Source organism: Solanum verrucosum, unplaced genomic scaffold (assembly GCF_900185275.1).
Source record: "Solanum verrucosum unplaced genomic scaffold, falcon-dt-bn FXZP01000232.1, whole genome shotgun sequence".
Lineage (NCBI taxonomy): Eukaryota > Viridiplantae > Streptophyta > Magnoliopsida > Solanales > Solanaceae > Solanum > Solanum verrucosum.
In genome coordinates, this window is record NW_026020017.1 from 129,873 (window position 1) to 274,051 (window position 144,179).

A 144,179-nucleotide genomic window follows, 5' to 3' on the forward strand; every position below is an offset into this window, starting at 1 on the left:
TTATTTCATTTATATTTTCTTATTTCATAAAACAAATTCTTTCTAAAACATTCACCATATATAATTCATACTATTTCCTTTTATAATCGTTTAATATAAAATTATTTTTGTACCATAGTTTTTTAAATAATATAAATTGCTAGCAAATATTATACATTATACATAATAATGGATAATACAAATAAAAGTGAAATCATTAATGAAATAAAATTAAATAAACATAACATAATTGAAAAAAATATTTTGAATTCTACATAAATATTCAACTTTCAATATCACTACGGTGCTCCTATAAATGCTCTATTAATGCATTACGTAGTTCAAAATGAGCAATGTTTGCATTTTAATTTTTGTGAAAGTTAATTGTAATTATATCCAATTATAATTTATAGTAGAATTAACATAAATTTAATTTTTTTAAAAAGTCATATATAGAAAAATTAATATATAAAAAACCTAAATTTTATATCTAAAACTAATATTATAAACATATTACATAAAAAATAATTAAATATACAAGAGATTTAATTAAAACATACAATTTATAAAATGTTTAATTAAAAATTTGTATAATGAAATAATATTAAAATATTTAAAAAGTGAATTGGTGTGATGAATAGTGTTACACCAAATTTGGTGTAAAAATTGGTGTGGGTTGGAGCTCAAAACACCAAATTTTACATCAAATTTAGGATTTATTGTAAAATTTGGTATTGGGTTGGAGATGGTCTAAGAAAATAATGATTGACATGACTATTTTACCACACTATCCCTGATAATTAATGTTTATTATTAAGTCTTAAAAAATAATTTGAGGAATAAGTAATTAATATTAAGTGTAAAACAGGAAAAAAAATTTCTTGACATTAACTACCAAAATTTGAACCCTTCATATTATATATGAAAGATCGAGCACTCATCAAGTCGTTGGCCTGAACTCGAAATTATAGAACTATAACAATTTCTATTTGAATCAATTGAATTATAATTTAACAAATATTATTTAAATTAATTGAATTATAATTCAAAAAATTTTATTTAAAATTAATCTAATTATAATTATTTTTATTACTAAATCATTTTCCGTAAGCCCCGTGCTTGCACGGGCTTGCCATCCTCTAGTAATATTTAGAGAAAAGGATCAAAATTGTCCCTTATCTTTGTCTTAAGACTTAAAATGATCCTTATCTTTTCATATGGAGCACTAATGATCCTTCTTCTTTATAAAAATAGTGCAGTTTTAATTTGTCAAATATTTTCCGTCTATCACTAACGGAAGTCGCTCATATGAGTGACTGCATTAAATTGATATGACCAAATTTCTCATTTCTAGAGGAAGAAGTGATTATATTGTGAGCAGATTTATTCATTATTCATTATCTCTATATTATTATGGTGAGCAGATTTATTTATATAGTAATTATCTTGGTGTTGTCTCCAATCTTTTGGTAGTGTTATTTAAAATTAAACACAATCAAAAGTAATAACTCAAACTGACAAAATATTATTGACTTATTGATAATGGTTTATTAAATTTATGATTCCGTAAAAATAATAGCTTTCGAAATGAATAATGAAAGGGTAGAGTGTGCACACATCTTACCTCTATCTTCTCAGATAAAAATATTATTATCGAAAGATAATTTTTTATCTTACATCTACCTTTTCAGATAAAAATATTTTTTCGAAGATCCACGGCTCAAAAGAATTTACAATTCGGTAATGGTTTAGATTATAATTATTTTTGTGAATTATTGATTTTATAATGATATATTTATGATTTTTCATGACGAATAACGGATAATTTGATAATAATTATTAAATTACAATTTTATGCCTATTCGGTAATAGAAAGCTCTTATTTTATACGTATTTTTTCTGAAATTATGGATAACTTACAAGTTTTGCTTGATTAGATCAATAGTTACATATTAATAATATATATTATTTAGGTTTTTCGTAATCTTTTCATTTGTACTTCTGGATATGCATATTTAATTTAGATATTGATGATATATTTAACTTTATAGTATATAATATTTTGGATGTTGCATACTGTTGAATTGTCACTTAACTTAATTATGTTTCGATGTTTATTTCAATTAAAAAAATAACAGTTAATTAACAATCAATACATAAATAACCCGAAAGTTGCGAGTTCGAGTCACCAAGGGAGCAAAAGGGGTGGGAGCTCCTAGGGGAGGGTAAAAAAAGAAAAAAAAAAAAACATAAATAACCCATATCCTATTTTTTCTATAATGATTTAATATTTTTATTAACTAATAAATCGAACTAATATATGAGGTGAATATTAATTGTGAATACCATGAATCCTACGGTAGAATTCCTACTACTTAAAATTTATTAATTTGGTGACCTCAATGATTAATCTTTACCATCTTAATGAATGGACAAATGGAGCTAAACGTGTAACTTGACGGAAAATGTTTGGAAGATTAAAACTGCACCATTTTATAAAGGAGGAGGACTATTAGTGCTCCCTATAAAAGGATGAGGATCATTTTGAGTCTTAAGGCAAAGATAAGGGACAATTTTGGTCCTTTTCTCTAATATTTACAATTCTCACACAAGAACGAACCTTAAAATAGTAGTAAATCACAAAATTGATAAATGTAAGCACATACATTAAAGAAAAATATATTCATAAAATTAGTAAATAGTGTTATTACTAGAGCTGTCAATATGGGCTAGCCCACCCCATCCGGGCTAACCCATACAGGCTTTGACATTTTTCGGGCCAGGCTAGGCTAGCCCATTTTTGGTGTGGGCCAGAAAACGGTCGGCCCAACCCACAAGTACGTGGGCTACAAACTTGCCGGGCCAGCCCACTTTTTAAAAAGTTATATATTGTTTTATAATTATTAAATTAAATTATAAATTATAATTTAAAAATATTATCATAAATATCGATATAACAATATTACATGGTGTTAATGTTACTACTTGTTAATCAAATCCACAAATAAAATTATCTTTATAATATTTATTAAGTTTTTTCCAAGTAAAAGTATAAATATCTAAATAAAAATATTAACTTAACTGTTTTGCAATGATCACAATAAAACACAAAAAATATGACAATATTTCAACCATAAAAATGTAAAAAATAAACTCCTTAAAAAATCATGAAACTTATGCGTATCTAACACTTCATGAAACCTATGACGTATCTAACACTTCATGAAACCTATGGCGTATCTAACACTTCATGATCATCTTCATCAAGCATATCTGAATCAACTTGTGGGAAGGTTGTCTTAACATCTTCATTTTCATATGCAATTTATATGCGGTTTCAATTAGTTAAATATTAAAAAATAACTAAATTGAGAATTATAATATTTAAATGTACACAAAAATATATTACCAGTTTGAGAAAAACCATGTAACCAGTTTCGAGTAGCAACAAGTGTTTGGACATTTCATGGTGGATGCAACTTCTATACTTAGTGATTTCCTAAAAAACTTTAAATAGATTTTGGGTTTGGATCTCTTTAATTTTAAATTTTAATATTATATTATATTTTTTAATTAATTTGTATTAGTCCACGGGCCGGCCCTACCTATATTTCTGAAGCCCCACAAATCAGCAGGCTTATTCAGGCCGGGCAAAAAAGCCCTTTTTTTAAATGGGCTCCAAATTTTTAGCTCAGCCCTATTAAATCCCGGGCGAGCCAGATGTCGCTAGGCGGTGGCGCCACAGCGGGGTAAGCTGGCGCCAGGGCAGGATAGGCAAGGCAGAACATAAATAACGCGAAATCCTATTTTCTCCTTCTTCCTAACATACATAATTTAGTCGTAAAACACCTAAGAAACCCCCCCCCCCCCAAAAGCTGCTCTAAGCTTGGAAAAGAAGGAGAAGGAGATTTCTAGCGTGAGGACGGCGATATCTTGCAGATTCTTAGTCAAGATCACTGTCATGAGTTCTTAAAACAAGATTCGAAGCCAAAGACTCCATGCAACTTCTTGGCACCCAGCTAGGCCAGGTTTAATGAATTGAGTAGTTATAAATCGATGTTCACTGTGTAATATACGTAAATCAATGGTAGAATTATGCGTAGGCCCTCGTGCACCGAATGAAATATGGTTAAATCCTAGGAATAAGCCTTAGATGATGATCTAGGGTTAGGTATGGTTGGATTAATTCTTACCTGATATACGTGGGTGAGTAGTTCGTAGGTGATGGTTGTAATTCTATAATTGTGTGATGTATGTTTTTCTTGCTTCATTATGATACATGTATGTATGTGAATATTGCGTTATGGATCACACTTGTTGTAAATAAGGTAGAAGAATGAGGAATGCCATGAATCATGACTTAATTGTATGAATTTGAGAAGATACTTGTGATTGTGATTGTGGTGTGTTGAATGGATCAGTTGCCACATTCCGGCATAACTAACTTGGATCGGTTGCCACGTTCCAGAATAATTAGTGGATCGGTTGCCACATTCCGACATAATCTTTGGATCAGGTACCACTTCTGGTATGCTAACATTTTGGGTTTGGGTTCCATGAGAGGACCAATGATGTGATATAAATGTGTACCTTGATAATGTGAATTTGAACATGGTTCATATTGCTAATTGATGTTGTATTTTTCGGAGTTGTGCTATGGTTATGAGGTCTTATGCTTGATTGTTCTTCTGTGTTGAGTAGACTTGGTATTTATATTGATGAAAGGTGATACAGAGGTGGGGAGTCGACGTTTCAAGAGTGGTTAACGTCCAAGTAGGGGTAGCGTATGTGATGGAATTGCTTAGGAGAATTCTACCATGGAGGAATGAATTCTTGGTTGGTAGTTGAAGGCTTGCGTAATGTGCTATGTGGTAAGGACAAGGCAATTGGGAAGAGAAAGTAAGTGGTACGTAGTGGGTGGTTTGTCGGAATGGTGGTAGTGCTTGTGGTGGATTCTTTTACGAGTTAGAACGGTTAAGCTGTGATCAAGAATCTAGTGAGTAGGTTGTCTTGGGAAGTAGTGGTGGCAAGAGTGCTAGGGAAATTCTGAGTTATTGGAGAGAGGGTAAAAGTGGAGAAGTGATGGGTGTTATGACATGTTTCTAACTAGTTGGTTTCTTATATTATGCGGTGGGCGTCGGGTTGACCAATGATGCCTACCAGTACGTGTGTTTTGTACTGATACTACTCTTGCTATGTCTTTTGACATAGTCTGGTTGCAGGATCAGTGATGTTTCATTAGGTGAGGACGAAGAAAATCTCCAGCAGCTTCTATTTTTTCCTCCCACGTGGTGGAAGTTGTGTCTTCCATTATATTGTCCAGTTTGTACTCTGAGTAGCTCTTGTACCCGTTTAGACTAGGCCCTTAGGAGTGTTAATCACTTAAGAGTTTTTAAATCCAAATTGTTTTAAGAGTTCTTATTTATAAAATCCTACTATTTTTTTTTATTTTCCGTTTTATTTAATTTCTGCATGATGTAACGTTGGGATAAGAGGGTTTTCCTACTTAGGTGGTAGTATGTATGTGCCCGCACCGCCCGGTGGGTTGGGTCGTTACATTAATTAAATTTTAAATTTACAAATCAAATTTGAACCTAGTATTAAGAATAATGACTCTACGTATGACTAAAAGCAAAATATATTTATAAAGCATATTGCAAGCTCTTTAGCACACTCCTCTCTAGTTCAATCCTGCAAATACGAAATTTTTTATTTAATTTAAATATAATTTCATATTATAAGAATGTGCAAAAAACAAAAAATTTAGAGGCCGATTAAAAAACATCATTTTCAATGCAAAGAAAAAATTGAGAGATGAAATGAACGGTTTTCCTTTGATTTACAAGAAGTCTCTTCTTTAGTTTATGGATTTTTTGATTTGTTTAGCCTCTTTTAAAAACAATAATATAGAGTAGATTTTATTCTTTAGTAATACATATAACTTAACTGTGATAGATAATAGTAGAATTTAATTTTAAAAGCTTTAAGCTAATTTTATATAAATAATTAATATATTATTTTAAATATTAATAGGATGAAGTTGAGAAGTTATAAACACCACAAACAAAATATGTTATTATGAGTGAAACATGAAAATATACCTGACAATTCATTTCAAGTCAATTCTAATTCAAAATTTTGAAAACAATAGTACTTATGTACACGTGAAGAGATATTTTATGGTAGAATGAAAATTTTAAAATGATAAAGATGAAGTTCGATAAAATGGTAGAATATGAAAATAGATTTGTTTTATTATTCAAAATATGGATAAGTTTAGAAGGTGTAAATCGACTTGAATACTGTCTAAATAATCAATCTTTTATATTAATTACTTCATTTAGAGGCATAAAAATGTCTTAGCTAAAATTATGTTTTTGTTGATTACATTATTTTGTGAGGTTGCTTTTTGAAAACTATTTCAAAGCTTTCCTCTTCAGCCTCCTTTTCATCGTTGGACATTGAGAATTTCTGGAAGGGCTCCCTAGAAAGAATAAAAACGTGTAGTTAAACTTAAAAAAAATAGATAAAATATATCACTGTGTTAAAGAAGAGAAAGTTATAACAGTTCAAACTTGTAAATGGAGCAACATATTTTTAACATTTAAAAATACATTTTATTTTCATGAACTGTAAAACAAATATATTTGAGAATGCATTATACATATACTGAAAGATATGGCATTCGAATTCTGAAGCATGATTGTCTAACTAATCTTCCTAGCAAGTATAATTCATGAAATATGGATGATTAATGCAAGCTAGGGTTTCTTAGTGTTATACATGGGACTATACTACTTCTCCAAGAAACATGTAATAAATATCATAGAAACTATAGCAGCTAAATTACAACAAATCCCTGAGATTTAGGAACCCTAGGTCTGAAAAATTTATGGAGAAGCTCAAGAACTGACTGAATTCGAGGGACCTAATGGGTGAAAGGAACCTACTAGTGAAATTCCACATACCTAGTGAAGAAAACTATGGAGTAATCCTTTGGATTTCGGGGATAAACTTGAAGGAGAGCTCTCCTTGTTCTGGAGAGAAAATTGTCGCCTTTTTCTTTTTTCTTTCTTTCTAAGTCTGATGATTTTTCGGAGAATCAATGTTTTAGGTAGTTTTTGACTAATTAATTAGGCTTAGACGAAGTAAAATGACATAGTGTAAGTACCAAATGCATAGGGGGAAAGACCAAAATGACCCAAACTCTTAAAGCTGAAAACGTACCCAAAACGGATAGTCTCACGAGCCGTCTACTGCTTCACAGGCCATTTAAAGCATCATGGTTGTCTGCTGGGTCATCATGTTGCCCTGCCCAACATGCTTCACTAAAACGAGCATAACTTTTTACTCCAGGCTTGAAATTAGGTAAACTTGGTGGCGTTGGAAAGAGGACTCAAAGACCTTTAACTTGATAGGTCACGGGCCACCTAATTCATATTTTATTTAGAGATATGATTGTTTGAAGTTAACTCAAAACTTTAAAGTTGATGATTCCCTTTCATGGGAAACTTCACACACGGACCGTCTAAGTGTATGTGATCCTTCATGGTCACTGGGTGCAACTTCACAGGGAGGGGGGAGGAGGGGTGATGGGTTGTAGACCTTTTTAAGGCCCGTGAACCCCTCCGTGGACTGCCCTTTTCTCTTTTCCATTCCAAGTTCAAATTTCTGAGATGTTACACTTTACTTCAGGATTAATTTGTAACTGCATCCTTTGACACTCTGTCGTAGCCTGAAGTGCAACAATGTATGAATTGTATAAGTACCTTATGAGTTTTCATATCAGCTAAGCTAATGTGGTCATATTCAGCAAGATATTTGGAGATATGTCGTTAAAGACTTACCCACACTTGAGGTTTGCATCAACCCCACTAATGCAAGAGATCTATATGTAACACATTTATCATTAACCATGCTAAGTGTTACATCAACCCCAATAGTAGTGTGATTAAATTGTTTGATAAACACAAATGTGGTAAAATTTTACGGTGATATATGACAAGAGATTAATTGTAATACTAAGTCTGTAACTCTAGAATTTCCGGGAAGGGAAAAATTAGAGTGGGAAGGGGTGTACAAACCTAAGCAAGCTAAGATCATATCCTCCATTCGGGCAAGAAAATTGATAGGGTAGGGTTTTTTGATTTATTTGGCTCATATTAGGGATATTGAGATTGAGGCTCCATCCAGTGAATCCATTCATGTGGTGTCAGAATTTAGAGAAGTGTTTCCTAATGACTTGCCTAGTATGCCTCCGGTTAGGGATATAGACTTCTGCATTGATTTAGAACCTGATACTCGTTCCATTTCTATCCCTCCATATCGTATGGTTCCGACAGAGTTAAGAGAGTTTAAGGCTCAAATCCAAGCTTCTTGATAAGGTATTTATTCATCCTAGTGCTTCCCCCTGGGGTGCTCCAGTTTTAATTGTTAAGAAAAAGGATAGTAGTATGAGAATGCGTATAGATTATCGGCAATTGAATATGGTCACTATTAAAAACAAGTATCTTTTGCCTCGAATAAATGATCTTTCTGACTAATTGCAAGGTGCATCAGTTTAATCTAAGAGCCCATTTGGATTGACTTAAAAAAAGTAACTTTTTAAAGTGCTGGATTTATTTTTAAAATAAGTAGTTATGTGTTTGGATAAAAGTGCTGCAGTTGAAAAAAAAGTTGTTGATGTGTTTGGCAAATAAGTGCTGGTAAACACTTTTTTTTATCAAAATGTCTGAAATATCCTTTAAGCTGTTAACATGATAAAAAGTTGATTAATTTAAGGTTTTTATACTAAAAAAAAAATTAAAACAAAATTAATTTATGTTTTACATTCATAAGTAATAATATTTTTCTATCATTCACATATTTCTTTACCACCTTATAAGAGGAATATAAATTCATATTTCAGAAATAATAATTATAATAATAATAATAAAATAATAATAATAATAATAATAATAATAGTAATAGTAATAATAATAAAATAATAAAATAATAATAATAATAATAAAATAATAAAATAATAAAATAATAATAGTAATAGTAATAGTAATAGTAATAATATAATAATAATAAAATAATAATAATAATAATTTAATAATAATAATAATAAAAATAATAATAGTAATAGTAATAATAATAATAATAATAATAGTAATAGTAATAATAATAATAATAATAATAATAATAATAATAATAGTAATAGTAATAATAATAATATAATAATAATACACATAATAATAATAATATAACAATAATAATAATAATAATTTAATAATAATAATAATAAAAATAATAATAGTAATAGTAATAATAATAATAATAATAATAGTAATAGTAATAATAATAATAATAATAATAATAATAAAAATATTAATAATAGTAATAGTAATAATAATATTAATAATAATAATAGTAATAGTAATAATAATAATAATAATAATAATAATTATTATTATTATTATTATTATTATTATTATTATAATTATAATTATAATTATAATAATGATAATAATATAATATGGGCAATTTGGAAATTGTATAAAAGAATTAAGGGCAAAAAGGTAATATACTTGGTCAACAAAAAAGGGCTTTTAAGTTTAAAAAAAAAAAAAAAAGCTCCCCTCCCCTAGCTTTTAGCTTTTGGCTTAAAATAAGTCATTTTTGACTTAAAATAAGTCACTTTGATAATTGTCAAACATTCTAATAAGTCAAAAACTGGCTTTCAAGCCAGTTTGACCAGCTTAAAAGCCCATCCAAACAGGCTCTAAGATTGATCTAAGGTCTGGCTTCTGTTGCATTTTTGGGACATGTCATGTCAAAGGAAAGGGTAATGGTAGATCCTCAAAATATTAAGGCGGTTAAGAATTGGTTTCGGCCTAGCTCAGTGACTAAAGTTAGGAGTTTTGTTGGGCTCACTAGCTACTATCGTCAATTTGTGAAGAACTTTGCTTCTATTGCCACTCACTTGACAAATTTGACCAAAAAGGAGAGATACCATTTGAATGGACTGAAAAATGTGAGAAGAGCTTCCCAAAGCTAAAGACTCTCGTGACCACCGCGCCTATTCTAGCATTACCGGTTGAAGGTAAAGATTTTATTGTTTATTGTGATGCTTCACATTCTGGTTTGGGTGATGTGTTGATGCAGGATAAGAATGTTATAGTTTCTGTCTCACATCAATTGAAGGTGCATGAGAAGAATTATCCAACACATGATTTGGAGTTGGCATCGGTAGTGTTTGCTCTTAAGATCTGGCGGCATTACCTTTATGGTGTTAAGTGTGAAATGTTTACTGATCATCATAGTTTGCAGCATGTGTTCACTAAAAAGGATCTGAATTTGAGACAGAGAAGGTGGATGGAGTTACTCAAGGATTATGATGTGACCATTCAATACCATCCGGGTAAGGCTAATGTGGTGGCAGACGCTTTGAGTAAAAAACTGGTGAGTATGGGAGTTTAGCTTGCTTGAGTGTAGCCAAACGACTTTTGGCTAAGGAAATTCAGACCTTAGATTTTAAGTTCATGCAATTGGTCATCACAGAAAGAGGTGGGGTGTTAGCTAGCATTGAAGTAAGGGCCACATTCATTGAGGAGATCAAGACCAAACAATTTGAGGATGAGAATTTGGAGGAGCTTAGAAAGAAGACTGTGATTGGTAAGGCACAAGAGACCACTCTTGATGCGGAAGGTATTCTCAATTTTAAAAGGAGGATTTGTATTCCTCGAGTTGATGATTTGATTCAAAAGTTGTTGATAGAGTCCCATGGTTCACGATATTATATTCATCCGGGTGTGACCAAGATGTACCGAGATTTGAAGCGAATTTATTGGTGGTCGGGCATGAAGAAGGATATATCGGAGTTTGTGGCTAAGAGTCAAAATTGCCAACAAGTGCAATATGAACATCAAAGGCCTGCATATTTGCTTCAAAGAATGCCAATTCCGGAATGGAAGTGGGAAAGGATAGCCATAGATTTTGTGGTTGGTCTTCCCAAGACTTTGGGGAAATTTAATTCTATTTGGGTAGTGGTTAATAGATTGACTAAGTCATCCCATTTTATTCCGATAAGAATAGATTATAATGTTGAACAATTGGCTAAGGTGTATGTGAAAGAGATAGTGAGGTTGTATGGGGTTTCCCTCTCTATCATCTGAGACAGTGGTACCCAATTCACATCAAAGTTTTGGAGGAAATTACATGATGAATTGGGCACACAACTCACTTTTAGTACAGCCTTCCATCCACAGATGGACGGGCAGTCAGAGAGGATTATTCAAGTGTTAGAAGACATGTTGAGGGCATGTGTGATTGACTTTGGAGGGCACTGGGATAAGTTCCTAACTTTGTGTGAATTCTCCTATAATAATAGTTATCACTCCAGCATAGATATGACACCATTTGAGGCACTCTATGGGAGGGGATGTAGATCACCCATAGGATGGTTCGAGGTTGGGGATGTGAAACCTTTGGGGGTTAATTTAGTGAAGGATGTTCAAGATAAGGTGAGGAGTATTCAAGCTAAGCTTCTAGCAACCCAGAGTAAACAGAAGAAGTATGTGGATCATAAGGTAAGAGACAAAGCGTTTCAAACCGGTGAAAATGTTCTTCTTAAGGTATCACCCATGAAAGGGGTGATGAGATTCGGCAAGAAAGGTAAGTTAAGTCCACGATACATTGGTCCCTTTGAGGTTCTCGAGTGTGTGGGACCGGTAGCGTATAGATTGTCTTTATCTCCTAATTTATCGGGAGTTCATCCGGTATTTCATGTGTCCATGTTGAAGAGATATCATAATGACGGGGATTACATCATTAAATGAGACTCAATTGTGTTAGACAAAGACCTCCAATATGAGGAGGAACCGATTGCAATTCTTGATTGTGACGTGAGCAAGTTGAGAATCAAAAAGATTAAGTCTATGAAGGTTCAACTACTCTGGAGACCGAAAGGGACATGCGAGACAAGTATCCCTAATTGTTCGTCAATTTAGGTACTACTTCATTCCTTCTTTAGCCTATTTTTCCGAAGTTTGTCACTCGGGGACGAGTGATGGGTAAATTGGTATCTATTGTAACGACCGAGTTCCGTCGTTGTAGAAAAGCCAACGGGGAAAATTTTTGGGCGGAAAAACTTTTTCATAGTAACTTGAAATTTCCCAACCTAGTCCAGATTTGGATAAAATCGGAGTGTTTGAGGTGTAGGGAAATTTTGGTAACAATCGAATGATTTAATTACGATTTTGATTACATGAGTATATAGATAAATCGTTAAGGAATCCGTACGACTTTACGGAATTGAATTCGGGTGAGTAGAACTCCTGGAATAGATCTTAGCGTGAAGGATATTTTCTGAGCGTCATGGATTAGAGGTGTGTTGTAAAATAGAGATTTTGGAATTCTTTAAATAGCTCTCTGTTTCGTGCAAGCTTCTTTGACGGTGATATCTGTCGCCAGGGAGGGGCCGCTGTAGCGGGGTGAAGACCGCTGTGGCGGGCCAGACCCGACTTAAAGTCGTAAATAAACCCTAAAAATATTTTATTCTACAATTTTTGAATTTGAGAGCTAAGGAACGAACCCAGGTCTTTTCTTGACGGTTTTCCACCATTCTTGAAACTAAAGGTAAGCTTTTCACTTCCCGAATCCATTTTTTGATCCGTAGAACATAATCTAACGAGTAATTATCAATGGGGGGAGGGTTTTGATCTACAGTTTATGGTAGAAACAACCCTAATTTGGGTACTTGGGATCATGGGTTTTATCTAGGGTTGATAGGATTGTTGGTAATTCGGGTAATTAGTTATTATTTATTGAATTGTTTGTAGACTAAGAACAAGCGGAACGAATCTGGAAAGGGAAGAATCAAGTTTCTTAGGGGATTCGAGCTTTGTTTGAGGTAGGTGATGGTTGTGATTCTATGATTGTGTGATGTGTGTTTGTTCTTGCTTCATTATAATACATGTATGTATGTGAATGTTGCATTATTGATCACACTTGTTGTAAATGAGATAGATGAATGTTGGTTACCATGAAATCATGACTTAATTGTATGATCTTGAGGATATACTTGTGATTGTAATTGTGGTGTATTGAATGGATTGGTTTTCACGTTTTGGCATAACTAACTTGGATCAGTTGCCACGTTCTGGCATAACTAACTTGGATCGGTTGTAACGTTCCGGCATAATTATGGGATCGGTTGCCACGTTTCGACATAATCATTGGATCGGGTACCACGTTCCAGTATGCTAACTGTTTGGGTTTGGGTTCCATGAGAGGACCAATGACTTGCCATAATTGTGTATTTTGAGACATGTGAAGTTGTTCGTTGTTCATAAATGTTGATGATATTTTATATGTTCGAAATATGCATGTGATTATATTGTTGTATTAACTTGCTTATGTTACACTTAGTGGGATAGCCGTGTGATCCTACCAGTACACTGTGGTTGTGTACTAATACTGCACTCGCTCTTATTTTTGTTGAGTACAGGGCATCTTCAAGCGGCTACTGACAGACCTCGCTTAGGAGATCAGTGATCGTTCGAATTCAAAGATGAGTCAATTCTTCTGGGTTGCCATGGGTTCTCTTTCATCTATGTCCACCGTTTCTGGACTTAGATTATGTTCTAGTTAGTTGATTACTTCATTAGATTGGGGTTGCATCCCTTCTTGTTTAGACTTGTGAAACTTTAGATGTTTTGGTACATTGACTTTCAGGTTCTAGGCATTACTTCCGCAATGTTAGTTTATTATTGTTAGACTTTTGTTAGAGTTTATGGGAACTCTATTTATTTCCTTAGTATTTAACTTGCTTCCGTAACTTAAATGTCTTAGTTTTGGTTTAGTTGCTTGGTTTGAGTTGTAGTAGTGGTTCTCCCACCGAAGAGTTAGTGTGGGTGCCAATCACAACGGTCTGGGTTGTGACAGCTATATTTTATGCATTAAGATTCTTGAGTTGATTCGTTCAAGTCTATATTACAATATGAACCATATGAATTGAGTATTCTTGAGATGAGTAGTATCGTTGAGTTCTGAGTAATGAGTGTCCATATTGCTAATAAGACCCCTGAGTTGAGTCGTTCATGTCCATAATTCCGCATGAACCCCATGAATTGAGTTAAAAAATTTGAGAAGCTTTTTAAAGCCAATATTTGAGTTTTAAACTGAGTTTTTGAGAAAGTAAAGATGAGTTTTGAGAAAGAATTTTTAAAACATGATTAGTATGACAGTTGAGTATGCCATCAATGTTTAAGCAGTATGGTATCTAGATATATCATCAATGTTTATGCAGTATGACTTCCCGATTCATCAATGATCATGTCACAATATGATTTTGATATATTTTTGAGAAAGAGTTTTCAAGTATGAATTGAGTAAGAGTATAAGGGAACTAAGTATTACCAAAGGTATCAGTTCTTACATTGATAAAAGAGAAACTTTGATTGCTAAATGAGTTATGAGTTCAAAGATATTCCAAGAGCAGTTACCTCTTTTAAGAGGATAGTTTGAGTAATTATCTCAAATCAGAGAAAGAATATGTTTTTAAACATTGAGAATAAAGTTATATCACTTATTTTGGGAGTAGTATCGAGCACCGAATTGAGTTATAGTCTTTTATGATTCAGAAGTCCCATAGAACTACGTAGCCAACGTAGGATAGGATAGCATCGACTCTTTATGTCTAACGGATCATACTCATTAGGTGGATGGAGGGAAATATTGTACCAAATCTCCTAGTTTAAAGGTATTTTAGTCTCTTTTCCATTAAAATAATTTGAAATTACTTAATATATAAGCTCACATGATTGACTTGATTTTAAATTTGACAGTAAATTAAATATATATATATAAAAGGTTAGACATCTAGTCTCAACACTGCCCCCCCCCCCCCCCCCACTTCTTATCTCTTCCACTTTTTTCTATTTGAATCTTGTCCACCATTTAAAAAAAAATAAAAAACAAGAGAGAAAAAAGGAGGAAAATAATGATTCATTCATATAGAAATAATTAGTTCAATAAAAGATGACTTGATTAAGCAGATATGTACAAATATTACATTTTTCTTTTGGGTGTACCCAAAATTCAAAATAAAAGAATAAAAATAATCATTTCTCTTATCCCCACCTTCATCCCACCATAAAAATAATACAAATTAAAAGAATATAAACATGTGAGTTCATTTCAAATTTGACTCCCGAATATCATAATTAAGAATAAGAGATTAAAAAATGAATAAAAGACAAAATGAACAAGGCATTTGGATAATTGATAGAAAATTTTATATTAATAAAAAATAATATATTTATTTAGATGGACAATCAGTCGGGGTGAGTATGGATTTTAGTTAGATCTTCATTTATGAGTTGGGCAACGTTATAATAAATTGGGGGTTGATGTAAAATAGTTCAATAGGAAGATATCATGAAATTAATTATTTTTTCAATATTATTTTCAAGTGTATCGGGTCAAAATATGAATCATATGTGGTTTTATAAAAAAACAAATTTTAAAAATATCATTTTTATGATTTATTTGAGAAGGGTTTAAATTTGGACCAGTCACATTAAACAATATAATAAATAAATATTTAATAATTTCACTTTAAGGAAGCTATTAAAAATAAGGACAAATATGAGCCAAAGGATTAACATCGAGGGTAATTTTGAGCCAAAAGGTGGACGTCCTTAAAGATTCCGGTTGCAGTAAATGTCTCAAAGCTAGACTTGAAGCATGCTTCAAGTGGAACTGTCTCATCCATCTAAACAGGACAACTAAATGAATGCCGCTAACCAGTGTGACTGGTTGATTAGTGGTCATGATTAAGATGCACATAAATCGAGCTATTCACAGGAAAAAAAAGTCAGAGGGTATTTTAAAGACGAAAGATGAATGAAGGGTAATTTTGCACCAATTCAAATACTTGAGGAGCATTTTAGACCCTTCTCTATTATATATATAAATAAAGTAACAAATTCTCATACTCTTTAAACAATTTATGTATTTACTTGCAATAATTATATAAGCTCATTCACTTCATATTACCTTAAATATACATCTTCATTTTCTAATATATAAAATTTCCATACCTTTCAAGTTTATTTATGTTTTGTTTATTTTTAATGTACAATAAATATATGGTTATTAATTTTTTTTCATACTTATTATACACAAATATATAGCATAACTTGTATTTCACTCTTTCTCTCAAATTAATGAAAAATTTACTTATCCCAAATTTTAAGCAAATACATAATTTACATTTGCATTTTTCTCAAAAAATGATTTTCCTCGAAGGTGATCCCTCTAAATAATTTTCAAAATCAGAGAAATAGTCATTTTATGTTACGAACTATTTCGACCTGTTCGAAAATGGGATGTGACAACAATACCTTTGCTTTCTTTTCTTCGAAATAAATTAAAACATTTTCTTGTGTTAATTCAATAGTAAAAATTACAAAAATATACTACTTTAGACTTTTATTAACAAAATATCAATATACTTATATTTAATTACAAACTAAGTTTTTAAATTACATACATAACAAAACATTTAATTTTTGTATTTAATTTAATTTTGTTTTACAGATTTTTCTCTCTCATACTATTAATATTCCGTGCCTTTTATATGGAGTTGAATTAGGATATTAATACTTATCAAATATTCTCTCTCCTAATACAGTTTCAAATACACACGTTTCATTACTTCTTCTTTTTTTTCCTTTTTAGGCTTAGTAGACCTTTTTGGAATCATAACTAGTTTATTCCTTTTTTGATAAAGCTGTTTTTTTACCAAGAAAGGCGGTGTACTTATCAATGTGGAGTTATAGTTTCAAGAAATCTTGAAAATATTTTGGGCAGTCAAAAGGGTTTTCTCTTCCATATTCTTCTTCTATTTTTCTTAAACCTTTAATCTTGTTCACAGAAACGATTCACAATCCAACTAACTAAAAATTTTACCATAGTTCGATGGAAAAGACTCCACATAAAAGTCCTAGACTTAACAAATCCATGGTAGTCGTTGATTACCCGCCGATTAGTTGTTCAAGATCATCTGATAGAACTAATGAGTGTATTGTTATCAATTCTTCATCATCCTACACAGTTCAATAAAAAGATGATTATGGGCTGATACAAAATCGAAGGGAAAAGAAAAATTGGTAGAATATCATTATCCACATGACAGTGATTTTGCGGATGAAATCCCCCTCTCTAAAAGATTAAGAGTAAATAACGATCAGGATTTAAAGGTATTTATTTATTTGATTAAATTTCTGTTTTTTGTGACATGCAAGTGTTGAATCTTGTTCTTATTAAAAAGATTTGTAACATTAATTAATTTTTTTTTGCCCTAGAAAGTTGACGGGGGTTTGGTGAGCAAAGGTATGAAGGGTTTAAGTCAAAAATGGGCTAGGTTGATTAATAATAAAAGGAAAAAGGCAACACAAGTACCACCAAAGGTAAGTTTTTACGGTCGTTTTCTAGTAATGTACTGTTTGATGCAAATATTTCTTTGTTTATATTATAAATTTTGCATTTTATGACTATTATAATTTATTGATTTTTAATATATTATTTTTTAGATCAAGAAGAAACAATCGTGTTGGTGTTCTTACGTTAATGTCAACGTTTTTGTTGATATAACAAAGCTACTTGTAAAAATTGGCAGTGTTCATTTGTTTAAAGAGTCTCCTTTTGATTATCTATTAGACTTATCCCAATTGAAAGTCCAACCTCAGATTATTAGAAGTCTTGTTCATCATTTATCTAACAATCGGGATGACATGTTTTTCATCAGTTGGGTTGTTCAAATCCATGATGTGTCGGAGGCCAATGATAAAGATGAAAGTCAGATTAGTATACATCATGAGGTTGCACAATATATAAGAGGTGATAGGATTCTTGCTAATACTCCATGGATGGATGTTGATCATGTATGCATTCCAGTCAATAGTAGTGTTGCATTCCACTGGTTTCTGGTTGCTTTTTCCATAAGGAAAAGGTGTTTATACATTTATGATTCTTAAATAGTTATGGGGTTAAACATACCAATGCAGTAACAAGTTTGGTTCAAAAAATATCTAGAATGATACCTTAGTTCCTAGTTGCTACTGATTATTATGCTTTAAGGAAAGACATTGATTGGAATACAGATGTGCATTATGATGGAAGACCAGTTGGTGATTCGTTGGTATATGGTAATCGTGAAAACATCCCACAACAACGCGACAATTCAACATAAGTATAATGTGTCTTTTTTGTGGTTGATTATACTATGTATTGTACTAATTATGTTGATTGTTTAATATTTGTAGGAATTGTGGTCTGTATACTTGTGCTTTACTGAATATGTGTGACGTGGAGATAGGAACATATCTATGTTGGGTTTAAATGATGAAAATCTTTGGTTGAGATTTGAAGCATTACTGTGGGAATATGGAAAGATGAAAAATGATATTGAATTTGTTAGTGAAGATGAAGCTTCTAAGCAAGGTTGTCAGTCAAATCGTAGGGTCAAGGAGTAAAAATGTTATTTCTTAAGACAAAATTTCATGAATGTTTTATGGTTTCGAATCTCTTTTGTTATTTTGGATAGTACTTTAGTTGTGTTTATGGTTTTGATTTCGTTGTTGGATATTGTCTTTATTCTGAGATTATGCATTTATTTGGTTGATTTTTGGTTAAATTTTGTGATAAATTTATAGTGTGAGTTTGGTTTGTAAATGTATGAGTTTGGTATAAATTTAGGTATAAATTTGAGTTTTATCATTATTGAAAAACTATACTAAATGCTTGTATCTGATCGATTGGATTTCATTCAAAGTTGCAGGTTGGTATACATACCAATGTGTTAACCCATTTTTGTGTTTTTTTCTTTCATATGTAAATCAATTTTTTTTCTTTAACAAAGTGTGTTTTTTATGATTTCAGTGTTAATCAAGATTGTTGTCATAACCTGTTTTTTCCAATGCAAAGTTTTAGGTTTGTATATAATGTAAGCATTCAACTTATATATACCATCATTATTATGACCTTTGGTTGTTATATATTACATCATTTATACCAAGTTTTGTGCCAGTTTTAACAAGAGTAAACCAATTTTACAGTAATTGAGTGTTAATTATTATAGCGTCCAAACTTATATATTAACATTTAATACTTTTCTATTTATTGTTTTAGGTTGGTGTATACTGCAATCATTTGTTTTACTATATACAACCATTATTATGATCCTTTATTTTTACCATAAATTTGTGCCTATTTACCATAATTTCACCAAGAATTTGACTTATTTACCATATCAAATCAACAACAGAATATCATCCAATAAGTTTATTTTTTATCAATGTTTCTAAATATGTGACACCACGTAATCCAGAAGAGTTTATGATATCTATTATATACAACCATTTATAACAACTATGACTTCAAAAATATGAATAAGATAACAAAAAGTAATCAACTTTGAAATAAGCTAATGAAATTTAAAAACAGTACATCTAATAAAAAGTAATATAGTTCAACTGTATAACTGCAAAGTAAAAATAACAACAAAAATACCACAAAGCTAATTATCATGAGATTTTTTTGGGCAAGTCTTCTTGTTATGCCCAACTACACCACATTCACTACAGGTTACTTTTCTCTTCTTCCTCTTTCCTTTGGTAAATCCCTTTTTGCGATCATTTTTTGGAGGTCTGCCTGGTTGCTTTCTTGTAATTGGTGGTAATATTACATCTTCCAAGACATGTGATGGAACATCCCAAGTGCTTTCCACTCTCAATTGTGAAGATATAGCTGTAATCAAGCCTTCGTATTTGGTGGTTGGATCATACATCACTCCTTCAATATTGTAATCCACATAATTGCATGTTTAAAATAACAAATTCTTCATTAATTTTAAAAGGAACTTTCAGAAATACTTATTACAATCATCAACTTATTTAGCTTTGTTTTTACGTTGATTTTCGTTGGTATATAAGACAGTTATTAAAATACCAAAGTATTTTATCAAAATTTTAACCATTTAATGAACTTTAAAAAAAAACAGTCAAAGACAGTTATTGAAATACCAAAGTATTTTACCAAAATTTTAACCATTTAATGAACTTAAAAAAAAACAGTCAAAGATTACATACCCTTAAACCAATTTTTAAAATTTATGATTTTATCAGGTTACCATCAATAAATGTAGGAACAATTCTTCATATTTTTATTTACACCAATTCACATACTTAAAATACACTAAAATATGTACCATATTTTTATTTATGAGGTTATAATTATATACCATAGATCGTCAAACTTGTAATTTTTTACACCACCAATTACACCAAATAAGTTATTACTCCAATCATTTTAATATACGTATGTTCATATGTAAGATAATATAAATTTGACCAAACAATACACCAAATCATACATCAGGCTATTTTTTGGTGTCAGTTATTAGCAACAATTATACTAGATCACATACCAAACAAATACAGAAATACATATCACAAACCTATTAATATAAAATGCTACCATACGGCACACATCATACCAATTAAACCTAAACTTTAACAAAAAAACAAATTTGACACATCAGGGTACAACAAAATCATATGAAGTTGGTGTAATTACACCAAAATTTCGACGATCCGGAACATCAACCAAATTGTATGAATTAATTTACACCAAAATTGACAAACTAAACAAAACGAATAACTATCAAAAAGTACAAAATAGATATTTGTGAAAAATCAAATTCAACCACGTAATAAAACATCATGAGAACTATTTTTTATATAATTATCTGATGAGTCCCATCGCCCGTTGTGTTGAATTAGAATTGAGAAATTATTGGTATGCATTTTTTCGATAGTTGTTCTTCTTAGAGAAAGGGAGTTTTGTTTTGGTAGGAAACCTCTATTTATGGGACATGATATATAACATATTTGAATAAATCAGGGAAGGTAAAATTATTGGAGAAATTTACAGGAATCGGGATAAGCGTGGTTGATTTGGAAAATCTTTTTTTTTTAAATTTAAATTCTACTTTTGAAAAAGAAATATTGTTATATAATTGAAAACAAAAAGTATTGCTATGTTGGTGTAAATACATTTGTTAAGTTGTATACTCAAAAAATCGGCCTCATAATATTTGAGCTTGATCAATTAGAAAAACTACAATGGCAATATCCTGTGTCCAAGATAGATAACAAGAGAAGAGATAGTTCTTTCTCATAGCTATGATCTCTTTTTCCTTCATCTTCTAGTTTTCGATACTCTTCTTCTATCTCCTCTGTTATAATCACACTCCTACAAAGTGGACAACTTGCTTTTATATCCTTTTGCATTAGCCATTTCTCCAAGCAATTTTCATGGAATATATGCTTGCAAGTTTCAAGTTTTCTCCCCTTTTCTCCGTGCTCGAATTTTGATAAGCATATTGCACAATCAAGTGAATCAACATGCTTCTTTCTTCTAAACACGAATTTAGAGCTCTTCTTGTTGAACATTTCTTTGTACTTGTAGTACGCGATTGCGTATCTACAAAAGTTCCAAAAAACAATAGTAGTCAATATCATGAACCTTAACACTTGAAGAATCCATGAACAGAACAAAATGGGATACACTTTGTAGAAAAGAAAGAAACATCTAGTGAGAGCTGCCATTAAATTTGGCTGAGGTGATTCTATTTTACAAGCACAAGCAATATAGATAGAATATTTGTCCAATTGATCTTATAATAACCCCTTAGCATGTAGTGGTTCATCTAACATGCTGACTATATTGATGAATCACAAACTAAAGTTTATGTATCAAAGAATAAAATATGAAACATGAGTATTTTATAGAGAATGAGGCAACTGCTACATGTTAAATGCAACACTACAAATCTAAAATATTATCTTTGTTTAGTGTGAATCTACTAAAATAAGTGGAAAAGGGTTCGAAATATATCCGAACTTTGACAGAAATTGTTGTAACAATCCCAAATTTTTGGCAGGATCTATTACCCCTGCACTATTTAATAGTGTATTTTAAATATATATATATATAGGTCTTGTCCAAAGTTTGAGATTGTTACAGCAATTTCGGTCAAAGTTCAGATATATATCAAACTTTTTTCCCAAAATAAGTTGAAATATTTGCTTTTTAATGGCCAAATCTGAAGTGTATTGTGGTTTTTTTTTTAGAAATGGGATCAACTACAAAGTTCAAAAAGGACCTGGATATTTCAATAACTTGTACCATTTCATGAGTAATATTTTGAAGTGATCCAAACGAAAAGTGATTAGTGCTACAAATATTTAATTGCAAATTAAGCTATCAACTTTGCTACAAATTCAAACAGTTAGGTAATAAACTTCAGTAATGGTCTTTCTTTTTCATTTTAAAATTAGGGAATGTACATCATTTTTGCCAAATCATATAAAGAGAATAAAGACAATATTTCCTATTTCATCATTGCTAATTTAACTTTCTTATCAATTTTCCTCACCAATCAGTGATTCAAAACTATTTTGCTTGCCCTCTCTAAATATATTGTCACGCTCGTGTTGGGTGTTTTAAAAATTGCACTACTTTTGGAGGATGCAACGACTTTTTTTTTTGAAGAGTCAAGCAACATATGTTCAAAAATAATCCCTCTATAACAAATGGAAAATTCAAATTGAAAAGGTTTGCTTAATAACAAATGATGAATCTATTTTTATTATTTTTGGTATCCATTGAGGTGACAAAATCTGTTTTGAGTCCGCATGGGCCCAATTTAATTATGAAGAGGTCCCTGTCATTAATTTCTCCATTTTCAAGACTCAAACTCAAGATCTCTTGTATTTCCCAGCCTCAAGAAAGTTATGATTTTCAAAGGGATTAATTGCCAACTTGAACAAACCCATAACCTGCTTCCATCTGTATTAAGGGAGTGAAAGAACTCCATATGCAATGTTATTTGATTCCAAGATTTGGCTTGTGAAGGACATGGAACAAATGACAGAAGGTCGTCATGGTACTGCAAGTTTGGGTAAACAATTATTGGGCGAGCACTTCCGATTCTAAAGTTATTTTCTATTCTTAAACCACTTTCCATTCAGTTGCTAAAAGATAGAGATCATGTTTTCACTACATTAAAATGATCTTTAGCGGCAATAGCTTAATTGCTCCTAAATATGTATTTTCAGCGGCAATTATTACTCTTTGTATATGTCCCTAAAGCCTTTAGTAACATTGAATTCAATGGCAATTAAATAATGTCGATAAAGACTTTAACACTCTATTAATATGTATATTTATTGCCGCTAAAAGTTGTTTTTGTTATAGTGTTTCTAAATGAGATTGAGTTCCACAAATATGCAAGGCAGCTTCAGAGAAGAAAAACTTGAACTTATTTACCTGTACCTTTTTTTGTACACATTTCCTATGTGACCAAGTTATTTAGCCCGGCCATGTGGAGGATCTACTTCTTATGTTCCTCTGTAGTTTCTATAGGTATCACATCAAAAATGAAAACACAAATTCTCTGGAAAACAGAGTATATTTGTCTTGAACCAATGAACTGTATAGATGTATAGATGTGATCAAAATAATGTTACGATCCAAGGGTACACTCTAGACGTGACATGGCGTACAAGACCTCAAGAGGCCCCATACAAGCCACTTAGCATACATAGTCAAGATAATAGAAATCAAGAGATTTAAAAGAGCATTGCAAACATAGAGTTTTATAAAACGAAGCGGATGTCTAACAATGTCTCAAGCCATCTAGTACAAAAGAGAACTCAGGACGTAACCCATACATCAAGTTCAAAACTAAAATGAAAAGACATAATGAAATAAAGTCTTGGTCCTCGAAACATGAGGCCTCACCAATCTTCAATCTTCAACTACTAAGAGATCCTAGCCACAAAGGTGTGAATCGGAATCGTCGGACCCTACATTTTAGGATAAGAAATATAGGCAAAAGTATGTGTTAGTACAAAATGTACCAAGTACGATAGTCATGCATAAAAATATGAAATCATGCTAAAAAGGACATTTGCGTGATATGCGAAGACCAAGTTAAAACATAAGATAAAAGGGTTAGAAAACATGAGTCGTAAACCATGGTTAATGCAAGTAAAATCATCTTTGAACACTTGTGAAATACTTCTTAAAGCAACCTTAGTTCATTATTGTGGGAATTAGCCTTAACCAACATAAAGACCATGTGAGCTAAACATGATCCTCGGTGTCTCCCACACCGAAAAAGGTTGTCCTACTTGTCACGACCCGAGCCTACACCCTGGACGTGGACGGCACTCGAGAACAATTATTGGTCCCAAAGCAAACCCTCATCCTGGCTGACTACAAGCGGAAGACTAACTCAAGCATACAAAAGCTTAAAAACTGAATAAAAATTCATAGAATTTAGATACAAAGTTTTAACTCAAATTATTAACTCTGAATATAATAGAATATTCAACTAGACAAAATAGGTAACTCAAGTCTTTAAAACATTTAACAAAATAAATGAACAGACTTCTCAAACTCTAATGTTTATCTATGAAGCCTCTACTATTATAGAAGGATATCGGGACAAGACCCACGACATCTCAAAACTACTAACTGTAATATAAAGGTGAAGTCCTCCGGAATATATGAAGGCTCACCAAAGTTGACTGAATATCAGATGACCTCAACGAAACACCTATTGATGATCCTGAATACTTGTATCTGCATCATGAAATGATGCAGGCCAAATGGCTCAGGATGTGGAATGTACGAGCATATAAGAGGAATTCTAAAGCATAAACACAGGCTTGAACTTGATAAAAAGGAAGCATACTTACCTCTTCTCAACTCAAGAATAAGATACTGAACTCAAAAATACTCAACTCAACTCAAAGGTACTCAACTCAAGATACTCAACTCATGATATTCAAGGATAAAACAACAATAAAAGATGCAATATATATGGAAAGCTTTTAAAACAGTAGATAGCAACTCAATGTATTGAAGAATACAATAATAACTCAGTTTGTATATATAAAAATACAATATAACTCTGTGGGGGTTTCTCTAACCGACAACCATCACTATGAGCTATATGATGATACAGCGTCTCGCCCACGCTGCCCGAATTGTCCTATACTTTGCCGGGGTATAGAACCTCTCAACTAAGTGGATCCACTAGTCTATTCTAAAAAGCATTAAAGAATCATCTAAAAAGTATGACCCTTTCTACCCACGTTGGCTACATGGTTTATGGAGACTTGAGTTATCTGAACTCGTCCCCATATCGGTACTCAATACTACTCCCAAAATATACTCAGCTCATATGTTTAAAAACATAACTCTTTCTATGGTTTGAGATTATTACTCAAAAATTTTCTCTTAAAAGAGATGGTACTCAAACTGCTGAAAATTCTTTTGGAAATCTCAGTTTCCTCTCATCTTAACTGTAAAATCATTTACTCTTGAGAATACTTAGTTCCGGTATATGATTTTAAAGAAAATGAACTCAACTCTACTTTTCCTCAACTCAGTGCTCAAGTCTTTAAAATAAGTTTTAAAACAATTTGTAAAAAGACTTCTTAAAATAGGGTTCATGCCGAATTATGGACGTGAACGACTCAATTCAAGGTTTTCAATAACCATGCATAGAATTCAATACTTTGAAACTCAACAACTCCAGAACTTAAGGAGTCAATGATACTACTCATCACAAGAATGCTCAACTCAGAGTGCTCATGCGAAATAATGGGCATGAACTACTCAACTCAAGGACTCAATGATACCTCTCATCTCGAGACTGCTTGACTCATAGGGTTCATGCGAAATTATAGGCATGAACTACTCAACTCAAGGACCTTCATGAGTAACATGTAGTAGTCCCATGATTAGAAATATAATCTCAAAAGGATTAGGAACTCAATAGTCAAAACTTAGAACTTGAAGATACTACTCCTCTCAAAGATACTCAACTGATGGAGTTCATGTGGAATTTATGGGCATCAATGACTCGACTCAAAGGTCTAAATAACAATATGAAACTCATGTATACTACTCTTATCATTCTCATACTTACTTCCTCAAAACTCAGTTTAAGACTCAAGCGTTGGCTTTGAAAAACTTCTCAAGATTTATAACTCAAAATAGGGTTCATGTTGAATTATAGACATGAAAAAATCAACTTAAGGATCTCAATAACAATATAGAAACCCAATAATTAGGAATAGAATTTTTAAAAGAACCATGAACTCAAGAACTCAAATCAACTTATCTCAAGAATACTCAAATCTAGAGGTAGAATCCTAGATTTCTCTTTTACTGATTTGAAAGTAGATGTAGGGCATGAGGACGAACTAGTCCAACACTATGATAGCCTTACACACCTGGAAGAACAAGGTTCTTGAAGAATCTTGAAGAAGAACTTGATTAGAAGCCTTGAAACCCTAGATTGAAGGATCAAGAAAACATTTCTTGAGATTTTTTAATTAGTTTCTTAAAATCTCTATGGCCAAGAATTATGATTTTCATTAGTGATTCATAATTGTATGGAGGAATTTGAGTTGAAAAGAATAGAATTCTTGGAGAAAGACTTACCTTGAAGAAGAATATTGAAAAAGATTGAAAGAATCTTGAATGGAGTCTTCTACTTTGATTTTTCCTTAGGGTTTGAGAGAGAAGAGAATGATGGATTAAAAGATGAAAATCTGATTGTTTTGAGCCTTTATTAGTCAAGAAATTTGTTTAGGGTTTTCTTGGAGGTAAAAAGACAAAAACGATGTTTTTTAATGTTTTCCAGTCAGCTAATTCGTAACAGCACTGTATCAGGTTACTAAAATAGTCATAACTTTTTACTCAGAAATTGGATTGACGCAAAATTGATGGGGTTAGAAAGTAGATTCAAATACCTTTAATTTGATAGGTTACAGGCCATGTAACTCTTTCTATTCTAAGAGATATGGCCGTTTGAATTTGACCCAAGTAGAATCTTACATCAAAACTTAATCGATAAGGAAACTTCAAGAACACTTATCAAGAACTCATCAAGAAATTAAATTACTAAATATTTATGGATAGATTCACAAAAGAAACTCATGATTGGCGTGTGGGTGAACAAACCCAACACTATAAAAGCTTATATACCTCAAAGAACTAGGTTCTTGGCGAAATCTTGAATTTCTTGAACGAACGCTTGAAACTTTGAACTTTTTCACCTCTTGAATCTTCTCTCTAAAATCCTAAATGTTTTGGGGATGAATGAAACTGATTCTAATCAGTTTAGACCCTTAATTGGATGTAATTCACGTTAGAATATGTGAGGTAAGGAAAAGACTAAAATAACCTTCCTATTTTCGGGTAACTTTTCTTAAATTGACAGTCTGACTTCAAAAAGGCATATCTCCCTCATATGAGCTAAAAAATTAGCAAACTCAGTGGCATTGGAAAGAGGACTCAGAGATATTTCATTTTATATCTTATAGGTCTCCTAACTCATCATGTACTAAAAATTATGGTTATTTGAATTTGACCCAAAACTTAAAAGAACTAAGGAATGAGTTGAATGAATTCTCTTTAATTCATTTTTTTTTTGAACTCAAGGTGCTATATCTACTGACTTGGCCTTAATACTTAAGAAATTTTAAATTCCTCGGTAAAATCTTACTCACAATGAAACATGGTTCGAGTCTTACCTCAAAATTTTTTTATGGGGTGTTAAACTACTTGCCAAGGTAGGACCATGATTGAGCTAAAGTGGATCCACTATCTAATGTCTATCTCGACACTCATCCAATGGGGGCACATAGGTATGGGGTAAGGATATTGCTACTAGAAACCGGCCTTAACATGATGGAGCTTTCATTTCAATATCTTCTCGGTGCTAAGCATAAATCTCACGGAATAGTTATTAAGTTTTGACTTATCTTATCATTAAGAGACATGGGTAGTCATCACGTGCCTTATGATAGGATAGCTCCTTAGTCCATGCGTGAGAAAATATTTCACCGTCCATGATCTTTTTCATAATAGCTTTTAAGGCTCATAGTCTCATGTGGCCAAGCTTCATATAACATATAGACAATCTCATCTATAATCTTTTCTTGAGTCATAAACATACTTTCATAAACATGCATTCTTTTCAATAATTCATAAGTTTCATCATGCTTTAAAAGTCAATGCATCCCCAACTTCATTAAATCAATCTCATAAAAGGATATGCATATCTTTATAAATTCATCTTTCATTGTTCATGAACAAAACATGGGTTAGGCATGGGTTCATGAGAAATCAACTTAAAATCATGAGATTATATCAATTCATGCATAAAAAGTAATAAAATAATCAATTAATTCAACATTAGAAAGGAACTGATGACATGGAAGAAAACCCTAACTCAATTGGGGAATTCTAGCTTTACAAATTGGAGAATTTGGGGACTCCATGGAGAAAAGGGTTCCATGGATGAAACCTATCATACCTTGATGCCAAAAGCTTGGAAGCAATGAAGGATTTGGAGGCTTTATGTTGAAACCCTAGCTTTCTTCTTCAACTTCTAGAGAGAGAAATATTTGAGAGGAGGAGCTTGATCTTCTTTTGAGAATTGGAGAGAATGAATTTGGTTTGGGTGAAAATCATTATATGGGGCTTTGAGTAGAAGGAAAAATGACATAGTATTGAGTTAAAATAATTGGAGCAAAGACCCAAAAGTCCCTGACTAAAATCTGTCGAATTAGGTCACTGGAACCCAAAACGGGTCGTCATGCACTACCACGGCGTGTCAAACGAGTCGTGAAGAATTTCTGTCGGACAAGGCTTCACTACTTCGGGCATAACATTTTACTCTAAGCTTGGAATTAAGCAAACTTGGTGGCGTTGGAAAGAGAACTTAGAGATATTTAATTTCATAGGTCATGGGCCACCTAATTCATTTTGTGCTAGAAGATATGATCGTTTGAAGCTGACACTAAACTTTAAGTTTGATAAAAAAAAAAAACCTTCACGGACGACCTCACGGTCCCTGTGAAGCTTCACTGGCCATTTTGATGCTCGTGGTCCTTGACTAGTGTCTAGGGGATAACCCCCTTCCGACGTGACCCATTCACGACCACTTTCACGACACTTCTCCCTCTTCACGGCCCGTCTAAGGGTCCGTGGGAACGAGCTTGCTTGGGGCAGGTTTTGTCTTCTTGTCACGAGCACCACAATGGATTGTGGTCCCCTTCACGGCCCGTCTAGGGCTCCGTGGAGGGTTTCATGGTCTAGTTTTGGGTCTTGACAAGTCTGTTAGACCCCTTCCTAGGCTTTCTCGAATTCGAGGTGTAACAATATCTTCCCCTTGGGAACATTCATCCTCGAATGGAACTCAAACTAGCACAAAAAGAGTAGGAGAGAAACTAACAACCCAATCATAAGTAAGTCTAACCCTTAGCTCGAAGTCATAAGCAACAGTCTACCACGCAAAAGATAACCAAGAAGAAGCAAAAGCTAATAATAAAGATAAGAGAGGTGGATCAACAGAAATAATACAAGAATTTATCCCAAGATATACGCTAAGGATTTGAGCCATTCATCGTAAGCATATAAACTTAGACCAGTTGATGTCCTACTTGTACGAGTTTTTTAAGGTTCATTCTTTAGTGTATGAATTGTATTGAATGTGGTTTAGGGTCATAAGGGACTGCTAGCACTAAGTCAAGTTTGAAGTCTTCTTATCAATTAAAATGTTCACATTAGTTCATGCAATGATCAATATTAAATGACCATATATCTCAGCTAAAAAAGTTTTAGGTAGCCCATAACATATAGAATCAAAGTTATATGATTCATCTTTCCAATGCCACAAATATTGCATCAATCTGAGTCCGAAGTAAAATGTTGTGAATGTTTTTCTAGAGACACTTTCAGTAGAGTTTTTAGAACCTGATTTTCATGAGTCCAATTTATGGTAATAAATTGAAGTGTGGGTCATATATGGAGCCCATGAAATCGACTTCTGAAGTGATTTTTCAACCTGATTTGTACGGTTTCAATCTACTGATCGTAGATCAATTCACGGACCGTAGATTTAGCTTGTAAAATGAAGTCTGAAACTCATTTTTAGTGTATTTTCATGGACCCAAAACGCTAGTTATGGATCAAACCATGGGTCATGGTTTGAGCTCATGAAATGATGTTCTAAGACCTTGATTTGTGGCATGGATTTCATTGATGAAATCTACGAGCTGTAGATCCAACCACGAGCCATAATTAGGCCTTGTGAATTGATCTCAACAGTTTTTAACAGAGGATATTTTCAGTCTTTTTCCATTCTTCCTAAGTGTAAACCTCAACGTTTTAGTACCTACTTGAGGATTATATTATAGTATTACCTCAAAATACTCTCTTATTTTATCCTCCAAAGCTTAGAGCAAGGATCAAGAAGATCAAATCTAGGATTTCAAACTTCTCCATCAAGGTTTCCTTACACCCTACATCTACGAGTTAATTTAGCAAAATCAAAACTAGGTATTTTACCCCTAAAGTTCAATATGTTTAAAATTCTCTCTATATTCCTATTATTAAATCTTGATTTCTTTATAGAGATTTCAGTACTTCTTAATATTAATGACATTTGATTCTTGTCCATGCTTAATATACCACATGAACCTTCTTTTAGATAGGAGTTATTTGAAAACCTTGGCATACTATTTCATATGCATTGTTTTCATGAGTAAAGTAAATTACAATTCTTAAAGAAGTAGTTCAGAAAGAGTTTCAAGAAAGCATGAATTGCTTCAGGTGCATTAGTTTCTTAAAGAAAGGATATTCGACTTTAAAGAAAGTGTATCTCATATTTGAGAAACTATAGTAAAAATTTTAGAAAAGCATAGTTAAGTTTTTGAAATTTAGTTAAGTTTTAAAGAAGTATTATTGAGCATAGGCTCAAAGTATCAAAGTTTCAGTTTTTTCTCCTAAAGTGGAACAAAATATCGTTATTGAGCATTATTGCATTATTTCAATAGTATTGTGCACTAAGTTGGGTAAGGATTCAGGCAATCCAAACCCTAGAACTGCACAGCAGCATAGGATAGGATCATGTTGTTCATTTGGGCGACTCCTCAAAAATCCCCTAGTAAGGTCTTAGAGATTAGGTTCATTAGTTAAGTTCATCCTTTATCCTGAAAAGTATAAGATGAATCTGGCAACATGGGAAAAACATTGTATCATCATGAACTCACATGATGGTTGTCTATTAGAGAAGCTCCCCAAGAAAAGTAAAGTTATATTATTTTTAGTATTTGATATGTTACATGTATCTCAATTGTAAAGCTTTGTTGTTATCGTGCACTTGCATACTTTACAATTCAGTTGACTTTATATTAGTTTGTATACAGAGTTATTAATTCAACTCAGCTTATTTAGTTTATGTAATTTTTCATTCTGCTATTTTACATATGGTACATTTAATGTATTGACACTATTTGGCACTGCATTTTCAAATGATGCATATTTTTTTAAAAAAAGGTGAACACTTAAATATGTCATCGAACTTTGAAAAAAGGCTCATTTATGTCATCCATTAAAAATTTGGCTCATTTCTATCATTTCAATTAAAAAAATAATGGCGTGGATAAGCCTACAGCATAGATGAGACAAACTTTTAAAGGATAACGATGATCATTTTCTCAAAGTTTGATGACATTTTGAGCTTTTTCCCTTATTAAACATGACAACTAAAAATAAAAAATCTATTTTAAAATAGCAGACAAGTAAAAGTGAACGAATAGAGTATAATTCTGAAACCTTTTAAGTTAATTTTACTTACTCCAACTAATACTTAAATATCACATTAACTTTTAGTATTAATAAAGTTCATCGAAGTAATCTAATAATTTTGTCATTATTAATATATATATATATTAGTATTGACAAGTATTTCTTCCGGCCTTGTCAGTTCAGTTAGTTATTGCTTTGAGTCATTCAAGCAAGTTAATTGCTTACTTTAACCTTATCACATACTTGTACATTCAATGTACTGATGTCATTCGACCTGCATCGTCTTATGATGCAGATACAGGTGTTCAGGATCATCAATAGTTGAGATTATTTGACACTCCAGTCAGCTTTGGTGAGCCTTCTTATATTTCGGAGGAATTCACCTTTACCTTACCGTTAGTAGTTTTGAGATGTTGTGGGTCTTGTGCCGATATCCTTCTGTAATAGTAGAGGCTTCATAGATAGTTTAAAAGTCGAGGAGTCTCTCATTATTTCTTTTGTTGTTGAGATATTTTGAGGCCATGAGACAGTTAATTATAACTTGTTAATTATTTTTCCGATATTTATTGAACTTGAGTTCAAATTGAGTTTTTAAAGTTTATTTATGCATTTGTAGTTTCCATATTGCTCGAGTTAGTCTTCCGCTTGTAGTCAGTCAAGATGAGGGTTTGCTTGGGGACCATCAATGGTTCTCGAGTGCCGGCCACGTCCAGGGTGTAGGCTGGGTTGTGACATCTTAAATATACTTTCTCCTCCTTCTCCCATAGTGCATTACTTATTTATTATTGTATTGTTGGAGTTCATACTTTTAATATAATACTAGTTTTGACGCACGTGCGTTGCACGTGAATATCAAACCATGTACTACACTATTTTTTAAAATAATGTGCATATTATTTAATGAGAAAATTAAGTAAGACATTATGATAAAGTATAAGTTCCTATAAATAGTGGATGTAAATTTTCTTATGATTACTACAGAAAGTTAGTCACTCTTAAAATGCGATAAGACACAAGTACCCCCATAGAATATGACTGAAATCTCAGAAAACACCTTAAATAAACAGGTCACATTACCCCCCCCCCTTTTACCCCCCCCCCCCCCCCACACTCATTTTTTTTTAATTTTGTCCACCTTTTGGCTTATGTGGCACATTCAGCAACTCCACACAATTGAGGTGTGTGAGAGATATTTAGATGTCACATAAGCCAAAAAGGTGCACCAAATTACAAAAAAAATGGTTCAGGGGGTAATAAGACCTTAAATTTGTTAAAGTGTGTGTCTTAGATTTTGGTCATAATCTAGGGAGATTCTTATACCTTATCTTCTATTAAAATCACTTAATTACACCTCTTAAATATACTATCTCCTTACTGCCCCATGGTGTGGTACTTAGTTATTATTGTATTGTTGGAGTTCTTACTTTTAATATATTATAATATAAATATTGATATAAAATATATAAGATATAAGATATACTAAATTAGATTATTATATTAATTTAACATTCATGTTAGGGAGTATTCAAATTTCACAAAACTTAAGAGAAGAATAGAAAACACAAAAAAAAATCTTAGTTTTAAAATGTAAGGAAACCCCTCCGTTTATAGTTAACAAAGTATAGTATGAGCATGTGTATATTGTTTCGTATCATAAAATCACAAATGATTCAAAAAGTCATAACCATTCAATGTGAAATGGTGTCTTCTTTTAATATCATATCATATAATATACAAAATGAATAAAATATAAAATATAGAAGATATACTAAATATGGTGTTTTAAGAAGAAGAAGAACAACAACAACAACAATGAAAAACATTAAAAAAATTAGTTAAAATTTTTGAGGAAACCCCTCTTTTTATAGCCAACAAAGGGTAGAGTATGAAAAAATGGTTTTTGTGCCTTATAAAAACAAAATCACAACCCTTTAGAAAAGTCACAATCCTTCAAAAAGATCGCAACTCATCGAATAAGTCATAACTCTTTGGAAAAGTCACAACCCTTTGAAAAGGTCACAACTCATCGAAAAAAGTTATAACTCTTTGGAAATTTCACAACCCTTCAATGTGAACAGGTGTCTGCTTAGTATAATATAATATAATATAATATAATATATTTAAGTTAGGTAGTTCATTTTCATTCTTTAACGTAGATAGATAGATAGATAGATAGATAGATAGAAATGTCTTTTAACTTTGTGGTGATAAACAAGCGCCCATCACTCCCCCCCAAAGAAAAAAGAACGTTTTATATTAAATTGAATAACAATAAAAGTACAACAAATAAATTGAAAATGGAGGAGTACCTATTAAATCTAGTTTAGACTCTTCAAACAGGTTTTTGATCGAATCTTTTTTCTCCAATAGTTTGAGACTTCCACAGCTTAAACACCAAGTTATAGTTTGTGCAACAAAAATCATTGAACTTCTTATCAAGTAAAAATTGCTGCAAAAGTATATTTATGGCCATGTAAATGAGTACATATTAATTATCTAGATAGTCTTCTCTTTTAAAGTTGATTATTTCATTCTCCTTGTTGGATCATTTTTTGTTGATCTATCTAGTTTACCCACAAAAATATTGTAATTGCATAATTGAACAACTCTCACAATCTTTCTTGTTTTAAGAAGATGAATAGAAAACTTAGAAAAATTGTAGTTTAAAAGTGTGAAAAAACTATCTATATATTGACAACAAAGGGATATAGATTTGTCTAATTATAATTTGACATGAAATTTCAAAAAATAAAGAAGACTTTTAATTTAAGGATATGTAGAATATATAAAAATGTTTTTAACTTTGTGGTTTTAAAGATGCACCCCGGCCCTCCAAGAAAAAAATATTTTATATTAAACTAAATAAAAATAAAAGTACAACAAATAAATTTGAAAAGGAGGAGTACCTATTAAATCTAGTTTGGACTCTTCAAACAACTTTTTAATCATATATTTTTTGTCCAACAGTTTGAGACTTACACAACTTGAACACCAAGTTGTAGTTTGTGCAACAGAAAATCATTGAACTTCTTGTCAAGTAGACTTTGCTGCATAAATGTTATTATGGCTATGAAAATGAGTACATATTAATTATCTAGATGGTCTTCTCATTTGAAGTTGAGTTATTCCATTCTAATTGTTGCATCTATTTTTGTTGATTTGTGTAGTTTACTCAAAAAAATATTGTAATTGGATAATTGAACAACTCTCATAATCTTCCTTGTTTTAAGAAGAAGAATAAAAACTTACAAAATTTGTAGTTTAAAAGTATGAGAAAACCTCTCTATTTATAGACAACAAAGGATAATATTAAAAGATGTTTATCATGTCTTATCAGATAAGTCACAACCCTTTAGGAAAATCACAACTTTTCAAAAATGTCATAATTTTCCGAAAAAGTCACAACTCTATAAAAGGTCACAACCCCTCGGAAAATGCACTACTCATCATTGTGAAAAGGTGTCAGCTTTTAATATAATATAGAACAAATAAATAAATACAATATAAAATATAAAATATATACTAAATTTGATGTTTTATGTTGGGGGTATTATAGTAATTTAACATTCAAGTTAGGGAGTTCATGCTTTTAAGGTAGTATAGATAAATAAATATTGATATAAAATATAGAAGATATACTAAATTGGATGTTTTTAGTTGGAGTATTATATTAATTTAATATTCATGTTAGGGAGTGTTCAGATTTCACTGAACTTTGAGATTGTGAACATTTGTAAATCAAACTTTAGTTTTTAAGAAGAGAAGAACAGAAAATATAAAAATATCGTAGTTTAAAAATGTAAGGAAACCCCTCCATTTATAGTTAACAAAGGGTAGTATGAGCATGTGCATATTGTTTCTTATCATAAAAGTCACAATCCTTTAGAAAGGTCACAGCTCATCGTAAAAGTCGTAACTCCTTGAAAAAGTCGTAACCATTCAATGTGAAATGGTGTCTTCTTTAAATATAATATAATATAATGTAATATAATATAATATAGAAAATATACTAAATTGAGTGTTTTAAGAAGAAGAAGAACAATCAAAAACTTTTTAAAAATTGTAGTTTAAAAATATGAGGAAACCCTTCTTTTTATAGCAACAAAAGGTAGTGTATGAAAAAATGTTTATTGTGCCTTATCAAAAAAAAAAATCACAACCCTTTAGAAAAGTCACAACCCTTCAAAAGGTCACAACTCATCGAAAAAGTCACAATTCTTTGAAAAAGTGACGACTCTTCAAAAAAGTCACAATTCTTTGAAAAAGTCGCAAGCCTTCACAACCATTCGAAAATGTAACAACTCATCGAAAAAGTTATAACTATTTGAAAATGTCACAACGCTTCAATCTGAAAAGGTTTCTTCTTTAATATAATATAATATAAATATATTGCAATATAAAATATAGAAGATATATTTGGTGTTTTAAGTTGGGGGTATTATAATAACTTAATAAAGAATCTCTTTTAACTTTGTGGTCTTAAAGATGTGCGTGCCCCCACCCCCCAAGAGAAAATAACATTCTCTATTAAACTGAATAAAAATAAAAGTACAACAAATAAATTGGAAACGACGGAGAACTTATTAATCTAGTTTGGACTCTTTTAACAAGTTTTTGGTCAAATCTTTTTTCTCCAACCGTTTAAGACTTTTCAGAGCTTGAACACGAAGGTGTTATGGCTGTGAAAATTAGTACATATTAATTATCTAGATAGTCTTCTCATTTGAAGATGAGTTATTTCATTCTCCTTGTTGCATCACCTTTTGTTGATCTATCTAATTTACCCACAAAAAATATTGTACTTTCATAATTGAACAACTCGCACAATCTTCCTTATTTTAAGAAGAATAGAAAACTTACAAAAATCATAGTTTAGAAGTGTGAGAAAACCCCTCTACTTATAGACAACAAAGTATAGTATGAAAATGTGCTTATCGTGCCTTATCAGATAAGTCACAACCCTTCAGAAAAGTCACAACTCTATAAAAAAAGTCACAACCTTTCAGAAAAGTCACTACCCATCAATGTGAAAAGGTGTCAGTTTTTAATATATTATAGAATAAATAAATAAATATAATGTCACGACCCAGACCGTCGTGATTGGCACCCACACTAATCCTCCGGTAGGAGAACCATTACTACTAATCAAATAACCCCAAAGATAAACATTTAAAGATACGGAAGCAATTTTAAATGCAGAAATAAATTAGAGTTCCCATAAACTCCGAAAGTTTGACAAACCATTACCAAAACATTTGCGGAAAACAACGCCTAGAACCTGAAAGTCAATGTACCAAAACTCTACTAACGACAAGTCTAAGAACAAGGGGTACAACCCCGAAACTAAACAAGTTAATATCTAAAGTACTAGTCTAAGTCCAGACAGAGAATGGACTAAACAGAATGAGAACTCATGGCAGCCTGGAAGAACTGGCTCACCCTTGAATTCGGTCTCGATCAGCGATCTCCTAAATAAGGTATGTCAGTAGCCGACTGAAGATGCCATGTACTCAACAAAGAAAGAGCAAATGCAGTATCAGTACACAACCACAGTGTACTGGTAGGATCACATGGCTACTCCCATAAGCACAATATACGAAGACAATCACAATATAATAAGCACACATATATGGAATACAATTCAGTTATCATTTCAGGAGCAATGTACAATTCGACATTCTCATTAGCAATAGATATAGCAACACAATGGTCCTCTCATGGAACCTATACTCAAATTGTTAGTGTGCCGGAACGTGACACCCGATCCCAATTAATGTGTCGGAACGTGACACTTGGTCCAAAATATGTGTAGGAACGTGACACTCGGTCCAAAATATGTGTCGAAACATGACACACGGTCCAAATATGTGTCGAAACGTGACACCCGATCCAAAATATGTGTCGAAATGTGACACCCGATCAAATGTATGTGTCGGAACGTGACACCCGATCTCATTAGCACAACCACAATCACAATCACATCATAATGTACAATACTCAAGTCATATAGTCAAGTACACAAATTCATGACATGCATCGTTCACAATCATTTCATTAGGTTTGTTTCCACATCGTATCGGATTCGCATACACGCATGCATACAATATAGTAATTAATCCACATACATCACACAAGCAGGAAATCAAACCATCACCTACCTCAAATAAAGCTTGAATCCTCCTAAGACATTTGATTCTTCCCTTTTCGGATTCTTTCCGCGTGTTCTAGGTCTACAAACAAGTAATATAACGCAAGGATCAATAAATTAAAGTTTAATTACCGGATTATTACAAACCCAATAACCCAAGACCAAACCCATGATCCCAATGCCCAAATTAGGTCTTTTTCCACCATTAACTTCATATCAAAACCTTCCCCCAATAATAATTACCCAAAAATCTAAGTTCTACGGATCGTAAAACGAATTAGGGGAGTGAAATCGTTATCTTTAGTGCTAGAAGAGGTGGAAAACCTTCAAGAAATAGCCCTGGTCGTCTCTTAGCTCTCAAGAACAAAACTTGCAGAAAAATAACATTTTTGGGATTTAATCCCGACTTAAGTTGCGATTGGACCGCTACAGCGGACCCCATCCCGCCATAGCGGCCCTGCCTTGGCGGCTTGCGCGGAGACAGAACGTCGGAATTAGAGTTTCAAACCCCCATTTCACAACACACCTTCAACCCATGACATTCAAAAACTACATGTTCATGCTAAGATCAGTTTCGAGAGTTTTACTCGCCCGAATTCGATTCTGTAAAGCCGTACAGGCTCCTTAACATCTTGGCTATCCACTCATGTAATCAAATTCATTATAATACCTCTTATTCATTACCATATTTCCCTAGACCTCACATGATTCCAATTTCGTCCAAATCTGGACTAGGCTAGAAATTTCCAAGTTACTACTCAAAAGTTTTCTGACCCCAAATTCCTCCATTGGATTTTCCCTAACGACGGAATCAGGTCGTTACATATAATATAAAATATAGAATATATACTAAATTGGGTGTTTTAAGATGGAATATTATAGTAATTTAACATTCAAGTTAAGGAGTTCATGCTTTTAAGGTATAGTATATATAAGTGTATATCAAACATTAATATACATTCATAAAAAAATAAAAAAAATAAAAACTTTTGTCATACATTAAAAAAGCAACCACAACTGTTGAAAATTGAATCAAGACCGATAGTCCTAATCGGAAAAAAAAAGTTAATGGTTTATCGATAACGGATTATTGGTTTAGCGATTTCAGTAACAATTTTAAGTTTTTGTATTATCGAGTTATCGGTTCTTAATGGTTTGATGTTTTTTCTTAATGGGTTAACCGATAACTCGATAGTAAATTAAATAATATTATTCATACATTTGGTATATAAAATCCTTGACTTAGAGTTCAGTTTCATACTTTTGTTTCTGGTTGTCTCAAACTCTCGGTTATTCTCTAATGTGACAATATTTGATTTTGAACAAGATGCAATCTGTCAATTGATCATGTGCTCTATCACCTTATTTCTAAGTAATTTTCAATGATTTTCTTGTGTCAAATCTTAACGGTTAAACTAATAAGGATCAATAATCGATAAGTCAATATCTTAATGGTTTAGCATGTCGACAAATTAATAACGAATAAGTCAACTCGATAAACTTCAAAATTGAACTGAACTGATTGATACGCCGCCCTAAAAAGCAACTATAATTGGGTCTTTCAACATTTTGTTTTATTTTTACTTTTTTATTTTCAAAAATTGGGGGGAGGGGGAGGGGAATGGGTCTTTCATCACCAACATCACCATATTTGTACTTATTTATCATCTCACTAGAAAGTTCAAAGCTTGGCCCCATGGATCCAGCCGAGAATGCCCGTCCAAAATCTTAACATCGAACCACGTGGCAATCCGACCAGCATTTTGGCAAATCTGCCGGCAACCATTGTCCATTGGTGATGAGTGATGACATTTATATTTTTCCTTTAATGCGCTCTTCGATCTCAATTTATGTGATATATTTTGAATTTTGAGATTTAAATAAATTTACTTTTGATCGTAAATTTTTCATATTTCTTCTAAATATTTTGGATTGTTCGTTATTGTGACTTATAGTACTTTTACGTAATTTACAACTATATAAATTTTATTTCAAAAAAATTGAAAATTTCATTCACAAATTCTCGATCAAAGTTAAATTACTTGACTCTCAAAATATAAAATGTGTCACATAAATTAAAACAAAGGAGTATGTATTTATTAACTTAACCTTAGTTATACAAAAAAAATTATACTAAAACTATTGTTTTATGTCTTAAAATAAAATGCAACTAAGTTTCAATCAGGTACAAACTACGTCACCTAATAAGTATGACCTAAATTATTACACGAAAGTGACCAATATCTACTACTTTCAGATCCTTTTTATTGCACCTGCAAATTTTGGAAAATGCGTTTATTAACAAATAAAGTAGATGAACAAGTGTTAATTAATACTTTCTATTTTATATTAATTGAATTTGTGCGATAATGCACATTTATTAAGAAAAATATTTAAAGACATAATCTAAACTTTACTCTCCACTATTGCTTTTTGTAAAATCATAAATACTCACTCCGTCCAACAATAGTTGTCCACTATACTATTTTGGAATGTCCAACAATACTTGTCCACTTTATAAAATCAATTAATAATTTCACTTAGTTCATAATTTACCCTTATCATTTTCTTTTTTTTTTGTCTCTAGCCTTTTCAAATTTGTCTCTCTTTCTCGCTCTTTATTCCTTTCCTTCTTTCTTTCTGTTATTCTTTCTCCATTTCTTTCTTTCTTTCTGTACGTTATTCTTTCTCCATTTCTTTCTTTCTATACATTGTTCTTTCTCCTTTCTTTCTTTATGCTGCTCTTTCTCCCTCTCTTTCTATTGTTCTTTCTCCCTTTCTTTCTCTCTCTGCTTTCTTTCGTATAGTAGTCAATAATTTGTAGACAAAATAAAATTTGTATCAATAATTGGTTGGACAAGTAATCTAATCGTAACAAATGAAGAGATATAATAAACTGTAAAATGAATTAAACTTGAATTAAAAATGTATTACACATATATTAAAGTTGAATTAGATGAGAATTAAACATGAATGCAAAATATAACAAACGAAAGAGTATTCTATGATCTGTAAACTAAATAAAACTTGTATCAATAATGAATTAAACAAGCAATCAAATTGTAACAAATCAACCAATAAAATGCAAAATGAATTAAACTTGTATTAAAAGTGTATTACACTAGTATTAAAGTTGAATTAGAAAAGAGAATTAAGCATGCATAAAAAATGTAACTAATGAAAGACCAGACAACGGTCTGTAGAGTAAATTAAACTTGTATCAATAATGAATTAAACAAGTAATCAAACAGTAACAAATCAACCAAAAAACTGCAAAATAAATTTGCATTAAAATTGCATTACACAATATTAAAGTTGAATTAGAAGAGAGAATCAAGAATGAATGATAAACATAATTAATGAAAGACAAGAAAATGATCTATAAACTGAATTAAACTTATATTATTCATGAATAAAACATGTATTATATGTGTCTTATAAATTATTTTTGGTTTGTATCACTAAGAACGTGAGTGATGTTTGCAATATGTATTAAAATGTATTGTGCATGTATTATGAGTGTGTTCCTAAATTACTTTAGTTGATATCATTAAAAAGGGAGTGAAGTTTGCAATATGTATTATAAATGTAGGATGTATTATTCATGATTTTAATACAATTTTAATACAATTATGCAACATATCTAATACAACTTTAATACAAACGCGATATAGTTCCGTAAACTTCATCCTTTTCGAGTTTCAATCTAATATTTCTCCTAAAATCAATTCTAAACTTAACCAAACCCTCTTGAAATTGAGATATAAACTTCAGACAATATTTTCAATTATTCGTAGGAACAACCTATCGAAACTAATCGCAAACAAAAGAGCAGAAAGTAATCTAATTGTACCAAATGAAGAAACATAATAAACTGCCAAATGAATTAACCTTGAATTAAAAATGTGTTACACACATATTAAAGTTGAATTAGAAGTGAATTAAACATGCATGAAAAATGTAGCAAACGAAAGAGTATTCTGAGATTTGTAAACTGAATAAACTTGTATCAATAATAAATTAAACAAGTAATTTAATCATAACAAATCAACCAATAAACTGTAAAATGAATTAATTTGTATTAAAAGTGTATTACACAAATATTAAAGTTGAATTAGAAGAGAGAATTAAGCATGGATAAAAAATGTAACTAATAAAACACCCGACAATGACCTATAGAGTGAATTAAACTTATATCAATAATGAATTAAACAAGTAATCTAATAGTAACAAATAATAAACTACAAAATGAATTAAATTTGCATTAAAAGTGTATTACACAATATTAAAGTTGAATTAGAAGAGAAAATTAAGAATAAAAAAAAAACACTACTAATGAAAAACAAGATAATAATCTATAGACTGAATAAAACTTGTGTTATTCATGAATAAAACATGTATTATAGTATCTTATAAATTATTTTGGTTTGTATCACTAAAAACATGAGTGATGTTTGCAATATGTATTAAAAATGTAGTGTGCATGTATTATAACTGTGTTACGTAAATCATTTGGTTGGTATCATTAAGAAGAGAGTAAAGTTTGCAATATGTATTAGAAATGTATTGTTCATGAATAAAACTTATATTATATGTGTCTTATAAATTATTGGATTTGTATCACTAAGAAAATAAGTGATGGTTGCAATATGTATTATTAATGGATTGCTTATGAATAAAACTTATATTATATGTGTCTTATAAATTATTTTAATTTATCACTAAGAAAATGAGTGACAGTTGCAATATGTATTAAAATGTAATGTGGGTGTCTTATAAAGGTATTATCAGTGTGTTACCTAAATTATTCTTGTTGGTATCACTAAGAAAGGAGTGAAGTGTGTAATATGTATTATAAATGTACTATTCATGAAGAAAACATGTATTATATATATCTTATAAATTATTTTGATTTGTATCACTGAGAAAAAAGCGGCGTTTGCAATATGTATTACAAATGATTGTTCCTATATTATAAATGTATTACGAGTGTGTTACTTAAATTATTTTGGTTGATACCACTAAAAAAGAGTGAAGTTTGTAATATGTATTATAAATGTATTGTTCATGATTTTAATATAATTTTAATACAATTATGAAACATATCTAATACAACTTTAAAACAATTGTCATACAGTTCCATAAACTTCACCTTTTTCGAGTTTCAATCTAATATTTCTCCTAAAATCAATTATAAACTTAACCAAACCCTCTTAAAATTGAGATATTCAAACGACATTTTCAATTATTTGTAGGAACAATCTATCCAAGCTAATCACAAATTCGTAAAATTTCAAATAATGAATTCAAAATTTGAAGCTTTATAATGACCATTAATGTTGAACTCTTGTTGCTATAATTTTACAGATTTGAAATTTTTGCTTGAAAATATGATTTTGTACAAATTTTCATCTTTCCATTTCTTTTTCATTCGTATTTTTGGGTAAAAATAATGAAATATGGGCAAAAATTGATTTGAAGATAGTTATTTATATGAAAATTTCAAAGAAGAAGAAGAATAAAAAAAATTTAAAAAAAGAAAGAAAAAAGAGGAGGAAGATAATAATGATAGAAAAAGAGATGAAGAAGAAGAAGAATAACAAAAAAAAAACGAAGGAAGATGAAAAAGGGTAGAAAAAGAGGCAAGCGACTGTACAATTTCTTAATTCCAAAAAATTGTTATATTTAGTTAGAAAATTTATATTGTCATAGATGGTAAATATTTCTTTAATATAGCATATTTATGTGATTTACCCATTAAAATATGGGGTGCAGTAACTTTTTCTCTTTCTTAATATTCAACTTTTTCTAAATCACATTCAAATACACGATATTTTTCATAATCCAACATCAAATTCTCTCTTTTAAATTTGGTTATTTCGATTCCATAACAAATACTACACCAAATCCCAATCGAGGACTATGCAAAATTGCAAATTAAGCAAGTATTCATTAAACAATACAGTATATCACTAGAAAAGAATATGTATTTGCTCATGCTTATTTGTATACTTGCAAGTTTGGAGGCCCAACAGAGGCCCAAATCCATAAAAACAAAAACAAAACATAACAAAACAACGGACGGGACTTCAAGTCACTATTAAGTTTTGCTAGTAATTTCAACATGAACTATGATTTTTCTTTGTAAAAATATTATTTTCATCGAGTTAAAAAAAAACGATAACAGTAACAACTAATTTACCATAATCTAAAGAAATTAAGTGGCATTCATAAATTGTATATATCAATCAAATTTAATGATTTGAGAATTAAAATATGTTTAGTTATTTTTTTTATACAAAATAAAATAAGAGATAAACTCAACACATAAGGGGCAACATATGTCCATTTTAAGTTAAATGATAGTTTTATTACCATAAATATAAAAGGAGGGAGGTTTATGTGATACTTATCATAAAGTCAACATCCAACTAACATGGGTTGTGGTCAGGGGCGGAGCCAACCTTCTGGCAGGGGTTCATTCGAACTCCCTTCGGCGGAAAATATTACTATTTATACATAATTAAAATTATTTTTTATGTATATATAGTAGATGTCGAACTCCCTCGTGTGTTTAGTTCTTTTGATTTTGAACTCTCTTATTAAAAATTCTAGCTCTACCACTGGTTGTGTTCAGTGGCGGACCCAGGATTTTTGTTCAGGGGTTCGAAAATAAAAGTATAAACGTGTAAATAAGCCTTTAGAAATGGAAACCTTGAATTCTTTTGGGTTTAAAACTAAACTTTTAGCACATTCTTTAAAGTAAAAAAAAAAACTTGAAAAACAGAACTGAAAATTAAAAAAAAAAACCTAAAAAAACTGAAACTGAATAAGAAAAAAATAAAATGCTTTCACTGGGATTTGAACCGGTGACATACAACTTAATTGCAGGCGTATTAGCCACTGCGCCATCAATTTCTCTTTGTTATTAAGGGGTTCAAAATGTATATATCTACAGAAATACAGAAAATTTATCTTATATATATCGTGTAATTTTTTGCCCCTGGATACCACGTGGGTCCTCCCCTGGTTGTGGTGCACCAGTTAAAGTGTTTCAACCTTAATTAGAGATCTCGAGTTCGAGTTCTGGGTATGGAGAAAATCTTGTTGGGAGCGCCACCCCCGAATGGGCCCTGCAGAGCGCGATTCGAATTTAGTCAAAGCTCCAACGTAGGCTCCGGATACCGGATGGAAAAAAAAAAAAAGTCGACATCCAATTAAGACACAACTCCGGATTAGTAATTAGACGATTTCAATAGATTTGAAATGTATTTTATTGAACGATTTGTATTATTAATTTGTGTTCAAAAGTTCAGAATAAGTTTTACTGGTCCATTCTGAGAGTTCTTTACACTTGACCCTTCCTTTCTTCGAAGAAATATAGAAGTAGGGATGGCAATGGGGCAGGGCGAATGCGGACGGGGAGGGTTTGAGGCTATGTGGGGTGGGGCCGGTGTAAAGTTGTGCGGGGCGGATTGAAGTGGATTTTAAAAAAATTAATGCGGGGTGGATTGCGGGTATATGTGATTTTATGTGGATTCAAACTTAATTTTAACTTTTTACATGTTATAAGAGTGATAGAGCATTATTTATTAAGATGATTTCTTTAAACTTACTAAAGTATGTAAGATAGTAAATGAAAATTTGGTTCAATAAAAAATAATAAATTTCTTACATGTTTTCCAATTGACCTCTAAAAATAATTTTTTAAGTCATTATATATTAAATTAATACAACTTAATGAAAAAATAAATTTATTTTTATGAATTTTATTTTATTAATTAAATTAATACAACTTAATGAAAAAATAAATTTATTTTTATGAATTTTATTTTATTAATTAAATTAATACAACTTAATAAAAAAATAAATTTATTTTATGAATTTTATTGTTAGTATCAAACTTAACCAGAAAAATAAAATATTAAAATAATTATGCGGTGCAGGTTCATACGGTATGGATCTATGCATGACGGGGTGGAGCGGGTTGAAAGTGAAAAAAAATTAGCGAGGCGATTTAAAGTTTTACGGGTTAAGCTCAACCCGTCCCATCCCACCGCCCCATTGCTATCCCTATTTAAAAGTCGATTACAAAGACTATGAATGATGAATTGAAATGTCACTACTTCTCAGGTCAATGCACAAGTCTTGCATTGGAAATTCCAAATCAAAGCTACAATAGACAAATTCATTTATTTGATGACTAATGTTACTCTTTTAATTATGTAATAATAGTCGAATTTAAGCCAATTTTTCATTAAGTTAAAAGGATTTTACAAATTTTAAGCTCTTTAATTTGTGCTATTTCTTTTCTAATAACTCTACAAAGTTATGAACGGAAACACATAAATTATAAAGTGCTTAGAAATTGCGTCCAATTTATCTTCTTTTTTTCTTACATTTTTAAAAAAAAATATATATAGGAGTACGGAAAGGAGAAATAAGGAAGACAATTATAAAATGACAAATTAAATTCTTATCAATAAAATAAAAATTCAGATAATTAATAAACTGAACTACTAATTTTATTTATTTTTTTTGTCTTGCATCAATAATTGTAAAAACAATTCGTTGAATTTTCAAGTCTTCGCACGAGTGTTGAATTCGAATGAAAGCTATTTTTAACAAAAACAAATATTCACTATAATCAAAGAAAGAGGATAGGGATTAGAGGGAAAGTCAAGAAAAGACTGCTGCTTTTTATCAAATTATTATTAATCATTTCAAGTAAATACACAACTTCTTTGAATTTCAAGAAAAGACGGCTGTTTTTACTATAATTTATATATATAATAAAGAAAAGCAGTTTTCAATGTGTTTAAATCAAGTGACAAGTTAATTAAAAGTCACTTGGCAATTATTAAATTTAAAATAATTAGTCTTTCAAAAAGGAAAAAAAATATTTGTTTTTCAAAAAAAAATTTGGTTAAATTAAAAATAGAAACATGTGGCTGTATAATTCTAAATGAACTCTACTATTGATCATTTTCAGATATAATAAAATAAATTTAAATATATTTAATTTAAATATTAAATTAAAAGATACAAATATAGGAACACTTTTACTAATAATAACGACATCTTACTAGTTCTAAGAATAGAATAGATACTAGAACTCACTCTTTGTATCTCACTGATGGAAACTCTAGCTTCCCTGTACAATTTTGTTTGATATTAATATAAGTTGATCTATTTTACCAAAATAAATAAATATCAATAATAATAAAATAATAGAAATAATAATAATAGTATGAATAATATTAATAAATATAATAATAATAACAATAGTAATGATAGTAACCGTAGCAGTAGCAATAATACTACTACTAATAAAATTATAAAAAAATAAAAACAAACCAAAAAAAAAAAGGAAAAGGAAAGAAGATAAATGAGAAAAACGTGTGGGGGTGGGTGGGGTAATCTAATTTTCATAATAATAATTTTAAAAAAATAACAAATAAACAAAAGGGAAAAAAAAGAAGGGAAAACGTGGGGCTTGCAAATAGAAACTCATAAGTAAAAGAGTTCTAAATAAACTTTTACTATTTTATAAACTTATCATTTTAGATTTGTAAAATAAATTTAAATATATTTGATTTAAATATTAAATTAAAAGATAAAAATATAAAACACTACTATTAATAATAATGATATCAACAACAACAACAACAATAATAATAATAATAATAATAATAATAGTAATAATAATTTTAAAAAATAACAGTAGTAGTAGTATTAATAATAATAATAATAATAATAAATAATTACAAATGAACAAAAGAAGAAATAAACGAGAAAAAGAGGGGAGGGGGAGGGAGGCAAATGGCAATGTAGGGGGGAAAAATCTCATTGATTTCAAATATTTCTTTCAATTTAGATATATATCTTATTAGAAAAATATTTTGTGTTTAAAAAAAAGTAAGGATGATAAAAATAATATAAAAGTTCTTTTTTTTAAAATGCAATATTTGAATTCGAATTTAAATGAAGATTGTGTTGGAATAGAGTTCTAGCTTCTTAACCTTTCTTGTATACACTCTTTCAATAATATAAATTGTTAAACTTACTTCCCTTTTTTTTTTTTTTTACTGATCATTAGCTTTATTGATGAATTTATTTATTGTATTTTCCATACTCTTTATTTTCTAGAAACTCCTTTTTTAATTTTTTTTTATTTTCACTTTTAATATGCAGATGAATGATGATCGTGTTACTAATTTTTTTGCTACTAGTTTTAAATATGTATAATCAAGTAATAGTTTACAATATATATAGTTATATAATTAATTATTTTTTAATATTATCCTTAAATTAATTTCTTTTGAAATCATAATATTAGAAAAATTAGAATTTTTTTCTATTATAAATCTGATATTAATTAATATGGTATATAAATGAAGTGTATTGAAAAAAATAAAAGAATAAATTAGTAAAGTTTTTTTTTTTTTATGATTTTTTGAAAGATATGTAAAATATAGAGAAACAAGTAATATTTGACGGAGAAAGTAAATGACTTTTAAGAGCAACGCCAATTACAGTTTTGTTATTAATAATTAGAGTGGTCAATATAGGTTGATACACTCTATCCGAGCTAATCCACATGCTTTGAAAATTGACACAAAAAAAAACAAAGTTATATTCCTATAATATATGTGTAAAGACGACTGCAAATGAATTAGATTTGAAATTTGCAGTGGATGTGGACTACAAAGTTTGAGTGGGTTGTCTCAGAAGATTTATTTATTTACTAGTGTATATACATTTGATTTCTATTTGATAATGAATATCAACACCGGCAAGACCTGGGAAAGCAACTCGATTGGGTGTCAAAGATTTTTAGTACTTGTAACCCTTCGGACTTCATATTCATCATTTTCGAAAGCAAAGGGAAGAAATCTCTTTTCTACAACGGAAAAAAAGAGTAACTTTAACTCGGCACAACCTAACGATACATCAATATAAATGATATGTGCCTAGATATTCATATTGAGCTTAATTGATTTAAATTTATATTGTGTTTGACTTTATTTGAGAGAAAACACTTTATATTTTTTTAAAAAAATTATATTAAAAACTCAAATTTCAAATAAAAAAGTGAACAATTTCATTTATTACACTGTATTCTTTAATGATAAGCATAGAATTCTAACTATTTAACAAAATGAAATAATTAATACTCCCTCCGTTTCACAAAGAATGACCTCCTTTCCTTTTTAGTCAATTTCAAAAAAATGACCTCTTTCTTTTTTTGATAACATTTTACTTTTTGCTTTCCACGTGGCATGTTTAAGACCACAAGATTAAGGGCAATTTTGTACATTTGACATAACTTTAATTTAGGACCACAAGATTCAAAAGTCTTCTTTAATTTCTTAAACTTCGTGCCAAGTCAAACCAGACCAATCTTTTTGAAACGGAAGGAGTAACTTTTTGAGGTGCTTTTATGAATTAAATCATGTTGTAAGCATTATCATTTATTTATTTATTCATAGATTTGGAGTATGCCATAGATGTGGACTACAAAGTTTGAGTGGGTCCCTAAAGGCCTCAGCAATACTAAACTTCAAACATCTCTCTCTATATATTTGGTTGGCTTTTTATTAGTATTCATATCAGAGCTTAATTAATTTAGATTTAGCTGTATTAAACTATATTCAAGAGAAAACACTTTACGTTAATTTTTTTATATATTTAAAACTTAAATAAAAAAGGAATAACTTTATTCATTACATCATTTTCTTTCGTGATAGACCCAAAATTCTTAACTATACAACAAATGAAATAGCTAACTTTGAGGTTCTTTTATGAGTTAAATCAGATTGTACGCATTATCATTTATTTATGGCTAGAAATGAAATCCGTAAAATAATAATAATTTCAATTGTGACATGTTTATTATTTTAATATTTAATATACTTAACATAAGTAATCAAGCATCTACAGATAAAATAAGGATAATAATAATAATTAAATGGGTAATTAAATATATATATATATATTACTTACTTAATAACAATAACATATGGTAAAATTTTGAACAGTAAAATAAAATTTATGAACTTTAACTAATTAACTTGTAATAAATTAATATCTCCTTGATTCCAGAACAGCTATCTATTTTAAACTAAATATAAAAAAAAAAATGGATCATAGAAAATGTGTAATCTAGATTAATGTTCATCCTTCCTTTTCTTCTTTAACTTCTTATTTTCTTTTGATATAAGAGTCCAAAAATAAAAAACACACCTAAATTATTCTTTCTTTTTAATTTCATACCTAAACTATTGAGAGTATAAGTTTCATACCTAAACTATCACTTATTAGTTTAAGAAACACACATCTCTCTTTTACTACACTCTCATCATGGTGTGTGTAACACTTTCTCTTTTATTTTATTTAAAAAATTGTCACATCACACTCCACATGGACAAAATATTTCACCTTGACAAAAATTAAATAAATTATTAATATTAGTTAAAGTTAAAGATTAAAGTACTACTATTTCATCCCAGCTAAAAAGATAAATTATAAAATAAATATAAATATTTTTCTTACCCCACTCCACCACTTGCTCTCACCGTACTTCCCCCACCCATCCCTTCAATAATAATTTAGAAAATATTTTAATTTGTTTTTTTTAAAAATAAAAAATCTACCCCACTCACCTAATCCTCCGCTTCTAATTTTTTGTTGTTGTTTTGTATTAGATATATATACGGTTTTTAGAAAAATATCTTTTTACTTGCCGCAAGAGTTTTTTAAAAATAATTTTTTTATTTCTATTATATTCGGTTCGAAATTAGAAAAAATATTTTTCTAAAAACAATGAGAAAAATGTAAGAAAAAAAAATAGGAACGGTGGGTTAGATGAGATGTGGTAGAATTTTATTTTAAATAATATAAAAAAAAGATATTTTATAAAAGAATTTTAAAAAATGATAGGATGGGGATTGTGGGGGTAGGAGATGGTGAAGTGGGGTGAGAAAAATATTTTAATATTTTTTTTGGGATAGTAATACTTTGGTCTTTAGTCTTTAATTAATATTAACTGTTATTTATTTTTTGTAAAGGTGGAATATTTTATTCATGTGAAATGTTGGATTTAGAGTTCCTTATTATTCTCTTAATCAGGCAAGGTAATCGACTAACCAAGAATTCATCTCAAAGTAACCTTACTTCGGTACAAAAGATTAATGTATTATGTTCACTTATAAAATTACACTGAATATGTTATTGTTTTTAAATATACTCTAATATGCAGGAAATTAGAATTTTAGTTAATTTTTCTCTATATTTCCTAAATAAGAAGTCTATTATGTTTGATCTCGAGATAGAATACTCAACATAAAAATGACAGGCCAACTAAACTTTCAATGTTCTTAGTCTTAGAATGAAATTTAAGAATGGTGGTATTAAAACAGTCAAAAAATGATGTATATTTAATTTGTATTTTTATAATATATTCCTCTAAGAATATTGACTAACTAACAGTTCTAACGTTGTATTATAATTTGTATGTTTGTTGTTTTCTGGCAAATTGTTTTTTCTCTTTTTAAATAATCGAAGAACACATGCAAAAGTGATAGGATGAATAAAGTGATATATGATGACTTAAACAGAGGATAATTTAGTCAACACATTCAAAATTTTCTATACCTGATACCTACCTTAGCATAGGAAACTCCCTCTTATAATCCCTACTAGACAGAGTTGCCGTGCTAGCACGGGCTCAATATTTAGTATTTTTTTATTTTAATTTACGTGATATGACTAAAATTTAGAATGTTAATTAAATTTAATATGATTTTTAGATATTTAAGCGGTTAATTACTTTTTGCTTACGCAAATTTATTATGAAGAGGTCCATTAAGATGTCTATAATTAAAGTATTTTTCGTCATCGATCGTTGATTTTTACTCAAAGTAATTACAAGATATAAATAAATATTACCGACATTCAAAATAATAAAGCAATAACTAAAGAATATGATTTTTAAACTAAAAGTCATAGCTAAAATCACATACACTTGCCCCGCCCCGCATTAGTTTAAAAAACAATCCACTTCAATCCGCCCGCATCCCTCCCACTCCGCACAACCTTAAAGTCGCTCCGTTTCGTGCCGCATAGCCTTAAACCCACCCCGCCCCGCATCTGTCCCGCCCCATTGTCATCCCTAAACTCAACTCTCCCTTCTATAGTAAATTAAAGTAATACTTTATATGTCCCAATTTATATGAATCATTTTCAGTTTTAGTCAATCTAAAAAATTGACATATTTCTATATTTACTAACAATTTAACTTCAAAATATTCATTTTACAATCAATGAGATAACTTATAACCACACAAACATCTATGACTTATTTTATACCATAAATTTTTAAAGCTTTTCTTTCTTTCTTTCTTAAATCCTATAACAAATTAAACTACTACATCACATAAAGGAGTAGTAATTATTAATCATTTCAAGCTATTGAACAAGTCTTGCTAGAGAAATGTCAAATTTGGCTAGCAAATGAACTTTTTTTAATTCCATGCATGATGCACCTACTTACACGTCAAAACACATCCTTCACTTTTCAAGTAATTAATTAGTCTTAGTCTTTGTGTGGAAATTTCAAACGAAGGCTCCTAATACTTAACACACAAATCACTTTCACTTTGAATAATTAATTTTAACTGTGGTTGTTACCTTTTGTCTTCTCCCTACATTAGCCTCTATATTCTTTTTCCTATAAAGAAGAGAGTAATATCCAACTTTGAAGCAAGTCTAAAAGGTATTTTCCCTTCTTACCAAAAGTTTGTCTTTTTTTTTTTTCTTCCAACTTATCACAAACCAAAATGGGAGGTGGTGCTAATATGACTAAAATTGATCAAAAGATTAAAGTACCACTATCAAAGCCCCCGTTTATACTTAGTGAACTCAAGAAGGCTATTCCTCCTCACTGCTTTCAACGATCTCTCGTTCGCTCCTTCTCCTACGTTGTTCGGGATATCACACTAGTGTTTGTATTAGGGTATATCGCCGCGAATTACATCTATGTCCTTCCATCCCCATATAATTATCTAGCATGGCCTATTTATTGGTTTGCTCTAGGTAGTGTTTTCACAGCAATATGGGTCATTGCTCATGAATGTGGTCACCATGGCTTTAGTAATTACCAATGGATAGATGACACGGTTGGTTTTATCTTCTACACCTCGATTTGTGTGCCTTACTTTTCTTGGAAATATAGTCATCGTCGTCATCACTCCAATGGGGGTTCCCTTGAGTATGATGAAGTCTACGTACCTAGGCTTAAATCCGAACTACGATGGTTCTCCAAATATTTCAACAATCTACCAGGACGAATAATCGCGTTCACCACCACCCTCACTATTGGTTGGCCTTCTTACATGGCCATCAATGCCTCCGGTAGACCTTATGATCGTTTTGCAAGTCACTATAATCCATATAGTCCGATGTATAATGATCGTGAGAGGCTACTAATATACTTCTCAGACTTAGGTCTAATTGCATTTATTTATATGTGGTATCGTATTGCGATGGTAAAAGGGCTAGCTTGGGTTATATACATGTATGTAGCGCCCCTTCAAATGATGAACATACTAGTAGTGGTACTAACTTTTTTGAACCACACACATGCATTAGTCCCACATTATGATTCTTCAGAATGGGATTGGCTAAGAGGAGCTCTAGCTACGATAGATAGAGACTTTGGTATACTAAATAACGTATGTCATAACGTTACAAATACTCATGTTTTGCATCATTTATTCACAACCATACCACATTATCATGCAGTGGAGGCAACAAAAGCTATCAAGCCAATACTTGGAGAATACTATAATTTTGATAGTACCCCAGTTTATAAAGCAATATGGAAGAATGTAAATGAGTGCATCTATGTGGAAAAAAATGAAGAAACTCAAGATAGAGGTGTTTTTTGGTATAAAAACAAACTCTAAAAGATGAATGTAAACATTTACTAATTATTACTTGTAATTTGGCTAAATGTTAAGCCTTAATTTGTAGTAGTTGAAATAAGGTTTACTTATAGCTTGTAATAATTGGATTGTTGCATTTAGAAATCTTTCTAATAAATCATATGTCTCCATAGCCTTATTATAACTTGTAACTATAAGTTAGGCTGAGTAAAATAGTTCATGGTCAATCTCACCAATGTGTGGTCCCTGCGTCCTTTTCTCCTTCAAAAATTCTACAAAGTTTCTATACGTAATAAGTTAGTCCATTTTGACAATCTATCTATAATCGGTACTAGTAGTGATAATGTAACAACCATACATTTAACTATACATATATAATCTTTTTATCAAAAAAGAAGGTATCTCACAGTTGCAAATAAATAAATAAATTATAACTTCAGAGTAGCTAGGCAATTAATTCTATATTTTCCTTCATTGTTAGGTAACCATGATTTGCTTAGTAAACAAGTATAAAAAAAATAAAAAAATTCCAGACGTATAAATGATCAACTTCGCATAAAAATATTATTTTACAAATCAGTAGATAAATACAACTTCCTACCGAATTAAACCTTAAAAGAATATCATAGTGTCAAAATCATGCTTATACTATAGTCAATACCATGTCCATAATTATTCAATTTGATAAATATATAAAATAAATTCAAGTTGACTTGTAATGAGTTTTATACTATAGAAAGTGTATCATCACTACAAAATAAAATAAAATAAATTAAATTTGACTTGTATATTTCAAAAAAAATTATAGAAACGAGCATATCCAGACCAATATGTTTACATTGGTTCAAATTAGTTAGACCTTTGTTTTTTTGGGTCAGAAATTTTCAATAAAATAATTTATTTATTTAATCAAAATTATGGAATATTAGTTACAGATCAAAATTTGTTAATTCTTCTTTGAAAAGAAAAGTTCAGTTCTTTTAATTACCAAGGCTGCAAGTGCAACAATCTTCATTGTTGTTTTGTGTTTTCTTTATTTACTAACACTAAATGTTAAGCCTTAATTAGTTGTGGTTGAATTAAGGTTTACTTATAGCTTGTAATAATTGGATTGTTACTTTTCGAAATCTTTCTAATAAATCATGTCTCAATTGCCTTGTTATTAAAGGGTCATTTGGTTGGAAACAAGTTATTCCTAGATTAATTATTTCGAGATAAGTTATATTGGAAGAAGTTATTACATCATGTATATGTGATAACTTATCACATCAGTAAGGTATAAATGGCAGATAAATAATATCAAGATTGCCTTTAACCTCCAACCAAACACAGTATAAAATAGTCCTGCATTTTAATCCTGAAATTATTATACCTAATATCTCACACCAAACTACTCCCAAGTGTATTATTTCAAGAAAATATATATTTTGCATTCAAGATGCATATTTTTCATAAAGAAAGTTTAGACAATTTCTTAAAGAAAACATGTTCAGTTTCAAAGAAAGCATAGACAAATTTTCAAAAAGAAAGCATAATCTTATGTTTTTCAAAAAAGTATAGTTAGGTTTTAAATTAAAATAAAGTTCATTTCAGTTTTAAAGAAACTTTATTGAAAATTGACTCCGAGTATCAAATTATCAGTTTTTCCCCTAAAGTGGGATATTATTTTATAGTTATTGAGCACATTGCTTGTTTTTGGGAGTAGTATTGAGCACCGAGTTAGGTAAAGGTTCATATAATCCAAACCCCTAGAACTGCGCGGCCAACAACATAGGATAGGATTGTGTCATTGATTCGGGCGACTGCTAAGAAAGCTCCTAGTAAGGGCTTAGAGATTGGATTCATAGTTCAGTTTGTTCTTATCCTGGCAATGTACTTGATAGCTCTAGCAACATGGACAAAACGTTGTATCATCATAAAACTCGCGTGGTGGTTGTCAATTAGAGAAACTCTCCAAGAAAATTAAATTATATCATACATAATCAGTTGTGAAGCTTGATTGTTAAAGTACACATACATGCATTACTTTTCAGTAACTATTTTACAGTCTACTTCAAATTTACTGTTCCATATCAATATATTCAATTTTGCCACTTGTTTCATTTAGCTATTTTACATACTATACATTTCATGCATTGATCAATCGATACAATGCAGATTCAAGTACTCACGACAGCATGCACATTATTAGGATCACTTTCCTCCAGTTTGGTAAAACCTCGTTGCATCCAAAGGGGTTCAATTTATCTTGAAACTCAATAGCTTCAATTTTTTTTCTATATTTCATGAGCATTAGTCCATGAATATTTTGTAAATGCTTGTCCAAAACTTTTTAAGTCCAAATTTTGTAAAAATATCCATAATTATTTAGTGAAAGAAATTTGTAGTTTCTATTGAATCGAAGTCGTTTTTTTAGCATTTAAAAGTTCCAAAACAAGAATACAATTTTTTTCATTTATTAATCAATGAATGTTTTGTAAATATGACTATATTAGCCCAATCACCTAGTGATGTTTTCTGCTTTGACCCATTAAAAATAATATTAGAGTTACTCTTGTGTTAGTCTTGTCACCATGGGCCAGAGTTAACTGGATTTAGGCAAATTCTGAAGGCTGGGCAAACCTCAATTCTGAGTCTGCGTAAATAAGCATGACTTACACACTTGATGTGTTTTAAAGTCGTGCGGACCTAAACCCAAAAACACACATTATCACTAGCAGATTAGGTTGTTACAGGTTTTTCACATTTGTAGTTCGCTTTTCCAATCCGACATACCAGTAGATAAACTTTACGTCTTTGGTGTATTGATGCATTACAGGCACGTTTAATGGTGAATAACGACTTGTCAAGTTCTGGTATATATTTTACTGGTTAGTTAAGATATTCATATTCATATCATCCAACAGATATGTACTTTATACATATGCAAGGATATATTAACCAATCAAGGACCCCTTCCAGAAGTTAGCTGCTTCTTGAGGCTGAGGATTTCAAGACCACTTGAAGCTAACTGATTTTTCAGCTTTGATGAAGCCGCCTCGAATTTCTTGTTCATAAAGTCTATCTCATCCATCGCCTCTTGGTACCTTACTCGAAATGCATCCAATTTTGCTTGTGCCCCTCGAAGTCTCATTCTCAACTTAGCTTTATCACTGTTGTGGTTGACTTCACCCTGTTCAGACATCAGATAATCACATCACTCTCTTTTGAAAATAGTAAGCTTGAAATGAACCACTTGACTCAGATTGCTCTTTTAGATACGTGCAACTTATCACGAAAATATGCTGTGTTCGTAATTATGCATACACAAGGAAACATTCCTTAATTACACATGCAAACATGTTCAGCAGATTATCTACTCATCTATGCAGAAATTATGCAAATGCAAGAACAACATATAGAAGCAGATGCAGAAGCTTTTATTCACAGTACACACTTATTTCATTTCTTAACCTCAATAATCACATATAGCAATATAGTATTATACTAGAACCAAGAAATAAGAGAGGATAACTTGTACAAATATAGCAACAAAAAGGTAACTTGTCATCTCATCATAATCAAGTACAGTGTGTGATTGACCATGTGTATGATTGCTTACATTATGCATTTTAGCCTCCAAAGCTGAAAGCTTCTCACTGAACTGCTCGACTTCATGATTTGAATTTGAAAGCTGATAACCAAAATATAGTGTTATCCTCGAGCATAGTAGAGAAAGTCTAAGTAACAAAATACATCTGTAATAATCTGTCTCAGATAAATGAGAATCACATCTCCTTTACTTGTTCTGAGAGAAGATTCGTCAATAAGCTGTTCATGGCATTCAAGTGGCAAACCTGAAAGTCATCTCTATGAATTGGCTCTGTCTCTGATTCTCTACTACGGGCTAATAGATCAACTCTTTCTTTGCTAAGCATGCTTAACTCCATCTGAAGTCTTTCTACTTCCTTGCACAGATCCTTATTCTCCTGTGTGAGCATCTGATTTAACATTTCATTGGAAAAAGACCAGTTATGCAGAATGGCAGTAACATATAATGATGCCGAAAACATGGACAAGAAAAGGAGATCAACTGACTGGTGTGAACTACAACAGAGGTCCAAAATTCAAATACTATTGGACCAGACTGAATAAGTTTGTCATGCACAGCTGCTGGAGGTGAAGAAACTGACAGCAACGCAACAGCATGTAGGATCTTGTAAATAAGCTTATTAATTCATGATTACAGTTCCAGTGGCAACATTCGTTTTGAGTACGTCTACATTCACGTGAACTTACTATCAATGATTGAAGTTTTCTATTAGGTTCAGATTACATAGTATAGGATTGACATTCATGTGAACTTACTTTAGTGAGTTCTCACTGGCAGATGTGGAAGGCATTTCCCATTTTTGTCTAATTCAGTGTTGTGAGTGTTAAGTTTGAAAATGAGGATGAAGTTACCAGTTTCCAAAAAAACAAGTTTGAACATGAGGTTTTCTTTGTATTCTTTTTTTTTTTTTTGAGATAAAGGTAACTGTATATTCACAAAAGGCTCATCATCAAACAAATGATGAGCATAGGTCACTTACAATCTCATTAGAGCATATCAAACTACCCTATGGGAAATTACAAATTACTTATAAAGTCAGCAAAAAGTTCTATATCCCCCACCATATCTTGTTTACACCAAAAGTACAAAAGACTAAGACAATTCATTCTAATTTTCTGGATGTTGCTTCTCTTATCCACAAAGTATCTTCCCTTCCTTTCTTTCCAAAGGGACCACCAAATGCAGGCTGGGATTAACTCCCACCAATCTTCATTAGACTCCCTTCTTCCTATCTCCTTCCAGCAGTAGAGCAAATCCTTAGTGGACTTTGGAACTACCCATAAAACACCAAGAAGACCAAGAAACATGTTCCACATGCTTGTAGCTACTTTGCAAGGAAGGAATAAGGGACTATTAACTTCTGCATCTTGATCACACATAAAGCATCTTGAGCATATTTGTCTGCCTTTCTTTTGAAGCACTTCATGTGTTAAGCAGGCCCTTTTGCTCACTAACCAAGCAAAACATGAGATCTTCCAGGGTATTTTTATCTTCCATATTAACTTTTATGGCCAGTTTCTGATCTGGTGTTTTGGCCAATATTGAATCTCCAGTAACATGACTTTACTGTAAACACACCTTTGCTTTGCCATTTTATCTTCCATATTAACTTTTATGGCCAGTTTCTGATCTGGTGTTTTGGCCAATATTGAATCTCCAGTAACATGACTTTACTGTAAACACACCTTTGCTTTGCCATCTCCAAATAGGTTTGTCAGGTTTAGTTGAGGTGCCAGGGAAGGCATTGAGGACCTGAAACAGATTAATGACCCTCTCAATTTCCCAATCATTGAAAGCTCTCCTGAATCTGAGATTCCAACCCTGAGGGCTCCATAGCTGTGAGATTGTGGCCTTATCTTGGGTGCTAAGCATAAACAGGCCAGGAAAGAGTGATTTCAGGCTTTGATCCTCAATCCAATGTTCATTCCAAAAATCAATTTTCCTACCATTTCCCACCTTTAGTGAGATATTGCCTTTGAACTGAGGCCATAATCTTCTAATAGTCTTCCACACACTGCACCCAAAAGTTTCAAGAGCCTCCTCAGTAATCCAATGGCTTTGTAGTCCATACTTCTCTGTGATGACTCTTTTCCTGAGTGACAGATCTTCAATGCAGAATCTCCACAACCATTTTTGAAGGAGACAACTACTGAAGATTGAGCTTTTTCATTCCCAGCCCCCCTTGCTTTCTGCTAAGAGTAAGAGTATCCCACTTAACTAGATGGTAACTTTTGTGCTCTTTATTTCCATTCCATAGGAAAGACCTTCTGAGTTGATTGATCTTTTTCACAATGTTCTTTGGTATAGGAAATAGGCCTATCATATATGAAGGCAAGGCATCAAGAACTGATTTAACTAGAGTCAACCTAGCTCCCAGGGAGAGGTATTGACTCTTCCAACTAGCAAGTTTCTTGTTACATCTCTCCAAAACTTCACTCCACACTAAGGCTGGCAATTGGACCGGTTTTTGTCCGGTCCGGTCCGGTTCCCATACCGGTAAGTCCGGTACCGGTAAGGAACCGGTCTTATAGGTACCGGAACTGGTACCGAAACGGAACCCGGATTTTTATCCGGTTGATCCGGTTCGGTAAGAACCGGTTCCGGTCCGGTTCAACGGTCAATTTAATTTAATTTAATTTAATTTTTTTTAAAAAAAAAATTGAACGTTATAGAGCCGTTGGGCCCTTTTAGCCGTTGGGCTGGGGCCCAAAACGGCTCCAAACAGCCCCCCACCCCTCTCTACCCCTTAACACTATAAATATACTCATACTTTTTCATTTAAATCACAAATTCACAAACTATTTCATTAATATCTTATAAAATCTCTTAATTTTCAATCTCTCATAAATTCATAATTATTATTTTGTGATATTGACTTGGAGTTCGAATTTCGGAGATTTATTTGAAGTAAATTGGAAGCTTCAATTGGCATCTCTCAATTCCGGCTTTGGTTATACGTCTACTTTTACGTAGACGTTCGGTACATTCGTTCCAACTTTAATTTTTTATTTGTTTATTAATTAAGTTATTTTATTTTTTTGTTATATTATCTTTGCTTGTTTTTCATAATATTAATTATTTTAAACTTGAACATGAATTTTGAAAAATATAGTGGTAAAAGACCAATGTCGGAAAGAAAAAATAATAGGGGAGGAGGAAGTAGTTCTAATTCTAAAAATTTGCCACCTCCTAGATTTAGAATTAATACTAATGATTATACTCATGTTGATGAAACTTCTTTTACACGAGACTCACGACCTATTGAATTTAATTCCGAAAATGAAGTAGATCATGAAACTTTAAATAGATGTTTTACTAATTTTGAGGAAGAATTAGATGAGGAAGTAGAAATAAATGAGGAAGATGATGAGACCCCTACCCCTACTAGTCTGGCTACCGAATTACCGAAACAAGATGAAGTCCCCTCTTTACCTACTTTTTCAAAGACCGCTGTACGCGTTAAAAGATCTTTAGTATGGAAATTTTTGGTACAAAATGAGGAAAAAACTATTGTTACTTGCACGAAATGTAAATTGATCATGAAACATGTAACTACGGGTACACAAGGGGAACGGGACGACTAAGAACACATTTGAGAAAGTGTAATAAAGAATTTGCTCGCCTAGATGATATAGAAAGGGCTAATAGAAATGGAATACCTCAACCTGAAAATTCTATGAGAGTTGGAGGTTCTAATATGGTTCAAAGTGTATTAAATATGACTAACCCGGCTAGCCGAAACACACACCGCACATATAGTAAAGAAAAAGATCATAGAGAATTAGCTAAAATGGCTGCTGTTTGTGGTTTGCCTTTTTCATTTCCTTCACATCCTGGTTTTATTCAGTATATTCAGGAATTGTATAACCCAGATTATGAAGGTATTCCAAGAAGTACAATTAAAAGTGATCTTTTTAAATATCAAAAAGAATATTGTCATTTTCTTCGTTGTTTATTTGTTTATTATGATGGTAGATTATCTATTACTTCTGATATGGGACGTAGTCCTAATGGTAATGATTATTTTACAAGTACTGTCCATTGGATTGGCCATGAATGGAACATGCAAAAACGAATATTAGGATATAAATATGTTGAAACTAAAACCGGTGCTTATATAGCAACAAAAATAGGCTCTATTTTACAATTTTATGGAATATGTGATAAAATAATGAGTGTCACTTTAGATAATGCTTCTAATAACTTAAAAGCAATTGATTATTTAAAATGTAGACTTTGTCCAATTGATAATGATTCTTTTCATATTAAGTGTGCCGCACATGTGTATAATTTGATAGTAAAAGATGGTATTTCTCAATTTGGAATTTCTTGTGAAAAAATTAGACTTGCTTGTAATTGGATTTTTAAAGCTAAAATAAAAGCTAGAATTACAGAATTTAAAAATCGTTGTAAAGAATGTGGACTTGAATATAGAAAAGTTCCAAAAGAAGTATGCACTAGATGAAATTCTTTATTTGAAATGCTTCAAGTTGCTTATATTTATCAAGAGCCGGTACAATTAGTTTTTAATGCTCATAATGCGGACCCGAATTTGAGAATTGGCTAAGAAGATTGGGAAAATACAAAAGAACTTATTGAATTTTTAAGTGTTTTTTATAAAGCAACAAATGCTGCTTCTGGTCAATATTATCCAACTATTTCTTCTGTTTTAGTAAATATTTGTGCTATTTCATCTGAATTTGCAAAATATAAAGGAAAAGATCGATTTGAAGATTCCCTTGCTTTTATGATTGAAAAATTCAAAAAATATTTTTTTCCTATTCCTCAAATCTATTTGACTGCTACTACTTTCAACCCAAATTACAAATTAAAAGGTGTTGAAAGAATGGTTGAAAAGATTTATGCAAATTTAGAAATTAAAGATGATGAAACTCCTAGTGTTGAAGATTGTAAAAGTAGCATATATATAAAAGCTAGAGAGTTATATAATACATATAAATCTATGGAAAAAAATATTCCAATAGTTGAACCTCCATCTTGTAAACCTAGAAGCGATGATACGAATGATTGGATGAATCATCTTGAGCTTGAATCATCTACTAATAATGATTTTGATTTATATTTCAATCAGGCACGGGAAAAGATTAGGCATGAAGAAGGACAACTTCAAGCTCCAATATTAGTATGGTGGAAGAATCGTGAAAATCAATTTCCAACCCTTGCTAGGATTGTTCGAGATGTGCTAGCGATTCAAGCATCATCGGTCGCTTCGGAGCAAGCCTTTAGTGCGGCGAGATTTATGATTGGAGATCATCGATATTCATTAGCAAAGGATAGTTTGGAAATATCGGTGTTGTTTCGAGATTGGGTCAATGCCGAAAGAAGAAATACCGGACTACCACAATTAAATAGCCAAATAGAAGACGAAATAGATGAAATATTTGGTGATAATAGTGATGATGGTATGGAAGCAATGGAAGAAGAACGACAAATACAAGTTCCAAAAAATGTTTCTTTTGAAATGATACAAAAGTTACGAAAAGATTTTAAAAAGAGTTTCAATTGTTAGTACAATAATTAATATTCAATACCTAGATTATGTACTCTTTGTCTCTTTCTAATATTTGTATTGTACAATTTATTTATTTGAATAAATATACAGCTATTCGCCTTGATTTTCTTTTAAAATAGTCTCTTATATTTAATCCAAGTCATTTTAGAAATTTAATTTTCAACTATATTAATATTAGTTTAAAGTTTAAACTTTAATATAAAATTGAATTTTAAGGTTTAAACTTTAAATTCAATATAAACTTTAGACTTTAAACTTTAAAGTCAATTTTAAACTTTAAATTCAATATAAAGTTATAAACTTTAAAATTTAAAGTCAATTTTAAACTTTAAAGTTTAAAGTTTAAACTTAAATTCAATTGAAACTTTAAAGTAACTTTAAAGTTTAAAGTTTTAAATTGAAGTTTTTTAATAATATAATTTTATTAATTAATAATATAATATTATATAATAATTAAAGTTAATAAAAAAAAATAAAAAATTACCGGTACACAATGATCCGGTAAGAACCGGTTCCGGTCCGGTCCAAACCGGTAACTAAGGGACCGAACGGAACCTTTGGAAATTTCCGGTAAAACCGGTTCCGGTATGACCCGGTTCCGGTAACGAGGACTGGTTCCGGTAAAACCGGTCCTGTTGATCCGGTCCTGTCCGTTTGCCAGCCTTACTCCACACTGCTATCTCCTTATTTTGTGCTCCTAAAGGCATGCCCAGATACCTTGTAGGTAGGGTTGCTATTTCGCAGCCAAGATTTCTAGCTAGCAACTCCATATTATCCGATAGAGAAAACTTTTTTGCCAATTTACATGCAGACCAGATATACCTTCAAAGATGGTAAGGATTGCTCTGATGTGTCTAATTTGTATCACCTCAGCCTCACAGAAAGCTAAAGTGTCATTTGCATATAGTAGATGAGTAACCCCCACCTCATTGTCCATATTCCCCTGAGTCTGAGCCTTATAACCTTTAATCCATCCATTAACATTTGCTTTTCCGATCATGTGATTGAGGCCTTCCATGGCTAGCAAGAAAAGAAAAGGTGAGAGAGGGTCACCTTGTCTCAAACCTCTTTGTGATTGGAAAAAACCTTCAAAGTTTCCATTTATGGTCAAGGAGAATTTAACAGTGGATATGCAGAACTTTATCCAATTGAGCCATTTCGTCCCAAATCCCATGTCCTTTAAAATCTTCAGCAAAAAAGACCAATTGACATGATCATAGGCCTTCTCTGTCTAACTTACATAAAATTCCAAGAGTTTTTTGCTTAACTCTGGAGTCTACCAACTCACTGGCAATTAGTGCAACATGCATAATTTGTCTTCCTTTCAGAAAGGTCATTTGGAATACATCAACCAGCTTCCCCATTACTGTCTTCAACCTCTCAGTAATCAGTTTGGAAATGATCTATAGCCTCCTCCTATCAAGCTAATTGGCTTGGAATCTTTCACTTCTTCTGCTCCAGGTTTTTTAGGAATCAGTGCTAGGAAAGTGGCATAGAAAGATTTTTCAAAAATTTTATTTTGATGGAAATTTTGAATTGTCAGCATCAGATCTTCTTTTACAATTCCCAACAAGATTTAAAGAATTTCATTGTGTAGCCATCTGAACCTGGAGCTTTATCTCCATCACAAAGTTTTAGGCACTGCAAGACTTCTGATTCAGTAAATGGTCTTTGCATCCAGTCCTTTTCTTTCTGAGAAATAGTTGGACATTCCACAGTGTAAAGCTTTTTGTAGAAATTAATCATGGTGTTCCTGATCTCTACATGGTCTTCTACAACCTCTCCTCTGTCTATCAACCTATCAATAGTGATGATCTTCCTGTGCATTGTTGCCATTCTGTGAAAAAACCTTGTATCAACCATAATACCCTTGATTTTTGTCTCCATTTCAATTCTTCATTTTTTGCCAACTCTTCCAACTTCACTACTATGATGGCTCTTATTATCACTTCATCTGTAGTCAATTCCCTGGTTTCTTGTATCAAATCAATTTCTGCCAATTCATCCAGTAAGCTATTTTTCTTACTAGTAAGCTCCCCAAAATTTGATTTGCTCCACTCCTTGAGTTTCTACTTTAGCATTCTTAGTTTAATATTCAGTCTATAATCAGGACAGCCTTCAACTAGAAATTCATTCCACCAGCTTTGAATCAAGTTGGTGAAACCCTCCACCTTTAGCCACCAATTCTCAAACTTAAAGTTTGACCTTTTCTGCTCCCAGTTACCACTTTCTAACAAGATAGGACAGTGGTCGGATAGCACTCTGGGTAGTAGCGTTTGCCTGATGTTTTTGAATTTTTCTTTCCATTCCATAGAGTACAAGAATCTGTCTAGTCTAGCTGTACTCGGATGATTAATGCCTCTAAACCAGGAGAACTTTCCACCATTTAAATGAGGATTATGTAGCTCCATCTCCTCTATCCACCTTGAGAAGTCAGACATGACATAATGTTACATCCTCTTCTTTCTCCCATAATTCTATTGGTATTGAAGTCTCCACATGTGATCTATGTACCTTCACATAAAGTCCTGACTGCAGCCAGTGAAATTAAAAGTGCGCCTAAGCACAAAAGAGAGGCGCAAATACACTTTGCCGCTTCGCATGACCTAAGGCGAGGCTCATATCAGTGGGCCCTTCTAATTTATTTTTAAAAAAAACATCAGTTTAAAAAAGGGGTCCTTTTAAATTATTATAAAGAGTCTGTCCCAGTTCCATAGACTGCAATTGAGGAAAGTCATAGAGTCTCTAAAAGACAGAAAAAAAGAAGATGAAGAATTATAAGAAGACGAGAAATTGAAGCACAAAAAAAATCAATCAGCTTCTTCTTCCGCTGGCTGAACAAGCAGCAAGCAAATACAAGTATCTTCTTTCTCTTATTTCTTCTTACTGATTTCATAAATTGTTGATGCTAAACATTTAATATTTCATACTCCTTTTTATCTTTCTAGAAAATTTAAAAATAAATGGGAATATAGGACACTTGTCCTTGTTTAATGACCGATGGTGTCTTAGTAAGAGGATAATAACAAAGATAATTTTCTTAGAAGTCATATAGCCATAGTGGTGGACCCCATATATATGTAGTTGTATTTCATTATTTGCTGGGTTATAATTGCATGCAAAGTTCTTTTATATTTTTTTTTTGTTTCAGCTTAAAAATAACAAAGAACTTGTCCAATGTCCCCTATTTTTTGTTCTCATCAGGGTCCTTCAAGTAGTTATATTTCCAACCAGGATCCCTTCTATTGACTTTAGACAAGTCCTCGGCCATTTTTACTTCTGGATAAAAAAGAAGGTTATAAAATAACAGTTATAATTTCTAAATAATAAATAATAATACACAACAAGAACAAAAAAAAGGGGACACTGGACAAGTTTTTTGTTATTTTTAAGCTGAAACAAAAGAAAATATAAAAGAACTTTGCATGCAATTATTACTCACCAAATAATGAAATACAACTACATATATATGGGGTCCACCACTATGGCTATATGGCTTCTAAGAAAACTATCTTTGTTATTATCCTCTTACATGTGTTAAATTTTCATTGATCATTATTAAAGTTAAGACACCATCAGTCATTAAACAAGGACAAGTGTCCCATATTCCCATTTATTTTTTAATTTTCTACAAAGATGAAAATGAGTATGAAATATTGAATGTTCAGCATCAACAATTTATGAAATCAGTAAAAAGTAAGAAGAAAGAAGAGAAAGAAGATACATGTATTTGCTTGCTGCTTGTTCTGCCAGCAGAAGAAGAATTTGATTGTTTTTTTTTGTGCTTCAAGCCTTCAATTCCTCGTCTTCTTATAATTCTTCATCTTCTTCCTTTTTTTTGTCTTTTAGAGACTCTATGACTTCCTTAATTGCAGTCTAGGGAACAGGGACAGACTCTTTATAATAACTTAAAAGGACCTCTTTTTTGAAACTGATGTTTTTATAAAAAACATTAAAAAAATTAAAAGGGCCACTGACATGAGCCTCGCCTTGGGTCATGCGAAGCGGCAAAGTGTATTCGGCCTCACTTTTGAGCTTAGGCGTGCTTTTAATTTCACTGATCTGTCATCTTATGTTGTTTATTGTGTTTCGATTATCACATTATTTTGCTATTGTTGTTGTTCCTTTCTTATAGGCTCTGCAACGCTTTCCTTATAAGTTGCTACGATTGCTTTACTGTTTTCTTTTTCTTTTTCTTACTTTGTTGTACTTGAGATGAGTGTCTTTCGGAAGCAGTCTATCTACCTCCATGGGTAGTGGTAAGGTCTGTGTACACTCTACCCTTCCCATATCCCACTTGTGAGATTCCACTAGGTATGGTGTTTTTGTTGTTGTGTTCGACTTGCACGTAATTGCTCTATGTGCTTATATAAATTGGTAAGTGAATGGTTAATTGGTTCTCCTGACGAATGGTACTAGCCAGTGTCAGTCACGTCTAGGGGGTATTTTGCAATGTGACAATTGCTGCATGAAATTAGTATCAAAGCACAAGTTTAGATTCGTCGTGTAGCTGTTGCTGGCTACTACTCATTGCCAAAGATGTTAGTCTAACTGATTGGTGGTTTCACCGTGTACTTTCTTGAATAGAACGATCAACTACCTCATCATAATACAGGCTCACTTGTCAGAGTCGACGGTTGAGTTTTCTCCTCGGGGAAGAGAAAGAAGTTGATCATGAGGATATTGCTATTATTTCATATTAATTATCTTGATCTATTACCTACAACTAAAAAACGATAACAATATTTTATTTTAGAGATAAAACTCTTTTTAATTTTATCCTTTTAGGTAGATATGATCAAGATCAAAGTGTTGCAGGAATGCCCCAACAGTGACATTCTATGGACTGCTTCAATTGGATGGCACCTCATCACAGTCCATATGTATTGGTGAAGTTTCAAGATTTATAATTTAAACCAAAACTTCCTTTCTTATAAATAAGATCTTCATGTACTTCATGAGTTCTTCTTAACCAAAACTCTCTCTTTCCTCTTCTCTTCCTTTCTAGTCTCTCGTCTCTCGATTATTCTCTCTATATGTATCTTTCTCTCACCCCTCTTACCTTACTTCTTCCTTCTAGTGTTACATTACTAGGTAGACCTAAATTAATTGAGGGAAGTTGTCTCATAAGACCAGCAATCTCTCGAAATTAATTCAGACTTAGATAAAAACATAACAAAATGTATCATATTAGGCAATACCAAATAATTGAGATTAAGACTCAGATGTCGTTACACATACATTATGTGTGACTCTTTTTGGGAGGCATTCTACTCTTTAAAGACTTGTATGCCAGTGTACGTAGAAGTATGAGATATAGAAATCCTTTAACTTAAGAGAACCCTAATTTTACTTAAAAGAAGAACTATTGATAGTATTGGAATGAAAATTGACCAAAAAGAGCCAAAAGGATTTTATTTTATTTTTATTTTTATTTTTGATAGAGAGAGCAGAATGGATATAGGGACTTGTATAGTTGGATCACCCATTTGAGGTTGAAACAAAGTTGATTGATTGTCGAGTACGCTATAATATTTCTTAAACTATTTTACCAGGAACTCACCGAGGTTCTAAAATAAGCAAGCTCGATGCAAAAAAATTGTTCCAATTTATCTCGTCTCCAATCTATTCATTTATTAATTCTTTGGACAGGAGTGCTTCTGAAAGAGTGGGTAAAGTCAATACTGAAGAACAAAAGCACTTCCTCACTTTCTAAGTCAAACAAGCAATAACACCAAAGTTTGTATGATAAGAGTTATACAGGGCATAGTTATTCAACTGAAGTATATCCTGCTTAGCCTACCCCCAGAATACGTTTCTAGGCTGAATCACTAATGCTGCACTCAATAAATTCTAAATGCTTGAAAAAGTACAAACAAATTACCTCTTGAGATCTTCTACATTGTTCCTCGGCATCTCTCAGGCTAAGTCTAAGTTGATCAATCTCCAGTAATTTCTCTTCACTGTAAAATAATGAAAAAGGCAATAACTGTATATCATCAGGCAGACCAATTTAAAGGTTCAAAGGAATACAATACTCAAGGCACCTTGAATACACCCAACTTTTGATGAGGGTAGTAGCAGCTGTAGAATCAAAGTTTATCACTTGATCACCTAGGCACCTCAAGTAAATTTTAAGAAATAGATTAACAAACTATTATAAACTCTATCGTCCTAGCACCCAAGGGTGGGGATTAGCATTCAGTGAAGTGGATGAAACCCCGAGGAGACCAGGTTCAAATCCCAGCAGAAGCAATGATTTCTTTGCATCAGTGCTGGTTGGAGGAGCAGGTACACTGTGCAATAGTCTAGGTGCCCAAGCTAGCCCGAACATCACCATTATAGAAATACACTGACACACCCCCATTGTCCCAGTTTACTAGTCACTTTTTGCTTATCGAGTACCAATTTACTAGAGCTAAATATGTTATACTCATTTTGAAATTAACTTAGATTTTTAGAAAGCGTAAGTGTAATACATGTGCTCTTTTCTGCATCAGAATACATTTTAAAAAGACAACAGAATACATTTGAAAAGATTAGTCACTAGCTACTTTACTTATCTATTGACAACCAATTTGAACCAATGGATTAGAAACACATCAGAGTGATAGGGGAGCAAAGGATAGTCAAACCTGAATCTTTTGTCCACCAACGCATTATTTTCTGAGATGACCAAACTCTCCTCAAGGAGTTTGCACTGTATTCTACAACTCTCAAGTTCATTGGTCACCTGTAGTTTAAAGTCAGGATGATAAATCAAGATTCAATAAGTAAATCATGGACAATTGACATGTATATAGATGTGCAACATATTTTGCTAAGTTCATCACCCCAATGGATGTCTTTGATTTCTTTAATTTAGCTATGTGTTTTTCTAGTGAGGAAGCTCTATGGTACCAGACATCACAAACAATTCTCTTAATCTGTTTAAAAAGGGAAGATTAAAAGTGAACAAGCTTTGAATTAACTAGGCGTCTCGGAAATACAATTTCCACAATATTATGTTCCCTCTAGAACAGTATGCAAGCACTGAGTCTTTGAAGAGATCCTCAATATCAGAAAGAGCCACTGCAGCGCTTCTAGAATATGCTTAAATTGTTCAACTACATCATGTGTAAATCTGAAGGTAACCTCTGTCATTTTCTGTGATACATTGGCAATTTCAGCACTATAAGATTTTGCTTTTTCATTGATTGCTTCAACTGTAGCTTTCTCCCTTGCAAGCCATATGACCTTTTCCTCCTCCATTTCCAAAAGGGCATCAGTGAGTTGCTGCAAAGAAAAAAAGTCACTCATAAATGACGCAATGGAAACAGTTGAATGGAGCCTCAGAATACATGTTTCCAAAGCAACTTCAGTTATTACCATAGCTAAATCTTCCTTTTCTTCTACCAAAATGTTGACAGAAGTTTCCAATCTCTGACATCGTGATTCAGATTCTTCCGAACATAATCTCTGGAATGCCAGAGAAACAAATAATAGTCAGACAACAGAAATAAGTTAATATTTTATTTTTTAGAAGACACAATAGTAGAAAACGTTAACTTATGATAGTCAAACGATTCATGCTCAACAGACGAATATGATAATCAAAGTATATGAGAAAGAGGGAACTGCAGTGGAACAATTAACAAATATAAACTTACAAGGCATGACACCTCTTCCTTCAGCATACTTAGTTCTGTATTTGACATATTCAACTCGTCAGATAAAGCTTGCAATTCACATGCCAAATTTTCTGCTCTAGAATTGGCTTCTTCGTTTTCTGCATGAGAAATTGTTAATTCCTCTTCCAAAGAAGCAATTGTTGTCTCCATCTCAAATGCCAGCACTTCCAATTTCCGGTACTCCTCCTTCACACCAGAAAAGGAAAAGTAGCTTAAGACTAAGCAACAAAGATAATTAACTTTCCCTCTTGAGTGGAATAGAGGCAATCAATTACTTTTTGATGACAACAATCAATTTACTAATCTACTTTTTATATCATCAGGATATGAAATACTATTTATAAGATTGATGAAGAAAGTACACATAAGGGCATTAAATGCCAAAAATGATGTCTAAAATAGTACTAACAAATAAACGTTATAGTCACTCCTAGACCTAACTTAGGCCAGCATTATCCTAAGAATGAAACGAACATCCTCTAAGATTAGACTTCATGATGCATGCCAATAAGGTTTTTCTTTTCTTTAAGGGTGCCGTGAATATAGCCTGCTTATACCGAGTTTAGTGATGCTTAATTTGGTGATAAAATTTGAACACTTAAAAATGCTTGATATTATCCTGAGATTGTCATCATAAGATGATTGGGAGAAGACCATGGTAAAGTACTTTTATCATATGATGATCTGCTCCTTTTATTTGAAATTTTCATTACGTTGCATGTAAGTTAGAAACAATCCTTGGGGACAATAAGAGAATTTACATTGAGATTAACAGACCCCAAAAGCCCAAACATGAAATTGAAGTGAAAGCACAAATGTCATACTCCAAGCCCTGACTTGGACAGCCTTTTGTTAATTATTGTGCTTGTCCTATTTTACTTGTCAAGAGTTCTATTAACGACGAGGTAATATTCTAAAATTAATGGTTTATTGAACAAAACTACAGTACAAAGACACCAAATATTGGTCCGCCTTCTTGTTTTTCCATAACGGAGTTACTGATTTTCCCCCATGGATTGAGTAAGGGGCTAAGGGCTACGGAAGTTGTATATAAGGTCTAGGGCCACCGCACCATTGCCTTAAGGTTTTGGACAAAATACTCAGATTCTTCACAAGGTATTAGAATCAACAATCGGTAAGCCTATCTCACACCCATAAAGTTCATGTGTGAACCACCAAAATTGGGTTATGTGAGCAGGAGTGTGTTAAGTTATTACATGTCCCACATATGTTGTGTAAGGGGTTCCAAAGGATCTTATAGAAGGTCTTGAACCACTCCAGTCATGGCCTAAGTTTGTGTTATGGATGTTTAACTTCCTTCAGTGCCATAAGTTATGTTCAATCTACATGTGTGAGACTAATTTCAAAACTTGACCAACAGATAATGTATAAAAAAGTGTTTTTCACTGTTCCGGTCTACATTTAAGTTACATAGAAACACACTTCTTGAACTTATTTACACTAGTTTGAGCACATCATACCTACCTGAACAACAAGTTCGACACAAACAGAGGAATTCTTGGATCTTTTGGAGTCAAGCACATTAGAGCTCCTATCAACAACTGAATCACGCCTTCTTCCAATGTTTGAGTCTCGTTTATTGATGTCACGCTCAAGAATAGCCCTCTGGCCATTTAAGCGTTTAATTTCCCTCTCAGCACAAGCTCTTTCACCCTAACAATGTGATACCATCAGAAAAGATAGAAATGCCTTAGACGGCACAAGAAAATCAACCTTCAAAACAATTCGAATGAAACCTCAAGTTTTGTCTTCTCCTGGATGGCATTCCTAAGTTTGGATTCTGTGTCTCTCAGCTTTGCTTTTGTTTTCTCCAAATCTTTTCTAATATTTTCCTTCTCTCTGCCTAAAGAACTAGAAGATAAGCATGACAGTTCCTTTTGAAGACTTTGAACTTGAAAAAGGTGTTCAGATTTTTCTGCTTCATACTTTTCAGAGATTTCCTGGAAAAGAGCATGATCAGCAAGAGCAGAGAAATAGAAAAGGATCAATATAGGAGAAAGTGAAGCAACTTACTGTTAATGCATTTCCAGAATCTTCAATAGCTCTTTTCAGTTCTTCTATCTGATTATGCAGATCAAAAGACTGATTGTCCAGTAGAATCTACATTTTGATTAGCATGCGTTAAAAGGTAATTTCAACAGAAACACAAATAGCAGAAGTGTGAGATAATACTTGGTTGTCAAAGTTCTAATTATAAAGACGAACGAAAAGAAAAGGCAATCAATTTATACCTTTTCATCCTGAACTACATTGATCTTTTGCCTCAAGAAAGATTGTAATTTCTCATGGTTTCTAATGACAGATCTTATTTGGTTGGAATTGTCAAGTGCTGAAGACTTTAAATCCTGAAAGTGGGAAAAACCAGATCAGGTAGTGGAAACACATGGAAAATAAATTATCGTACTAGAATGAAATATATAGAAGCATAAGAGATAAAATCGTGTGTTGTTAAAGAACATATTGCATGCATACCATAAATATATGATAAGAATGGCCAAATCTGAAAGGTGTTATGCAATGGCCTACAAGAGATACTCACAGGAACTAGTTTGGATATAGCAGAGAAAGACAAGACAAGTTCCTCTACCACTGGAATGAATGAATCAATTAAGGTTCGTGAATCTTCAAATTCTGACATCAAGTCTTGAACCTCCCTCATCAGCTCAGTTTCAGACTTCATGTTGTCCTCCTGAAATAAGTGTATCCATTAATGCCCCAGGAGGCATATGAAAATGGTTGTATTATATACTTAAAGCGGAACCCTAAGAATGTCGGTCACAATATATCATCAAGCACTATTGGAGTGGAAATGAACTTACAACAAGCACTACTGCAGATTCCATTGAAGCAAGCTGTTCTCGTGCCCCTTGTGCCTCAAGTTTTACACTCAAAAGCTCTTGGTAAAGCTAAAGCATTAAAACAGAAGTTATTGCACTGTAGAACTTAAAGGAAAGGTATTATCGATATCAAATGTAAAGGTAATATGTAAAATGAGATCCTAGTAGACAAAGAATCGGCCTGAAAACATGTTCATAACGATGCAGAATAACACCATTTCTTTGGCTTCTTTGAATAGCAGGACCATTTGAGTCTATCTAATAGAGAAATGCTGTACCCACTTAACTCGAAAGTTATTACCATCATAATGTATTTTATCGATCACTAATGCAATTATGCCTTGTACTGTATAAAATATGGTGCAAGGAACAGGACATTCTAGACATACTCAACAAGCAAAAGTAAAGGCCAAAACCTGATTCCCACTCTGAGATGTGGCACGTGCAGAGGAAACAGATATGATAAAATGTGAGGTAAGAAAGAGAGAAGTGAGAGACATATTTGTGCCAAAACTGTAGAAGGAAAGCAAAATACCATTTAAAGCTTCATTTAATAAATTAAACTAATAACTATCGAATAGATAAAAATCACCATATCGTTCTGATTTTAGTCACTGCAAAAGTTTTTGAGGATGTATCTTGGGACTAAGTTAAGAATATGATATTCGACCACCGAGACTTATAGCCTAGTGGTACCACTGGGGATCTCCTACACATTAGGTGCAGAATCGAATCTCTCTATCCTCTTCTCCAGCCCCTTCCCCTTCCCCTTCCCTTGTCCCTCTATCTAACAAATAAAATTGAACTTATGAAAAAGTGTGACTAGGCAAAAGGGAAGCATCAGAATTGATTAATTAAAACAAATGTGGATCTTCAGATTCAGCATTAGCATGTTTTGGCATTTCAGCTCTTAAGGTGGCCTCTTGTCTTCATTACTAATTAGATTTTGAAAGCAGTAGTCAGTAGCGACATATGGTGTTCATTGACCTTGAGAAGGGGTACGACGAAGTCACGAGGGAAGTCTTGTGGCGATGCCTAGAGGTAAGAGGTATATTGGTGGCCTACATTAGGGCCATAAAGGACATGTACAAAGGAGCTGAAATGCAGTAAGAATGGTGGTAGGAGACTCGGAGCACTTCCTTGTGGAGATGAGGGGTTACACCAGGGATCAGTTCTTAGTCTGTTTCTATATGCCTTCGTGATGGATGTATTGACGAGACATTCAACATGAGCTGCCTTGGTGTATGTTATTTGCGGATGAAATAGTAATGATTGATGAGATGCATAATGGAGTTAATGCTAAGTTAGAGGTGTGGAGACAAACTTTGGAGACTAAAGGATTACAGTTCAGCAGGACCAAGACAGATTATGTGAAGTGCAAATTCATGATGTGATGCATGAGGTAGGTGTGGAAGTGAGGCTTGACACACGAAATATCCCCAAGAATGACAGATTCAAGTATCTTGGGTCTATAATCCAGGGGAGTGGGGACATCTACAATGATATCGCACATCGTATTGGTGTGGTGTGGATGAAGTGGAGGCTTGCCTCTGGAGTCTTGTGTGGTAAAAATGGTACCACCAAAACATAAAGATAAGTTCTATAGAGTGGTGGTTAGACCGAATTGTTGTATGGAGCAGAGTGTTGGCCAGTCAAAAACTCTCGTGTCTAGAAGATGCATGTTGCGGAGATGAGGATATTGAGGTGGATGTGTGGCCATACTAGGAGCGATAAGATTAGAAATGAGGATATTTAGGATAAGGTGGGAGTGGCCTCCATGGTGGACAAGATGAGGGAAGAGAAACTGAGATGGTTTGGACATGTAAAGAGGAGATGCATAGACGCACCAGTGAGGAGGTGCAAAAGGTTGGTTATAGAGGGCACGAGGAGAGGCAGAGGTAGGCCGAAGAAGTATTGGGGAGAGGTAATGAAATAGGATATGACACAGCTTCAGGTTACTGAGGACATGAACTTTGATAGGAGGGTGTGGCGGACACGTATTAGGATAGAAGGTTAGTAAGTAGTCTAGTGTTGTCTTGCTTAGAGTTGTTGGTGTTTGTCATTGTATTATTGTAGTTCTTGTTTTTGATATTTAGCACTATTTCTTATTGTTTTCAATAATCTATCCTAGTATGTTATTTATTGTGTTTCGATTATCGCACTATTTTGTTGTTTTTGCTCCCTTTTAGTAGACTTTACATTGCTTCCCAGTTACTTGCTATATTTCTTCATGTCTCCTTTGTACCCGGATTTGCTGCACTTGAGCTAAGGGTCTTTCGGAAACAGCTCCTCTACCTCCCCGAGGTAGTGGTAAGGTCCATGTAACCCCACTTGTGAATTTCACTGGGTATGTTGTTGTTGTACTCAGTAACAACATGCCTACTTCATTTATAAACTGGAAAATTACTAATCAAACAACACTTATTACGATATATAGAAGATTACCATATGTTTCATATTTACTGGTGCTTCATCATGCAAGTGGGAGAAACAGAACTTTTTATTAGTATTCTATCAGGTAGAAATAGCAGATTTTCTTGGTGCTTGGCGGTGATAATTCAATGATTGGTATAGATATTTACAGCCACAACATTTATGCTACTAGCAGAGAAATTCTGAAATGATCAAAGCATATATCACCACTTTGTTTGCTCTCTTGATATAAGGAGATAAATCATCATAATTGCGACTTTCAATGCATAAAATGTGAAAGCCTGATTACCTCCTCATGCTTCTCTCTTGCAGATATGGTCTGCTCAGTTGCTATCTCAACAACAGAGTCCAAATTCTGTTGGCTTGAGGATCTCTCCATTTCTAACACAGTGATCTGAACAAAAACTCCACATTTCCGAGAAACACTTAAAAAGAGGAAAAGTGACGAGGTAAATTTATTTATATAGATGACGGGAAAATGAGCAAGGAAAGAAGTGAGGGCACCTTCTCTTGGAGCTGCTTAATCACAAAAATAGCTTCTGCTTCTCTCAAAGTTTTGCTCCCACACAACAGCATCAAAGAATTGTCATCTTGCTCAGAACCATCGACCAGATGAATGTCAGCCTCAAAAAGCTTCCTTGTCAGATGGTCAATCTTTACCTCACTCACAGTTTTCTAGAAAACGCAAGGATTAAACTAATAAATCAAATTGAATCAGAAATAACAGAAGCAAAGAAAAAGAATGTTACGTGTGATTCATATTTCAAAAGCAACTCCTCATACTCCCTTTGAAGTTCCAGTAAATCATTGTCTTCCTGCCAGAAATTAAAAAATAATAACACGACAATCAGTAGTATGATACTATTTTGAAAGAAAGTTGAAATAGCAAAGCAAAGTGTGAACCAGTGAGGAGCTTTTTTTCCTAGAGGCTCCTTTTCTCCTGCTAGTCACATGCAACAAAGCCTGTGGGTCAGGGAGAGTACAGTCTTCCAATTGATTACTCCTTGAATTGTCTTCTTGCTTGCCAGAGTCTAAATTGCTGTCAGCATCTAATAGTTCTTCAAAAGGAAGTAAGGGTCCAACGTCACGTTCAATCCCTTTATCTTTGACTACAGAAACCTTCTCTTTGACTGTGGAGCTCAACTGAAGCAGCAGAGAATAAAATATTTAATTTCTGTTTGCATAGGTAAAGCAGCTTACCCAGGGTTCTAGATTGGAGTTCCAGTTCTCCCATTTGGTGCTCATAATCAATTCAAAAGGGCATATCATTAATGCATGCAAGGAATCTGTAACCAATGTTTGTAGAGAAGATTGAGGTGGAAGACGAAGAAGAATTTGGAACCAATGTTTGCAAAGGACTTTTGAGCCAATGAATCACGTTAAATATTATTAAAGAATTTGTTGAAGAAGATATATTGATAAAACTTACTATTAGAAGAGTTTAACATTAGAAAGGGATAAATAGTCCCAATTAATTATTTTACATAAGTTGTTGAAGTATTGAGATATTTATTGTTATTGTTTCTTCCTAATTTAGTATTCTATTTCTGAAATTTAGTTATTTAGTTGAGGGTAGAATAGGAGTTTACTTAGTACCCCAGTTGAAATAGAATAGGAGTCTTTCATCTATTTATTTTCCATGAAGTGAATGAATAAAATAAGCTGAATGTTTTGACTTGTGTATTCTTTTCTCTTCTCTGTAGAACAACAAATGGTCTCAGTAGCTTTTTATTCTAAGGGTTTGTGAGTTAGGGTCGACCAAAAAGAAACCTGAATAAAACCTATTACTGTTATGGCTTCAAGCATTTTCTCGATTCCTTCACCCCTAGTTTTCTGAAGAGAATTATCCAATTTGAGCTGTAAAAGTGATAACCTATTTGCGAGCATATGATTTGGGGGAAGTGGTAAAGGTTGGAGGAGATACAAATCCTTTGCCAAATAACCCAACTATAGCGCAAATTAAGATTCACAGAGAAGAGGTTTCAAAAAAAATTTAAAGCTCTCTCTTGCATACAGTCAGCACTTTCACAAGTAATTTTCACAAGAGTTATGACTACTGAAACTGCAAAGGAGGCTTGGGACAAGTTGTAAGAAGAATTCCAAGGAAGTGACAAGACCAGGCAAATAAAAGTGATAAATCTAAGAAGAGAATTCAAAAACCATTGAAGAATTCTCCAACAAGTAGATGAAGGTTGTAAACCTACTACGTACCCCGTGTTTTGGTACTCATACTACACTTCTAAATCTTTTTCTGATGCAGCTTCTAGTACGACCCACCCTTGCTGAGGTTCGGATCTTCCGTGGTCGTCGGCTTGTCGCAAACTTTGATCGTGAGCTCTTGGCGTCCGAAGATTTGTTGTTTTCCTTTTGTATTTGTCTATATATTTTGTATTTTTATTAGATATACTTGATGTATATAGCCTTTCTATACTTAGATGCTCTTGTACCGGTGACACCAAGTCCAAGGTTGGATTCCTTGTATCGTATTACATATCTATGCTATGGGACCTATTCTATATCTCTATTTCTGTTTCCGCATATTTATCAGCTAGTTCTGTATTTCCTTCTGCTTTTGATTTTGACTTGCCTACTGGGGGGTTTTATAGTAGGCGTCATCATAGCCCGATTTCAAGTCGCGACAAAACCAAATCAGTCTTTTGAGAGAAAAGCCTTCAAGACACAAGAATCATTAAGGATGGCAATGGGGCGGGGCCGGGCGGATGTGAGGCATGTTAAAGGCTATGATGGTTTGGGTTGGGCGAGTTTAAGTTTGTGCAGGGTGGGTTGAAGTAGTTGCAATTTTATGCGGGTTCAAACTTAATTTTAACTTTTACATGTTTTAAGAGTGATAGAGCATTATCTATTAAGATAGTTTCTTTTAAGTTGCTAAAATATTCAAAATAGTAAATGAAAATGGTTCAATCAAAATTAATACAATTTCTTACCTGCTTCCCAATTGACCTCTAAAAGATAAAATTTTAAGTCATTATATATTAAACTAATATAACTTCATGAATAATGAATTTTATTTTTAGCATCAAACTTGACTAGAAAAGGAAAATATTAAAAAATTTATGCGGGGCAGGTCTATGTGGGGCGGGTTGAAAATGAAAAAATTGTTATGTGGGGCGGAGCAGGGCGGATTAAATTTTTTGCAGGTTAAGCTCAACCCGCCCCGCACTGCCCCATTATCATCCCTAAGAATCATTGAAAAAGTTCTTGTGAGTTTGCTGGAAAGATTTGAAGCAAAGATCTCTTCACTCAAAGATTCGAAGGATCTCACAAAAATGTCACCTTCAGAGCTTGTACATGCTTTTCAAGCTCAAGAGCAGAGAAGATCCTTGAGGCTAGAAGAAGCTACTGAAACTGCTCTTCAAGCCAAGCTCAAAAGGAAGATGCAAATGCAAAATGAAGGGAGAATATCAGATACTTCTACTAATTTTAGGGAAAAAAACCAAGGTGATTCTCGCAACAGAGCCAAGAAGAAAGAAAACTTCCCACTTTGTAAGTTCAGCAGAAAAAACAATCATAAAGAGGATGATTGTTGGTTTAAAGGGAAGAAACCACCTTTTCAATGTAGATATTGCAACAAGCCTGGCCATGTTGAAAGGTCTTGCAAAGTGAAGAAGGTGAACTGCCAACAAACTCCAAAAGCAAAAATTTTGGAAGTTGAGGACCAGGAGAAGTTTGTGTTTACAACAATGGTAGCAACGAGGCAGGATGATGACAGCACCTGGTTTTTGGACAGTGGTTGGACTCAACACATGACCAGCAAACAAGAATATTTTACGAAGTTGGAATCTGCCAAAGGCCTTGTCAAGTTAGAAGATAAAAGCAAGTTGGCGATTGTTGGTAAAGGAACTGTGGCAATTGAATCTCCCAAAGGTATTAAATTTATTCAAGATGTTTTGTTGGTGCCTGATCTGGACCAAAATCTATTAAGTGTTGGTCAAATGCTAGAACAAGACAATATTTTATTGTTCAAAGATAGAAAATGTGTTGTTTCTGAACCTAGTGGACAAGAAGTGATTACTGTTGAAATGATAAAAAAACAGTTTTCCTTTGAATTGGAACTCAAATTCTGAGAAAGTTTATCGAAGTAGTAGATGTGAGCAGGATTCAAAATTATGGCACAAAAGACTTGGCCATTATAACTTGAAATCAATTCAATGTGCTCAAAAGCATGATTTAGTGAAAGACTTGCCTGAACTTGAGTTGTGTTCAAATGTGTGAGGAAGCTGTCAACTAGGAAGCACACAAATTGCCTTTTCAAAGTCATCAACATGGAGGGCAAGTGAGAAGTTACAATTGGTCCATTCTGACATTTGTGGATCGATGAGAACTCCTTTGCTCAATGGCAGCAAGTATTTTATTCTTTTTATAGATGATTTCACAAGAATGACTGGGGTATATTTTCTTAAGCAAAAGCTTGAAGTGTTTGTTGTTTTTAAGAAGTTCAAAGCTTTTTGTGAAATCAAAGTTGTTGAAAACTCTAAGAACAGACAATGGAAAGGAGTATATTTCAGGTGAATTTCATTTGTTTTGTGATGAAATGGGAATCGAGCATCAATTTACTGTCACTTACTGTAACACCAGACAAAATTCCACCTTAAAGAACCAAACCATTTGCTTGGACCGGGTAATGTCTTACTTGCACATGTGTGTTAAGGTCCATTCCCAAGCGTAGGAAGTTTATCGGATATGATTTAAGGTCATAGGGGACCTCTAGCACTAAGTTGAGTTCATAGTTTTCCTACCATCTAAGTTTTTGCATGAGTTCATGTAAAGGTCAACTTCAAACGACCATATCTCTCAGCATATAAAGAGTTAGGTGTCCCATGACCTATCAAATTAAAAGTCTACGAGTCTTCTTTCCAATGCCACCAAGATTGCATCAATTCGAGTTTAGAATAAAAAGTTATGATCGTTTATCAGACACACTCCTAGCAGAGATTTCAAAACCTGAGTTTTATGGGTCCAATCAATGGACCGTAGATTGAGCTCGTGAAACGAAGTCCAGAAACTTGATTTTTCAATCTGTTTTTTACAGATCCAATCACAGGTCGTAAATAAGACTCATAAAATGAACTTCTAAAACTTCAGCCTGAATTCCACGGATGGGATCTACGGTTAGTAGATCAAACCACAACCTGTAGATGGCCTCGTGGAATGTTCCGACAGCTTTTCAGTTCAGGTTATTTTGGTCTTTTGCCATTCTTTCAACTCCCAAACCACGACATTTTGGCCCCTATCCTAAGTGGGATTAAGGGGAAATCAGTCGACTAAACCTTCCAATTCACACCCAACACTCAGACAATCAAATTTGATACGTTCTAAGTTCCCTCAAGCAAGAAACTAGGGTTCTTCATCTTCAAGCTTTAGTTCAAGGATTCAAGCTAGGGTTTTCATTCTTGGTATGTGAGATTTCATCAGTAGGGTTCCCTATCACCCATTAAGTCCCAAAGAAAACATTATTTCCTCAGCTAATGATTCTACAAAGTTTAGGGTTCCATGAAATATATGATTTTTATCCTATTCCAGTTCTTCTTCATGGGTAGTCTTTTATTACATATTCTTACTTACAATTCAGTATAAATACATAGTTATTTCCATGAGCCCTCAGCTTAAGAGAATTTTATGTTTTTGACCCCATGATAGTCAGATGGCATCTTTTATTTAGAATACAGAAATTCATCATGATCAGTTTAATACTCAGTTTTTCAATTCCACCTATATAAGATACTTTTAGATAAAGTGTCTATCAATTCAATATCAGTTTGTAGTATTTATGATCTATTCAGTTTATCAGTTTAAATTCAGTTGGGAGCATTACTTGGCACCGAGCAGACATAGGTATGAAGGCTCACTCGTTAGTTTAGGACTGAGGCCTTTAGTAGGTCTCTCCAAGTCCTAAAACTACGTGCCACTGTAGGTTAAAGGTCACCGGTCATATCAGGATTGACTCCTTAGTCCTTTTGGACATTAGTTTATAGGACCCACATCAATAGTGTGCCTACCCTTGGCAAGGTATAGAACGTCATCCCAGCTGGGGTACATGTTGGACTCCATCTAGATAATGCAGTATGTCAGTTGTTAGTATCTCCCACAGTCCATCTTTCAGATTATTGCATTGACCTTGCATTCAGTTATTTCAGTTTTAGTATGTACCAGTTGCTTGTTTTACCATTTGGTTATTGCATCAATTCATGTATTTCAGGTATTTCAGTTTCCTGTTCAGTTCAGCATCTTAGATTTACCATGTCCAATAATTAGAATTGTGGTGCATGTCTTACTGACCGCATACTCTTTGCACTATATTGTTTTATATATAGGTCAAGACGCACGGTATCCAGCTTGCGGTTAGTATGCTATTGTCAGCTCAGCAGTGTTTGCTGAGTCCTCATCTTTCGAGGACAATCTTTACATTTATTCCGGTTTCAGTTTTCAAATAGTTAGAGTTAGTTGGGAGCTTGTCCCAACAACTCATTTCATTAGAAGCTTTTGTGAGAAAAATATTATTGAATTGTTGTTCTAATTATTACATAGAGAACCCTATTTATAGACACTATAATACAATTCCTTACCAAATAGGAGACTATAAACTATTCTCATTCTGCGTAGGATTGTGTATACCTATTCTATTTTAACACTCCCCCTCAAGCTGTTGCATACAAATTATATGTACCTAGTTTGTTACAAATGTAATTAATACGAGGACCGGTGAGGGACTTGGTGAAGATATCTGCAAGCTGATCATTTGACTTCACAAATTTGGTAACAATATCTCCTGAGAGTATCTTTTCACTGACATAGTGACAATCAATCTCAATGTGCTTAGTCCTCTCATGAAACACTGGATTTGATGCGATATGAAGGGTCGCTTGATTATCACACACAAGTTCCATATGACCGGTTTCTCCAAGCAACTGTTTGATCCAAACTACCTCACAAGTTGCTACAGCCATTGCTCGATATTCTGCTTCTGCACTGGATCGAGCAACCACACTTTGTTTCTTACTCTTCCATGACACCAAATTACCTCCTACTAAAACACAATATCCGGATGTAGAACGTCTATCAAAGGATGATCCTGCCCAATCAGCGTCTGTATATCCGATCATATGCTCATGGCCTTGATCGTTGAAGAGTAGTCCTTTACCAAGAGCTGACTTTATATATCTCAGAATACGAACAATTGCATCCCAATGACTATCACAAGGAGAAGTCATAAACTGACTTACAACACTCACATGAAAAAAGATGTCCGGTCTAGTCACCGTGAGATAATTCAACTTTCCAACCAACCGTCTATACCTTTCAGGATTACTGAGTTGTTCCCCCTGTCCTGGAAACAGTTTAACATTCGGATTCGTAGGAGTGTCAATGGGTTTACATCTCATCATTCATGTCTCCTCAAGAATGTCTAAAGCATACTTGCGTTGAGAAATAACAATACCTGATCTAGACTGAGCAACCTCAATACCTAGAAAATACTTCAGTTTGCCGAGGTCTTTAGTTTGGATATGCTGAAAGAGATACTGCTTCAAATTAGCGATACCAACTTGATCATTGCCGGTGATAACGATATCATCAACGTAACCAACCAAATAAATACACAGATTTGGTGTTGAATGCCGATAAAACACAGAGTGATAAGCTCCACTACGAGTCATGCCAAACTTCTGAATTACTGTGTTGAACTTTCCAAACCAAGCTCGAGGAGACTGTTTCAGACCATAGAGTGACCGACGCAATCGACATACAAGGCTACTAGACTCCCCCTGAGCAACAAAACCAGCTGGTTGCTCCATATAGACTTCTTCCTCAAGTTCACCATGCGGAAAAGCATTCTTAATGTCCAACTGATGAAGAGGCCAATGACGAACGGCAACCATAGATAGAAAAAGACTGACAGAAGCTATTTTGGCCAGAGGAGCGAAAGTGTCACTATAATCTAGCCCAAATATCTGAGTATACCCTTTGGCAACAAGGCGAGCCTTAAGCTGATCGACTTGACCATCTGAACCAATTTTGACCGCATAAACCCAACGACAACCAACAGTAGACTTACCTGTAGGAAGGGGGACAAGTTCCCAAGTACCACTCGAATGTAAAGCAGACATCTCATCAATCATAGCATGGCTCCATCCAGAATGAGAAAGTGTTTCTCCTGTAGTCTTAGGGATGGAAATAGAGGGCAAAGATGATACAAAGGCATAATGGGGTGAAGATAAACGATGATAACTCAAGAAAGTATAATGTGGATTAGTATTTCGAGTAGATCGTATACCTTTTTGAAGTGTAATCAATTGGCTAGCAGGAGGCAAGGCCACAGTGAGAGCAGGGTCCGGCGCATGACATGAATCATTTGAGACTATCGCTGGACGTGGACGCCGATGCTAAGTGAGGAGTGGTGGCACTACAACTGGAGATGGAGAAGTAACCGTAGGTCCCTCAAAAGTTGGTACAGGCAAGACCTGAGGTATGGGCAAGACCTCAGAGACATCAGGATGATCAAAAGATGTGTAGTAAGGTTGAGATTCAAAGAATGTTACATCGGCAGATATAAGATATCGACGGAGATCATGTGAATAGCAACGATAACCTTTTTGGAACTCGAGAGTAACCAAGAAAGACACATTCAAGAGCACGAGGGGATAATTTATCTTTTCCAGGGGCTAAGTTATGAACAAAGCATGTGCTTCCAAATACACGAGGAGGGATAGAATAGAGAAGTGACTGAGGATACAGTATGGAATGTGGAACCTGATTCTGAATAGAAGATGAGGGCATTCTATTAATTAAATAACAAGATGAAAGGACTGCATCGCCCCAAAAACGCAGCGAAACATGGGATTCAATGAAGAGAGTGCGGGCAATTTCAATGAGATGCCTATTCTTTCTTTCTGCTACACCGTTTTGCTGAGGAGTGTATGGACAAGATGTTTGATGAATAATTCCCTGGTGAGATAAACTTCTGAAATTGGGATGATAAATATTCTAAGGCATTATCACTACGAAAAGTACAAATAGAAACACCAAATTGATTTTGTATTTCAGCAAAGAAACTTTTGAATATAGAAAATAACCCAGAACAATCTTTCATTAAGAAAACCCAAGTACATCTCGAATAATCATCAAAGAAACTAACAAAATAACGAAATCCTAAGGTGGAACTGACTCTACTAGGACCCCAAATATCAGAATGAACTAATGAAAAAATAAACTCTGAACGACCCTCAGTACCACGTGAAAATGTGGCACGACTCACGAGTGTATTTCCCAAGTTGACACGACACAATCTAATTTGGATAAACTAGATAAACTAGGCACCATCTATTGCAGTTTAGATAGACTCGGATATCCCCAACATTTGTTAATGAGGTCTGGAGGATCTGTAACGGAGCATGTTGTGAAGGAATTTGAAGAGGTAAGATAGTAAAGGCCTTGTGATTCATGTCCTGTGCCAATCATCTGTCTCGTACTGCGGTCCTGCATGTGAAAAAAATCATCAAAAAAGGTTATGCTATAATGTAGGGCACGTGTCAAATGACTAACAGATGCCAGATTAAAAGGAGAACCAGGGACATAAAGAACAGAGTCTAGAATGACAGAAGATACGGGTATGGCTTTTCCAACTCCTTTTGGTTTTGTTTGGATCCCATTGGCCAAAGTAATAGCAGGAAGAGATTGTGAATAAACAATATCTGACAAAAGTGATTTGTTACCAGAAATATGATCAAAAGCGCCTGAGTCCATGACCCATGATCCATGAGTATTAGACTATGAAACACAAGCAAAAGAATTACCTGCAATAGCAACATCATGTTGAACAACCGAAGCTACTTGTGGAGACGTTTGCTTACTTGCTCGATATTGAAGGAACTCATCATATTCTGATTGAGCAATATGAGCATTATGGGATGGTCGATCAGACGGAGCAACAAATGCTTCTTGTGGAGATGTATGCTTAATTGCACGATTACAAAGGAACTCATTATATTCATTTAGAGCAACAGGATCATAACTGGGTGGTGGACCATGCAAATTATGACATGTGTCACGAGTATTTCCAGACCTATGACAATAACTACACTTGGATCGAGGTTTTCCAAGACGACCTCCTCCTCGTCGATTCTCCATAGATTGATATGCTCGCTTTTCTATGGTTTGAGATGCGAGAGCAGATGAGTCAATAGTTGGTGATGAAACTACTTAGTGGCTGGGAGGCGCGGCAAGACGAAGTAGACGAGAGAATAATTCATCAACTGTAGGAATTGTAGGACTAGCTAAAATTTGATCACACACTGAATCATGGTCAGTAGGAAGTCCAACAAGTGTAAGAACTAGAAACAATGTTTGTTTGTGCTCTTGTTGTTTTTGCACGTTCGTAGTGACTGGCATCAATGTTTCAAATTCCTCCAGGACTGCTTGTACTTGTCCCAAGTAGGTGGACATATTTGATTATTGTTTCTTTAAGTTGGTCATACGAGATATCACATCATAGAATCGAGATATGTCATTAGTGTAAAAAGCACGAGCCTTTTCCCAAACTGAATAACATTTTTGGAATGGACAGAACAAAGGCATCAACTTGGAATCAATAGATCGCCATAGGAGACTACATAATTGAGCATCAACCTTCTCCCATTGTGCTTTGGCTTTTGCATCTTCCCCACTAGCCTTTGCCTTTTCATCTACCACACAAGCAATGTTCATTAAGTGATCTTGGACACCTTGACCCTTGCACCACAACTCAACCGAGCAAGCCCAAGCTAAATAGTTTGAGCTTCCCATTAACGGTTCTGAAGTGATCTTGAACTTCCAATTCCTATAGTCTTGGAGCCAAAAGTATCAAATCCCGAAAGACATGTTGTGAAATTAGAATATGTAACCAAAATAAATAAATAATAATAATAAATAAATAAAAAATAGTAATGAGATTATTTTTTTTGTCGGAATCTGGAAAAGAAATAGGGTTGTTGCCGGAAAAGTAGATCTGATTGCCAAATATTGGTCGGAATCAGGAAAAAAATATATGGGCAGCCTCGGAATGAAGAGGCGACCCCACTGGAAAAAGAAAAAAGTTGAAAAAGTGGCCGTTACAGACTGCACGCGCCGGCGCATGGACCTGACAAGCCAGAGAATTTCTTCCGGCGGCGCGTGAGGGCGCGTGTGCAGTTGTTTCCGATGAGTTTGACTGGGCTTTGCTCGCCGGGGATTTCCGCACCTAGTGGTGTTGTTGATTTTCGAAAAAACAATGACGGAAAAATTAATTACTCGGACAGCCACTTAGGTTACCGGAAAAACTGTACAGTGGTGACAGCTGATTTCGAAGGGATATTTTTTCTCACAATTGCCCTGACACCATGTGAGAAATATATGAGAAAAATATTATTGAATTTTTGTTCTAATTATTACATAGAGAACCCTATTTATAGACACTATAATACAATTCCTTACCAAATAGGAGACAATAACTATTCCCATTATGTGTAGGATTGTGTATACCTATTCTATTCTAATAGCTTTAAGACAGACAATCAGACGATAGAATCATTTTTATATTGTATTCAGATGAACTCATCCTCTTTGAGTATTAAGTTTATATTTCAGACTGCTTACTTATCTTAGTATTAAGCCAAACCATGGGTTAGCTTGGGTCACTTGTGGCTCTAAACATCGTATTACGACTAGGTAGTAGTGTCGGGTCATGACACTTTCTCACCGCAACAAAATGGAGTTTCTGAAAGGAAAAGTCGATCTGGTCTTGAGATAGCCAAGTTTTTTATTTTTTAGAAAAAGTTGCCGAAGTATTTTTGGGCAAAGGTGGTAAACACATCGATTTATTTGCAAAATAGACCACCAACAAGGATCGTGGATGGAATGACACCAGTTGAAGCTTGGAATTGCATAAAACCATCAATTAGACATCTTAAGGTGTTTTGCTCATTGTCTTAGACTCATGTATTAGCTGTTTAAATGGAGCAATCTTGATGAAAAAGTTGAAAAAGGAATTTTGATTGGTTATAGCTCTATCTCTAAGGACTATAGAATTTACAATATTGAATATAGGCAAGTTTTTATACGTAGAGATGTGAAGGTGGATGAAGATGCTTATTGAGATTGGAATATCTCTCAAGTCAAAAAGATGGATGTTGAACTTCCTTTACAAGATTCAAATGAAGACTTGGAAGCAAAAAATGATGAAAAATTTTCTGTTAGAGGAGTGACCTTTGGTAGAAATTTATGAAAGATGCAATCTTGTTGTCCTGGAACCTTCAATTTTTCAAGATACCAGTGGATAGAAGAATGGAAGCGAGCACTGAAGGAAGAAATAGCCATGATTGGGAAGAACGAGACATGGAAACTCATTGACAAACCTGAAACTAAGCAAGTTATTGGAGTTAAATGGATGTACAGGGTGAAGTTGAATGCGGATGGATCTATCAACAAGCACAAAGCAAGGCTGGTCGTTAAAGGTTATTCTCAACAGCCTGGAGTTGATTACTCAAATACTTTTGCACCTGTTGCAAGGATGGACACCATCAGAATTTAGATTGCATTGGCAGCACAAATGAAGTGGAAAATCTGGCATTTAAATGTCAAATCTGCCTTCTTGAATGATTTTCTAGAAGAGGAGATTTATGTAGCCTCAACTCGAAGGTATTGTAGTTCAAGGAAGTGAAGGTAAGGTGTATAAGCTTCAAAAAGCTCTATATGGGTTGAAGCAGGTTCCAAAGGCTTGGTACAGCAGAATCGATGCTCAATTGTGCAACCAAGGTTTCCAAAAAAGTGACAATGATGCTACAATTATGTGAAGACATTTTCTAATGATGGCTCATTAATTGTTTCTTTATACGTTGACGATTTGCTTGTTATAGGCAGTGATGAGCAAGGATTGAAGAGGTTTAAAGTGAAAATGGAGAAACAATTTGAAATGTCAGATTTGGGAGAGATGAGGGCCGGAAGTATACCAATCAGAGGTTGGAATTTTTCTCAATAAGAAAAAGTATGCTTTGGATATTCTGAAAAAAATCAGAATGCAAAATTACAAACCAGTTCCTACACCATTGATTTTGAATACAAATTTTCAAAGGAAGATGGAGCTGAAGAGTGTGATGCTTCATTTTATAGAAGTTTGATTGGAAGTCTCTTGTACTTGATGGCTTCAAGACCTGATTTAATGTATACTGCTAGTTTGCTTTCAAGATTTATGCAAAGTCCCAATGACATTCATTTTGCTGCTGCGAAAAGAGTGCTTAGGTACTTAAAAGGAACTGTACAACTTGGAATATGGTTTAAATCGGTTGAAGAAGGCGTTTTGCTTGGCTTTGTTGATAGCGATTGGGATGGAAATATGAGCAATATGAAGAACACTACTGGCTATGCTTTTTCCTTGGGTTCTGGTGTGTTTTCATGGAATTCAAAGAAGCAAGAAATAGTGGTGCAATCTACTGCAGAGGCAGAGTATGTAGCAGCATCTACAGTAGCTAATAAAGCTATTTGGTTGAAGTATTGAGACATTTACTGTTATTGTTTCTTTTTAATTTAGTACTTTATTCCTGAAATTCAGTTATTTAGTTGAGGTAGAATAGGAATTTATTTAGTTAACTATAAAATAGGAATCTTTCATCTATTTATTTTCCATGGCGTAAATGAATAAAATAAGCTGAAGATTTTGACTTGCGTATTCTTTCCTCTTTTCTGTAGAACATTAATGATAAATATATCAAAGAATTGTCACACAAAAAATCAAACAAGGCTGGTAAGCATTATATTGTAAACTACCAGAGAAGTTAGTGTTATGAAGCAAAACTTGGAGGGAGGTCTCTGAAATTATCCTTATCAATTATTATTGATGTACACATCTAACCTGTTTGGCCTAGCTTTTGGGAAGCCTAAAGTGCTTATTTTTTTCAAAAAGTGCTTATTTAAAAAAAAAAAAAAAAAAGTTTGACCAAGCTTTTGGAGAAACTATGTTCTTCTAAGGAGTAGCAGAAGTTGTTTCCCCCAAAGTACTTTTTTGAAAAGTACTTTTGAGGAAAATGCACTTAGACGCACTTCTAAAAGCTTGGTCAAGCACTAATTATTGATCAAAAGTGTTTTTAAAATTTAATGGCCAGGCACAAACTACTTCTCATGCTTGGTTAACTTTTTGCCAATAATTACGTTTTTATCGTAAAAGATTTGAGAAAGAAGATATTTTATAAAATAAATTAATTAGAAGAGTATTCTATTTAGAATAAGAAAAATTACTTATATTGCAACTCTTTTACATTAATAATAAGTATGTTAAAACAATTGTTGTAAAGAAAATCAAAAACAATGGATGTAAACATAATATCGTATACCACAAGAGAAGTTAGTATTACGAAACAAAACTTGTAGGGAAGTCTCTAAAATTATTACAGTAACAACTACATACTCGGTGTATTCCATAGCTGGGGTCTACAGAGAGTAGAGTGTACGCAAACCTTACCTCAACCCCGTGGAGTAGAGAGGTTGTTTCCGAAAGACCCTCGACTCAAGGAACTATCACTAGCAATTATTATATATGTATAATACATCATAGTTGGTTAACTTCTTCATTTTCTTGACTAGCAATTATTATATATGTATAATACATCATAGTTGGTTAACTTCTTCATTTTCTTGAATTCATCACTTGTATGCTCAAGTAGCTTTAATTGAGAGTTGAGACTAGTATAGATTCAAGCTTGCTTTCTGGAATAAACACTACAGTACATAGAGTATTAAAACATCCCTTTGCAAAGAGTGTTAACCATCCTTAATGAGTTTATGCGCAGTGTCCTAACAACAAAATGACCATTAAAACCAACAATTTATCTAACTGATGCGCTTAAACATTAATTAGCAACTATCAAGTACTCTGAGGCAGTCGAATCATACACCAAATAACACCATTGATGCAGATTCATAGCCTAGTATAATGCAGATGATGATGCAGGTTTGAGAACACACGGTCAATAATCAGATATCCATAAAATAACAAAAAGAAGTTCATATTGCTTCACGAACCAACTGCTCCTATGTAGTCTTCAAAGAAATTGACGCAACAAAAGATGATGTATGGTAACACTACCAACAAAAATTAAATCTCACCTCCTTCAAAGCCTCCCTTGAAAGGTTACCTGGACACCATGTATATCGCCGTTTATCCTACAATGCAGAAGATAAAACATCAACTTAATCACAAGAGAACTATTCCCACTCTTTGTTTCTTTAGTTCTTAGGGGAAAAAAAACTTAATCACCAGAGAAGGGCAGTAAAAAAACTATCAGCATGTTGAAATCACACTCTCAAATAGTAGTGCTTCTAGGAGGGATTCAAAAGCAAGCACAGCCATGAAAAGATAGAAATTGACTAACTCACCTTTTTATAGGTATCACGACCCTCAACCCTATTTGAGCATAGCACCATAGAACTCAAGTTCTGAATTTTTTTCGCTTGCTCTTGTAGCCTCTTCTCCCTTTCAGCTTGAGCTTTCTTTTCCTCCTCCAATTCTAATGTAATCCGTTCCCGCTCCAATTCGCTCTATTAAAACTTAACACCTTTGAGACTCACAAAATTTCCAAAGCTACTATAAAGTAATCATCACAAACCTTCAGCAAAGTATTCCGAAGATTCAATATTTCTTCATCAGGATGTTCCGAATGTGACGCCTTCAATGGTTTCAAAAGTATAGGTTGGTTAACTTATCAATGCAACCACTTCAAAATAACAAACGACATGACTGTTTGCACAACCTGCAATTTAGCTCGCAAATCCTCAATCTCCTTCTTTTGACGCTTGAGCAATGCAGCATCAGTCAGTATCTGGAATAAAATAGATAGGTTAAGAGGCAACCATAAGTGGGATTGTGTAAAGGTAAAAGGAAAGTACAAACCAGAAGTAACTCAAACTAACAGCAGACATGAGTAAGAGACATAAAGATAGCTGAGTGATCGACTTGCTTTCTGGTGCAAGAACTAGGCATGCACTTTGGATTCCATATGAAAATTGTTTGAAGTAATGAAAAGATATCATTGAGTGCAGAATGCAGTTAAATATCCAACCTCATTCACATGAACACAGTTTGTAACACGCAATGCCCGGCTTGCGAATTGAAGACTACTTTTAGTCTCGTCAGCATGAATCTGGCATCAAGGAAAAAATGTATTATTAAAATAGAGCAAAAAAACTGTCAGCATAAACCTAGCATCAAACATAAAGCCTCATAAAAAACCTAACGCAGAGAAAAAGATGAAAGAAAGAAGAATCATAAACACATGGTCACCCAAGCATAATTTACAAAATGGTTCACAAGTACAATATGTGATGTAAAGAAAGTTCTGCATGCGACAAAGGTGGTCCCATTTCATATTTACCATGGTTAGGGCTAATTGAAAGGTACTCAAGCCCTTCAAATTGAAAAATGAGATTAGACAGATTGAACCAGAGACATTCTGTAACACCCCAAGAAAAGTTGAAAGTTCAAAAATCTAAGTCTGCAGAAATATTTTGTAGTTTACGAACGCCATCAACGGGCCGTAAAAGGAATTACGGACCGTAGATGGGACCCGTAGATCAAAGTTCAGAAACAGGAAATTTTCCCTGAGTTTTACGGGTCGTAGATGGTCTTGTAAACCAAGTCCTGAAACTTGGAAATTTTCCTGAGTTTTACGGACCATGTTTATGGCATGTAGTTGGATCGACAGACCGTAAATAGGGTCTGTAGATGAAAGTTGTTGATTTGTAAATATCTAAGTGTGATCAGATATGATTTTGTAGAATTTAAATTGATCTTATAAAATCATATATGATATGCTATTGAATAGGTTAGGATATTAGATCAATAAAATCATCCCTTGATTCTCAAATCTACCAGAATCAAGGGATTCAATAGCTAGATAGTTTGGTTTTCAATACTATAAATTTGTATCTCTATGGATGAATAACATTGTACAACTTCGGTACCAAAACCTACATGGTATCATAGCAACTTCATTCTTGTGTTGCTTATGACTAAAACAGCATTTACTGGGTTACGTCACCCAACGGCATCGATAGAAGCCGAGAGTTCTATTAACAAAGTTCCAATTAAGCAAGGCAGCGATTCTTCTCATTTTTCTTTTCAGCTTACCTCTCACAAGCTGAATGGAAAGAATTATTTGGAATGGGCGCAATCTGTCCATTTGGCAATTGATGGCCAAGGAAAACTTGGACACCTTACTGGAGAAACGTGAAAGCCTAAACCAAGAGACCCGAAAATGAACGCCTGGAGATCAGAAAACTCGATGGTAATCACTTGGCTACTAAACTCCGTGGATCCTGCCATAGGTAAGCCAAATTTGTTTCTTCCCACTGCCAGGGATGTTTGGGAGGCTGTTAGAGATACTTATTCTGATTTAGAGAATGCTTCTAAGATTTTTGAATTAAAAATTAAATTGGGGAAAGTTAGGCAGGGGGAGAGAGGTGTTACTATTTATTATAATGAGATGGTTTTCCTATGGCAAGAATTAGATCAATGCTATAATGATGAATGGGAGTGTCCTAAGGATAGCGTGAAAGCAATGAAAAAGGAAGAAAATGAGAGAGTTTATCTATTTCTAGCAGGGTTGAACCAAGAATTCGATGAGTTCGTTCTCGAATTCTTGGAAAAAACCCACTGCCCACTTTGAGGGAAACTTCTTCTGATATTAGGCGAGAAGAAACAAGGAGGAATGTTATGCTAAAAATAGATCCCAATTTGGAAACAAAAAATATAGATTTTTCTGCGCTAGTTGCTGCGAAAAATGAAAATGACAGGAAAAAGAAGCCATGGTGTGATTTTTGCAAAAAATATTGGCACACTCGTGAGACTTGTTGGAAAATCCATGGGAAACCGTCTAATTGGAATAAAAAAAGGGCAGACAACCATGGCAGCCAGGTCTTTCAATGTACCAGCGAAGAATCAGGGCTGAAATCTTCTCTAGAAATGCCACCATTCACCAAGGAACAATTGGAGCTACTGCACAAACTTCTCCAACCTCAACTCCAAATCAGTAAATCTGATCCTCCTACTCCTACTTGTTCTTTTTCCCAAGCAGGTAATGTACCATCTGGTTTTTTTAGTACAGATTCTACTGGTATTAGTTCTTGGATCATAAATTCAGGGGCCAGTGATCACATGACATGGAATTCCCATTTTTTCTCGACTTACATTCCATCCGCAGGAAATAAAAAGTTAAAGTTGTTGATGGTTCCTTCTCAACAATTGCTGGAAAAGGGACAGTCAAACTAACCCCTTTTTTTACTCTTGTTGATGTCCTTCATGTTCCGAAATTGTCTCATAATCTTTTGTCCATCAGCAAATTGACTCAAAACCTACCCTTCGGGGTGGCCCAGTGGTTTGAGCTTGGGACTTCCATGTTGGAGGTCTCAAGTTCGAAGCCCCTTGCCAGCAAAAGCAAGGGGTTTGCCTTCTAGGTCGAGCTCGTCGCACCAGGCTTGCCTAATGCAGATTACCTCTCCTATGTGGTTTGCGAGCTATTGCATATGAGCGGGGATTTTACCCTGTGCGCACCTAAAGGATAGCGGCTGCGGGTTTCCCATGTCATCAAAAAAAGAATTGACTCAAAACCTTAATAGCCATGCTATCTTTGACTCTATTTCATGTGTATTTCTGGACAAAGTCTCGGGGAGGATGATTGGCAATACTAGAGAGTCTGAAGGTCTCTATTTTCTTGAAGACGGTGACAATTCAATAAATCTAAGTTCAGCTTGTTTGAACTCTGTTCTAGTTGATAATAAAGTCATATTATGGCACTATAAACTTGGTCATCCTAGTTTCCATTATTTGAAGCTCTTGTTACCTCAATTGTTTATGAATAAAAGTGCATCCTCCTTTGAGTGTGAAATTTGTGAAATGGCTAAACATAGAAGTTCATCTTTTTCTTCCCAAAAATATCATGCAACAAAACCTTTTAAGTTGATCCATAGTGATGTTTGGGGACCTTCTAGGGTAGCAACTATAAATGGAAAAAGATGGTTTGTGAGTTTCATAGATGATCACACTAACTTGGGTGTACCTATTGAAAGACAAAGGAGAACTAAAACTTATGTTTGAGGCTTTTTATGTTATGGTTGAGACACAATTTCATGAGAAGATTCAAATATTTCGGAGTGATAACGGGAGAGAGTTTTTCAATGACCAGCTAGGCAGTTTTCTTCACTTTCAAGGGAATAGTGCACCAAAGTTCATGTTCTAATACACCCCAATAAAATAGAGTAGTTGAAAGAAAAAATAGGCATCTTATGGAAGTAACTAGGGCCTTAATGTTCACAAGTGATGTCCCAAAGAAATGGAGAGAAGCTCATTTAACATCCACTTATCTTATTAATAGGACGTCTTCCCGTGTTCTAGGTTTTAAAACCCCTTTCAGTATGTTTAAGACATATTTCCCTAATTCTAGATTGACCGTTGACCTATCCTTGAGAGTCTTTAGGTGTAGTGTATTTGTTCATATTTATGATCATAAACTTGACCCACGTGCTACGAAATGTGTTTTTGTTGGCTATGCCCTTAGTCAAAAGGGATACAAGTACTATGACCTAAATACTAGGAAGATTATTGTCACAATGGATGCCACATTTTTGAATCTCAATTGTTTTTTGGAACTCATCTTCAAGGGGAGAAACATAGAGAAGATTTGAGGGATAATAAGGATCCTCTTGACCTCGCATGTAAGAAAAAAAATGATCCAGGTTTCATGATAGATACGGGAAATAGTATTTTTGGTAATAATCTAGATAAGGTAAAAGATCCCAACCTAAATATTGAAAATAAGGAAACTGAGACAATGCAGCTTTTTCATGATACAATAAATGACAAGAATAGGGAACAAACAAAGGAATTACAGGTTTACATGAGAAGAAACCAGAACCAAGAAAAAGAGATCAAGGACTCTCATCAGAACCAAATGTCCACCCTGCAAGATCTCACTGATACACAAGGTAATTTTATAGAACCTAATTTTGATTTTACCCCTTGTTACTTTAGACCTTGATCTTCCAATTGCTAAACGTAAAGGGGTAAGAAAAGTCACCAACCATCCCATGTCAAATTTTGTGTCATATAGAAACTTGTCCCCTTCCTATATAGCTTTGCTTTCTCAATTATCTGGAATGGAGATACTGAGAAATGTGCAGGATGCTTTGAATGTTCCCAAGTGGAAAGAGGCAATTCTAGAGGAGATGAATGCTCTTGATAGAAATGAAACCTGGGAAATGGTGGAACTACCATGTGGAAAGAAAACAGTGGGTTGCAAATGGGTGTTCACCATCAAATTTAAATCAGAGAGGTATAAGGCACGTTTGGTAGCAAAAGGATTCACTCAGACTTATGAGGTTGACTATCTTGAGACATTTGCTCTAGTTGAGAAGTTGAATTCAATCAGGGTTCTTCTGACCATTGCTGCCAATCTTGATTGGCCCCTTCAACAACTAGATGTCAAGAATGCATTCTTGAACGGAACACTTGAAGAAGAAGTCTACATGGATCCTCCTTCGGGTTTTGAAGAAAGGTATGGAACTAGAGTGTGCAAGCTAAAGAAATCTCTCTACGAGCTCAAACAATCTCCAAGAGCTTGGTTTGAGAGGTTTATTCAGTTTGTAAAAAAACAAGGGTACATTCAAGGGCAAGCCTATCATACCATGCTCATTCGACACTCTCTTGATGGAAAGACAACTATCCTGATAGTGTATGTCGATGATATCATACTTACAGGAGATGACTTGCCTGAAATGAAAAATTTTAAAAAACAGTTGGCCTCAGAGTTCGAGATCAAAGATTTGGGCCAATTGAAATATTTTCTTGGCATGGAAGTAGCAAGATCAAAAGAAGGCATTATGGTGTTACAAAGGAAGTATGTACTAGATCTTCTAAAAGAGACAGATATGAGTGGTTGTCATCCAGCTGAAACACCTATTGATCCAAATATGAAATTCGGAAACAAAGAAGGAAATTCAGTTGACCAAAGTCAATATCAGAGACTAGTGGGAAAGTTGATCTACTTATCACACACTCGGTCTAATATAGCTTTTGTTGTAAGCTTAGTGAGTCAATTTATGCACTCTCTAAAGGAAGAGCACCAAGAAGCGGTCTACAGGATTCTAAGATATTTGAAAAGTTCACCAGGGAAAGGTTTGTTTTTCAAAAAGGGACAAGATAGGGGAATTGAAAGCTTTACAGATGCAAATTGGGCAGGTTCTACTATTGATAGGAGGTCTACATCAGGATATTGTACTTTTATATGGGAAAATCTAGTGACTTGAAGGAGTAAAAGCAGAATGTTGTAGCCCGTAGCAGTGTTGAAGTTGAATACAGATCTATGTCCTATGGGATCTGTGAAATGATTTGGCTCAAGAAGATGATGGAAGAACTAAAAAAGTTGTTTGTGTTACCAATGAAGTTGTATTGTGACAACAAAGCTGCCATTAGTATTGCTCACAATCCAGTTCAACAACATGACAGAACAAAGCATGTTGAAGTGGACAGGCACTTCATAAAAGAGAAGATTGAAGAAGGAAACGTGTGCATGCCTTTCGTCACAACATATCAGCAAATTGCGGATATTTTCACAAAAGGCTTGTTTAAACCAAAGTTTGAAATTTTTGTAAGCAAGTTAGGCATGGCAGATATTTACATGCCAACTTGAGGGGGAGTGTTGATTTGTAAATATCTAAGTGTGATCAGATATAATTTTGTAGGATTTTATCTGATATGCTATTGAATAGGTTGGTATATTAAATCAATAAAATCATCCCTTGATTCTCAGATATGCCAGAATCAAGGGATTTGATTGCTAGACAGTTTGGTTTACTATACTATAAATTTGTATTTCTATGGATGAATAATATTGTACAACTTTGGTACCAAAACTTACAAAAGTTCAGAAACTTGAATTTTACTCTAGTTTCTATGGACAGGGATCTAAGGTCCGTAGATGGAACCACAGACCATAGATGGCGGCCTCATAGAACCTATCAAACTCGGTTTCAATCAAGGTCGTTTTAGTCTTTTCCCACTCATTTAATCCCTATACTATGTCGTTTTAACCTATCCTAAGTGGATTAAGGGAAATAAGTCAACCCAACCCCCCCCCCCTCATTCACATACAAACCCCAGAGAATCAAATTATTCTCATTCAAGGTTCCTCTCAAGCAAGAACTAGGGTTCTTCATCTTTGAGTCTTTGTTCAAGGATGCAAGCTAGGGCTTCCATTCCTTGTATGTGGGATTTCATCAATGGATATCCTCTCACCCATATAGTCCCAAAGAAACTCAGTTTCCCAATTAATGAATCTACAACAGTTAGGGTTTTTATGCAAAGTAGGATTTTCACTGTCTTTCACATTCTTCAGCATGAATGGTTTGATTAGGTGTTTCAAACTAAAATTCAGTATTTCTAAATAGTATTTTTATGAACCCTCAGAACGTAGCTATTTTCATGTCTCGAGATGCATGTCTCAGATTAGTTTTCATGATTTAGGATGCTTTCAAATAAAGTATCTTTCAGTATTTATCAATCAGTTTATCGGTATTCATGAGCTACTCAGTATTTATCAGTAATCAGCATCATTCAATATAATCAGATTATTATTGTTTAAGTATATCAGCATGTTTTCGTTTGGAGTATTACTTAGCACCAAGCAGATTTAGGGATAAAGGTTCATCCGTTAGTTGAAGACTGAGACTGCCCAAAGTATCTTTCAGTATTTATCAATCAGTTTATCGGTATTCATGAGCTACTCAGTATTTCTCAGTTATCAGCATCGTTCAATATAATCAGATTATTACTATTTAAGTTTACCAGCATGTTTCCGATGGGAGTATTACTTAGCACCAAGCGGATTTAGGGATAAAGGTTCACCCGTTAGTTGAGGACTGAGACTGCCCTAAGTCTCAGAAACAACATGCCACCGTAGGATTATGAGGGTCACTCCTCAAACCAGGACTGACTCCTCAGTTTTTATAGACATTAGCTTAGTGGTACCACATTAGCCCAAATCACCCTTTATACCCTGGCAAGGTATATTGGGCCCTTTTGATATGATTATACACCAAATTCCATATTGTAGCACACATGGTTATATGTCAATTTATAGTATCTCTCACAGTTTAATCTCAAATGTTTCATGACCTTGTAGTCAGTTTTCAGTTGCATGTTTTACTACTTGATGATTGCATTCATGATTATTCAATACAACGTTCCATATTCAACATGTTTAGTTATTATGTTCATCATGCTTATCTTACCCAGTGTTCATTTTTTTTTAGGAACAGGTAATTGTGTATTCACAAAATTCCATCATCCAAGCAATGATAAGAGTGAGCACTTACATCCCATAGGGTAAAAAGCAGAAGGCCATAAGAACTAGTCTATGGAGCTTTACAATTTCCCTATAAAATCATCAAAAAGTTCTATATCCCCCACCATATCCTGTTTACACCAAAAATATAGAAGACTAAGGCAATTCATTCTGATTTTTTGAATGTTGTTGCTTTTGTCTTCAAAGCCTCTTGCATTCCTTTCCTTCCACAATGTCCACCAGATACTTGCAGGGATCAATTCCCACCAGTCCTCTTCTGACTCTCTTCTTCCTATCTCTTTCCAGCAGTCCATCATACTTTTAGTAGTTTTGGGAACCACGCAACTCACTCCAAGTATACACAAGAACATGTTCCACAGATTTGCAGCTGTTTTATAGTGTAGAAATAGATGGCTATATATTTCAATATCCTGGTCACATATAAAACATCTTGAGCAAATCTGCCTACCTCTTCTTTGTAGTACTTCATGAGTCAAACAAGCTTTCCTGCAAACTAACCACACGAAACAAGAAACTTTTTAGGGGACTTTGGCTTTCCAGATTAGTTTCCAAGGCCAGTTACTAATCTGCAGTTGGCCAGTATTTCTCCTCCAATAGCATGACTTCACAGTGAACCCACCCTTGCTGCAAACGCCATTACCCAGTATTCTTAATGGCGCTCGCCATTCGCCAAAGGCGCTATGGCGAGGCGAGGCGAGGCGAGGCGAGCATGTCACGCCATTTCTCAATGAGGCGCGGCGAGATCAATTAGGCGACGTAAGACCTGAATGGTGGCGCCTTTTAGTTTTAAAATTTTAAAAAGGTCTTGACTTAATAATATTAGTCAAAATTAGGGTTTTTTTCATATGCCCATACTTGGGTCAGTCGCGATTTGCGTTTCTTCTCCTCAACCTCGCGATCTCTTCTTCTCCTTCAGTCGACTCGCGCGAATTGAAAGGTATGGCCTCTTTTCTTTCTTCTTCTCTTCTTTTCTTCGTTTCTTCTCTTCAGTCCTCTTCTTCTCTTACTTTCTTCTTTTCTTCTATTCAATTTCTTGTGAAGTGATTCTGAAGTTCTGAACTGCCTTCTCAAAAAAAAAGATTTTGAGATACTACTGCTTGCTGCCTTCTCTGCTCTGTTTTTTTCCTCTGTTTTCTGCACTGCTCTGTTTTTTTCCTCTGTTTTCTTTGTTCACTGTAAAATGCTGCTGAATGCTACTGCTTTCACTGTGCATCTATTATTTTTTAAAAAAAATTAATTCTTCTATAGTAATAATATAGTATCTGTTGTATTGTACAATAGTGAATTCAATGGATCGGATGCTAACAAAAAGAGGGACATTAGATGGAATTATGGTACTCAAGGATTAACGAACGATTCGGTTAATTGTAACTTTTGTGGGAGTAATTTTAATGGTGGTATTACTCAACACAAGCAACATTTAGTACCCGGTTACAAAAATGTAAAACAATGTTCAGTTTGTCCGTCGGCGATTAGAGAAGAAGTAAGGGCTTCTATGCAAAATAAAATAGCTAATAATCCGAAATTTCAAGTGAGACAGCCAGAAGAATATGTTGATATTGATGATGTTGATGATATGGATGAATATGTTGAAATGATGCCTCCCTCCAAAACTCTAAATATATCTTCCACAAAAATATCTTTAGGAGGTGCATCATCCACCGCGCGGAATGTGACGAAAGGCCCTATGAATCTCTACTTTCCACAAAAATCAACACAAAAAGGAGGCATTGAAAAAGGAGGAATTGATGAAACCAAGAAAATTCTAAGAGAGCGTGCGGTAAGTGCTTTTGCAATATGGATGTATGATGCGGGACTCCCTTTTAATTGTGTCAATTACAAATCATTTGATAAGTTCATTGAGACAATAGGACAACATGGCCCTGGAATGAAGCTTCCTACATTCCATTAAGTTAGAGTTACTCACCTAAAAAAAGAGGTGGAGAAAGTGGAAAAAATTGTTGATGAGCATAAAGTGCAATAGACAAAGTTTGGATGTTCCATTATGATGAACAAATGGACGGCACGAAATGATAAAATGATCATCAATATTTTGGTGAATTCTTCAATCGGTAGTGTATTTCTTGGTTCTATTGATGCTAGCAATGAATCTACCGATTCCACCAAAATGTACAAGTTGTTTGAAAGCACTATTGAAAGAATTGGACCGAGAAATGTTGTACAAATTGTCACCGATAATGCTAGTGAGAATGTTAAAGCGGGAAGCATGATGATGGGTGCGTACCCACACATTTATTGGACTCCATGTGCCGCTCATTGCATCAACTTGATGTTTGGTGACATATTCAAGGTTAAGCCATATGCTTCCGGTAATATCACTCTCCTATCCTCGAACTTTCTTTATAGTCAATATTTAATAATCATTAGCTACTAATTACTATAATCTTACTTTAACAGTTTTTAAGAAGGCCATCAGAATCCATTATTACATTAGTCAAAGGCCATTGTTGTTAAACTTGATGAGAAAATTCACCAAGGAAAGAAATTTGGTGAAACCAGCCAAGACAAGATTTGCAACGGCCTTCTTGACTTTGAGAGCAATGTACATACAAGAAAAAACTTGAGAATTTTAGTCCTCTCAACCGAATGGACTTCAAGTAAATTTGCAAAGGAAACTTTGGGGAAAGAAGTTGTCAATCTTATTATTTCTTCCCACTTTTGGGATGATATTGTTCGAGCACTTACAGTTTGTGGCCCTTTGACAAAAGTGTTTCGTTTGGTGGATGGGGAGAAAAAACCACTAATGGGCTATATTTATGAAGCAATGGATAGATCCAAAGAAACTATTGCACGGGGTTTTCGTGGAGTTAAGAAGCAATATGAGAAAGTGTTTGAAATTATTGATGCAAGGTGGTCAGACCAACTCCATCGGCCTTTGCATGCTGCAGGCCATGTTTTGAACCCAGGATTGTATTATTAAGTTCAAGAAGAGGGAACTTTACTACAGAGTCTGTGGACTGAGTATTATGCATGTGTTGAGAAGATGATCCCTGATTCAGCAATACAAGATTTACTAGTCGCTAAGCTTCCTAGGTACAAAATGGCAGATGGACTAATTGGTTGTGGTCCGGCTAAAAGAGCTAGAGACACAAGGTCAAGTGAGTTAATTTAGCTCTTACTTAAATTATTTGACTTATTTATACTCATTAACCTTTAATTTTCTTTTATTATAGTTGAATGGTGGTCACTATTTGGTAGTGAAACACCAAACTTGCAAAAATTTGCCATGAAAGTATTAAGCCTAACTTGTAGCTCATCCGGATGTGAGCGAAATTGGAGTGTGTTTGAACACGTAAGTAAAATAATTATATCCTAATTTCCATATTATATTATTATCAATATCTATTAGTTAATATCTATAACTTATGCGCAAATTCATTCCAAAAAGAGGAATAGGCTTGCACTATCGCGTCTCAATGATCTAGTAAATATTAAGTACAATAGAACATTGAAACGTCGTTATGATGCTCGTGATCTCATTGATCCAATTCGCTTGGATAACATTGATGATTCAAATGAATGGTTAGTTGGATGCCCCGAAGATCAAGAAGATGAACTAGTATATGAGGATGATGATCTTACTTGGGGTAGTGTTGCTACGGCAATTGGAGCTGATGAGAGTATCTATCATCTTAGGGGACTTTCTTCAAGATCAAGAGCACTTGACAAGGGCAAAGGAGTAGAAACTACATCTACAAGTTCAACTTCAAGTAGGACTCGGACACTAATTGATGAAAACTACGAGGAGGAAGAAGATGAGGAGCAATATAATGATGTAGAGGTTGTTGATCTTCAAGAGTTGGATAGTTTTGAAGAAGAATAGACTTTTGGAGTTCTAGTATTGTCTTTTGAATTATTGGGTCTTTAAGGTTCTAGACTTTTAGTATCTACTTTTAGTTTTTGAATTGAAATATTTGCTAATATATGCTATTGACTTATTGCTATTGAGATTTTGGATATTTATATATGCAATTAAATATTTTTAATTTTTGGTATTAATTGGCGCCTCGATTCAAAAAGGTGAGCGCCTCGCCGCATGGTGAGGCAGGCCCTTGTCGCCTCCCGCCGTCCAAAACACTGATCTTACATACTCGGTACATTCAAAGTATTGATCGCATACTCTTCGTGTTATATTGTTTTATAATATAAGTTCAAATGCTCAGTATCCAACTCGCGGTTAGTACGATCTCCAGACCAGCTCAGTGGCAGAGATTGGTGAGTCCTCATCTTTCAAGGACAACCCTTTTATTTTTATTCTTTCATTAGTCTATAGTTTTCAGATAGTTGGAGTTAGCTAGGGGATTGTCCTAACAACTCACAGCTTATAGAGAATTCAGATATTTGTCTATTCAATGTTGAGCTTTAATAGACTTTTTTAGATTTAGCTTCCGCGTCAGTTTTCAATTATTACTTATGTTAAAATCTTAGTGTTATGCCAGACCATGGGTTAGCTTGGAGTCACTTGTGTCTCTAAGAACCGTGTTACGACTAGGGGTAGTCTCGGGTCGTGACACCTTCTCGAGCTACTAAACTGAACAGGTTAGCAGCATTATGCGAAAAACAGAAGGCCAATTCATCCACAGTAAATTTGTGTGTTCATTACATAATCATTTTGTTGAAAAAAATTCTGAAAGCAAAAAATGATATCACGGTAGCACTATTCTAACTTGTAAGGGCATCTTCAACCCTGCCCTCTATTTTACTCTCCAAATATAGAGTTCTCTATTTTTTCAGACAACCAACTCCAACCCAATTCTCTATTTTACTCTCTAAAAAAGAATCTTCTTCTCTCTCCTCAATATTATATTACTATTTTTATTTCATTTGCATTTCCTTATTTCATAATATAAATCATTTCTCCTTCTTCTTCTTCTTTTTTTCAAATAATCACTTTATATAATTTTTATGTAATATAAAATTTTATTTTTTCAAATTCATTATTTAATATAAAATTTTATTTTATTCTAAATTTCTAAATAACATAAATTGCAAGTTATTATATAATATACAAATTAATGGACAATTCAAATAAAAGTGAAATCATCAATGACATACAATTACATAAAAACTACATAAATTAACGAGCACAACCGCAACAATTCTCTGGATCATACACTAATTTTTTTCTGAATATTGTTAAATCTGGAAATGACCTACCGGATTACTGAATTATTGTTGCGATAAATTTTTATGTATTGTTATCTTATATTTAAATTATTATGTTATGTATTATATTTTTAAATTAAAATTTCCATCTTATCATTTTACTTTTGTGCATTCTTCATAGTGAAAATTAATAATAATATCAAATTATATTAAAGTGATGAAAATTTTAAAAAATTGAAATATTATTAATTCGGGATGAAAGTAGTGTATATCAAATAATATATTTTTTTAGGGATAATGGTCTGAAAAATACCTCAACTTTGGTCGAATTTGTTGTTGCGATACTAAACTTTCATGAGGACCTATTACCTCCCTAGACTATTTAATACCCTATTTTTTAACCCCTAAACTATTTAATAGTGTATTTTAAAGGTATATATGTGCCCACGTGGACACATTACTATTTATAATTTTGCATTATTTTTTATGTCCACGTGGGCAAATATATATGTTTAAAATACGATATTAAATAGTCTAGGGAGGTAATAGGTCCTCATGAAAGTTTAGTATCGCAACAGCAAATTCGACCAAAGTTAGGGTATTTTTCAGACCCACCCTTATCCCTATTTTTTAAAATGTCATATTACATTTAAAAAGAATTACGAATGTTAGATATTTAATTAATGACCTTATATTAAAAATAATGTGTTAATTACAAAATAATAGAAATATAATAAAATAATGAAAAAGTGAAATAGAGAGTGTGAATAGTAGTTCTCCAAATTTGGAGAACTACTATTCACCTCTCTATAAATGAAGAATAGAGAGTTAATTAAAAAGTGGTTGGAGAACCCATTCTCTATTTTACTCTCCAAATATAGAGAATGGAGAGTAAAATAGAGGTGGGTTGGAGATGGTCTAAACCTTCAAAGGAAAAAACATGGAGAACTGCAGTGATGGTCTACTAATTTGTAAGTCTAAAGGGAAAATAATCGGACACGGTCATATAATTTCTGATACAAATAGACATGATTCTAAGGCACACATGCCTACCATTGTATATAAAGATTAGCATGGCAAGATCAGTATAGCAATAGTTTCCATCAGTGGCAAATTGCTTTGTCATGAATTTTTTCGTGCTAAAAGATACTCCAAAACAAGTTGACATGATAGGCATTGAAATAGTTTATTCTGTCTTTAAGTTCTCTAAAGAAATCAAAGAAGAAAATAAAAATTATGAAATAGAAGACTCAACAGAGAATGTTGTGCACCAACACATGGACTTATGTATTTGATAAGGTATTTTTCAGCCTACCATAAATTTATTAAGCTCAGATAATTTACCTGGGCAAGAGTGATATTACATATAATGGCAGTGTTTGCATTTCCACCCAGTGCAGGTTGCAAGATGCGCGTAAGTTTACTGTCTCGGTATGGAACGTGACCCCTGCAAGATTGCATGACACATTAGAACAAGTAGGAGAACAGCTTTACAGAACCAACTCCAACACATAACAAGCTTACCCCTGACTCTCAGCACCTTCACTCAGTTTTTTAATCACAGTTCCTAAAGTCATCAAGCTTTTGTTGATGTGGGAGCCTTCTTTTAGACGAACACCTTCCGCTCCGGTTTTGGCAGCACGTTCTGAACCAGCAAGGTCCACCAGGTTCTGGGAAAATTTTGAGGGTAAAAAGAGTTTTTTTGTAGCTTTTTCTACATTATGATAGCATCTTAGAAGAAAATGTAAAACTTCCCACTGCATACCAGAACAGATACACGGACTGCATCACAAGAATTGTCTGTTTTTGTATCTTCAGCCTTCTCCCTACTCTCAATTATCTATCAAGTACAAATACCAATTTAAGGACGTGAACCTACTTTGCATATCTTAGTATAGTCATTCAAGAATACTTACCATCCGGAAAATTGTGTGTGATCTACTGCTGTACAGATTCATATTAGTTTCTCCAATATGTCGATGAGCTGCAAAACAAATTGTGAAGACTGTTACTCTTGTTGAAGTTTTGACATAGGAATATTAATTTGAAAATAGAGTGGCTAATATTAAGGCAGAAGGGTAATAGGATATGGATGCAGCACCTCCCTAAAGATGAAAACCAAATCTTTAGGCACGGAAAAATGTGGCAGTTTGCTCTCAAGATCAATACTTACCCTGGAGCCTTTGTTATTAGAGAAATAGGAACCTATAAGATGGTTTCAAAAAATAATAATTACTGAGATGACATACGCAAATTGATGATACTTCAACTTACATTCTCCGAAATCCATTAGTTCAAGCACTTGATCAGGAGAGGCAACAATTTCTTCCCTTAAGCCAGCAACAAATATTCCCCGCTTCATGCCAGATTATCAAACAGGATGAAAGCCAAATTATCATGACAGTTCATGTGCAACAATAAAACAATGATGTGAAACCAAAAATAATCCAATACCTCTATACTTTCATGGATTTGCAATTTCCGGTGCTCAGGGACCAACAAATCATTTATCTCCTCATTATAGATTTCCATATATGACATCCGTACAAGAAACTCTCTATCAACTTCCTACAATTAAAGGAGACTAAATCATGCATGTGTACTTATAAAAAAGTTCAAAAAATAGAACCAACGTCATTCACTAAATAACAGTGCAACATAATTTTAAACAGAACGGTTGATCAGTCATTAAAAAGGATATTTCATTAGTTGTTTAAGCTAGCGGGAAAAAAAACCCAGGAAATTAAACCAGCACAAACAGAAAAGGCTCGTCATTTCCCTTATTAATCAACGCAGCACCTTATCTATCAAGAAGTCACTCTTGGGCTCTTTCCAACGTGGAAATGAATCTGACTATCAATCTTTCCCTAAATTGAGAGGCTTTATTTCAGGTTCAGCAGGGATCATGACTCTAAGGTTTAGCTTTGTGCACGGAATTGGAGAGAATAACTTGTCCATTGCTGAATAGGTAAACACGTATAAATACAATAACATTAGAAGCTAACTAAGGAAAGAAATAAAGAGGAAATCCTAAAGATCTGATATCTATCTATATCTCTGTACAATATCAAGAAATAGATACGTAAATATTATGTAACAAGCTTCAAATAGGTGAATGCTCATTTCCTATCTTTCTTTCGCCAAGTTTTTCCTGGTTGATTTGATAGTTGGAACTCTTTGTATAGAGGATTAGAGGTTAAACCTATGATAAGACTATTGGAGACATAAGGAATAAAGAGAACGATGCCGAGGGAATGCAAGAAGGAATCTAGTTGACGATAAAGTCTTAGATAGCAAGTGTATAGACTCATATTTTGAGGATTCCCTAGTGTACTAAGCTGAAGCATAAGAATCTAATGTTTTGTGGCACACGTTGATGTAGTTGGGGAGAATCTCTTTCCCTTGGAATCTGTTAAAGACCAATTCACCAATTTTATACCCACAAGTCCTAACATATAGAGGAATTTTATTGGAAAATGAAAAAATAGTATCTGTAAGAACCGCAAAATGACCTTAAGACTTGACAAATGACTCTGAATCGCTTTTATAGCGAGTTGTTTTCCGTAAGAGAACTTATTTCTTTCAATTGGTTTTAAGTTGTAGATACAGTTATCATTTGAAGAATATCAAAAATATGGAGGCGACATAAATATTAATGGTTGAAGGGGTAAAAAATACAAATTGATATGATGGCAATTCCAAACCTTTTCAATGAAATTAAACAGATCTTGCACGGACATAGGGATGACTCCAGGTTCAGTTATTGATCCTCTCATAGTATGTGTTTTTCCACTACTTGTCTGACCATATGCAAAAACAGTCCCTGCCAAAGAAGATAAGTAGGCCAATCAGAAGCTTAAAAGACATATTTGCTTTTTATAAAGTTGGGCAATATTATTAAAGCTAGTACCAAGAAGACATTGCAAGAGGTACAGAAAAAAATATTATAATGACACCAAAGAGCTCAATAAAGTCAACAAAAATATGACGTGTTTCCTCTATCATGTGCTCCTTATACCAGAAGAATAGACTATGTATGCATTTATACTTCAGAAAAGATGAGCATAATTCTACTTGGGTTTGCCAAAATATCATCAAGCTTGGCAAAATATTCAGAGCAGACTTCAAATGGCATGAGGAGGAAGCTATGAAGCTACTCTGCAAATAGATTCCTGTAGACAAATCAGAAGAATGGAACCATCCACTGATATCAAAAATGCAAAGTATAAAGGTGTCAATGAACTGAAGAACCAAATTACCTTTGATATCAAATTTTAAGACAGTGCTGGGAGGAATAAGGGGAAAAGGAATGCATGAGTTGAACCATGAAGCTCAAGCTAGTGTAAGGAACGTCAGGGGATTAAATGATGTGGGGGGGAAAAGGATGGTGAGGAACTCCATAGACCAATGGAAGGCTGATATCATATTTCAATTAAAGCTCATTAAGTTAACAGCACCATCAAAAATATCAACTGACCAGGTCAATGTTATTTAATATTGGTAATTGACACTGTTCATACAAATTGAACCTCTTACTCACTCCTTAAACTAGTTAATACTTCCTAAGCTTCAACGCTTATTCATTTGAAACCATGTCAAAAACTGCATTTCCTACTAAGCTGTTGAGGTTTCTCAAAATCCAGAAAAAGCTAAATACTCCAATGCAAAATTCATAAAAGTACCAAGCTCAGTGTGAAAAGAGGCGTAACATACCATTAAATCCTTGAACTGCAGCAGAAACAATATTTTTAGTTCGAGCTTCGTAGATTTCAAGTGTGTGGCATTCATTCCCAAAAATTCTATCTGCATATAAATCCAAAGAAAAAGGTTGCGGACATTGAGAAAAAAGAAAAAGCGGGAAACCTAGAAGAGATAGTGAGAGTACCAAATTCAAACTTGGCCGGCTGGTTGGGAATGAAGATAGAGTTGCCGGAAATTCGCCAGGGGCTGGACTTCGCATCTTCCGGCGAGAGAGGCTTCGATCTCACTGAAACGTGGATTCTCTCCATCCTGACTTCCCCGATTTGCTTACTTTCCCGCCCTGAGTTCCTCCGTCAATGTTAAATTGGGGGAAATTTAAAAAAAGGATAATACATATATTGGACCTTAAACTTGGCTTCAAATTTTAATTTTGACTTTCAATTTTTATAGTGCACAAACAGACAATTTAACTATTCAACCTTTTAATAAATAAACACGCGTGTCTTACCTGGCAAAACGCGTGATGTGCACGTATTTTGCTCGAGTAGGAGTAATTTTTTAGGCCTACAACAGTAAAAAAAATGCTGAAATGATAACTCTACCCTTAATTAATTTTTATTTTTTTTTAGTTCTAAAATGGACGTGTAAAGTATTTAATTAGTTGGCAGCCATTGAGTGGCTCACTAATACACGTGGCAGCGTTTGCATTTCATGCTCTTGGCTCCAAAAATCGCGTGTTTATTTATTAAAAGGTTGGATAGTTAAAGTGCTTGTTTGTGCACTATGAAAGTTGGAGGTCAAAGTTAAAATTTGAAGTCAAATTTAAGGTCCAATATATGTATTATGCCTTTAAAAAAATATAACCTTTTCAAATTATCTTGTATACTAGTAAAATTATCCGCACCTCACTTGGAAATTTAATATTACGGAATCTATAAAATAATACTTAAAATTTATCGGTCATTAAACTAAAACACTATATTATGTTTTATACAAGACTACATAGTAACGTACATTAATAATGTAAAGAAAAATGATACTTATAACATTTTATCATTTATCCTTCAATTCATCTTGAATGTGATTTTATAATTTATCTTTTTACTTCCAAGAAGTATTACTATTTGATATTTTTGAGGAATCAAATGAACATCAACCTGAGATATTAAGTTTTCTAATATATAAATAATCGTCGGTGAAGGATAAATAAATTTTAAAAGGCTGAAAAAAGTGAAAAAATATTATAATTCTATCGTGTAGAAAGTTCATATGTACTTTTTGCTTTACATATATCATTTTAAAGTTCTCCATTTAAATGTATCATAAGTAATTATTAAAATGGAAAATTAAGGGACAATGTATCATATTGGACGACAATTCAACTTATCATATGTACTTGAAAAGGAAAAATATTACATAAAATTATTCAGTTTGTTTGGGTGTTTTTTAAAAATCAACATACTGGAGTGATGGAGTTCAATTTGAAACTACACTACTATTCCAATCGCAGTGTCGAGAAACACATCTATTACTTAAAAAAAAAATATTTATAACTTGCAGTAAACTTGAGAATTTGTCCATACTTCATATTGAATATTAGCAATCAATTTATTGTGTAGTTATCTATGTCTTTGGGATTATTGACGAGAGGGAGTTGCTCGGATGGTAAGCACCCCTCACTTCCAACCCGAAGGTTGCGAGTTCGAGTCACAAGGGAGCAAAAAGGGGTGGGACTCCTAGGGAGGGTAAAAAAAAAATATCCCTCCATAGGTAATCCGGCACATCCTTGAACCCATGTCAAAAGTTTATTAATTTTTGTCTTCTTTTCCTAGTTCACTTCGCACATCAAGATGAGATACAGTTTTTAAGGTCTTTATGTCCTTACGATGGGATACCAAATTTGAATTTTATCTTCAACAGATGGTAGTATAGATCTTTAAGAAATTTTTTTATTTGTACCTTCAACAATTTCAGTAGAGAAAACTTGCGTGAATACTCAATTAACGTGTGTTATTTAATAAGTACTAACAAATATTTATAACAAAAACTTTGTAGAAACATAAACAACAAAGTTTAAAACATGTACTCAAAAACAACAAATAATAACATAAGCATAAATTAATGACTGTAGAAAAACATATCAGGATCTGTAACAATAGAATGAAACAGAAAGGAAAAAAGTCGAGCCCATTGAATGCAAAGTTTCCCCTTAAGAAAATTATTCTCCTCTAGTACCCGAGGTTTAAAGGAATAGATCCTCTCAAGATAGAACGATTATATTCACCAGTGTGTTGATACAAAAACAATGGTGTCAGTGAGTCACTCAACATGAGCAAAGTACACGAATATTTAATTGTGCAGAAGAAGAAGAAGAAGTTCAGAATTTTCGTTGTTTTAAAATGAGAGGAAATCCCTCTATTTATAGACAACAAAGGGTAGTGTAAATAAATGCTTATTGTGACTTATCGAAAAGGTCACAACTCTTTGGAAAAGTTACAACTCTTCGGAAATGTGACAATCGTTCATAAAAGTCACAATTTTTCATAAAAGTCGCAACTCTTCATAAAAATCACAACTTTTCATGAAAGGGGAAGACTAGTTTTGGAAATAAATAAATTGTAAAGGAAATCCTGGTTTGTGGTGGCGCCACCACAAACCAGGATTTTATATGTGTGTGTGCGAGAGAGAGATATTATATAAACTTAATATAAGATATGTATTAAATTATTCTTTACATAATTACATGTAATATATTGATATTTTCAAAAATAGATATAAAGCATATATTTTTCCTTTCTTTTCTAATGAAAATGAAAAAAAATATGCCCTGCGATAATTATGAAAATCTTTTTACTTTGGGGCATTTCAAAATGTTAAAGTAGGCTTTTGATATTTGTTTGAAGTTAAAAAAAAAAAGAGAGAGAGACTAATAAAATGGGCTAATGCCCATGGTTGGAATAAAAAAAAAAAATTAAAAAAAGCTCGAGTTGGATTTTGAGAACATTTTATTTTTAAATAAATGTATTTCTGAATCAAAATTATTATTTTATTTGAAAAGTGCTCAAGCAATTTTTTTATAATATTGAAATCACTTAAGAATATTACATACAAGTTATGATATTTAACCATAATAGTTGTTTCAATATTTTTCTTCTATACAATAGTCAATCTAATATAAATAAAACTGATATTCAATATATATTTTTTATTTGATAAACTAAATGTTCCATAGAAGGCATCAAGAAAATGCAAATTAGTTACAAAAGTAGAAGCAGAAACAGTTGGTCTGCTGGCTCTAGTACAATTATGCTAAAACTAAGGAGCCAACAAAATTCAAAAAACTATCCAGGAAATCTACAAAGGACAAATTAATTCAACTGTACAAACACATAAGGCATTCCGCTTTAAGAGAATGTAAAAGAGTTGATAGACCTTCAAAACATCTTCTATTCCTTTCCCTCCAAATACTCCAAATAATCATTGCAGATAGCATCTTCCAAGTTGTTTGATGGTGCTGTCAACTTTCCAACAACACCAACTCTCATAAGCTTCTTTGATACTATGTGGCATGACCCAACTGAGTCCAAAAAGAGAGTAAAACATGTTCTATAGATTTGTTGTTACAGTACAATGCAAAAAAAGATGTGTATTGCTCTCTACTGCTTTCTGACATAAGTAACATCCCTTCTCAATGATGTGTTTCCTTTTATAGAGGTTGTCTTGAGTTAGGCATGCTTCATATAGTGCATTCCAACAAAAATAGATGATCTTGGGCGGTAGCTTTATGTTCCAAATTAGCTTTCATGGCCAGTGGTCAGTTACTGGATTAAGTGCTCTAGACTACTTGTAGGTTGCACTCACTGTGTAATTCTTTGCTTCTGTAGTGCCCCATTTGAACTGATTTGATGCCTGAGTGTTGAGAGAGAAACTCTATAGAGTCTGGTAATTAAACTCTCAATCATGCTTATTTCTTCTAAACATAATGCTCCAGTTGTTCCATCTCTATTTTGAGAAATTGTTGAGTTTGGATCCCTAGCTAAGTAGAAAAGGATAATCGTTCATCAGAACTGTGTTGCAGAGCCATTTATTTTTCCAAAATCTAATATGGAGTCTATTCCCCAATGTGTGATGCTTATGCTGAGAAAATTCCTCTCATAGCTTGCATGTGTGTTTCCAGACTCCAACCCCATAAGGTGCTCTTGAAAGACTGGTGCATCAATGACTCTATATCTCAGGTTTCGCACTGACCACATTATTCCATAAAACATGTTCCTCTTGTGTATATCTCCATAACCATTTCATAAGTAGACACTTATTATGCAACACTAAATCCTTGATCCCTAACCCCCCCCCCTAGTTTAGGAAGAAGGACTTTTGGCCATTCCACCGGATGATACTATTCCCTTCCCATAGAAAATCTCTCATGATCTTGTCAAGTTGTTCCAACATTTTGCCAGGAATAGGAAAAAGTTGCATATAGTATGTGGGAATACTATCAAGTACATTGTTGATCAGTGTAAGTCTGCCCCCCCATCATAGGTACTGCATCTCCAGGAGGCAAGTTTTTTCTCAAACTTCTCAATAACTCGTCCCCATATAGCTGTTGACTTATACTTGGCACCCAGTTGAAACCCCAAATAAGTTTTTGGGAATTCACCCATACTACATCCCAAGATACCTGCTAATTCTTCCAAGTTTAGCACCTCAGTAATAGGATAAATCATATTTTTTAGCATATTGATGTGCAAACCTAAAAGGGCTTCAAAAATCATAAGGGTCAGGTTCAAATAAAGAACTTGACTATTGTTTGCCTCACAAAATATCAAAGTGTCATCTACATAAAGCAAATGAGAAATGTTTGTAGTAATCATGTTCCCCACATCAAAACCATTCATCTATTGTAATTGCTTGGCTTTGTCTAACATCCTTCTTAAACCCTCCATTGTAAGTATGAAGAGAAAATGAGAAAGTGGATCTCCTTGCCTCAAACCTCTTTCTGGGGAGAAAAATCCAATTGGACTTTTGTTGATAAAAAATTGTGTATTTAACTGTAGAAATGTTGAAATTGATCCATTTGATCCATCTTTCACCGAACCCCATTTGCCTAAGGATGAAAAGAAGTATAACCAATTCAACTGATCGAAGGCCTTCTCTATATCCATCTTGCATAAGATGTCCGCCCCTTTATTTTTTATTTTCCAATCAAGAACCTCATTTGAAATCAATGAGGCATCAATGATTTGTCTAATTTTAAGAAAAACATTCTGGTATTTAGAGACTAGCTTTCCCATAATTGTCTTTAACATTTCTATCAGGACCTTAGCTATGATCTTGTACACACTCCCAATTAAACTAATTGGTCTGTAGTCTTTGAGTTTTATTGCTCTTTTTTGTCCTGGTAATAAGAGTTATGAAAAAAGTGTTGCATGGTTTAACCATCCAATAATGTTGATGGTATAATGGTTCATATCTACAAGTATATCAACTTTGATGAAGTCCCGTGATTTATGATCAAATGCCATTATGTACCCATCTGGCCTGGTGTCTTGTCGGGAGTGCAAGATTGAATAGCTGCCAATACATCCTCTTCTTGAAAATTTGCTTCCAAATTAAACTTATCCTCAACTGAGAAGGATGGAATGCCCTCAAAGTTGGCTGATGGCCTCCATTGTTTTTGTTCAGTGTACAAACTTTCATAAAAATCAAAAGTTTCTTACTTAATCCTTTGCTTATCTTCAATGATCTCAGTTCCCACTTTGAGTTTGTCTATGCAATTTTCCTTTTTATGTGAATTTGCAATTTTTTGGAAGAACTTTGTGTTCTTGTCTACCTCTTTGTGCCATAAACATCTGGATTTCTGTCTGCATGAGATTTCCTCATCTTTAGCTAGTTGTTGAAGCTCAATTCTCAGGTTTATCATCTGAATAATTTCCAAATTTGTTATTTGTCTACTCCTAACTGCTTACTAAAATGTTGCCACCTCATCTAAAGGTTTGGTTTTCCTGGTCTATACCTTGCCAAATTTCTCTCTATTCCAGTTTGTTATATCCCTCTTCAACCATTTCAATTTCTAAAGTAGTATAAAGTCAGCTCTGCCAGCAATATTCCAGCTTATTTATAAACCCTTATTATTGAAGCCACATCTTTTCAAACTTGAAGTATGGAGGGCTAACATCCCAGTCTCCCCATTCAAGTAGAATAGGCTTGTGATCATAGATTACTTTTGGAAGAGCTGGTTGTTTTACATCTTTGAATGAGTCACTCCACTCGGTGAAAATGAGAAATATATCAATTCTAGATGCTTGCACAATATAATTATCACCCCTAAACCATGTAAATTAAGCCCTTCGTACTGGAAAATCAATCAGGTTAAGGTCTTGAATGGTGTCTGAGAAGCATCTCATGGCACTAGTCATTCTCAATCAATTTAATTTCTCGCTTTCAAATCTGCACACGTTGAAATCACCCCTTAATACCCAATGTCCATCCCATAACCCCTGAACTCCAACAATTTCGTCCATAGATACTTGTAAAACACAATCTGAACTCCTCTTGAATGCTCTCTAACATACAAGATATGTAATAAGAGCCTTAGAGAGTGTCTGTTTTGACCCATTGTCTCTTGTCCCAAATTATTATGATTCCAGATTCTAAAGTTTCCAGTCAGCCTACATATTACCCATAGTTGATGTATTTATATAGTAGATCAATTCTCTACTTTTGTTTCTTGCAAACACAAAACAATGACTTTCCATTTTTGAATGAGAGATTTGATGGTGCTCTTGTTACTACTCTCATTCACCCCCTTACATTCCAACTTAGGATTTTTATCTTCATCCAGAATAGGAGTTGTATTGCCTACCCTAGCTCCATTATTCTGTTGCCCCCTTTTGTCGTAATTGATCCCACATATCAATTTTTTTATCTCCCCTTCACCTTTGACCTTTTTTCTTTTTTGCAAGTTGTTGCTTGGGTTCTTGTTGTTGGATTTGGAATTGTGTTCTTTGCTCCATCCTTAGAATTATATTTAGAAGTTCATGTTCGAACCCAGTTGTGTTGACCCCAAAATCTTTACATACCTTGACCATTTTAATTCTAGTCCACTTTGAAGTCTCAATTAGATTGGGATTTTAAATTAATTGAGCTTTAGACCCACCTTCGTACCATGTTAAAGGGAGAGCTTCGCTGATCAAAATAGGGGAAAATTGTGAGTTTGATTGATTTGCGTGAGCCAAATCCAGATTTAGAGTTGGATTGTGAAATAGTCGGGGTTTCCCTTCATAAGAGTCTGCTTCGTCATCTGCTTTTGATGGGAAATTTGCACTGTTTTGACATGATTTTGTAATCAATGGAGCATTGACCATTGAATTTTGAAGTTGATCTTTTTCTGAAACCAACAACGATATAGATAGGGCATTAAATCCGTTGTAACATGGGTTTGGCTAGTGACCCACCACTTTCTAGATGGTCTTTTCTTTTAAAAGCTTTTGCGCTTTTTGAGTTTTTTTTAATTGAGCCTTTTTTCGTAATAGGTTTTGTCTAAAGCTTGGCCCAATTGTACTTTATTTCCCAGCCTTATTTTTATCCAGTGGACAATTTGATGGTCCAATTTTCAAATTAAAGTTGTTATCATGACCTCTCACGTGCCTCTGAAACGTGTCGACAGAGGACTTTGAAAAAGTTGAGGTTGCAGTTACGTTAGACGGTTGGATACTCTATTCAACCTCCTTACCACCGATGGGATTTTCGGTCGATCTTATGCTAGCATGGTTGTCTTCGTAAATCAAAATTTTGAAGACTCAATCTCCTTTGGCGATGTCTATCTTTGCAGGCAGTTTATTCATGGTTTTTCGGATGCAAATACGAGCCCAATAGAAGTGTGTCCTATGCTTCGTGTCTTTATTGATGTCTACGAATCCACCACACTTATCACCAATGGATTTGAATGTTTCTAGAGTCCATGCATGAAGGGGGATGCCCAGTGCTTTGACCCATTTCTGTTATGTACTTGGGTCTCTCAACTTAGCCGCCCACAAAGGATACCACCATTCCAATAAAAACTTCCTGCTATTCCAGAACCATATGCCAACTTTGACCCTGTCCACCTTTTGTATGAAAGGAAGATCAAACGGAAATAGGTTGTGGCTAATAGGTGTGAGTTTTAGGCCAACAGTGACTTGCCATCTTGATACAAACCATTTTTGTATTACTTTCGGCTGGGGGCTATGGTGGAAAAGGTCATTGCACCTCCCAACAAGACACTTTGAGAGAAAGTGTTCATTATCGAGTTCCTTAATTAATGGATTTGACCCTCCTGCCCCCGGGATAGTGTTAGACCTTGCATCGGCTGGCCATTGCGGGATCCTTGCAGCATCAATATATGATCTAGACTAATCTATGGACATATTAAATCTTGAATTGATCATCTTGCCCAGAAAACCTTGTATCTTTGTTGCTATATTACTACATCCCCTGTTTTAGCTTCCTTCTAGAATAATGACTGCTAATTTCGTGTTGCCAATGCTTGTTTCTATTTTGACGGATCTGTAATTTCCGAAATTTTTTAAGATAAGATTCGAGCTATTCTTTATTTGTGAATAAGATCATATCGGGTGATTCTTAAATTGCTCATATTTGTAAATTTAAATTCTTTAGTGTGAGAATGATATTGGTATCAATTAATGTCACTAAAAACTCCTAGCACAAAGTTGAGTTGAAAATTTCCTTACCGTTTAAGTTTTGATGTAAGATTTTACTTGGGTCAACTTTAAATGACTATATATCTTAGAATATAAAGAGTTACGTGGCTCATAACCTATCAAATTAAAGGTATTTGAATCTTCTTTCCAACACCACCAATTTCTCAACAATTTGAGTTTTGAGTAAAAAGTTATGACCATTTTAGTAACCTGATACAGTGTAGTGACGAATTAGCCTACGAGAAAACATTAAAAAGGGTCATTTTTATCTTTTTATCTCTAAAAAAATCCTAAACAAATTTCTTGACTAATTAAAGACCCAAAACAATCAGATTTTCATCTCTTAATTCATCTATCTCTTCTCTCTCAAACCCTAAGGCAAAACCCTAAGGAAAAATCAAAGTAGAAGACTCTATTCAAGATTTTTTCAATCTTTTTCAAGGCAAGTCTTTCTCTAAGAATTTCATTCTTTCCAACTCAAATTCCTCCATACAATTATGAATCACTAATGAAAGTCATAATTTTTTGCCATAGTGTTTCAAAAAACTAATTCAAGAAATTTCAAGAAAGGTTTCCTTGATTTTTCTCCTTCAAGCTAGGGTTTCAAGAATTCTAATTAAGTTCCTCTTCAAGATTTTTCAAGAACCTTGTTCTTACAGGTATGTAAGGCTAACATAGTGTTGGACTAGTTCGTCCTCACTCTCTGCATCTACTTTCAAATCAGTAAAAGAGAAATCTAGGATTCTACCCCTAGATTTGAGTATTTTTGAGATGAGTTAATTTTGAGTTCTTGAGTTCTGAATTATTTTGTAAATTATATTCCTAATTATTGCATTGTTATATGTTATGCATAAAGATTCTTGAGTTGAGAGTCCGGAGCCAAACGGGTAAGAAAATTAGCCAAAAATTCCAAAAGGGCAACAAAATTGAGTTGAGAACCAAAAGAGCAATATTTAGACGGTCTAACAAACACCGTCTAAATTAGGGGAAAAAGAGCGAGACGGAAGTACGATGCTCCTCATAAGGCGCACGGCTACGCTGCCTTACAAGGCGCAAGCCTTCTGCGCTCCTTTCCATTTTTTTTTCTTAGTTCATGTTTTAATGTTTTGGTTTTAGTTAGTTTTTTTTTTTGTTTTTTTGTTCTTCCTTTTAATTTTAATTTTTTATTTTGAAGTTGTTTCTATTTATTTTGCATGTGATTTTTATTTTTATTTGAGCAAATTATCCTATTTTTTAGGTAAGATTTTATTAATTCAAGTTTGAAAAATATCCAAATCTTGCTATTTATTTTAAAATCTTATTATAAAATATATATTTTTTGTTTATCCTTTTAATTTTTGTTTTTTTATTTTTAATAATTTGCTAAAAAAATAAATAAAAATCACATGCAAAATAAATAAGAACAACTTCAAAATAAAAAACAAAAGTTAAAAGGAAAAACTAAAAAAAAAAAAAAAGAAGAAAAAACTAGCTAAATCATGAACTAAGAAAAAGAAAAGGAAAGGGGCGCTGGAGGCTTGCGCCTTGTAAGGCAGCCCAGCCGTGCGCCTTATAAGGCGCATCGTACTTCCGCCTTGCTCATTTTTCCCTAATTTAGACGATTGTTAGACCGTCTAAATGTTGCCCTTTTGGTTCTCAACTCAATTTTGTTGCCCTTTTAGAATCTTTGGTTAATGTTCTTGCCCTTTTGCCTCTGAACTCCTTGAGTTGATTCGTTCATGTCTATATTTCATCATTAACCCTATGAATTGAGTATTTTTTTAAGATGAGTAGTGTCGTTGAGTTATGAGTTCTTGAGTTCTGAGTACTGAGTTTCCATATTGCTATTAAGATCCACGAGTTATGTCGTTTATGTCCATAATTCTGCATGAACCCTATGAATTGAGTTATAAATCTTGAGAAACTTTTTAAAGCCAATGCTTGAGTTTTAAACAGAGTTTTTGAGGAAGTAAAGATGAGTTTTGAGAAAGCGTTTCTAAAACATGATTAATATGACAATCGAGTATGTCATCAATGTATAAGCAGTATGGTATTTAGATATAACATCAATGTTTATGCAGTATTACTTCCCGAGGCATCAATGATCATATTAAAATATATTTTTGAGAAAGAGTTTTCAAGTATGAATTGAGTATGAGTATAAGGGGAGTATGTATTCCTAGATGTATCAAGTTTTACATTGATAAAAGAGAAACTGAGATTTCTAAATGAGTTATGAGTTCAAAAGATATTTCAAAAGTAGTTACCTCTTTTAAAAGGGTAGTTTGAGTAATTATCTCAAATCAGATGAAGAGTTATGTTTTTAATCATATGAGCATGAGTATATATTATTGGGAATAGTATTAAGCACCGATATGGGGACGATTTTAGACAACTCAAAGTCATCATAAACCATGTATGCCAACATGGGTAAATAGTCATACTTTTTAGATGATTCCTTATTGCTTTTTAAGCATACCTTAGTGGATCCACTTAGTTGAGGTGTTTTATACCCTGACAAGGTATATGACAGTTCTGGCAGGGTAGACGAGACATTGTATCATCTCGTAGCTCATAGTGATGGTTGTTAGTTAGAGAATCTTCTAATAGAGTTAAAGTGTATTTTTATACATCAATTATTATGTTGAGTTCATATATGAGAAAGTATTTTGTAAAAATTTAAATGATTTAACTCATTTATTTCTTTACATTTAGCTTGAGTACATTGTTATCTATTGCAATCCTTTCTTTCAGTTATTTTTTATTCAACTATATTACATATTCGTACATTCAATGTACTGATGTCATTCGACCTGCATCTTTTAATGATACAGATACGTGTTATTAGGATTTTCAACAAGAGTCTGTTGATATCACTTCATTCGCTTGTCTGCTTATGAGTGAGACCTCTTTACTTTCAGAGTACTCCAGTTTTATGAGTTGTTAGTAGAAGTTCTTTTGAGGAGTCGTGGGTCTTGTCCCGACACTCATCTTTGTATAGTAGAGGCTTTATAGATAGATAGTTTTGGAGAGTCTTTCAGTTTCAAATATTTTATTTATAACTTATGTTTCATACTTAGTATATTCAGCGAAGTTTTGAGATTCCGTAAACTATTTTTGAACGTTTCTTTCAATTTGATGTTTATGTATGCTTGAGTTAGTCTTCCGCTTGTAGTCAGTCAGGATGAGGATTCACTTGGGGACCAATAATGGTTCTTGAGTGTCAGCCACGTTTAGGGTGTAGGCTCGGGTTGTGACAAACTTGGTATCAGAGCAGAGAGTTCAAGTTTCTAGAGTGTCTATAAAGTCATGTCAAATAGGGTCTTGTTTATGGTTTTGAGGGTCCCACTTCTATAAATGAGGGACTATAAACATTTAAGAAAATTTTCACTTCTTTCATACTCTAAATTGTGCAATGGAGTTGTGTTATAAGGAACTTATTCAAAATTCGTGCGTTTCTTATATCCATTCGACTACCCCTCATACTCACGGGAGTTAAAAAGCAAGGCCAGATTCTTATCGATGAGTTGCTCTCATTAAAAGTCTTGAGAAAATCATGAGACTGTAGAGGGGCTTCAGATAAGCCTGTGAGTAAGTTAAATGTCGAGTTTCAAAAGAATGCACTCTTATTCATATGATTCGTGCGTTTGAGCTAAAGCGAGATGAATTCTCAAAAATCTTTTTCTTATTTCAATTGAGACCATTATGGGGAAGTGTGTTTTAGAGCTTGGGTAGTGTTTTCACCTGAAAAGATAGTATGAGTTATGAGATCAGTACTATTAAAAGTTCCCAAAGTTAGAAGAAATGCATGCAGAGGCTCAGTAATCTAAGAAAGGGAGATAGTGATGAGGCAAGCTATTTTATTATAGTCATGCACCCGATAAGTTATTAATGAGGAGTTTTCCCTTATGGGTAGACTAATAAGTGATGAGTTTGTGTACATTTCATGATAGGAGGTAGAGTCAGAGTTACTAGTATGGATGAGTTAAAAGTATATTTTAACTAGAAAAGAGTTTATGATGATGTGTCATTGTATTAGTAATGACCAAGTATAAGTGTGGATTAGCAGAGCAAGAGTATTAATGAGGTGATAGCTCTAAACCAGGCTTATGATTTTTAAGGGAGAGCCCATAATATTCAAAGGGTTACAAAACTAATTAGGCAATGATGTATAGTGAATGAGTAAATAGTACTTAGGTCGTGAAATTGAATGTGACAATAATTCGTAAGTATGTAGACAGAGAGATAAATATTGACCACTTGTCATGAGATTTTAGTAGGCGAGTGTTTCTTAAATTGTATATAGTAGTTGTAAGTTAGTATAGTAAGCAAGCAATCATATTGATATCCGGATTTAGTAATAAACATTAGCCTTGAATTTGAGATGAGAACGGTGGTAAAAAAGAATGACAACATGAGGGTGATGATGTTAGTTTGAGATCTAATCTGGTAGATTTGACATAGAGTAGGTAAGAAATTAAGGTGTTACCTTTTACAAGTGTGAGTGGTACAAGTATGAGATTCTAACTTTTAGATGAGAGCAATGAAGTGTGGCTAAGTCATTAGATTAACAAGATAATTAAGAGGTGTTCCTGAGATCGTATGTAGTTAGACGAGGTTCTAATTAAGTTAATTATTATTTTTCATGTGTGCCTAGATATTATAATTGAGCTGTCAATGCGGAATAGGCTGAAGTAAGCATTATTTTCCCTTAAAGAGTTAGATAAAGCGGTGTTATAAGCCAATGAGAAGAGGATAAGAGAAGCATCTTAGAAAGAGGTCTTAGAAGGAGTCTTAGTACCTGCTTATGGAGAGTTCATTAGCCATGCGATAAGACTTTCTCGAGTATTAGAGTAAATGAAATGTAGACTAATTTAGAGATGATAAGAATAGATCCATGGCTTTAGAGTGTCAACTCCAAAAACTAAGGGGGAGATGATAAGATGAGAAATCACGTCAAATGTTGAGGATGAGATATTGATGTCTTCATAAAGAGATTTAGAGATATATCAATTCGTTCATAATCTTGCGTATTCCTCAAGTGAAGTCATTACAACATCAGGATGATGTTTCTTATATCAGAATTGTGTCTATGACCTATACTTATACACTTCAGAGAGATTCACATCTATGTTCAGTTTCCAGAATTAGGGGCAAAATTTTTAGCCCATTGATCTAAATCTTACTCCATAAAGTTATGGATATCAACTTCATGATATGAACTTATTCATATAAGCATTCATGTCTCATAGTATGTTCAGTCTTAAAAATTCACGATCTACTCTCAATGGCTATCGACATAATGTTTTGCCATGCATATTCTTATATTAGATATCTCGAGTGAATCGTGCTTATGATCTTTCGCTTTAAAGCTCATTTAGTTACCCTTTTTTATTTTGAGAGTGGTGTTGTTGATAGTAGTAGTGTGATGATAGAGAAGAAGATTATTGTTTCTGATTATGATGGTGATGGCGTGTTTATTCCATATAAAGTTATGAATGTGGAGGAAGAAGGAGATAAGGTTTTACAATGAGTACTAAGTCAGCTTTCTGGTGCTAATGCATGAAAGTTCGGTTGGTAGAGATGATGAGAGGATGAGAATTCTTAGAAAGTGGGTTAGTAGGAGTCTATGGAGTGGTTAAGGTTCTAAGCTTGAATGTGATGTTGATAAAATGTGGACAATGCATGATACATTAGGTGTTCCGTGATATGAGCTCAAGGTTAGCTGAATGTAGTGGTAATGAGTAGTGTTCTTGGGATGAGATTCCCTACATAGGTATATAACCCAAATCTTGTGATTTAGATCAGAATAATCACTCTATGTTAAGTACTTTGTGATTGTGAGTTAGGCTTGAATATAGTAAGAGTAACCCCTTCCATTCTCAGTCCAGCCGTCATTCGAAGACGAATGATCCCAATTGGGAGATATTGTAAACCCAAAAACTTTTAAGATAAGATTCGAGTTATTCTTTATTTGTGAATAAGATCGTATCGGGTGATTCTTTAGTATGAGAATGATATTGGTATCAAATAAGATCACTAAAAACTCATAGCACAAAGTTGAGTTGAAAGTTTCCTTATCGATTAAGTTTTGATGTAAGATTTTACTTGAGTCAACTTTAAATGACCATATCTCTTAGAATATAAAGAGTTACGTGGCCCATAACCTATCGAATTATAGGTTTTTGAATCTTCTTTTCAACGACACCAATTTTGCAACAATTTGAGTTTGGAGTAAAAAATTATAACCATTTTAGTAACCTGATACAGTGTAGTGACGAATTAGACGACGAGAAAACTTTCAAAAGGGTCGTTTTTGTCTTTTTACCTCTAAAAAAACTCTAAATGAATTTGTTGACTATTTAAAGACCCAAAACAATTAGATTTTCATATCTTAATTCATCATTCTCTTCTCTCTCAAACCCTAAGGCAAAACCATAAGGAGAAAATCAAAGTTAAAGACTCAATTCAAGATTCTTTCAATCTTTTTCAAGATTCTTCTCAAGGTAAGTCTTTCTCTATGAATTCCATTCTTTTCAACTCAAATTCCTCCATACAATTATGAATCAGTAATGAAAATCATAATCTTTGGCCATAGAGTTTCAAGAAACTAATTCAAGAAATCTCAAGAAAGGTTTCCTTGATTTTTCTCCTTCAAGTTAGGGTTTCAAGGCTTCTAATCAAGTTCTTCTTCAAGATTCTTCAAGAACATTGTTCTTACAGTTATGTAAGGCCATCATAGTGTTGGACTAGTTCGTCCTCACTCCCTACATCTACTTTCAAATAAGTAAAAGAGAAATCTAGGATTCTACCCCTAGATTTGAGTATTCTTGAGATTAGTTGATTTTGAGTTCTTAAGTTTCAGATTCTTTTTGAAATTCTATTCCTAATTATTGAATTCCTATATGTTATTCATTAATATTATTGAGTTGATTCGTTTATGTCTATATTTCATCATTAACCCTATGAGATGAGTAGTATCGTTGAGTTATGAGTTCTTGAGTTTTGAGACTGAGTTTCTGTATTGCTATTAAGATCCCAGAGTTGTGTCATTCATGTCCATAATTCTGCATGAACCCTATGAATTGAGTTATAAATCTTGAGAAACTTTTTAAAGCCAACACTTGAGTTTTAAAAGGAGTTTTTGAGGAAATAAAGATGAATTTTGAGAAAGCGTTTCTAAAACATGATTAGTATGACAATCGAGCATGCCATCAATGTATGAGCAGTATGGTATCTAGATATACCATCAATGTTTATGCAGTATTACTTCCCGAATCATCAATGATCATATTAAAATATGTTTTTGAGAAAGAGTTTTCAAGTATAAATTGAGTATGAGTATAAGGGGACTATGTATTCCCATATGTATCAATTTTTACATTGATAAAAGAGAAATTGAGATTTTTAAATGAGTTATGAGTTCAAAAGATATTTCAAAAGTAGTTACCTCTTTTAAGAGGATAGTTTGAGTAATTATCTCAAATCAGAGGAAGAATTATGTTTTTAAACATATGAGCATGAGTATTTATTATTGGGAGTATTATTTAGCATCGATATGTGGACTATCTCTGACAACTCAAAGTCATCATAAACCATGTATGCCAACATGGGTAAATGGTCATACTTTTAAAATGATTCCTTATTGCTTTTAAGCATAGCTTAGTGGATCCACTTAGTTGAGGTGTTCTATACTCCGACAAGGTATATGACAGTTCTGGCAGCGTGGGTGAGACGTTGTATTATCACGTAGCTAATAGTGATGGTTATCGGTTAGAAAATCATCAATTATTATGTTGAGTTCAGAGATGAGAAAATATTTTGTAAAGTTTTAAATGATTTAACTCATTTATTTCTTTACATTCAGTTTGAGTACATTGTTATATATTACAGTTCTTTCTTTTGATTATTTGTTATTCAACTATATTACATATTCGTACATTCAATGTATTGATGTCATTCGACCTGCATATTTTAATGATGCAGATACATGTTATTAGGATCCTCAACAAGAGTCTGTTGAGATCACTTTATTCGCTTGTCTGCCTATGAGTGAAACTTTTTTGCTTTCGTAGTACTCCAGTTTTATGAGTTGTTAGTAGTAGTTATTTTAAGGAGTCGTGGGTCTTGTCCCGACACTCATCTTTGTATGGTAGAGGCTTCATAGATAGATAGTTTTGGAGAGTCTTTCAGTTTCAGATATTTTATTTAAAACTTATGTTTGATACTTAGTATATTTAGCGAAATTTTGAAATTTAGTAAACTGTTTTTAAACGTTTCTTTCAATTTGATGTTTATGTGTGCTTGAGTTAGTCTTTCGCTTGTAATTAGCGAAGATGAGAGTTCGTTTGGAAGCCAGTAATAGTTCTTGAGTGCCGGCCACGTCTAGGGTGTAAGCTCGGATCGTGACAGAATCTCCCATTGTTGTTGAAATTTTGGAACACCCTAAAGGTGTATTTTTGGACCTTTCTTCCCATCTTCTGCATTTGTTACCTGTACCTAGTGAAGCCTGATGCAGCGCTTCACAAACCCAATATAAATTATAATCATCGATTTTGATGCTACTGTTGAACCGCCTGCTGCTTTATGTAAGGATGAACCATCTACCTGGCCTTCTGCTAGAGCTAAATAACTCACAAGACTTATCCCCCCGAAGAAAAAATGAGTTTTTGATCCATGATTGTTAAGAAGCAGAGTCATTTTCGAAAACTTTCACGCCGGTGAGAGGAAGTGTGGAGAAAAGAAGAGAGAAGATTTTGGCACATTCCCCAAAGGAGAGTATTCTGAAGATTGTAATTGTTAACATCCGTAGTTTTCTATACTAAATAATTCCTAGTTGTTCTGCTTTCATAACATCTACTCCTTCCGTCTCATTTTGTATGTCACCTTTTTACTTTACACTTGCATTAAGAAATAATGTAACTTTACTCTTCTATCCTTATTTAATATTTTCTTAAGTCAACTTTATTAATAAATGACAAGATTATTTAACTATTCTATCAAGGGTATAATAGGCAAAATATGGTAATTTATGCATAAATTTTATAAAATGACAAGTATTGTGGTTGAACTATTTATAGAAAGGGATGACATATAAAATGGGACGAAGGGAGTAACACTTATCAAAATATGGAAGGAGCCAAGACAAATATAATGTAAAATTACCTTAACAACGTCCCCAATTATAACATCTATATATAATATAAAGGCGGAATACATAAATAGATCCCTAAACTTGTTGTGTTTTTCCTTTTAGGCACCTCAACTAAGCCATCTTCCTATTGAACTCTTGAACCATCTATAATTTGTAACTTTTAAACACACTTGGCTGACATGGCGCAAAACTTCAACAATTTTTTTTTTAATTATGCGCGTGAAATCCATATTTCCCACATAGAATGTGCAACCAATCAAAACACTCCACTAATTTAAATAATTTACACATCAGCAATCTAAAATATACCCCAAATAAAACCTAAAAAACCAAAAGGCATTTCATTTTCCCACAATACCACTTCGATATGACCCAAATATTCTTATAGATGAGAAAAAATTAAGAAATTGGTGTGATTTCAATTATTCTAGTGACATATTTATGCTATTTAAAACTAAAATCCTAAGATTTCGAAATAATACAAAGTCGAAATGATTGTGTAGAAATTGAGCGAAGCAATTCAAATGGAAATGATTTGCTAGGAATGATACCAAAATGAGATGAAAAAGAAAAGATCAAGCAAGAAATTTAGCTTGAATTTGCAGCTTAATATTAATGAATGCAAGACATTTGGTAGGATAAAGTTTGTAAAGAAGTTAAACCAAGTTTGCAAAGGAGATTCACCAACTGTTGAACACCTTCCAAAGCTTACTTTGTAAGTGCTGGTAGTAATTTTAATTTTATTATACTTTTTGCGGCAAGAAATGAAGAAAAAATAGCTAAAGAAGAGAGATACCTTGAGAAGCTCCAACTTAAAAATGGCAATAAGGAAGAAGAGAAATAAGAGAAAGAGGGGGAAATTAGGGTTGAATAGACAAAAAAAGGGAAGAAGATAGTTGTGGATTCCACATCAGCTTTTTAAAAATGTCTTCACGCGCTCAAGCGACGTGAGAACACATTTTGTGCTATGTTAGCCAATAGTATTTAAAAGGTACAAATTATGGGTGGTTCAGGGATTCAATAGGAAGATTGCGTAGTTGAGGTACCTGAGAGGAAATACCGAACAAGTTCAGGGGCCTGTTTATGTATTCCGCCTAATATAAAAGTACTTTACAAATATAAAGTTAGACAAATCATAATAATTTAAAAGAGTTTTTCCTTTAAGTTGATAATCTCACTTGCACTTTGAAAATGTGCCAATCGACCAAAAAATCAAACTAACATCATGGTAGAAATTCAAAATAACTATGAAGGGGGTTATTTTTGAATTTTAGGACCAATAAACAAAATTTAATAAAAATAGCCTTCATTAAATTTGTAAAGATTAATTGGACATATTACCCTCCGAGCTAAGAAAGAAATTGGACGTATGTTGTACTTACTAATATTCTGAGGGTGTTTGAATTTGCTTAAAAGTTGATTAAACTTATTTTTAAGTCAATTTTTTTTTTTTTGGAAGTGTTTGACAAATATAAAAATAATTTAAAATAAGTAAAGAGTGTCTGGCATAGTTAAAAATAACTTAAAATAAGTTAAAAATAACTTATAAAAAATTAAAAACCAAACGGTCTCTTCCTACTTTTTATTTTTTGACTTAAAAAGTTATTTCAGTTTGATTTTTTTTTATACTTAAAAACTATTTTTTTTTTAAGTCAATCCAAACGGGCTCATAGTCTAACTAAATCAATAAATGTTAATGAACTATTATTGATGGACGACTCGTACCACTTGAACAGTCGATATACTTGATTCTTTTTTGTTCCGATCGCGATTCCATAATATTTTCATTCACTCTATTTTGATTAAAAGAAACTAATAAAACTTAAATGATAGCTTCACTATCTAATAGTTCTTTGTACTACTAAAAATTTAACCAAAAAATTGTCTTTTGATATTTAATCCACGTATTGTTGTTTCATATTATGTTAGGTGTAAAAAAACACAATAATATATTCAATTTTATACCACAATTATTTTACACCAAACGAATCCTTATAAAACTACCTAACCAAAGTATAGCAAATTGAGTTGGAATAACAAATACATAATTGATTAGACTAGTACAAATATTGAATAAGGAGGATTGATCATGTCCTAACTCAATAAAATAGAAATAATTTTCCTTATAACAATTGATAAACTCCCAAAGAAGACATCAAAACAGAACCAATCCACAACTTTCCATCCTCCTCCTCATGAACTTCACTAATAAACCTCAACTTCTTCCCTTCAACATCTTCTAAAACCTCCAAAATTCCTCCCTCCTCACTCAACTTAATCGCGGTAGCATGTGGCTGCCCTCCTACCAACAAGTTATGCATTTGCTGGAAATTGAATTTCCTCAACAACGCCTTGCCTAGCCACGAATTGGATGTTATGAGTCGGGCAAGTGGTGATGCTTTTGCATGCAACGCGACCCAAAATTCCCCTTTTGAATTCATTCTAACGTTGTCTGGAAATCCGGGGAGTTGAGCAAATATGTCATGTGTTCCTACATTGGGACCTTTAAGCCAATACCTTGTTATTCTACATGCTGAAGTTTCGGCTACTAGGACAAAGGTCCGGTCTTTGCTTAAGGCTACACCATTTGCAAAAGAAAGGCCTTGTAGTAGTATTGTTACTTGTTTAGTTGATTTATCATATTTCATCAGTCTGCCTGTCTTGTCTCCACTTGCAGTAGCATTAACAAATTGCCTACATAAATATTTGATTACATGGTAAAGAGTTAGTTACCTTCTTATATGTATTGAAACCACTCTAGCTTCAGGCAAATTATTAGTTTCGTTTCGGAACTATTGACAACCTTAAAAATACCTCTTTATTTGACTAATGAAACTTAGATACACCCCTTGATATGTCACATTACATAACAAGTGATTTCAAACTCTTGTAGGAACATGAGACTCTTAATAAAAAGTTGAGAGAAGTGTTGAAAACACTCCTAAACTTGATGAGTATTTAAGGGTGTATTTTACTCATGTTGCAAGATTGGGGGTGTATTTAAGTTCAGGGCATAATATATAAATGTGTCATTTTAACTTGGACATCTATGTCCTCCAACTTTGAGTGTGCACGACACTCAAACTTGTATAGAATTGAACAAGTAGGTATACATGTCCTACATGACATATTACACGTAGGACACCATGTAGGATGTGAATTGTCACATAGGACGCCATGTAAGATGTATGCGTTTACTTGTTCAATTTTGTACAAGTTTAAGTGTCTACTTGTATACACTCAAAGTTGGAGATAGTACATGTTAGCTGAAATCAAGTTAAAATGACATATTTATGTATTATGCCTTAAGTTCAGTTAGTCAAGTAAATGAATGTTTTTAAGACTATCAATAGTTTAGGGATAGATGGAACTAATAATTCACGCCGAGTTTAGAGATATTTTCCGTACTTCTCTCATCAATTAATTAATTACCTGCGTTGGTAGATTGTGCTTGAATCCGTGAAATAAATGACATGGTCATGATCATTAATATCCAAGTCATTTGTGAAGAGAAGTGGATGGTCTTCAAAATGTTGGACTAGTGGAGTAGCCAATCCTCCAGTTGGGCCAACAACTTGGAGGCCTAAGTAGGCATCAGCAATGTAAAGGTCCCCAGTTTCTTGATCAAATCGTAAGCCTAATGGCCTTCCACATACATGCTCCATTTCAGGTGCAGAAGCCCGGCTACAATTCTCCCTTCAACACAATCAAAGCGCAATATAATAACTAAAAGGGATCGGAGGGAGTAGTTATTATATCTAATATAGTGATAGTTGGTTTTACTACCCAACTTGTGTTATTTACATCCACCTTGTTGATTTGAAAGATGAAGAGATAATTTAATTACTACATTACTCTTATATATTATTAAGTACCAATCGAAATAATATTAATCAAGTCAAACATGAAGAAGTAAAAATGGATGGAGAAACAAAGTGTTGGAAAAACAAGTTTTATATTTTAAATAGAAATATTTCTTCCCATAAACAATTGTTACAAACAATTGATTCTACAATTGAATAACCTTAGTGACTTTCCTTTTGAGAAAAGATTGAATAGCCTTAATGACTTTCCAGAGAAATAGTAAGAAGATAAGAACAAAGATAAATATTATTCCTTCTCTTTTTATTTAATTTTTGTTAGATTATGGTTTCTAGTTTTATATTAGAAAAGCTTGTTGAATCCTGAAGGATACACCTAATCGGGTGAAATACCAGTAAGGACAATGTCGTACACATTTTTTCAAACTTTAATGAATTCCATAGAATTGTTTGTGGTGAAGTAGGGAAATGCTGCCTAGTTTGTTTGTCAAGCTTGCAAAAGAAGGATTGATCTTATTAAGAAATGAAGTGCTTGTTTATATGAGGAAGGAATAATTATTGGACATTAAAAACATTGTAAAGATACACAATTACTAGATCTAGAAAATGAAGGCATAATTAAATTTACCTTTGTGAAGAGGTGACAGCAAAGTCAACCCAAGTTTGATTATGTTGTAGCCACTTAATAATGCGACCATCAGCAACTCCAGTATAAGGCCCATCACCATTTGGATCAAACACAACACTTTCTGCTCCAAATGCTCCTAATTTCAATGGTATCATCTCTGCTTTTGAAAGGACATCTTGGGATCCTGCTATACCAATTGGCTCAAACACATTATTCTCAGAGTCAGAGTCAGATTCGGAGGCAAAAATTAACGAGACAAGTGCGAGTGTTATCGCACTAAACATAAGAAACTTCAAGGCCTTCATCATCATATGTGTCTTTTGATTGTTACAATCTAATGGTGATTGAAGGGATGTTCAAATTTCTCCACTTAATTTGTAGCACATTTGTAATTTGTAGTGGATTGGCTGGCTTAGCTTGGACCACAATTAAAAGTCACACCAAAGATGGTTTATATATATTTACTAAAAATAAAAGTCAACTTCTAAAATTATATTTATCTATCTATATATATACAGTATATACTATATATAGAGTACTCACTTTATATATAGCATAATGTGTTAAGATTTACATTCTTTCTAGATTTATATTAATGGTAGGATATTTACTTTCTTCTTTAGTCTAGAAATATTTTAGAACATTTATTTTATGTCTAACTCTAGAATCTAAATCAATTACCAAATAGATAGTTTCCTTTTAGTTTAGAATGTTTAAGGAAAATAACATATTTTCTTTTATTTTATTCTATTTATTAATTCCTTACAAATAGAAATGTATTTTTGTTATTTCTGACGCAAGAAATAATGTAATGAATCAATGCATAACATAATAAATAAAAAGTCAACTTCTAGAAACTGCAAAGTGGTCAAGAAGTGAATTCATTTTTTATTTTTTTATTTATACAAACCATGCTTTAGGCTTTGTGAACCCACCCCTCTCTTATTTTTCAATTTTGACAGAAAGAGGGCAACAAAAAAAGAAGAAAATACGTCACTTCGTACGTACGAATTAATTTTAGGGTTACTATTTCAACCAATCATATTTTAATACTCCAAATTTTCATTTTATGTGATTCTTGAGCATGAAGTTTATGAAATAAAAAGATTTTTTTTGACTTTGTAATTTAAAAAATATGCCATGACATTAATGGATTGGAAATTTCAGGTTTTTTTTAAAATAAGAGAGAAATGTTTGACTTTGATTATTTGACTTCTTTTCCTAACATTTTTTTACTAATTTATATGATGCTTGTTTGTGTTCATTCTAAGTGTGTTTGTAATATTTGACTTGTTCAATAAAGGATTATAATTTCATATCAACTTGACAAAAAGTCAAAAATAAAGTTCAATTTGACTAGTCCTATCAATTTATTTATGGCTCGTAAAGGTACATTAAATTTATGAGTGGGTGAATTATGTATTCTTGCTTAAGAATTACTATATATCTCTTTGCAATTAATTTCTTCAAATTATTAAAATATCATCATGACAACTCCCCTAGCTTACTACATATTTTCATATTTAAATTGGTCCAAATAATTAATGAAGAAAAGAGAAAAGAAACAAGTGGTTACTTTCTTCTATCTCATTCATGTTTCATTTTCACCTTGTTTCATATACAATATAATGTATATTCTGAAAAATAAATTTTATCTTATAAGATACTAAAGACTAAAGTAGTTTAAAAGAACAAATAAAATAATTAAGCTCAGTAAAATTAGGTTGAATTGAATCTTGACCCGTAATGTTATTCATTATCTAACTCATTTTGACTCAATCCGTTTTGACCTAAGCAAATTCGAATTGGATTAGATCTTGAACCGATTGTAACGGATTTTATAATGTGCTAACCATATTAACATTTTTCGATGCAAGTAATACAAAAAATGATTAATAAAAATAAAGATATATTTTAAAATAATTTCTTAAAAGATTATCTATTTATATTGTAATCACAACTGAACTTATAATTTTAAAAAATATTTTAAAAATGACAATCAAACTTTATTTTTCTACGTAGATAATAGAGAATAAGAAATAGACAAAATACATAGACATGTCATTTAACTTGGATTCAACTAGCATCTACGTCCTCCAACTTTGAGTGTGCACAAGTAGACAGTTAATTAAACTTGTATAAAATTGAATAAGTAGACATATGCATCATACATGACAATTTGCCTGAGATACATTTGAACTGATCTACTTATACACATCTAAGGAGGCTATAGTTGTGAATCCGCCCCCCCCCCCCACACTCTTTCTCCATAAAAAAGCCTGCGGGAAGCATAAAGAGTTAAGCCACTAATGTCGTGTCGAAGGTTAAACCTCATGAAGTCAACAAAGCTAAGGTTTTGTATGTGTTAACTGAGACCAATAAGTTAAAAAGCACGTCAACGTATTATGCCTAAGAAATAAGTGAAATTTAAAGAAAAAATCACCAAATGACCCCCTAATATATAACCGGATTTCCAACTATACACTTCTACTTCACAGGGATCCTATTACCCCCCGAGCTATTTTAAAGTGGAATTACTTCCTCCTTGAAATGTCCATTACCAGACATCTGTCTTGTGGTGAAATACAAGCACTTGACATGTGTATTTCACCATTTAATGATTTTTTTTTAAAAAAGTTCTCCTCCTTCCTCTTTCTTTCTTCCCCAATCGTTTTTTCAACCCTAACTATACTAAACACCATTTTTTACCTCAATAAATTTCTATATCTCTAACATTTTATAAAAACGAAAATTCAACTCACCTTTTCATCTACTCCGAATCTCTAGAGTCTAGAAGATAGCGATCCGAATTAATCAAATATTTCATCCAACTAATTCAATAATTTTCCATGTTTTTTTACATTTCGTTCGATTTTCTTTATTAGACAATTTCAGATACACATTAAATGGGTCATGAACATTCGAGATCAGATTCATCCCTTGAAGATTCCGCCGACAACTCAAAATAATCGCGGATGAGAAGACCAATTTGTAACACCAATTTGAGAAACCTCTCTCTTCCCCATTCTTTATTAATTCTCCCTCTAAAATTTTCATGATTAATTTATAATTTGAGTTTTTGATTTTGATTCTTCATGAATTTTAGGAGAACATGTAGGATCCTTCTTACAAAATGTAGAAGAAATCGTTTTGTTTTAGTTTCTTTTATTAAGTTTGAAAATATTTTTTAAATATACAATTACTTCACTTTGATTTTGTTATTCTTGAATCCATCACTTTAAAAAAATTAATTAATGGGTATATTTTTTTAAAAAAATAAATTTAATATGTTAGATATGTTCTAAATAAGTTTATTGAAAAATTATTTATTCATTAAATGCATTATTGTTGATAATTTTTATTTCAAACATTCATTGAAAACGTTTCAACAATGATAATGGTGAAAAATGTTGTATAGATAAATAAGAAGAAAGAGAGAAAAAGAAAACTAGAAAAAAAATGGAAAAAATAAATAAATAGGCAACTCACTCTCTCAAAGAGAGTGAAATATACTCTCCATGCCAACTCAACACTTAAAGGGTTATTTATTCCATTTTAAAGTAGTTCAGGGGGGTAATAGGACTCCCGCAGAGAATAGGTGTGTAGTTGGAGATCCTGTAATATGTTGGGGGTCATTTGGCTATTTTCTCGAGATTTAAATATGCATGCACATAATACATACACACGCTTACATGTACTTAATGCACGTAATATTAAAATCACAATCATAAAAAAATAATATTAGATTTTGCAACAAACTTATAAAAGGATTATTCTATTTATATTAATGTTAATGAACTAAAATAAAAATCTATAAATACATAGGTTAAAAAATAAAAATATTATATAATATAAAAAGATGCTACATAAATAGATGATTAAAAATGGCAAGGATAAAGTAGGCTAGGCATAAGATAAAGGGGAGAGTGAACATTTTTCAAAATTGAGCGGGTAGTTTAATTTTTAAATCAAAATTTGGGAGTGTAAATGATTTTCATCCTTTACGAATATTGACGTATAAGAGATATATGACAATAAAAGTAGTGCAGTTATAAAATAAGTTCTAGAGTATGTACATATTATTGGGGAACAATTAAAATATCACAATAATAATATCACTTATTATTTAGTAAAATAGTAGTCCTGAAAATAGATAAATGTTACTACAATGATGTATAAATAAATGTTCAGAAAATTAATACTTGAGTCGTGCTGGACACTGTCCTAAAAAACTATTTCAATGGTATGAAATGTTTTTCCAGAATTAAACAAGCCTTCCCTGATAAATAGAGAATAACTGAATCAACAAATTAATTAATATCAACAAATGATTAGTGCCGAAATTAAATAACAAAACCAAAATAACTGATTAACTAGAAAGAGAAAATTAAAGAGAGAGAGGGGTAAAACGTGAGGTGGAGTAAGAGAGAATAGTTTTTGTTATTGCCTGTGTATTTCCTCAAGGCAAGATACCTATTTATAAGGAAAAAAAAAGAAACATACTTTATCATAAGACAAGTGACTTAGACACTTGTCTATTATTTTTCATGCAAAATTCCATCATGAGACAAGTGTCAAAAGAGGGTGAAAAAGAATGGCATACACTGTCATGCTTACCATTTCTCCAAGTTATATTTTCAATACAACTTAATTATTTTAGCTTTGTAAATACACTTTAAAATAAATTCATTTGAAACAAATATTTGGTTGAACAATAGTAGTTAGGGTAGCACCAACATCAGTATCATCAATAGTTTCAAGACATTTATTATATGTCATATGTGTCCTAAAACTATGGATGATATTGATGTTGGTGCTGCCCTAACTGCTACTGTTCAAGTCATTCTACCAGAGGCTTATGGTAAAGAAAAATACAAGTATGTAAATAGACATGGTTACAAGTTCAATGCTAATAATAAAGCCTTCATGGAAAATACACCTCAATGCAAAAGAATATTAGAAAGAAATGACAATCCCGCTAAGCTAAAAATAAATTTAGCTGAAACTGATGATATGGTATTGCGGTCATTAATTGCAGATAAAAATGTTGAGTCAAATGTGAGAAATTTGGTGATAGACTCTGGTGCTACGAGACACATTTGTATAAATAAAAATGATTTTTGTGTCAAATACCCAAGTTGACAAAGGAGAAGATATTATTTATCTTGGTAACTCAAGGACAACTAAAGTTCTTGAAAAAGGAAAAGTTCCTCTCAAACTCACATCTGGTAAAACTTTGGCATTGAGTAATGTATTGTATGTTCCTAATGTCCGAATTAATTTTAATTTCTGTGGGATTATTAGGAAAATGTGGAATGAAGATTTCTTTTGAAGATAATGAGGCCGTATTGACTAAAAATAATATTTTTGTAGGCAATGAATTGTGTAACTATGATTTATTTATGCTTAATATTTGTGATAATTTAAGTGAAAATGTATCTGCTTCTGTTTATTTAATTGAGCCTATTTCCTTGTGGCATGCTAGATTAGTACATGTTAATGTCTCATATATAAAGAACATACATTATCTTGGTTTAATATCTGATTTAGACTCAAACTCTTTTGACAAATGTGAAATATGTGCTGAAGCTAAAATTACTATAAAGTCGTATTTTTCAGTAAATAGAGAAACTGAATTATTATCTTTGATCCACGTTGATTTGGGTGATATGAAACAAACTATAAATAAAGATGGTAAAAGATATTATGTGACTTTTAGTGATGATTTTTCAGATTTACTAAGTTATATTTGCTTAGGAACAAAGTTGATGCATTTGATGCTTTTATTACTTATAAGACTGAGGTTGAAAATCAACTTAATAGAAAAATTAAGAGAATTTGATCTATTAGAGGAAGGAGAATATATATATCTTTAAATGTTTTATGTGAAAAAGAAGAAATTATTCATGAAGTAACCTCGCCTTATTCACCTGAATCTAATGGAGTAGCTGAAAGGAAAAATAGAACTTTAAAAAATATGATGAATTCATGTTAATTAGTTCTAATGCTCCTGATAATTTGTCTATTTCGAAAAAAGGTTCATCTAAAAAGTATGACCCTTTTTTACCCATGGTGGCTACATGGTTTATGGAGGCTGTGAGTTGTCTGAACTGTCCCCCATATCGATGCTCAATACTACTCCCAAAAAATACTAGCTCTTATGTTTTAAAAACATACTTCTTTCTACTGATTTGAGATAATTGCTCAAAAACTTAGCTCAAAGGCTATCTTGGAAATCTCAGTTTCCTCTCTTGCTTCATTTAGAAAGCGATTACTCTTTTCTGAAAACTAGCCCGAAAGCTCTTTGGAAAGCTCAGTTTCCGTTCTTATCTAAATGTGAAAAAATTTATAAACTCTTTGGGAATACTTAGTCCCCATATACTTTTGAATAAAAAGACTTCAAACTTTACTCTTTACTCTTTACTGAACTCAAAACTTAGGTCTTAAAACAAAGTTAAAACGTTTGTAAAAGACTTCTTAAAATATGGTTCATACCGAATTATGGACATGAACTACTCAATGCAAGGTTTTCAATAACCATAGATAGAACTCAAATACTTGGTACTCAAGAACTTCAATAATACCACTCATTTCAAGAATGCTCAACTCAGAGTTCATGCGAAATTATGAGCATGAACTGCTCAATTCAATGACTCAAAGATACTTCTCAAAAGAGGTTAGGAACTCAACATTTAAAGGCTTAGAACTTGAAGACACCACTTCTCTGAAGGATGTTCAACTTACGACGTGCATGCGGAGTTTATGGGCATGAACGATTCGACTCAAGGGTCAAAATATCAATAAGGAAATCATGTACAACTCTTCTCATTCTCATACTTACTATCTCAAAATTTAAGTCAAATCGTTGATGAATCTCAAAGGATTCAGAATTGAACTCAAAGGCTTCCTTGAACTCTACTCTTAACTCTCTCTTGAATTTGAATTATGAATTCAAGAGTTATGATTCATGATATGAAGGATCTCAATAACAATATAGCTATTCGATAATTAGGAATAGAACTTTTAAAAGAAACATGAATTCAAGAACTCAATATCAACTTATCTCAAGAATACTCAAATCTAGGGAAAGTATCCTAGATTACTCTTTTACCGATCTGAAAGTAGATGTAGGGTGTGAGGACGAACTAGTCCAACACTATGATAGCCTTACATACCTAGAAGAAAAAGATTCTTGAAGAATCTTAAAGAAGAACTTGATTAGAAGCCTTGAAACCCTTGCTTGAAGGTAAACAATCAAGAAAACCTTTCTTGAGATTCTCGAGTTAGTTTCTTGAAATCTCTTGGCCAAAAAATTTGATTTTCATGAATGAAGATGGAAATATGATTGCTTTGAGCTTTTTGTTTGTCAAGAAATTCGTTTTCTTGGAGGTAAAAAGACAAAAACGATTATTTTCAATATTTTCCCGTCGGCTAATTCGTAACAGCATTGTATAGGTTACTAAAATAGTCATAACGTTTTACTCAGATATTGGATTGACGTGATATTGGTGGGGTTGGAAAGTAGATTCAATTACCTTTAATTATATAGGTTATGGCTCACTTAACTCTTAATATTCTAAGAGATATGGTCGTTTAAAGTTGACCCAAGCAGAATCTTACATCAAAACTTAATGAAACTTCAAGAACACTTATCAAGAACTCATCAAGAACTCTAATCTTTAAGTTCCAAGAACGAAATTACGCTGAATAAATCATGATTGGTGTGTGAGTGAAAGAAACCAACACTATGGAAGCTTACATACCTCTTAGGGATTAAACCCATGGCGAAAATCCACAACAAGACGCAATAATCTTGACGAATGCTTGATCCTCTCCTCTTTTCTCTCAACTAAAACCCTAGGCGTAAACTAGGATTATAAAATTGAACCTAATCAGATTAGACTCCTAAAATATTACTAAAAATGAATTAAATCTGATTGGGTAAGAAAAAGACCAAAATACCCCTCTAAAATCCGGTTTTGACTTTCCTTAATTGGCAGCCTAATTTCAAAAGGCCGTATCTCACTCGTCCGACCTCGAAACTTAGAAAACTTAGCGGAGTTAGAAAGATAATTCAAAGGTCTTTCCTACGATATATGGTATCACACCTAACTCATCCTGAGCTATGAGTTACGGTCATTTGAAGTATACCCAAAACTCATACTTAAGCATAACTTGCAAAATTTCAGATTTTGCTATTTCCAATTTAATTTTCTTTCGAACTCAAGTTGCTACATCTAGTGAACTTAACACTTAAGAAATTTTAATTCCTCGTTAAAATCCTATTCACAACGAAGAACGGTTCGGGTTTTAGTTCGAAATTTTTTTCTGGGGTGTTACATATTGTATGGATAAAGTTTTAAAATTTCCACAGCATTTCTTTTATCCTATGCTATTATATGCTAAGGGGCTTGTATGAGACATTTTGGGGTTCTGTATGCCTTGTTACATTTAGGGGATACCCCTGGGTCGTGACAAACTTGGTAATTAGAGCACAAGGTTTAGAATGATTAGAGGATGTTGTCTGATAAGCCACGTCTAGTAGAGTCTTGTTCATAGTGTGAAGTGCATCATATTTATGAAAGAGAGGCTATAATATGTTTAGGAAACTACACTTCTTTCATCACTCTTAAGTTATGCCTTAGAGTTTAACTTTATAAAGTCCCTCACCTAATCCTTCTTTTGTGTCTTGAGGATGTGAATACACGAAGAGCTAACACAAGAAGAATTGAGGGTGAAAATGTGAATGAAGAAGGTCCTCCTCAAGCTAATCAAGCTCCGATTGATCCCGTGGTTTAGAATGTGACCCACACGGAGTTTAGGTCGACTTTCCAAATGTTGGCTCAAGTTGTTGCGACTCAAGCCAATAAAGATGTTGTTGCTCCGGTGAATGTGAATTCGGCTGCTTCAAGGGTTAGGGATTTTACTAGAATGAACCCTCCTAAGTTTCATGGCTCCAAAGTGGAAGAGGATCCTCAAGAATTTGTGGATGAGGTTTACAAAATACTAGATATCATGGGGGTGACTTCGGGGAGAGAAAGCGGAGTTAGCCACTTACCAATTGAAAAGTGTTGCTCAAGTATAGTATAAGCAATGGAAGGATGAGAGGCCAATAGGAGCGGGTCCCATAGATTGAAAGATGTTCAAATCGGCGTTCCTTGATAGGTTCTTTCCCGTAGATTTAAGGGAGGCTAAGATGAAAGAGTTCATTAACCTTAAGCAAGATAGTATGAGTGTTAAGGAGTATGCCTTGAAATTTACCCAACTATCCAAGTATGCTCCAACTCTAGTAGCGGATTCCAGGGGTAAGATGAACAAATTTATAATGGGAGTGTCTGACTTGGTTGAAGAAGAATGCCATACGACAATCTTAGTTGGTGAGACGAATATCTCACGTCTTATGGTATATGCCCAACAAATTGAAGAGTCAAAGCTAAAGAGAAAGAATAGGGAGGTAAAAAGACCTAGGTCCGATGAACAAGGTCAACCAAGGTTCAAAAAGAGGTCCTTCAACCAAGATTCCTCCAATACTTCCCCAAGGGTTAACAAGGATAGAGTGTCTAACCTTAAATCTCAAAGAGGAAATGGAGGCGGTTCTTCTTTTAAGATATGTACATGTGCCAAATGTGGAAAGAAACATGCGGTTAAGTGCCTAGCCGGCACAGATGGTTGCTTTGGGTGTGGAAAGAAAGGTCACAAGATGAGGGATTGCCCGATGCTCATGGCTAAAGGGAGAGAGGCCAAGCAAGCTTCTCTTAGTGATCCAGATCCCAATGCTCCAAAGTACGGTCGCTTCTATACACTCCGATCTAGAAAGGACCAAGAAGGCTCTCCAGATAAAGGCATCGATATGTTGATAGTTCCTTGTAGATGTAAATTTTATTAGACCCCTATGTTACTTTTTAGACCTTGATGTTATCCTTGATAGGGTTTGGGTGCATTGTGGTTAGACCTCTATTGATTTTAAAACCTAGTAAGGTTACTATGCGTTCTTAGTTATGACGTTTGGGATTACTTGAAGGAAGTGGTACTTGAGGTTTTATAAGGGTGCTTCCTCTCAAGAGGGATATGGTATTCTTAGATAGCAAGATTGTGAGAGTCCCGATATCCTTATCTCTTTCTTCTATTCCTATTCTAGCTTGAGACAAAGAGTTTCTCTTAGCTTGTTTTATGTTTTGGAGTCATGTGTGTTTTAGAAATTTCCACGATCTCCTTATGATGTGCATGTTCTTGAGAAATTCATGTTTATTAAGAAAATGATTTCTTATGATTTAATTTCCTCATGTTGTTGTGCATTTAGTATGAGTTTGTCTATATGATTCATGAGATGAATTGTCAGACGTGCTTTAATATGCTTTTTAGAATAATTGCATAATTGGCTCCATGTTATTGTGTTGATCATGCTTTTTAGTTGGAGAAGGTAGTTCCTCTTATGAACATGTTAAATGTTGAAGTTTTCATGCATAATGGGTTGTTAGATGTAGTTCCTACTTCATTGTGTTGCATTGATCATTCTTGAGATGGAGTTGATGTTTCCTCTTTTAAATTGTGAATTATTTTGATGTTTTATGCATGATGGGCTGCTAGTCTTGAGTCTTTAATTCCGTAAGGTGTCTAAATCGTCATTCGAGGACGAATGTTCCCAAAGGGGAGATAATGTAACACCCCCGAAAATTAGTAGGCTAACTAGAGCTAAACGTGTAGGGTAATGTTAAGGAAAGAGGAAAAGAGCCCAAGAAGATGGGCAAGGGCCAAGGCAAGGGGCCAAGGCTTGCCCAAAATGTGCCTAGCCACTGCCCACCATAACCATGAGGGCCTTCACGACCCGTGGTGGCCACAACGGACCGTGGCTCCACTCGTGGTGGTGAGGCAGTGAGCCCTCTAAGTCATCCCCAAGAAGGCTCCCCTTCACGAGCCACGGCTCGTGGTGAGTACCACGGGTCGTAGGAAGGCTCGTGGGGTCGACTTCACCATGTAGGGTTGGTTCCAAGGTAGCATAGCTACTGGTCAAGGTACCACAAGAACCTTCACGGGCCGTGGTACTCTTGACAGCTCGTGGACTTGGGCGTGATCCCTGGGAACCCAACTTTAAAGTGGGGGTTATTTTAAGTAATTCCTTTTTAAGTTAGTATTAAGTGTGGCCATTTTGTATAGTTTTAATAAACCCATATAAGACTTTTAAAGTCATTAACCAACCCATTCACTTCATTACCAAAAGAGTTCATCTTCTCCAAAATTTCTCTCTCTAGAAAACTCAAAGAAGAAGAAGAAGAAGGAAGTTGGAGCTAGGGTTCAAGAAGCTGGGTTTTCTTCTCAAATTCGTGGGAATTCTTCACTAAGGTATGGTAGCTCTTCATCCATGAGTAGCCTTCACCCATGGAGCCCCTCCAAAACCCCCAATTTCAAAGCTAGAAAACCCAAAAGTTAAGGTTTGATTTCAATCTCATGGATTCCTTTCAAATTCGTTTTTAATGATTGAATTATGTTTGTTTATGGATATATTGATGGTTTTATATGATTTTAAGTCAAATTCCTCAAGAATCCATGAATTACCCTATTTTCTCAAATTGGATCTCAAAGTGTGGGTATTGCTTGATGCAAGTAGAATGTTATAGAATTATGAATGTAATGAATTGATTACTTGAATTATGTATTAATTGATGAATTCCTATGGTTTTTATGTTTAATTCCCCCAAGAACTCATTGAAACCCCCATGTTTTGTAAGGTGTGTTTGTTGATTATAGAAGAATGTTATGAGATTATGCTTGTAGTAATTGTGCTAATTGAATCGTGTTATTATCCATGTCTAATGTAGTAATTCTAGATGTTTTGATTGAATGTGATTTAGGGTCCTTGAAGGGTAAACTATGAGAATTATGCATGATTTTGAGATTTATGTACATGTTTCATGAATAATTTGAGAGTAAAGTGATTATGACTATGATGTAATTATGGTGTTGTTGAAAGGCTATTCTCTCTCACACACACTTATGAATGAAATATGAATGAAGTTTGCATGATTATGATAATGTTGTTGTGTTGATTGAAAGGTTATTCTCAATTATACACCTATGAATGATGATGGCATGTTGTGAAAGATTTTCTCACAATATGATGATTCTTAGGTTGAAAGACTATTCTCATCTATTGAATCTATGAGCTATCCTATGAATGATGTTGGATTGAGTGTTGATACATTCTTCTATAAAAATGAACTCAAGTAATGTTATGATAAGTATTCCGTGGGGAATAATGCTTAGCACCGAGTGAATATTGATATGATGTGGAAGCCCATATGTGAGTTGAGGCGAGGTTTCTAGAAGCAATCTCTTGAGATGGATGCCCATACCCATACGTGAGTTGAGGCGGGGTATCTAGTATCAATCTCTTTATCTCATAACTATGTGCCCTCATAGGTCTTTAGCTAGTGGATCCACCTAAGCTAAATTAATGGTTCTATCTTAGGCAAGTAGGACACCCTTTTCGATGTGGATAACACCGGATTCCATGATTTGCTCACATGGTCTATGTCGGTTAAGGCTTACTCCCACAATGAATGATTATGAACTATGGCTCCTCAAGAATCTCTACTTAGTGTGGGTGGGAGTATGGGATCCCATTCATGCATTGCACAAATAGGCTTTGAGAGTAGTTATGGTGTGTTTCTCTTATGTTATGAAGGTCTATGAAATGATGTGCTTAATGTGGATTGTTGCTATGAATTGATTTCCTTGTCTACGAGTATTAATAAAGGATGAGATCAAAGAATGGTAAGTATGATTATGGTGGCCTAAAATTGGTAC

At 33.4% G+C, this 144,179-nt stretch overlaps 3 protein-coding genes across 4 annotated transcripts; 1 reads left to right on the forward strand and 2 right to left on the reverse strand.

The window, feature by feature from the left end:
* The first annotated feature begins 52,634 nt into the window (after positions 1-52,634).
* On the forward strand, positions 52,635-53,961 carry LOC125820972 (delta(12)-fatty-acid desaturase FAD2-like). The gene has a single exon (XM_049500395.1). The coding sequence runs from the start codon at positions 52,699-52,701 to the stop codon at positions 53,824-53,826; it is 1,128 nt and encodes a 375-aa protein (XP_049356352.1). The 5' UTR covers positions 52,635-52,698; the 3' UTR covers positions 53,827-53,961.
* Positions 53,962-56,647: 2,686 nt separating this feature from the next.
* LOC125820971 (kinesin-like protein KIN-7O) lies at positions 56,648-109,403 on the reverse strand. Of its 2 annotated transcripts, none has more exons than XM_049500394.1 (32): positions 109,279-109,403; positions 109,107-109,196; positions 108,098-108,216; positions 106,848-106,961; positions 106,668-106,749; positions 106,310-106,377; positions 106,159-106,233; positions 105,918-106,063; positions 105,738-105,840; positions 91,971-92,051; positions 91,662-91,730; positions 91,518-91,577; positions 91,288-91,449; positions 91,018-91,074; positions 76,795-77,034; positions 76,641-76,706; positions 76,396-76,566; positions 76,181-76,285; positions 73,441-73,527; positions 73,161-73,310; positions 72,853-72,966; positions 72,635-72,721; positions 72,358-72,561; positions 72,086-72,274; positions 70,580-70,786; positions 70,299-70,388; positions 70,065-70,205; positions 69,566-69,663; positions 68,815-68,893; positions 57,642-57,773; positions 57,407-57,478; positions 56,648-56,977 (listed from the first exon to the last, which is right to left on the reverse strand). In XM_049500394.1, the coding sequence occupies exons 1-32, from the start codon at positions 109,400-109,402 to the stop codon at positions 56,750-56,752; spliced, it is 3,810 nt and encodes a 1,269-aa protein (XP_049356351.1). In that variant the 5' UTR covers position 109,403; the 3' UTR covers positions 56,648-56,749. The 2 variants fall into 2 exon arrangements, with proteins under 2 accessions (XP_049356351.1, XP_049356350.1); XM_049500393.1 differs by having other exon boundaries at positions 57,642-57,785.
* A 19,630-nt stretch (positions 109,404-129,033) lies between these two features.
* LOC125820998 (protein STRICTOSIDINE SYNTHASE-LIKE 10-like) lies at positions 129,034-131,740 on the reverse strand. Its single transcript, XM_049500430.1, has 3 exons — positions 131,376-131,740; positions 130,359-130,622; positions 129,034-129,620 (listed from the first exon to the last, which is right to left on the reverse strand). The coding sequence occupies exons 1-3, from the start codon at positions 131,684-131,686 to the stop codon at positions 129,050-129,052; spliced, it is 1,146 nt and encodes a 381-aa protein (XP_049356387.1). The 5' UTR covers positions 131,687-131,740; the 3' UTR covers positions 129,034-129,049.
* Between the last annotated feature and the right edge of the window lie 12,439 nt (positions 131,741-144,179).

Coding starts and splice junctions, on each gene's coding strand:
- LOC125820998 (XM_049500430.1), bottom strand. CDS start 131,686: ATGATGATGAAGGCCTTGAAGTTTCTTATGTTTAGTGCGATAACACTC. Junction 130,623..131,375: donor GCTGTCACCTCTTCACAAAG/GTAAATTTAATT, acceptor ATTGTGTTGAAG/GGAGAATTGTAGCCGGGCTT. Junction 129,621..130,358: donor AGCACAATCTACCAACGCAG/GTAATTAATTAA, acceptor ATATTTATGTAG/GCAATTTGTTAATGCTACTG.
- LOC125820971 (XM_049500393.1), bottom strand. CDS start 109,402: ATGGAGAGAATCCACGTTTCAGTGAGATCGAAGCCTCTCTCGCCGGAA. Junction 106,064..106,158: donor CAGTCCGTGTATCTGTTCTG/GTATGCAGTGGG, acceptor AAATTTTCCCAG/AACCTGGTGGACCTTGCTGG. Junction 72,722..72,852: donor ATGTAGTTCAGGATGAAAAG/GTATAAATTGAT, acceptor ATCAAAATGTAG/ATTCTACTGGACAATCAGTC.
- LOC125820972 (XM_049500395.1), top strand. CDS start 52,699: ATGGGAGGTGGTGCTAATATGACTAAAATTGATCAAAAGATTAAAGTA.